The sequence below is a fragment of the Tamandua tetradactyla genome, chromosome 14 (genome assembly GCF_023851605.1).
Source record: "Tamandua tetradactyla isolate mTamTet1 chromosome 14, mTamTet1.pri, whole genome shotgun sequence".
Taxonomy (NCBI): Eukaryota; Metazoa; Chordata; class Mammalia; order Pilosa; family Myrmecophagidae; genus Tamandua; species Tamandua tetradactyla.
The window spans coordinates 82,290,572-82,403,879 of NC_135340.1; the positions used below are offsets into that span (position 1 = coordinate 82,290,572).

At 37.6% G+C, this 113,308-nt stretch overlaps 1 protein-coding gene and 1 pseudogene across 9 annotated transcripts; both read right to left on the minus strand.

Annotated features, from left to right (window-relative positions):
• Positions 1–8,001: 8,001 nt before the first annotated feature.
• LOC143655207 (developmental pluripotency-associated protein 4 pseudogene) lies at positions 8,002–9,039 on the minus strand (annotated as a pseudogene).
• Positions 9,040–23,783: 14,744 nt separating this feature from the next.
• DPP8 (dipeptidyl peptidase 8) lies at positions 23,784–104,698 on the minus strand. Of its 9 annotated transcripts, none has more exons than XM_077128239.1 (21): positions 104,538–104,697; positions 102,634–102,770; positions 100,137–100,406; positions 95,479–95,591; positions 72,917–73,090; positions 71,955–72,123; positions 67,698–67,808; positions 66,413–66,541; positions 64,654–64,715; positions 59,028–59,128; positions 57,565–57,742; positions 56,558–56,717; positions 54,204–54,283; positions 42,959–43,111; positions 42,205–42,340; positions 39,718–39,863; positions 35,805–35,951; positions 34,486–34,638; positions 29,054–29,196; positions 28,407–28,518; positions 23,784–25,884 (listed from the first exon to the last, which is right to left on the minus strand). In XM_077128239.1, the coding sequence occupies exons 2-21, from the start codon at positions 102,647–102,649 to the stop codon at positions 25,762–25,764; spliced, it is 2,676 nt and encodes an 891-aa protein (XP_076984354.1). In that variant the 5' UTR covers positions 102,650–102,770; positions 104,538–104,697; the 3' UTR covers positions 23,784–25,761. The 9 variants fall into 9 exon arrangements, with proteins under 9 accessions (XP_076984354.1, XP_076984355.1, XP_076984352.1 ...); XM_077128240.1 differs by having other exon boundaries at positions 102,634–102,803; XM_077128237.1 differs by having other exon boundaries at positions 104,489–104,697.
• Positions 104,699–113,308: the final 8,610 nt, after the last annotated feature.

Genomic DNA, 113,308 nt, shown 5'->3' on the forward strand with positions numbered 1-113,308 from the left:
TCGACCTCTCCGGTTTGCCTCGGGTCCCTGTTGGGTTGCTTGTTTTCTGGGTCTGTTTGTCCTTTACTGCCCCTGTCTCTGGGTCTCGGCAGCTCTCCTCTGTCGCTGCCTCGGGGTGTCCTCCATCTCTGTTCCAGGCCCAGTGGAGGCGGATTTGAGGCCTCCGTCTTGGTCTAGCCAGCCCCATCTTGCCACCGGAGCCCAGCCTTCCCAGCCCAGGTTCTGGCTTGAAACCCACAAGCCCACCCAAGACATGGTAGTTTCCTTCTCGTTCCCATTTCCATTGCCATTCCAAGCCGAGTTTGTCTCTTGACTGCCTTCCCTTGCTCTTCCAATAAGGCACCCAGACAGGGCATTTACTCTACCCGAAGCCCCGCTTCCTTAAGTCCTCACAGCAACCCCAGGAAGAACAAGAAAGCTTTGATTGCTCCCATTGTACACATGGGAAAATCAAGGCTGAGAGAGGTGAAGCCGCTCACCCAAGGACGTGAGGCTAGAAAGTAGCAGATGCAGGATCTCAACTCCCGCTTTCTGACCTGGGAAGCGGTCATCTCCCACTCCCTCCTACAGCCTCTGCTGTCTTTGTTTACTGAACTACTGTTTCTCTCATTCTCCAGCTGTCTTAGCCAGGCTGGTTGCCTCAGTATCCCACAAGTATTTCTTGTTCTAGAGCCAGGCTGGGGTGGGGAGAAGAGTACAGATTAAATGACCTAGTTAAGGTCCGTTCCAACACTGAGATGCCTGCGGTTCTGCCGTTCCCTGTGTCTCCAATGTTCCCTGGGGCTTAGACCGATTTTGTCTCTGCTGGGAACCTGGTAGGAGCCTTGCCCATCTGGTGCCTGTTAACTAGTAATAATCACCTGTACTTTGCAAACCTAACAGGACCTGGCGTCCATTCACTCATTGCCAGGCCTCGTCTTTACTTGACTGTCTGCAACACTTGACTCAGCTGGTCACTCCCTCCTCTTTGAAACACTTGCTTCTCTTGGAGATCTCATCTGGTCCTCAAGATTTTAAATAGAATCAATATGTTGATGATGCCCATTTTTATCTGTCCAGCGATGGTGAGTAGACCATCTCCACTGAGCCCAGATCTGCTCAGCATTTCCATTAGCTGCCTAAGAAGTATCTCAAACGTATGCCCCAAATCGAGCTTCCCTATCAAACCCGCTCCTCCTCCAAGTCTTCGCCATGTCACAGGTTTTGGCGTGTCGGTCTTTCCTGTTATGCAGATAAAAAACATTGGGGTCATCCTTGACTCTTCACTTTTACATCCTTCACTCCCCACTTTCTCTGATATCACCTTGGTCGAAGTAGCATCATTTTTGACCTGGATTGTTACCATGGTTTTCTTGCTGGTCTCCCTGCTTCCACCCTGTTCCTTCTTCCATTCCACCCCCCCACCCCCATATAGCAGCCAGAATGATCCTGTGAAAGTGTGAGAAGGGTCGTGTCACTTCTTTGCTCAAAACCAACCAGTGGCTCCTATCTCAGAGTAAAAGCCAAAATCTTTAGCGTGACTGAAAAGCCCTGTCTGAGCTGGAGGCTTGTTGTACCTCTCCGACCTGGCCTCCTGTTCCACCTCCTTTGCTCAATGCTTGGGCAGCAATACTAGCCTCCTTGCTATAACCCGATGGAGGCCAGCCTCCTCCCTTCAAGCCTGGTGGCTCTCCCCAGATCCCTTGTGACTTTCTCACAACTTCCCCACTCTATTATCCCACTTCCCTGCCTTATTTTTGTCCTTAACACTTTCAGGCTTGCTCAAAATCTTATTTCATCCCAACTGGAATGTAGGCTCCCTGAGGACAGGGATTTTTGTCTGTTAGGTTCTCAAGTCACTGTCCCCAGGGACAGTAGGGTCCTAAGTGGCATGGGGAGGCAGGGGGGACTGGAGCAGAAGGAGGAAGGACTGTGTGTGTGTGTGTGTGTGTGTGTGTGTGTGTGTGTGTGTGTTATGGTGGGGGACATTGGGGAAGAAGCATGCGCAGAACTGTCGATTGCTATAGGTATTTGACCTGGGTCTTGACAATTTAAGGAGGGTAGGACCAACCGAGAGGGGAGGGCAGTAACTCCCCGTGCAGGGGCCCAGCTTGGTGAGCACACAGGGAGTGCTCCCGCAGATCCAGGTCACTTCCTGATTGATCTTTGTCAGGCAGGCCCTGCTCTGGGCATTGGGAGCTCAGCATCAAACAGGAAGGTTCTTGGTCTGCATGGCACTGAGTCCAGTGAGGGAGGCGGATGAGTAGACTGGCAATTATGATGCCATGTGGTACAGGCTGTAATGGAGGATGCCAGTAGGAGGGGCATTCAATCCAGACTTTGGGGGAGGCAGGAAAGGCTTCCTAATGAAACCCCAGAACATAGGAGGTTTGAATAGGCAAGAGGGCTGGAGTGGGAGATGAAGCCAAGAGAGAAGCTGGGGCCAGTGTCATCTAGAAAATATTGTTGACTTTGCTGTCAAATGAATGAATGAGTGAACAAACAAAGTCTCCCTATATAAGGAGACTGATTCCACGATCCGGGCACAAAAATCTAATGAATTTATCTGTATTCCTATCTCACAGGCTCTGGGTGGGGATTAAGTGAAATTTGTAAGGAAAGTTAAAGCTACAGTCTCAGCCAGTCAAACCCAGTGTAAGGAATGAGAGTCATGGGCTTGCCTCTGTCACAGACTTGCTGTGTGACCTCAGACAATTTCTTTCCCCTCTCTGGGCCTCAGCTTGATCGCGGAGAAAAATAAGGCTAGGGTGTGAGCCACATTTTCTGACCAGGGGTTCCAAAGGGATCACATCATTAAAAGTGGATAGGACACCAGTTTTGTTTTTTAATCAATGAATAAAGTAATTATTCCATTATTTTCCTTTTTGCAATGGTGACTTGGAATGCCTCTAAGTGCGTATGGGCTGTTGGTGGCTGCAGGTCAGTAAAGGGCAGAGGGACATGCTCAGAAGAACACCATTAGCCACGGTAGTTTTTTTTTTTAATGATTAAACAGCCTTCATTGTTTTTATCCTATTTATGTGTTTAACTTATAGCCATGTTGGGCCATGAGAAATATATGGTAGTTAAGTATAAACACTAAAACTAAACTATAAAAACTTGATGCTGAAGAGAAAATGATGATTTTACAAATTTGTCCCAAGCTGATGTTCACCAGAAAAGAATTTTGCTGTCTTCCAATCGAAATTCCCTGGTCACTAGGTACGTCAAAAATCGATGTTTGAAAACAAAACTTAATGACATTTGATCTAATTTGGTTTTTTTGTTGTTGTTGTGTATTGAAAGACAAAATCAATGTGTTAGTTGGGAAAAAGTACTTCCAAATAGAGGCTGAAATCTTTTTCACATTTCAAAAACAAAGCCCAAAAGTTAAAAAAAAAAAAAAAGTTATTAGCACAAAATACAATCATATCCCCAACTATGCAACTGAAATCATTGCCCTTCCCGCTATGTGGGACACGACATCTAGGGGTGAAAGTCTCCCTGGCGGTATGGGAGATGACTCCCAGGGATGCGTCCGGCCCTGGCACCGTGGGATCAACAATTCCATCCTGACCAAAAGGAGGAAAAGAGGTTTAATTAATGAAGCATCAGTGGCAGAGAGAATTCAAATAGAGTCGAGAAGCTTCTCTGGAGGTCACTCTTACACAGGCTTCAGGTAGACATTGCTACTGATCATAACTTGCCAAACCCCAACCAAAACCATTCCAGCCAATCCTAGAGAACATCTAGGGCAATATATAAGATCCTACAAAGGCTCCATGCACTAGGGTAACTTTCCAGAATCTACAACCTCCAGATGGGTCCCTGGACAAGAGAAGTCCTGAAACCTAGAGGGCCCAGCCTCTCCAGAGCATCAGCTAGTTCCCTACCCCATATTCTTGACAGCCCCTCCCAACATGAAAAAGTTAGAATGGCCATAGCCCAAATACCCCTAAAGAGTGGAGAAAGACCAAAAGTGATGGTGGAATTACACAGAGAAGAAGGTAGGGTTTAACAAATGAAAATGATTGTTGAATCATAAAATTGATATTTCTTTTAGTCTCCTGTATCTTAGAGCTGCTAGAAGTAAAAACCTAAAATTGTGGAATTGTAACCCATACCAAACTCTGAAATCTGTTCTACAATTAATTGTTGCAGTGTGCTTTGAAATTTATTGCTTTTTTGTATATATGTTATTTTTCATGAAAAAGAAGTCAATTGTCACGATAAAAAAATATTTATTCCTTCTAGCCTCCAATGTTCTGGAGCAGCTAGAAGGAAAAATATGAGATGATGGTATGATAGCCCATGACAAACTCTGGGAGCTATCCTGTAACTACTTGTTGAAGAGTGCTTTATAACTATCGCTTTTTTCTTTCTTTGCTTTGTATATGTGTTATATTATACAATAAAAAAAAGTAAAAAAAATGCAGTTATATCATGATAGTAATTTGTGTCTATTTTTGATCCCATAATCCATGGTTAGACTGCAATGTACATTTAGTTCCCAAACTGAAGTTGATATTTGGTTTTGTTTGTTGACAAATCATGGTTTTCTTTTTTCAATTAAATTAAAATTAGCATGGTCATAGGGGTAAGGAAGATAGTGTCTATGTTTTAGAACCACACATACTCTTGGAGACCAATGGAAGAAAGTTTTATTTGGTCTGAAACTGAAATTTTCTGTAGTGCATAATCTAATTCGACCTATCTGTATAGCTCATTTGAACAACTGAAACACAGGAAGGGAAGCACAGAATAAGAAAGAGGTCCTTTAATCCTGTATAGATTATTGTAACGCCTGGAAACATCCTAGAGTACATTAAGCAGATAATCAAAAAGTATTGGCAAAGTCCCCTGAGGGATGGGAGAAAAACATGGAGCTATTAACCCTTACAATCAGGGAATCCCCTGATACTGTGTCGAACTTGAGGGACAAATCAATAGACCATGCCCTCGATCAGGAGGCTTACTCTTGTGAAGCTTATGTAGGTAGCATAGAAGCTTGGACTACTTATAGGCATGCCTTGGAGTTACTGCTGGAGAACCTCTGTTGTTGCTCAGATGTGGCCTCAGTCTCTCTAAGCCCAACTCTGCAAATGAAACCATTGCCCTCCCCACTACATAGGACATGACATTCAAGGGTAAAAGTCTCCCTGGCGGCATGGGAGATAACTCCCAGGGATGAGTTCGGCTCTGGCACCATGGGATCAACAATGCCATCCTGACCAAAAGGGAGAAAAGAAGTGTAATTAATAAAGCATCAGTGGGAGAGAGTTCAAATAGAGTCAAACAGAGTTGGGAGGCTACCCTGGAGGTTGCTCTTACACAAGCTTCGGGTAGACCTTGCTACCTATCATAACCTGCCAACCCCCAACCAGGACCATTCCGGCCAATCCTAAAGAATACCTAGGACAATATATAAGATTCCACAAGGGTTCCATGCACTAGAGTAACTTTCCAGAAACCTGCAACATCCAGATGGGTCCCTGGTCCAGGTAAGTCCTGAAACCTAGCCCAGCCTCTCCAGAACATCAGATAGTTCCATCTCCCTACCCCATATTAGTGACAGACCCTTCCAATAGCAAAAATTTAGAACTGCCATAGCCCAAATACCCCTAAAGAGAGGAATGGAAAGATCAAAGGTGATGGTGGAGTTATACATAGAAGACAGGATTTAACAAATGAACATGAATGCTGAATCATTAAATTGATATCTCTTTTAGTCTCCAGTATTTTAGAGCAGCTAGAAATAAAAACCTCAAATTGTGAAATTGCAGCCCATGTCAAAATCTGAAATATGTTCTACAACTAATTGTGGTGTTGTGCCTGAAAATTTATAGCTTTTTTGTATATATGTTAGTTTTCACAAAATAAGAAGGAAAAAGAAGACAATTGTGATGATAAAAAATATTTAAGCCCTCTAGTCTCCTGTATTCTGGAGCAGCTAGAAGGAAAAACATGAGAAGATCGTATAGTAGCCCATAACAAACTCGGGGATCTGTCCTGTAACCACTTGTTGAAGAGTGCTTTGAAAACTATTGCATTTTTATTTCTTTGCTTTGTATATATGTTATACTATACAATTAAAAAAAGTTTTAAAAAAATAGAGATGTTTAAATAGGAATTGGTTAGTTATGCTGAAAAGATGATCAGATAAATGAGTCATTACATCTTTCCATTAAAGTTTAGGGATTAAAAAAAATTAGCATGGATCACCTGTAAAATGGGTGTGCTGGTTTGAGGCTGTGATGCAGAAAGACCATGAAAAGGTCATGTACTTTTTTTTTTTTGGACCCATAATGATTTAGTCATACTTTGAGACTTTACACATATATACACATATTTTCTTTTTATATCACATCAACATTTGTGGAGTACTCCTTATATGCCAGGTAATACTGATAACATTTAAAAAACATATGGTGTGCCATACATGGTACTGTTTGACATCAATTATTTATCCTCACAAAACCCCTCAAAAGTGGGTATTGAAATTAGTCACATTTACAAGAACTGAGATGTCATTGAGTTGTGTTTTTTTTTTTCTCTATGGGCAGGCACGGGGAATTGAACCCCGGTCTCTGGCATGGCAGGTGAGAATTCTGCCACTAAGCCACTGTTCACACTGCCCTCAGTTGTATTTTTTTTTTTTTTTTAACATGGGCAGGCACCGGGAATCAAACCGGGGTCCTCTGGCATGGCAGGCAAGCATCCTTGCCTGCTGAGCCACCGTGGCCCGCCCCCTCAGTTGTATTTTGAGTCATTTAATCCTCACATCAGTCTTGGATACTACGTGTGTCTTTTACAAATAGGGAAATTCAGACGCAGAAAAGTTCAGTAAATTGTACTTCCTGATGGCCTAGTTAGGTGGTGGTGCTGAGATTCAGGTCATATCAGCCCCCTCTATCTTCCTTGTTGGGCTGCTGGATTTCTTCTTCCTGATGGCTAGAGAGCAATCTGTGAGGATTCACTGCTGTGACTGTGAAAACATCCTGCCCTCAACAAACGTTTCTCTCTACCTTTACCACTTATTGAGGCTTCTTGCCTAAACAGTCTATAAAATGATGGCTACAAACTTTCCAACCCTACCACTTCTTCCACCATATTAATTTTTATGCCTTCATTGGCATAAAGTAAAAAGAAACCTCTCCTCCTCATAATAGTAAAATATGGGAAACTGCCATATAAAAATCATAGGACATTCCTAAACGATGCACCCATGCCCACCCCCCAAAATCAAAGGACAAATGAAAAGCATCACATCTTTTCCAAAATTCACGACAATAAATGTAGTTAGTACATGAAAAACTAAAAATGAATCATAAACAAAACAAAATCATGCTTTTTGCCTTAATGTGCCTTTGAGTTAAAAACATTAGTGTGTTTGCATGCAATGACTACGGCTCACTAAATTCAATGGGTAATGAAGTATTTTATATATGTATTTCTAATTCAATATATAAAAACTGGGGAAGGACACTGTCTTGATCACAGAGCCAAAACATAGCCTTAAGAATAAGTTTTTGAAAAATGCCATTTTGTAAAATAGTCAGTTTTTTTTGGGGGGGTGGGGGGCCAATAACAGCTTTCCCATCCGCTTAAAATATTCAATTTGAAGCCACTGAGCTTACAGTTACAAAGGAGCCGTTTCCAAAGCAGTCTTATAAGGCGGGAAGTGCAATACAGGAGGAAATTTCTTTTTACACCACATCAACATATGCAGGGTCCTTACTATGTGCCACAGTGCTTACCTGAAGAGCATTTACACACTTAAAAGAGCTGTTTAGTCAGTTCTACTTCAGGAGGAAGAGCTGGGAGTATACACAGCTTTTTAACTTTGTCATCTTATTAAACTGGAATGAATAGTAACTTGCAACATTTTTTTTTTCTTCTTCTTTCCATTTTTAAACATTAAGAGTGTCCAATATCCCAACCCATGAAGAATCAGGCACTGTTGGGGCCTGAAGGAGTAAAACCTGAGACGCACTAGTTTGTGTGTCCTATAAGCAGGGAACATGGAGAGCTCAGTGAGGTCCAGGGCTTGTGGTCAGTGGCACCATAAGTCGATTGTGGCCCTTTTCCACTATGAATTACAATCACGGAAGTACCATTTTCTTGGTATTGCAATCTCACTGGAGGCTTTTCATTAAGACTTTGTTCCTTTGAACACATCTGGGGCACAACATATTGTCTTCCGGGTGTGGAGGTGGAAAATTGCAGGCAGGTAACAGGAAGAGTGCACTCACTCTCCCTTGTTTTTCAGGGACCAGCATGAAATTGCAAGTGAACCCAACCCTCTGTGTTTGCAGGGAGACTTCTTCCATGCACCACACACTGTCTGACACCATAGGCCTCCTGGGGCGATTCCATGGCTTCCATCCTCCCAGCCCTGGCTGCAATTCTCGTCCAGGAGGCCAAGACAGCCTCCTGGGCTGAAGTTGTCACCACAACTGTGTTCACTCCCTCAAGAAGACCAGATTTCTCCTGTGCAGATACTCCCTCCTGGGGTGGAGGAGCCATTTCCGAAGGATCAGTGCCCTCAGAAGACATGTTTCTTTTCTCCGATTGTTCCAGAGGCATTTCCCCCAGTGATTTTCTTTGAGACTGTGTCAGGATCTTGGCCTCCTTCGCTGTGACAGGAATATCCTTTTGATTTGGGTAAGCATATTCACAGATTCGCCTATATGCTTCTAATTTCTGTCCTTTGGTGCTTAGCTTTAACTGCTGGCACCAAGCCCGCAGGATGTCCCGGTGAAGCAGGTTGACAGGTGGCAATTTAGATGGTAATGGAGGAATTGCTATCTTTTTCCGAGGTTTTGGGCTGTTGTTGCATGGTGCATTCTCTTGTGAACAGGAAGCTTTGTCATCTTTCTTGGATTTTTTTCGTTTGGTGCCATTAGCTGAGGTTTTTGGTAAACCTGATGTGCTTGGTTCGCTGGAAGGCTGCTGTTCCTCTTTTGTTTCTACTGACACAGGTTCAAATTTGAGAGTCACGCATTCTTCTTCCCCTGACTTCTCTGTAGAGTTACACTCCTTGCCTTTTGCATTCTCCATAATGAAAAGAAGTTGAGGTTGGCCATGTACTTTATTTATTTATTTGTTTTATTTTTAAATTTTTATTAATGAAACCAATCAACATACAATATGAACATTTGCTTTTTATCACATAGTTGTATATTCATCATCTTGATCAGTTCTTAGAACATTTGCATCAATTCAGATAAAGAAATAAAAAGAAAACAGAAAAAAAAATCATACATACCATACCCCTTACCCCTCCCATTCATTGATCACTTGCATTTCAATCTACTAAATTTATTTTAACATTTGTTCCCCCTATTATTTATTTATTTTTAATCCATATGTTTTACTCATCTGTCCATAAGGTAGCTAAAAGAAGCATCAGACACAAGGTTTTCACAATCACACAGTCACGTTGTGAAAGCTATATCATTATACAATCATCTTCAAGAAATGTGTTGGCCATGTACTTTTAATCCCTGTGGGTGCAGACCTGTGGTGGGGGGCCCAGGTTGTTTCACTAGAGATGTGACCCACCCCATTCAAGGTGGATCCTGCTTCTTTACTGGAGTCCTTTATGAGAGGTGAAAAGGCAGCAGAAAGCTAAGCAAGAAAAAGCTCAGAAGAAGCAAGCAAAGACCCAGAAAATCTTCAAGAGAACATCCAGAGAAGCTTTGAGAAAAGCCCCCAGAGGAGCTGAGAGAGCCATTGAAGCCAGAGCTGAAAGCAAGAGACCTGGGAGAGAAGGGCCAGCAGACACCGGCGTGTGCCTTCCTGATTGACAGAGGCATCCCAGATGCCAGCAGCCTTTCTTCGGAGAAAGTGTCCTCCTGTTGATGCCTTAATTTGGACATTTTGACAGGCTTAGAACCATTAAGTTTGTAAGCTAATAATCTTCATTGTAAAAGCCAACCTATTTCTTGTATATTACATTTTGGCAGCCTTAGCAAACCAAAACAAGGGGGAAAGGATTTTGTTTTGCTTTTTTAAATCGTCAATTTAATGAAATATATTAAAGTGACCTTGAATTAATAATGTACTGTTCTTAAAGAATATTATTAGTTTGGCTTAAAATAATTTATTTAAGACAGTTCCAGGACAGAGGCAACATGCTGGGGACAGGTCGATGCACAGACTGCAGTTTCTGTGGCTTTGACTGCTGGGGGGTCAGTGACACTAAATCATTCTAGAATAGACAACGGTTCATCGCTGTGAATTGCCTAAACATATGAACATGTTTAGAACGTGTCTACAGATTCTTTCACACTCCTCCCTTCGAGAAGTAGTGTCTGATTCTCCTCCTTTCGGGATACAGCTTCTATTAGCTTTCTCTCAAGAGTCATTCCCCTTTGAGCCCCACACCTCTAGGGAAGAAGTCCCGCTATCTTGGTGCCACCAGACTGGAGAGACTGGGTGGAGAGCCCACGTGGAGCTGGAGATGCTGAGGAGGCCTTGATGTTTGAGTATCTTCAGTCCAGGAGCCAGATGCGTAAGGCAAGAAGACTTTACAAGGAATCCAACCCCAGCCATGGTCTGATTATAACCGCATAAAGGACTCTGTGCCCAGTTAACCCCTAGAGCTGTGAGAGCTAATAGCAATAGCTTATGACTGTTGTTATTTCACTCCTAAATTTGGGGTGGTTTGTGACAGTGTAATCCAAACATACGATATCATATCATGATAGTAATTTGTGTCTATTTTTGATCCCATAATCCATGGTTAGCTTGCAATGTACATTTAGTTCCCAAACGAAAGTTGTTATTTGGTTTTGTTAACCAGAACAACCGCTTTCGTTGTGTTCACTGTTAGAAGTGGATTGGTCACTATTATAACCACTCACTGGTTCCTCACTCACTCACCCTCTTTAAAGGAAGATACAAACAACAGGTACGTTTCTATCTTCACCCTTTCACATCTCTTCACCAGTTCAAACCATCTGAGCCAGTCAAATGGGTCTTATTTCACCTTGGGATGCCTTTCTACCTCTTTCTCAACATCAAATCCCTAACCAACTTGTGGAGTTATGAGATAATAGAATATTTTACTGTTGTTCTTTGTGTAACTTTTCTATTTTTCCCAAAGAGTTTACACTGAGCACATAGTAGTTTTGTAGTCGGAAATAGTAAATGTAACTTAGAGAAGAAAAAAAAATACATACAATCCCTTAAAGTGGGATTCAAGTCCCACGTCCTTTGGGTGACTGTCCAGCCCCCTTCCCTCCCAACTCCTGTATCATTCAAAGGGCACTGGATTGTTTCTTCCCTGTACAGCTATTTCTTTTCTTTCTTTCTTTTTTGTATGCTGTATGGTGGGAGTCACATTTCATTCTTTTTCCATGTGACTATCCGTTATTGCAGCACTATTTGTTGATTTTTTTTTCCTTTTGGGAAGTGCATGGGCCAGGAATTGAACTTGGGTCTCCTGCATGGCAGGCGAGAATTCCACCATTGAACTAACCTTGTACCCCCAGCTATTTCTTTATATTTATAACTCGTATGTCTCCATTTTGCATCTCAAATGATACCAGAAGCTCCTTGAGGGCAGAAACTGAGCATTTTGTAGCAGTCATGCCCAAAGCACATCTATAAACCAAATGCCTAGAAATCGGAATGCATTTCCCCCAAAGAACATACAATTATAAATGATGGCTATGTTCTCAGACTAACAGAGCTGAGCCTATTAAACTTACTAAATATATAAAATGTATATTCACAATGAATATATATTGTAGGAAAATGTTGGAAATGTTAGCAATTAAACAAAACAGAAAAATCAATGGAAAGGTTTCTGAGTTTGGGATTGAAATAGTAATAAATCCACAAACTTTAAAAAAGACACTTATTAACTAGGTAAATCAAAATGTTCTGCATGAATGAAAATGAATTCAAAGTTTATGGCCTGACTCATCTCTGAATACATTTACATGGGCAAAATAATGTAAACACTGAATATTGGTCTTACTAAATTACCATAGAACTCTACTGAGAGGATGAGAGGGATGGTAAGTGTGCTGGTGTTTGGTGGAAAGTGGAGGGAAAATAGCTAAATCCTAATCTTTCATAATGAGATACCATTAGCTAATACATCAAAAAGGAAAAAATCAGAGTAACATATAAGCGTTTAGAGATTCGTAATAGAATTTGACTCTAAACTATGTGCTTGTGTAACCATGATAAATTAAAACTAAAAAAAAAAAGTCAATGCAGGTCTGTTTTGGTCAGGAGGCTGCCCTCCTGGGCGGACCCCGCCTTCCTCTCTCACCAGCTCTCCAGGCCTGCACTGCTCCCCAACCCTGCCTTGCTGTGCCCACCAGCTGGTTGTGCCTGGGACCACTCCTCCTGACTGCCCCCTCTGCTCAAGGCCACGCTGACCCGGCAAGATAAGAATCAGAAGGTTCCTTTCCAGTCCCCTTTGTGAGGGCCCCTGCACATCCTCCACCACAGGTGAGGGCTAAGACCTGCCCTCTTCTGGGGTTCATAGACTCTCCGCCTACAGCGGGACACATTGGCCATGGTAGGATGGGAGCCTTTAGCAGAACTAAAAGGCAGGTGACACTGGTCACGTTGTCCACCACTCTTTGGAAACTGTACCCCTCTCCGCTGGATGCTCTATGCTCTGCCGCAGCCTCTGGGAGCCAGAGCTCTTGCCTGAGGCCTACCCTAACTAGGAGACCTTTTCCTCCCCCTTTTCCTCATCAAAGCATGACTATCCCAGTCCCCTTCTTTGGTCTCTCAAATGAAGTCCCCGGAGGTGAAGCAAGCAGAAGAGCTGGGGTAGATATATGTTCTAGTTTGCTAGCTGCTGTAATGCAACACACCAGAGACCAATTGGCTTTTAATAAAAGGGGATTTATTTTGTTAGCTCTTCAGAGGAAAGGCAGCTAACTTTCAACTGAGGTTCTTTCTTATGTGGGAAGGCTCAGGATGGTCTCTGCTGGTCTTCTCTCCAGGCCCCTGGGTTCCAACATTCCAACAACTTTCCCCAGGGTGATTTCTTTCTGCATCTCCAAAGACCTGGGCTGAGCTGCGAGTGCTGAGATGAGGGATGCCGAGCTGCTTGGGCTATGCTACGTTGCGCTCTCTCATTTAAGCACCAGCCAATTAAGTCAAACGTCATTCATTGCAGCAGGCATGCCTCCTAGCTGACTGCAGATGTAATCAGCAACAGATGAGGTTCACATACCATTGGCTCATGACCACAGCAACAGAACTAGGTGCCTTCACCTGGCCAAGTTGACAACTGAATCTAACTACCACAATGTACAACCATCTCCAGCTCCCATCATTCACAGCTCTTCACAATCCATCCCTGGTAATAATTTTCAAGCACTCTCCAATATGTAGTTACAGGACAGATTCTGGGGTTTGTCATGGGCTGCCATACCATCATCTCAGATTTTTCCTTCTAGCTGCCCCAGAATATAGGAGGCTAGAAAGAATTTTTTTAGACTCACAACTGACTTTTTTTCTTTGTGAAAAATAACATATATACAAAAAAGCAGTAAATTTCAAAGCACAGCATAACAACTAATTGTAGAAGAGATTTCAGAGTTTGATATGGGTTTCAATTCCACAATTTTAGGTTTTTACTTCTAGCTGCTTTAAGATACTGGAAACTGAAAGAAATATCAATGATTTAGCAATCATCTTCATATATTAAACCCTAACTTCTCTGTATAATTCCACCATCACCTTTGACCTTTCTATCCCACTCTTTTGGAGTATTTGGGCTATGGCCATTCTAACTTTCTCATGTTGGAAGGGGCTGTCACTAATATGGCATAGGGAGATGGAAGTAGCTGATGTTCTGGAGAGGTTGGGCCCTCTAGGTTTTAGGATTTATCTGGTCCAGGAACCCATCTGGAAGTTGTAAGTCTCTGGAAAGTTATCCTAATGCATGGAACCTTTGTAGAGTCTTATATGTTGCCCTAGGTGTTCTTTAGGATTGGCTGGAATGGTCTTGGTTGGGGCTTGGCAAGCTATGATAGGTAGCAAGGTCTAACTGAAGCTTGCGCAAGAGTGACCTCCAGAGTAGCCTCTTGACCCTATTTGAACTCTCTCAGCCACTGACACTTAACTAGTGAAAAGCCTTGTTTGAATCCTGATTCAATCTTGTGGGGGCAGCAGTTTCTTTTGATGCAGATCCAATACTGTGGGTTGGAATCTTTTGATTATCTCCATGGAGATGTGACACACCCAATTGGGGGTGTGACTTTTGATTAGATAGAGATGTGACTTCACCCATTCCAAGTGGGTCTTGATTAGTTTACTGGGATCGTTTAAAAGAGGAAACATTTTAGAAATGACTGAAATGACAGAGCTGACAGAAACTTCAGAGCAGAACTGACACAAATGACAACACTTGGAGAACAGAGACATGGATGTTTGGAGATTCTTGGAGCCCAGCAGGCTTCGCCATGAGATGTTAAGCAAGCCAGAACCTGGAGAGAGCCAAGGGAAGTCAAGAGATGAAAGCCAGCCCTGGAAAAGCAAAGTGAGGAACCCATAGGAACAGAGGCTGAAAGCAATGGACCCCAGGAGTAAGGGACCAGAATATGCCAGCCACATGACTACCCAGCTGACAGAGGGGTTCCAAACGGATGGACCGTCCCTGAATTAAGTATTTTTCCCTGGATAACTTAGTTTGGACAATTTTATAGGTTTAGAACCATAAACTTGTAACTTATTAAATTCCCCTTTTTAAAAGCTGTTCCAGTTCCATACCATATGGAATGGTATTATCACATTCCAGCAGCTTGTAAACTAACACCCCCCACATGCACACACAATGTGGTGCCTCCCAGTGTCCCATCTCCCCACCAGCACCAATGCCCCCAATACTCCAGCATTCCTCCCTTTGTATCCCTTCGTGGTGGCATGTAAACTACACTCTTTGCCCAGAAAGACTTCCTCCCACTTAAGGAAACCCACCACGTCATGTCTAATCCAAATACCAACTCCTTCATGCAGTCCTCACTGACCACACTCTTTTTCGCTGCCATCACTGCCAGAGGACATACCAGCTCATGTTTAAGTGCTTGCTGTGTGCCCAGCATTAAGCGCTTGGTGTGCATTTTCTCATATTGAAGTTCACAGCAACCCCATCATTAATTCTATTTTATAGAAGAGGACGCTAAACACAGAGAGGTTAAGTAACTTGTCCAAGGTCACACAGTAGCAAGTGTGTGTGTGTGTGTGGTGGGGGTAGATAGGATGGCAGGCTTTCTGGTTCCAAGCCCACTTCTAACTGCTGTCATCTGTGTCTCCTTGGGGCTCTCACAGCATTTGATATCTCTCTTTGTGCTGACCCTTTCTTGTGTACATGCCCATCTCCACCATTGGATTGAGAACCCTTGAAAAGCAGAAAATGTTTCTGGCTCCTTTGAACATCCCCAGATCCTTGGATCCCTCAGCATGAGCCAGGTCCATGATAGAGGCTCAATTCCTGCTGATGATTAGCATTCCCCTTCTGCACTGTGACCTTGGGCAAGGCACACAACTTCTCTGAACTCCAATTTCTTTCTTGATTAAAAACTGGGGGGTAGAGGTGGGGTGGGGAGGGAGAGGATAAAAATACAGCCTAACTGACATTCCTAGTTTATCGTGAAGATCAAATTGAACATGATACTGTAGGAGGGAATATTTTATAAGAGGGGTGGTACTCAACATACAAGTGTTAAGCTATTGGTATTCAGGGGTGAATGTGTAATCTGTTCATAAGTAATACCTTGCAGTCGATGATCCCTTCATTCTAAGTCATGTGCAACAGGCAAGATCAGGCCCTGGGACAGGCAGAGAGGACATATCTGGAGCTAAGACAGAGTCAAGTCACCCCCATGGGAGCCTTTTGTACCCACCCGCCTTGCTCAAGGCCCAGAACCAGCTGTTCTCCCAAGATCTCGGGTTGAGTCATGCTGCTCTCCCCATCTAGCATCTATCTTCTCCCCAGGACTTGGCCCTGACAGCTCATGTCCTGGACAGCAGATTGCTTCCCCTGGCAGCTCTGGAGGGAGTGGGGTCAGATCAATGCAGGCGTGCCAACTTCAACTGCATAAATCACTTTCAAGACCTCATCGCATGCCAGACCTGTGCTCAGCACTCTGGCCTCACAGTAACTCTGTGAAGGAGGTACTGAAACCTCATTTTAAGAGTCCAGAAAAACAAGGTTAGAGAAGCAAAGGGATTGCTCAAGATCACAGCTGCTAGATTTGAACCTGTTTATCAGACTCCAAAATTCCCCATTCTTTCGCCTGCTCCCCTTCTTCTCTGGGAAAGCTCAGGGAGATTCACATCCAAGACCCACCCAGCACATGATTTTTGAGTTCAACATGAGCTCAGTCCCTGAAGGAACTGCTTTCAGGCAAATACCATTTTTTGATGCTAAGATGTGTTCTTTATTATTATTATTTTTAACCATGTTCAGGTATGTATGTAATTCATTAGTGTTAACTGCATTCACAATGCTGTGTTACCATCATCATCCCGTTAGCAAAACTTTTCCTTCACCCCATTAAAATACATTCTTATTCACATTTTTATGCTTTTAATACCAGAATTTTACAATTGGTGACATCCTAGATTTCAGGAACTTTAGTAAAAGTTCTAGCTTGAGAGTCCTAGAAGCTGCATTCACGTGTTCCTGCTCAGCTACCAGCCAGTCGTATGTCTTGGAGCAAATCACTTTACCTGCCTGGACTGCAAGGAGTTAGCCTGAGGTTTTTTTTTTTTTACTGAGATATATTATATATTCATATACCATATAATCATCCAAATTATACAATCAGTGAGTCACAGTATCATCATATAGGTGTTCATTGGTCACAATTGAGTTTTGAACATTTTCATTACTCCAAGTACAATAAAAATAAGAATAAAAGTAAAAAATAAAAGTGTAAAAGAACTTCCAAGATATACCACCCCCCCCCCCATTATTTATTCTTTCTTTTCTTTTTCTTACGCATCTGTCAATACATTGGATAAAGGGAGTGTTAGTCACAAGCGATACGGTCACTCCTTAAAAGCTCTATATTTATTCAATTCTCTTCAAGAATCAAAGCTATTGGATTACAGTTCAATAGTTTCAGGTATTTCCCTCTAGCTACTCCAATATACCAAAAACTGGAAGGGGATATCTATATACTGCATAAGAATAACTTCCAGAATGACCATTTGGCTGTATTTGAAATCTCTCAGTCATTGAAACTTTATTTTGTTTCATAAACTTTGTTTCATTTCTCTTCCCCTTTTTGGTCAAGAAGGTTTTCTCTCTCCCATGATGCTAGGGCCAGGCTTGTTCCCTGGAGTCATGTCCCATGTTGCCAGGGAGATTTACACCCCTGGGCATCATGTCCTGCGTAGGATGGAGCCACAACTGTGGAGTTGGCTTAGAAAGAGAGGGGCCATGTCTGATTAGCAAAAGGGTTCCCTGGGAATGACTCTTCGGTATAATCATAAGTAGCTTCTCCTTTGCAGGAATTTTTCATAAGGGCAAGCCCCAAGATCGAGGGCTATCAAATTGGCAGTCTCCAATGACTGTGAAACTATCAAGTCTTCCCCAGGTGGGGACTAACTTAAGTTTTGTTACCAGGTCTGCTACTTGACAGCTGCCTAGCTTTGCTATCTGCTCTGAATCGGTTTCCTTATCTGTAAATTAGGGTAGAGGTCACTGATTTTTTACCTCTTTCTTTAAGCATCCTCTAAACTGCAAACAAAATCATACACAATAAAAAGCTAATCTGTTCTGGATGAAATGAATGTTGGAGGGCCAGGCATCCTGGGATCTCCTCACCTCCCTTCACTTCCTGTGAGGCCACGCTGGCAACTGCCTCGGCATCCTCACCTTGGCAAATTTCTCTTCTGAGCTATGGTTTGGAAGACCATTCCTCTGGGCAGTGGAGACAGAGCCAGAAGACCTGGCTTAAGAACGAACTCCCTTCAGCAGCTGTGATGGCTATGGTGGAATCACTTGCTGGCCCTGGCCTCAGTTTATCTGTAAATAAAGCAGATTAGATGATTTCAAAGATCTATTCTGACTCTTAACATTCCATGAATTAAATTTTCCATTGCTCTACCTCAGAGGCTCTGTACTCTGGTTGCACATTAGGACCACCTAGGAAGCTTATAAAAAAATTTAAAAGATGGCAGGCCCCCACGACCCCCTGGTCTTTTTATTTTTTTGGCATGGGCAGAGTTCTGGGAATCGAACCCCAGTCTCCAGTTCAGCAGGCGAGAATTCTTGCCAGTGAGCCATTGTTGCACCGGCCCATATCTGGTCATTTTAATGTAATTGATCTGCGGTAGGATTCAGACTTCAATGTTTTTAAAAGGTCCCCAGGCCATTGTAATAGCAACTAGGGTTGGGAAACACCACTCCTGACATAAAGCCTCAGTGGAGGATGATGAATAAAAATTCTAAGGAGATTTGAAAGAAGTCTTTAACGCTTAAATGTTGGGGTGGGGGTGGGGTAATTTGGTTTACTTTGCAGTCTTCTAAGTGAATTGGTAAATAGGTGCTTACGAATTTATTATCTAGCTATCAAACAGGCAGCCCTAATTGGGGGGAGGTCAAAATATTTTATTTGAAAATGTTTTGATATTGAGTATTCAATAAGCAATCCCTACATATCTGGCTGTGTAGTAGGTATTATGGGATAATTAAGTGTAAGAAAGTGACTACTCTCACAGTCATATAACTGGCTTCCATAATCTAACTGGAGAAAACAGTAGCAAAAAGTTGGCATAAAATTAAATATACTGCTTGCACGGCACTAAGTGCTTTATGTATATTAATTTAATTCTCACCACAATCCATTGAGGAAGGTTCTCTTATTATTTCTATTTCACAGCTGAGGACACTGAGGATCAGAATGCTGTGTAAATATGCCCAATCCCATATAAAGCCAGCAGGTAACAGAAGCAACGGTTGAAGCCAGGCTCCAACACCAACGCTCCGTTTGCCACACCACCTCTTTCAGGGTGAGATTCCCAAATAAGCTCTGCAGAGGGACCTCCAAGGACCGAAATAATCAGGAGGCAGTGAGATTAGAACTGAGCCTTGGTAAACGGGTAGGATTAAAAGAGATGGTCAAAGAGTCTACTCAAGAAGGGGAAGAGGAGTTAAGATTGCCTGTGAGTTCTCAGGATTCTTTTGCCTTATCTCATTTAATCTCCACCTGATTGATGGTAAAATTTAGGCTCAGAAAGATCAAGTTGTTTATTGACAAAGTTACTAACTCAGGGAGTTGAGATTAGAACCCGGTCTGACTTATTAATTGAAATAGGAAATCCTTGGCACATGCTGAGGTAAGGGGACGTGAGGACAGGCCAGGTGACAAAAGGTCTTGAATGTCAGGCAGAACTTGGCTTTGATTAGGAACTGCAGCAACACCGAAGCTGAGTAGGAGAGTGAGAATTGCTTGCTTTGAAGGAAGTGGCAGTGTCCTTCTAGGTGTGCTGGGTGAGAGGTGAAGTTGGTCCTGTGAACCTCTTAAGGCAAGGACCGTGTCCTCTTCATTTTTATTTTCTCATGGACTAACACAAGCCTAGCACATGGTTGTTGCTAAATATTTGCTGACCGAAAGTTGAGAATTGCATCTTTGAAGTCACTTGGAATTCTTATTCTTTATCCCCAACTCAGGCTAGAAAGCTCCTGCAGTGACCCAGCGTGAGATCAACGGACCTGGGCTGGAGCAGGAACAAAAACAGGTATGAAAAGGAGGGGACATTTGAGACAATTTAAAGCAATTAACTGGTGAGACAGCATATCATTAAATACCCAATGGAACCACATGGTCCCATGCATTCATAGGGCTACAACTACAGCATATATATGCCCAGAAACCAAGCCAACATGGAGTTTGTTTTACAGAAAAGCTGTAAAACCTGCCCAGCCCAGAGGACCTGCAAAGAAGTGTCACCTGTAAGTAGAACTTTAAAATAAACTTTGCTACTTCTGCAGTGTGTTTTTCCAAGGAAGAGGGAGGCAGTTCCTGGAACTGGCTAAGGACAGTTATCCTGGCTAATTGCTCACCCAAACTTCTATTTCAAGAACTCAAGTTTGGGAGTCAACTTAAAGAGAGCATCTTTCAGTAGGGAGCAAACAGCAAACTAAAGAATCTTAGTGTCTGCATCAGCTCTGAAACCCCTCTAATTCATCTCAATGGGAGCTCAACCTCTTCCAGGATGCAGGGAAGGGGCACCTGATCTATGGACAGTGCCAGGCTGATGAATGTTTAAGTCCTGGTAGTGCTTCAAACCATTCTATACCTAAAATAAAATTATACTCAGGTCATGAGATTTTCATATGGCAGCTGTTTAAATTTTGCCCCTCCAAAATAAGCACCAAGGGATCAACCATGTCCTCTTTATAGCTGCAAGTGGGTGAGGCCAAATGGAAGTTCAAGGTCTCGCGGCCACCGCGCTCACCGTGGTATGACTCTGGAACACTGGAGTCCTAGAGCCATCGGGAAGTCATCACAAGTCTGTGCAGGATGCTTATAGCCAGTTGAAAGCTGATTTTTGGTTAGCATTATATGGAGGCTGAATTAGAGACCAAGGTTGCTCTATTGTCTATAAAAGTTTCCCAACTGAAGTGCCATGCATGGCTTATAGGTAAACCGAGATATTTCTTCAGAGCTGGAGAATCACCTGGCCAATCACTTCTGGCTGCAAGCAGCATCAACAGGTTATCCCACTGTGCCTGTTTATCTCAGAGTGTCATACAAATGTCTTTCTTCCATGTGTTATAAGGTGAAAACATTAAGAAGCACTGGTCTGGGTGGGCCACGGTGGCTCAGCAGGCAAGAATGCTTGCCTGCCATGCCAGAGAACCCGGGTTTGATTCCCAGTGCCTGTCCATGTGAAAAAAAAGAAAAAGAAATACTGGTCTGGGGGCAGGTATATTGGGGGAATAAAAAAAAAAGAAGTACTGGGCTATAGCATTACCTTGTTTAAAGACCATTTTTATTCCTAATAATTTTTGTATAGAAATGAAAAGTTTAAGACCCTCAATATAGCAGTGACTAGTAATCTTTTTGGAATCATTATCCCTTTGAGAATCTGATCAAAGCAAGGCCCTTTTCCCCAGAAAAATGGACCTCCACTCATTCAGGTAATATTTTGCATACAATTTTTGAGGATTATAGAATGCAGATTAAGTCTGCATTCTGGAGGGATTATCAGATGAACCCAAATTTACCAATTTTAGAGAAGTTCATCTGCTTCTACCACCACCCCAACCCCTTTCACTAGTGCAGCTAGAAAAAAAACAAGAAAATTGTCAAAGAAATCTCTGAAAAAGAGTACTACATGGAACTTTGGAAATTTCCTGGTGAGCATGCAGAAACCACTATGAACTCTGAGAATTCCAGTGGAAGAAGTGGCACCCCCAACAAACCTACACTTGTTTATAGGATTATGCTCATCACTGGCTCCAAGTACCACCTGCTCTCCCTTCGGGTGTGAATGCATTTTTGGTTACTGTAATGTAATATAATCCTGCACTGTCCCTTTTCCATTATAAGTATATGACCTTGTGTGTCAGTCATTCTACAGTTGTCATTAATCAAGGAAAGATTATTCAAGTGAGAAGAGGGGGGGAAAGGAACATTTAAATCAATTCATTTAGCAGCATCTTTATTGCAACAAAGAACCTGTAATAAAATACAACAAAACTAAATGTTTCACTTTACATGATTAAAAGCCATGTAGCCAAAAATGAGAAAACCCATAAGCTTACTGAAGTGAGACATGCAATTCTTTTTATACAAGCCAATGCATAAAACGGCAGGCACTTAATGTTCTAAAATTAAAGACCTGAACTCCAATTGTGCTGAATACAATAAAAATTTGTATTGGGATTATTTAAAAACAAACAAACAAAAAATACTACCTTTTCTCTCTCTGTGAGGGTCTTCTGAAATGATTATCCGGAGTTGTCCCCTGGCAAATTAAAGCCAGAGCCAGCCCCTTGCACTAACTCTGTTCTAGGTTGCAAAATGGATAGGTAAAGCTGGGTGGGGTTAGGAAGGTAAGAGACGGGGAAGTTTCTTTATTCCTTTATGTCTGCTGGGAATGGACACCTACCTTACATATAATTTAGATATGGCCATATCTCTTCTTACATCAAACACCTGTAAGATTGGCTCTCAGGCTTAAGCAAGTATTCTATTCTATATTCCAAGTCCCCAAATCCCCCAATACACCAAAGGAAGAAACATTCAGTGTAACAGCTTTAATTAACTTTAGAAAGTCATATACTACTCAAAAGTACTGTTTTATTTATAAGCATGCTTAGCATTTACTTTAGAATGGAAAAATTAACCATCTTTAAATGAAGTTGCCTTTAAAATGTTTTATAGGAATATATTAATAAATACTTCTTTAAATTTTTGTCTTTTCTCTATATCATTTAATTACCATGACTTCAGGACATCTGGATGAGTTTAGTACCAACTGAACACCAACTGGCTGTGTGGCCATGGGGATATCTCCTCTCTCTAGTATGTAGGTTCCTCCTCTACCAAATGTGTATATTAGATTAGGTTATAGCAATAATTTATTTCAGCTTGAAAATTTTATGATTCTATAATAATGAGAGATCTATTTTACAGGACTCATTCCACCTAAAGTGAGAATGTTACAGAGGCAGGGTGCACCTTCTGTAAGGAGTAAAACATGTAGTAAACCAAGTAAGCATATTTGCATCAATATCTATCTCCTTCTTTTAAAACGTAATGTATATATATTGTGACTTCATCCTCTTTGCATCTGTGTGAGGTTCTGGAAGAAAAGAGCCAGCAATGGCACAGAAGGAAAAACCTTTCCAAAATGAATCTCCAAACAAAGGGGGTACAAAGTTAATTATACCTCTTGCTTCTTTTAGAGTGAGAAAGGGACAACAGTTAACACAGATGAAGCAGCTTTCTTGATTACTGTTTTAGGTTCCTATAAACAGTCCAGGGTTAAAAATCACTTATTATTTTCTTACTTCAACTTCATTTTCTGTTGAAGTTACTTAAAGCTGTCTACAGACAACTTGTCTCAGAATCTCCTGAAAAGCTTGTTAGAGATGAAGATTTCTGGTCTCCGCCTAAACCAACTGAACTGAAATTTCTAAGACTCCATAGCATTTCCTTTAGTAAGCATACCAGGTGAATCTTAAATTTTGGGATCCTCTGCTCTATAGTGCTCAAGTAACTGTATTTCTTGGTGGTTAAGTGTACCCATTTATCAAGGCTCAAAAACCCACTCTGTTGTTCAACTTAGTGCTTTTTGGCTCTCACAGAAATTGCTACTATATTCTTGCCTTTATGTCACTTATGGACAGGGTATGAGCAGTTTTAGTGAGATTTCCTCTTATCACTTGAATGGACTGTGATGTTTCCCCATATATGTTGTAAAAAGCAAATTCAGCCAGGCTGTATTTCTGTAAGTGAATTCAGTCAGGTGTTTTTTCCTCCAGCGTACCGTGGCATTTAAATGACCAGGAGTTATAACAGAAAGCATTCCCTGTGATGGAGGAAGGAAAGTTGCTAAGAGGAAAGGGGAAGGCAATATGCAAAAGGAAAACAGCTGTGAATTCAAGAGTATATAAGGTTCGCTAAGGTTTGTTTTCGTAAAATATGAGATGACATTTTGAAGAACCAGCCTTGATGGGTAAAAGGTTTCAAACAAATAGCTGTCTTAAAGCCACTGTGCACCATTTCTACTTTGCATGCGATATACCGTAAGAATAGATCCTTGGAGACCTAGTCCAAGATAAAAAACAAAAACAAAAACACTTTCAATAGCTAGATATAATACTTAAATCACAGGGGAAAATATTTTCTTGGGGAAAAAAAGTTACCCAAATCAATTTAATTTAACATTGAAAAAATACAAACAAATCTTGGCATGGGAAAATAGCATAAACATGAACATTAATACAAACATTAATATAAACAATAAGGAAAAGTGTGGTATCTATGATACAGTATAAATACACAAACAGCAAAAACCCAATCTCCTTCCCAAGGGCAGAATCCAGGTCGCCCTGCCATTTCTGGGCTCCCCACACCTCCCACCTGGTCCTCAGTGATGAAACCCACCTCCGACACACAATCACCACACTGACTAATGGAAACTGTGCTATCCATGGAAGAAGTCTCTCTGTAGTGGTGAGAAGAAAAACAGTGATTTTTTCTTGGACTATTGTTAAAAAGTGCTGGTAACAACTTCCAAAACATTAAGGTTGTTGATAAAAAGGGTCAAAACCACAGATGCCTTCCCTGCCTCTGGCTTCAGTGTGACCCATCTAGTAGCTGTAGTCTCCAAGCAGACAGATCCCAATCTGCACCTAAAAGCCTACCAGCTCTCTCAAGTTAGTGCTGGGCTACACCAGGAGCATGTCATGGCCATCAAGAAAATTAGTTTTAGGCTTTAAACACTGAAAAGGAGAGCCACGGCTTGCTGGGATCATCTTATAATAAAAGGGGTCATCTAGAAACGTTGTTTTAAGCTCACAATATCTAAATAGTGCTTTATGCTCAAATAATTTATAAATAAAGTTTAAATTTGTAAGGTTCCCAAAATTAAGAAAAATTTTTTAAAATTAGAATTGCGAAAGTAACTATAAGTAACTTTTCCTTCCCTGAATAAAGTTAGTCTTTAGCTTTGTTGGCAAGAGAGTGATTTCTTAATTCTGGTTTCCTTAACTAACATTCTGGGAGTTTAATTTTTCACTTTCTAAACCTTTTTCATGAGTATTTTTAATAAAAGTATACTTCTGCTTAGTTCTTTAGCAGACCCTCACTGCCTCTTTTCCCTGTCATTCCCCACATCCTGGTCTCCCCCACCACATGGTGATTTCCTTCCACCTCCCTAAAACTCTGGAATATTTTAATAAGGAAATACCAAATGGAAACTGGCATCACTAACTTTTCTGAAGAATACAAGTGAATGTGTACTTTTTCCCCTTTTCCTAAAGGAAAAAATTGCCTGCAAATATTTAAGCTCTATCATTTGATAAAAAATTTTTCTGCCTGTAATTATCAATATCATAAGACTAATTAAATCCATGCTACATATACAATTACTCGCCATTATGCGAAAGGAAAAACCCACACTGTCATATCATCAAAGAAAAATGAGTACTGTTTATACTAGATATAGTTTAAATTGGCTAAGAACTGGTCAGAGCTTGCATGAACCAAAATAAGTATTTTTCGGAGGCCATTATGTTATTCTTGAAAATCATTAATGACTGGTTAAGTCTTAGGTTTAATAGTGATTAGTTCATAACAAGCTGTATATACCCCAAGCAATGAAGCATAAAGTAATTCAATTACATTTAAGTGCTATCAAACCTGTAACTAGTCAGAGATTCTGGAATTGAACCAAACCAATCACTATTATCATCTTATTTTAACAAACTCAGAAATATACTGTAAAAATACACTAATTAAATCCATGAGACTTACAATGCTTTTAAAAGTGAAAACAGGGTAGTATGGATATGTAGTTCTAATGCCTGATTTCTTTCAGTAATTCTCATGGTATTGCTGGGTTCCTTAGAAATATGTCATTCAATTTTGTGTGTGTAGTTAAGGTATTAGATTACTGTTCACAAGCTGTAGACACCTACATGGCACCAAATTTACTTTTAGATGTTACACGGCAGGTACCAAAATGTGATGGATCAATTCTAGTTCTATGTTGATTAAACATCCTCATTTGGTTAAGCAGCCAGTGTATCCCAGAGTTCTATACAGATCAAAATTATATCACTTTCAAAGCAGCAATACGTGATCCAAGGTTTTCTTGAAGGTAGTGCAAAAGGTGCAGTTCATAATGTTCTCCGGATTCAGGAACTCTAATGCTGTGTCTCTCCTGAGGATAGATCTTAACAACAAAAATATCAAAATACAAAAAATTAGAATTTCATAATACACTTCCTTCCAAAGTTTCCCAAAGGTGTGTTACAGGATTAATAATATGGAGCACAGCCTCTCTAGGATATTACACACATACATCCTATGTAAAGGCTCTTTTCTCCTTCTTATTCTCTCTATACCATTAGGCTTACAGAAAGATTTATTTATAAGTAGACCAACAGTTCTCTAAGTGTGATCTGCCGACTTCTGGGGGTTTCTGGAAACACTTATAAGGGATCCCTGAGGTCAAAATTATTTTCAGAACAACATTAAGGCATGGGTAAACCTGCCAGTGCCTTAGCATGAATCAAGGCAGTGACATGAAACCGTACCAGTAGTCACTATATTCTCCACCACTACACACTTGCACTAAGAAAGAAAAATGTCGCTTCCACTTAAGTGGCCGTAAAAACCAGAACTGTATTAAATTGTGACCTCTGAATAAATGCCTTTCTGATATTCTGTGGTGATGAAATAGGAAGTATGCAGAAAGCACTTCTGCAACATACTGAAGTATGACGGCAGTTTCAAGGAAAAGCACCTGCACATCTGAGTTGCAAGCTGAACTGCAGCTTTTTAAATGATACTCCCATTTTTAACTTGAAAGAATGACCGATAAACTATGGTTATTTAGATATAAATATTTATCTCATGGTTTACTTACACAAATGTCAACTGAAATTCAGAAAAAAGGAAAATGTAATATTTTTTATTTCTTATGGGCACAGTATATGTATAATGAATAGAAAGGAAGAAAAAGGGAGAACGGCTTCTCTTAAAAACTTATTTTGAATGGGCAAAATAGTCATTTCCCCAAAGAGGAAATACAAATAGCTAAGAGGCACATTAAAAGACACTCAGCTTCATTAGCTATTAGGAAATGCAAATTAAGACTACAATGAGATATTACCTCACACCTCTAAGAATGGCTGCTGTTAAACAAACAGGAAACCATAAATGTTGGAAAGGATGTGGAGAAATTGGAACACTTATTCACTGTTGGTGGGAATAGAGAATGGTACAGCCGCTGTGGAGGACCATTTGGTAGTTCCTCAGAAAGCTAAATGTAGAGATGCTTAGTACCCAGCAATCCTGCTACTTGGGACATACCCGCAAGATCTGAAAGCAGGATTATGAACAGACATTTGCACACCAATGTTCACAGAGGCATTATTCACAATTGCCAAAAGACAGAAACAACCTGAATGTCCATCAACAAATGTGATAGATGAACAAATGTGGCATATACATATGATGGAATATTATTCAGCAGCAGGAAGGAATGAAGCCCTGAAGCATGTGACAACATGGATGAATCTTGTGGACATTATGTTATGTGAAATAAGTTAGAAACAAAAGGAGAACTATTTTATGATTTCATTGACATGAACTAATTATAATATGTAAACTGAGACATAGAATATAGAATATAGGATACCAGGATATAGAATGAGATAAAGAATGAGGAGCACTTGCTTAATATGGCAGAATGTGTAACTAGGGAAAACTTAAATGTTTGGAAATGGACAGAGGTGATGGTAGCACATTACTGCGAGAATAATTAACAATCCTAAATGGTGTGTGAGTGTGGTAGAAAGGGGAAGTTTAGAGTTATGCATGTCACCAGAAGAAAAGCTGGAGGTTTAAACATGGGAATGTATAATACAGAGACTCTTGTGGTGGACAGTGTCCGTGATTAATTATCAAATATTAAAAAATTCTTTCATGATCTGACGCTAAGGAGTTAATAATAGGTATATGGGGGGAAATGTACCTATTGAAAACTATGTACAATGGTTAACAGTAATATTTTAATAGTCTTTCATCAATAGTAACAAATGTACCACACCCAACACTATGGGTCAATAATATGGGGAGATAAAGAGTATGGGAGGATTAGGGTTTTCTTTTTTCTTTTTATTTCTTTTCTGGAATAATGAAAATGTTCTAAATTTGATCATGAGGCTGTATGTACAGCCACGTGATAATCCTGTGAACCAGTGATTGTATACGTTGGATGATTTCTATGCTGTGGGAATATATCTCAATAAAACTGCATTAAAAATACTTATTTTGAGTAATGAAGCAATGGAAGAAGTTAACTTAGTGATTTCTGCTTCAATGCCAACATAAAAAGGAGAAAATTTAAAACAGTTCCTAAAAATCCTTTTACAACAATGAAATCAAGTAGCATTTCTTCACCTTCAAGGAGGAAAAAGAAAAGCAAAGGAGAATAGTGAATGGACTCCTTAGCATATTAAAACTGTGAAAGAAAATTCAGATACAGGAATCATAATTGGATAGCCCAGTTTTTCATTCTGACTTCAAAAAAATCTTAATTTTTATCTAATTAGAGACACTACTGACTATTCATTACTTTAATTCTCTTATGCAGAGGGAGGCCATGGCGTTATTCCATAATTTATTAGATTTAAAGTAACCAATCACTAATCACTAGTTCATTTAATTAGAAAATGTAGAATAACTCACCTGTAAATCATATGGCTTTCCAGCCCTCACTAAAAAACTCAGTAATATACTGGTGTGTGCAAAGTGGACATTCTCATCCAAGAACCCATGTAAGAGTAGTAAACGATTTGGTCTGGAGAAATGGAAATATCAGAGGATTAGGTAGAGTATTTGGGGAAAACAATTAATTTAAACCAATCACCCAAAACTATGTTACCTTCCTTATACTGTAATATTGGAATAAGGAGTCAACATTTCCAATATTTACTTTGTAAATTATTAAACAGATTCTACATGTAATGAAAGATTAAAAATATGAAAAGGTCACGTATTCAATTTCCTTTTTAGATATCAGAACATATCAATAATTATAACACATTTCCAGGAAAAAGAAACAAACCATAAACATATTTGAGAAATAAATGTTTCTCCATCTTGAAACAGCTGTGTATTTCTTTCAACACAAGCCATTGTTTCCAATATAACTTGTAAAAAACAAAACAAAAGAAATTATAGAAACTCGCCTGTAATTAAGCTGTGACATTCTAGTACTATTCTATAAAATATTAACCTTGGCTTTTTGGTATTTTTACTTTTCATTATCATTAAAGACAGCTTAAAAAATACAATTTTAAATTTATAATCTTAATTTTAAATCTTGAACTTACTCAGAAGGGAACTTTTCTGCTTGCATGGCCACAGATCCTAAGTAATAGCCCTGTTCATTCTGGTCAGGGTGACCCATGTAACGCTCCGTGTATCCTGTATCATAGAAGATCCACAGAGTAACTGGGGCCCCAGCAATAGCAACCTGCAGAAGCCAAGAGTGACAGTCAAATGCAGTCCAAAAAAGGATGGTGTATAAGTCAGGGTTCTCCAGAGAAAGACAACGTATAGGATATATATACGTGTATGTACACAAATATTAGGAGATTATAGGAATTGGCTTACATCACTATGGGGGTTGGCAAGCCCAAATTGTATAGGGCAGCTGCACTGGAATTCCAATGAAGATTTTGATGAACTCCCCAGGAAAAGCTGGTTGATTGAGGTAGAGATAAAAATTCTTTCTGACTGCTGAAATCAACAGCTCTTTCTTTAAGGCCTTCAACTAACTAGAAGAAACTTCTCTCATTGCTGAAGGTAATCTCTCTTGCTGATTAAAGATCGAATCAGCTTCAGATGCAATCAACTAATGATTTAAATCCAGGAAACACTTTCACAGCAACAATCAGTCCAGTGCTTGCTTGACCAAACAACTAGATACCACAACCCAGCCAAATTTAACTTAAGTACCCATATACATCTCCTTAAACCATACTTAGTCTCTAAATAAAACAGTTAACAGTCTTACTCTCACCTAACATAATTCAACTGTCCTGCGCACAACTGGAAACACATTAACCCTTTCCCCAGAAAAGGAGGCCAGTCCTTGGGTGACATCCACTTTTTTTTTTTATATGGGTAGGCTCTGAACACGAACCCAGGTTTCCCTCATGACAGGCGAGAATTCTGCCTGCTGAGCCACCACTGCACCACCCGATATTTACTCAAAACTTGATATCCTGCAACTTAAACACTATGACATTAAAGTTGATACCATTTGTAAGATAAGAGGATAAGACAGGAAATAAAAACAAAGATATTTGCCTTATGTCTATATAAATACAAACATTCATAACAAAACAAGAAGAAAATATTCATAACCATTATAGACCGCCTTTCTACAACTGGTCATGTAGACATAGCTTATACTTATAACTACTTTCTTCTAATATCCATTTCATATTCCCTTTACTCTCAGCAAGCACCTCAGCTGGCCATAGTTCTTTGTCTGGTGGGGTGAACTGAACTTTCATACCTGAAGTTTCTGGGCCATATAGTAGTCATGACTGGAGTAGATTATTGTAGTTTTCTATTGACTTGAATCACAAGGCACAGGACTAGCAAGAGAAATCCTAAGGGATCCCTGTATTCCAGGTAAACTCTTCTTTACCTCCATTGGGTAGTAATAGGCCTATTTTCCCTGGATAATCAGGACCAATCATCTCTGCTAGTGCAGAAATTCCATTCTTTGTTGATTTAGAGGCTTGAGGAATCCAAAGCAGCCTTCCAGTTTAGTGGAATCATTGCTATGTCTCCTGATAGAAACACTTCTCCTTTTGGAACCAAGACCTATAAATCAGCAGAGCTTAAGGATGTGGGGACAGGAAGCACAAAGTTTTCCAGTGGATCATAAGGGATAATAGTAAGTCATGACATTCCCATTTCCACCCTTGATTTTTTGATTCATGACTTCTGGCTACTGGGGAAATAACACCATAAAATAAATGGTGATTTAGAGCACATACAGCATCCCGGAAAACACTGCCCCAACCCTGCAAGGTATCGCCACACAGCTGGTCTGTAATTGAGTCTTCAAAAGGCTGTTCCACCAGTCTGTCAATCCAGTTGCTTCAGGATAATGGAAAACATGGTAAGATCAGTGAATTCCATGAGTATGTACCCATTCCCACGTTTCCTTTGCTGTGAAGTAGGTTCCTTGATCAGAAGTAATTCTGTACAGAATACCATGGTGGTGGATAAGGCATTCTGTATATCCACGGAGGGCAGTTTGGCAGAAGAACTGCATGCAGGGAAGGCAAATCCGAATCCAGTACAATCAACCTGTAGATGGATAACCTCAGGGAATAGTGCCATATCAGGGATTTAGCATTGGTCTCTGGGGCTGGCAGATTATTCCAATTACTGATTTGACTCTGTTGTTCATTATAGTAGCTATGCATATCTTGTTTTTGGTGATTAAGTGCTGTCATCTGACTCCTGCCAGCTGGGATCCCATCTTCCTACTGCATTTAACTGCATTTAACCATCCAAGTTCAGTAGCAATAGTTGCCACAATAATAGCTGATTTACAGAAAAGAATGACCAGAGTTCTTCAGGGATGATGGAGCTGCTCTCATAAATTTATTCTTCACATTCCTGGTGAAAGGTGTGTCCTCTGGACACAGGTGGGTGAGCAGTTCTTACATGACAAATACACTCTAATATCCCAATCTCTCTAAGCCTCCGCATGCCCTCATCTATATTACACAAGAGCTGTTCCGGCATTTCAACTTCAGGTAATGCTGGCCACCTTTTGATCCATGCTTTAGCCAATCACCCAAATTGTTAGAATCCTTTCTAATCCCTGGAGCTACAACACTGAATATCTGCTTAGTGAGCCCATATCAATAAATTCAGCCTGATATAAAGTTTCATTCCTTTCACCATTATCCCACATACCCTTAATATTCATTCCCACACATACTCCCAATTTGTCTATAAAAATTGGAAAAAACATGCAGTTCTTCTGAAGTGCAGCACACCTTCTCTTGGGTCATACTTTGTACCTCACCTTTTGCTGCTTGTTGGGACTTCAGTCTAGCTATAAGCCTGGAAGAAAAGAGGGGTCGTGGGGGTGGGTCATGAGAGGAATTAACAGTGCTTACAAAGCAACTACTTCAGGGCATTCCACTAGTTTCATCCAGTGAAAGAGGGTTAAGCTCTTCAGATGGAGGTGTGAGGGCTGTTTCCTCAGGGGAGACATTTACAAGTTTATCAGGCACAGCAGGGTTAATCTCTTCATGATTCCTCAAGGCAGACGACAGGTTTATCTGACAAAGATAACTCAGCACAATCTAGGGTTTCAATGTCCCCACCACCATCATCAACCCAAATGTCCCCATTCCAATTTTCCTATTCCTTTCCAATCAATGACCTTACTTTAATAGCAGACAGCTTGCAAGGTCAGGAATCCAATTTATGTGGTAATTCAGCTTCTTGCACAATAAGACTCTGGGTCTGGTTTACAGAAACCTGAGGCTACAAAAAATAAATGATTCTTTCAGGGCACACAGAAACTTTCATGTCTTTCATGTGGTACTTGAGCTGGGAATCCAAAGTTCTAAGCTCATCTCTTTCTTTAACAACTACATCCAGTGTATTTCAGAACAACCAGTCAACATCACTATGCTTTTTTTTTTTTTTGCATGGGCAGGCACTGGGAATCAAACCTGGATCTCTGGCACTGGGAATCAAACCTGGATCTCTGGCCTGGCAGGTGAGAACTCTGCCACTGAGCCACCATGGCCGGCCTCATCACTATACTTTTTAACTCCATCAAACTCTGTTAAGGTATAAAATACACTGTTACCCAGAGCGTGCCTCTTAGAGGCACTTGAGTTGCAGTATGCAATGGTGATATTTTTGCATATCTCTATTGCTAATTCATGCCGTGGACTATAAGTGCTATGTGGATCACTGGAAAGAGAGTCAATAGTGGCTTTTAACCTAATCAGATTAGAGAACCAATTCTAAATACCCCAGAGCCAACTCAGAAATCTCATTCGTCAGATTCCGTTTCAAAAACCACTGTTGGTCCTAAAATCATTATTAGTCAAGCTTTTCCAGAGAAACAGAACAGACAGGATGGACACACACACACATAGACATACAGACACATGCATATAAATATTATGAGATTTATTATAGCAATTGGCTCATGCAACTGTGGGGATTGACAAGTCTGAATTCACAGGGCAGGCTGCAAGCTGGGAACTCCAATGATGGTTTTTATGAATTCCCCAGAAGCTGTCTGGCTGAAGTAGAGATAGATAATCTTCTTTCTGATTGCTGAAATCATCAGTTCTTCCTTTAAGGCCTTAAACTGATTGGATGAAATTTCTCTCATTGCTGAAGGCAATCTCCTTTGTTGACTATAGATGTAATCGGTCATAGGTGCAACCAAATGACTAATGATTTAAATCCACGAAATAACCTTACAGTAATAAACACTTGTTTGCTGGACGAAACAATGGACACCATAACCTAACCAAACTGACACATGAATTTAACCATCACAGATGGCAAGCAATGATAACTTTCAACTGCAAATTTATAGGCTAAAATTATCCTCAGGCTTGAGTTCCATGACTGGGGCATACATGATCTCACACGACTCAGAAAATCGAAGTGAAGTGCTAAGGCCAAGGTCAAGACTTCAACAGTTTGTGAGTTAGTCAGTTTCATGTTCCGTGGGTGTGCTGCATACCACCCCCTTAACTTGAGCTAGCTGGTATTCAAATGTGGGCCCCTTTGTTAAAAGAGGAGACTGAACTGGAGCATATGAATGGCTCAATGTAAACTCATTCTTGCTACTAGAAAAAAATGTGTGAGAATTATTGGCTTTAAATGAGAAAAGTTGCTACTTTTTTTTTTCTTTCCTTTTTCAGCTTTTGTTGGCTCTACAGAATTTAAAACAATGAATGAACTATGAGTACTAAAAACTGGCCTCATTTTAAGACTCCCATACTTCAGATTTAAAGATTTTTATTATGTTCTCAACAGCTGTGAGCCTGGGAAAAATTGTGGCAGCTTTGAGTTCATTTTGTGGTTATTATAAATAAGATTATTTGAATATATACATAGGAACAAAAATTGAATTATTTTTATCCTTAAAAGTAAAAATTATTTTTCAATGCAAAATAAAGTCATGGTATTGAAATAATAAAAAAGGAAAAACACTACTCATAATTCTCTTTCCCTTAACAACTATTAGCTTTTTAATGTATTTACCTCTATTATATTTATCTAAGAATTTGTTTATATAATTGTAATTACTGTTTGCATATTTAATAATTTGTTCATTCAAAACAGGCTTACTGAGAGCTTACAATGTGACAAGCACTATACTGGCTGCTGGGAATACAGAAGTATACAGGGCAGACAGGTCCCGTCCTCAGAGTTTGCAGTCCAACAATGAAACAAGTAATTACAATTCAATATGTAAGGGTGTATGTTTTACTAATCATGACTGTCTAAAATAATTTTTAGCATATGTCTATAAATAGCCAATATCTGTATATGAAATGTTACATGTATGTATGTGTACATCTATGTGTGTACTTAAATCTCACATGGCCATTAAACATACAAACCCTAACATTCATAATGTTGCCAACTCTTTTAACCTTTATAAAATAGGCATTTCTTATATCCTCACAATTTACAGAAAATTCTGCCCTCAACACAAAAATAAATAAAATAGGAAGTCACGTACCCTGAAGATATCTGACCTCTGCATTAATGCCATTAGGGAGAGGTATCCTCCATAGGACCAGCCATGGATGCCCACACGATCTAAATCAATGAAATCATACCGAGAAGCTAGATACTGGAGTCCTTCCACCTGATCATCTATTTCTATTTGACCCTGTCAAAAAAAGGAGAACATGTCAGTGATCCTAATAAAAAAAAGAGTCTCATAAGAGTACTTATAAAGCTGATAAATTTTTTACTAATAGTACTTGTAGTTTTTTTAGATTGGAATTCATTATCAACTTGGATTTGCTTGCCCAAAGAACAATTTTAAAAATCTTTTCAAAGATAAGGGTCTATACCTCCTGTTGCTAGCCTATACTTGGGTTTAGTTAGCTCTTAGTCATAAAGTTCTTTCCTATTTCTACTCAAACTGTCCAACGCTGTAATCATTTCCATTTGTTCTGTTGTCTGCTAAGAGGTCAGCAACTTCCTTGTAACAAGCCTTCCCATACCCAAAGACAAAAAGATTGACTACTTTTATTTCTCCATTTTAATACTTAGTGCAATAAAGCAGAGGGAATCAGTCACGAAGCCCTGTTCTATTTCCCCATCACACTATCTCATATTATCTCTTTAAAGTCCTACTATGTCCTAATTCCTACTGCCACCACCATCCTGTCTATATTTCTAGGCCTGCCAGTGCACACAACCTCACTTTACTGAGCCTAAAACAAAAATAAAAACAAAAAAACTTACATGAGAATACAACATAAGGTCAAAGAACTGGCTGTGGGAGAAAATCCCCATGTCTCATTCAGCATGTCCAATACACTGGCAAACACAGTAATTGCCTTACTGTGCAAAAGGAACATCGGATTCTCATCATTTCCCAAAGCAGCAGAAAGGACAAGGGGCATCTCTAAAAGGTAGCATTTAAAGCCTCCTGTAGAGAGAAAGAGGCTTGTCACAAGGAAGGAACTAACCAGTTGGTTTCCCTCTTCACAGAGGACAGAACAAATCTCAATTATTCCTCTCAACAGCATACAGGATGTTGAAAACTAAATGGTGCTGCCTTCTGGCTAAGCTAGACATACAAAAAATGGAAAGAGGGTATTTCTCTCTATATAAATGGTTCTAAGCTTCCTGAAGTTACATCCTGGTAGACATAAACTAGCCTGCTGAATATTGAGTTGCATCTTTCCTCTCATCGCCCAACTCTCGACTCTTTCTCTTAGGTCCTTCTCCCAACTCTCTCTCTCTGAGGTTTCACACCAAACAATGCAATAGGAAAGGTGTATTGTATGTCTCTTTAAAATGAAAATGTTTTTATGCTCACACCATTTTATATTTAAAGGCGCCTTCAAATTTAAGCCCTCGGTGACACGATCCCCTGTTGTCTATCACCACAACCACATAACCCAGAGAGGCTAGGGTATTCAAGCGGAAATATTTGACTCCTTTAAACCGATTATTCACCAACTGCACCTGAGGAAGAAATGCAACTTCAGTGAAATTCATTATATGGTTAGCATACAAAAGCACAAGAGAGGCAAGACTCTGCAAACAGTAGGAAGTCTAAATTTCGTTATTTTTATTTTTTTAATATGATTTTTAAGGGATTTATTTTTTAAAAAACAAATATTTTCACGTTTATATTGCTTCTTGCAACTTTACATTCAAGGTTCAGGGCAATTACTCACCAACAGACTTAACAACTGTAACATAGAGATTAATTACACTTAAGATAAAGGAATCAACCTACCTCATAGGAAATGTTACAAAAATGGTAACATTTTTTGACATGACAAATTATGTCACTCAAACGACAGTGACAAGGATAAATAAGATCATTTTTCCTCCCCCCCATCTCTTCTGGGGTTGTCTCTAAACAATAGTGGGAATACTTAGAATTTTAATGGAACACTGTGGCAAGTAGAGTTTCTTTTTTCCTGTTACATAAATCTCACTGCTGTAGGATAATTTTTAAATCACTTTATCACCCTAGAAACTATACTCCAAAGTTAAATATATTTTTGTGCTTTACCAGGAATAGAACTTTTCTTGTGAAAAGAGGATAATAATTAGTGAACAAAAAGTTAATGAAGTTCAAGGTCTAGTGGACACTAAGATCGATATTAAACAAAAAAGATTACAGCAAAAACTAGAAAGAAGTTTTCTCTGGCTTAAACCAATAGAACACCACGTCAGCCAGGACTTAAATATGAACTGATGCTATCTTCAATCAATAATTATTTATTCCGTATTTACTGGGCTAGATTTTGCAAGGAGAAAAGGAATCTTCTCCTTTTGCACTTTCGAATGTTTAACACCACTACAAAACTGCCAAACTGATCTTCCTGCTTCTAGTCTTGCCCTTCTATTGTCTTTTCACATAGCAGCAGTGTGATCTTCAAAAAATGTAAATCAGATTTGACTTTGCTGTTTGGCTTCACCCAATCTACCATCCCTTAAGAATAAGAGCTAAACTACGTGCCCTGGCTCTTGAGACCTTACATTATTTGACCTTTCTCTATTTCTGTGACCTCATCTCATACCATTTATGCCCTTGCTCACTGTTGCCTAACCATATTGGTCTCCTTACCAACTGTATCAAGTTGATTCTCACATCAGGACCTTCACATTCACTGTTCCCTCTGTCTGGAAGGCTCTTCCCTCAGATCTTTAACATGCTTTCTTTACCATACTTTGTATCCTTAGAGAGGCCTTCCCTGACTTTCCTATCAGAACAACTCTCTACTCTATCTTAGTCACCTTAGTATACCTTTTCACAGTTAATTTCTTCATAGCTTCCATTATCTGAAGTTATAGTGCTTATATTTCTACTTGCTTATTTTCCCCACTAAGCTTGGAGAAGTTTGATATTCACTGCGGTCCTCACTGTACATAAGAGTTACTCAATAATTATTTGCTGAAAGAATGAACGAAAAATAGAGATATGAGAATGTTTCCTCTTCCTGCCTTGGAAGGAGAGGGTCTGTTGGACAAACCTGTTTGTTTTTAAAAGGAAGGAGCTGAAGTGGAAGATAGGGGCATGTATGACACCAATAAGAAAGACAGATAAAGATTGGGGCTGTATAACTTAGTGAAACCCAGAGTAGATAAAGACGGCAATTAAGTGTACAAAAAAGAATGTTTCATACGAGGGAGAACAACGTCTTCATTATGCCTGTATTCTGAATTACTTTAATCCCAACCTGATCAGCTTTGTTTTTTTTCTTTATTTTTTTCTTTTTTAAAAACATAACAACATACAAACACGAACATTCTTACCATATGATCATCCCATTCTTGGTATATAATCAATAACTCACAATAATATCACATAGTTGTATATTCATCATCAAGATAATTTCTTAGAACATTTTCAGTTTTGTTCTAATCTCTAAATACCAGGTTATATATATATAAAACAGCCGCTCAAAACCCAGAAATAACAATTACCACTCTGGACTAAATGTGACTGCTATAAGAGTTTATAATCTAGGTCCCTGTTTCCTTATAAGTATTTCTAAATGAGACTACACAGTATTTCTTCTTTTGTTTCTGGCTTATTTTGCCTCATCAAATGTCCCACAGGTTCATTCACAATGTTGCATGCCTCACGACTTTGTTCTTTTTTGTAGCAGCACAATATTTGATTATAGGTATACACCATCATTTGCAAATCTATTTCTCAGTCAGTGCATCCTTCAGCGACCTCCATTCTTTTTTTTTTTAAATCATGCCTTGATGACTTTAATGGGATTAAAGCAGTGATGACTTCTGCTTTTCTTGTATTTTGCTTTTTTCTAATCTATAGCATTTAGTGATAAAGTGATTCATTTTATATAATGAACTGTGACTGCCTTGTTGTTTTAATGGATTTGACCATCTTGCCTGACTGAACATACACCAACATAGAACACAGTTAGGACATGAATATTACACTCTATCAAATTTCACAAGGCTTTGGTGTGCTATTAGAAAGACCTAGCCTTACCCTAAGAAGCTTCTTCATAATTGACCTGAATGGAGCCATCAATTAAGAGGATGAATGATCTCTCAGTGGGCTGCAGTGCCAGAGGCATGCTAGTATGTAGAATCCCAGGTGGAATGAGACTCCTGGGACTTGCCCTCTAAACTGAACCCCATATCCTGCTACGACCTCACCAAATTGTAATGCTTTGAGAAAGGAATCAACAAATCATCCTATGTCACCTACAGCTTTTCAAAAACCATACGCTGGCATTCACTTTTAACATTTCAAATGATTGCTTCCGTAAGTACAAAAATGTATTAAGTATATAAAAAGTATAAGGTATTCCAAAATATTTTGTTTTAATTGCATTGGTTATGACTTTTTAAACTTAATTATTTACTAATATAAGGAGTCCTTTAATCTTAAAATCTAGAAAACCAGCTGGTTTTTATAGTGTGTCTTTCACATATTACATATCTACTATGTTATTTCTTCATTGGAAAGAGATAAATTGCCAGGTGCTAAATAACTCAGTATAATTAGAAAGGATATTTACTGAGTCCAATAACATACAACAGTTATATTATGAAAGCACTATGATTATATTCTGACTTCTTCAAGGGCTCAATGTAAGATTTATAAAGAAGAATAGACATTTTTAAAATTACCAATTCACCTATCCATAATCTTTACTCTGACTGTCAATATCATTTACTTAATACCCACAATGCTAATAATTAATTCAGAAAAAGGAAAATAAAGGTGTAATTTTTCTTACCGTGTTGAACAGTAGTTCAGCAGTTAACTTAACTAGCTGATAAAACAATTCTAGTCTATTTGGAACACAAAGCCTTAGAATGAAGAGGGGGAGTTCACTAGGCTACCAAGGCTTTTTGAAAGCATTTGTTAAGGTGCTCTTTTTTGACCATGAAATTTAATTATTTAATTGCATTTCCAAAACAAGTTTTCCCACATTGAAAGCAACATATTTACCTATTGACATGAATAAAGCACTCCCCATAAAATTTCTCACTGTAAATTAAGAAACTGACTTAGTGATTTATAAATTAGCCATTGAACAAAACCTATATTCTTGAATTCCTAAACGAAATAATTACAACATAAACCACAGTTAAAAAAAACAAAATAGAGAGCCCCAACAATGCTCAAAATCTTGTCAAAACCTAAGCAACCCAACTAGACATTTAAAACACAAAACAGCAAAAAAATTTATAGATACACATATGTATATATGTATATAAATATGCCCACCTGGGGACCACCATAAATGAACAGCACAGTGGGGTATTTCTTTCCAGGTTGTAGGTCGTGAGGTTTGTACAGCATCCCGTACAATGTAAAACCGGTAGTACTTTCAAAAGAGAAAATTTCTGGAGGGGTGTAGTCAGGAAGAGGACCTGTTGAGTAGGTAACATACACAACCTTTAAAAGGAGTTCTTGGGGCAACGGAGGCTCAGTGGCAGAGTTCTTGCCTGTCATACCAGTGACCCAGGTTTGATTCCCGGTGCCTGCCCATATTAAAAAATAAAAATTAAAAAAAGGAATTCTTATGGGGGCTCTATAATCTGAGGGCAAGGAAGAAGATATTCTACCCACACACAAATAAATGACCATCTCCCATTCAAGTAGCAGGCTAAAAATTAAGAAAGAACATTCATTTTAAAATAAAAACAAAACCAACAACAACAAAAACAAAATTGAATGGACATATCAAATTATCTATTTCAGAAATAGGACATAGTATTATGAATAATCCTTGGAACAAACCTAGGAGATGTTTACACCCAGGACTGTATAAATACACTGAGCTTGGTCCAGTAAGTCATATACCTGGTTAGAACTGGAAATATAAATTTAACTTAGCTAATGCGACATATTCATAGCAGGTGCTCAATAAACATTTGTTGAATATTACAATGATCATTAGAGAATAGGCCTAACTAAAACTCAGAAAAAAAAAGTCAATATCAGCCTCTGATTCATGAAAAAAAAACCTCTCCTAAGTGTCTGTGCGTACTGGAAGGTTTAAGGGTTTAAGCAGAGATCATCACATTACAAATTTTGCCTGTGGATATTAAAATACATCTATGCCCTTTGGTTCTATAGTAATTTCTCAATCACTTGGTAGATTAAAAAAAATAAATTGAATAAAAATACTTAATAGAAAATAGATTTGGGGATAGCGGGTTAGAAGATACATAAAATGAGTCTAAACTTAAGACTTAAGAAATCAAGCATTTTAAAAATAGATAATTCATGTATTCTTGGAAGTAGTTGAGATGGAAAATTTATTGTTGTTTATATGTTTCCATAATTAAAAAAAAAGACAATGACAATTAAATGTAATACATGATCCTGGACTGATCTAATAATGGGGGAGAACAGGCTCAAAGGGACATTACTGAGATGAAAAAACTGGAAATAAAGACTATAAGCTTTATATCAATGTTAAATATCTTGAACTCGATAACTGTACTTAAGGTGGTTACTTAAATGAATATTCTTGCTCTTAGAAAATACACAATGGAAGTATTAGGTGTTCAAGAAACACAATATATATAATATACTCTCAAATGTTTAGAAAAGAGACAGATGGATGGGTAGATGGATAAATAGAATGATATGGCAAATGTGACAAAACGTTAAAAGTTGGTGGATCTGCACATGGAGAGAAAGAGGCTACAGGGACAAGATACAAGGTGCCCCAGCACCAAAGACCAGACATATAAAGCTATCTGGGATGTCCAAACCCCAGCTAAGAACCCCAACTGATGCAGCCAACCCACACAATCATAAGAAATAATAAACTGTTGTTATTTTAAAGTTAAAAAAAAAAAGTTGGTGGATCTGGTTGGTTGAAGAGGACTTCTCTGTATGGGTTTTGTATTATTTATTTATTTTAATTAATTAAAAATTTTTTTTAAATACCAAAAAACACCAAACGCAAACACTCGTAACTTTTGATCATTCTGTTCTACATATATAATCAGTAATTCATAGTATCATCACATAGTTGCATATTCATCATCATGATCATTTCTTAGAACATTTGCATCTATTCAGAAAAGAAATAAAAACAAAACAGAAAAAAATTCATACATATCATACCCCCACCCCTCCCCTCACCGATCACCAGCATTTCACTCTAAATCTATTTTAACATTTGTTCTCCCTATTATTTATTTTTATTCCATATGTTTGGTTTTTTATTATTTTTGCAACTGTCCTGCAAGTTTAAAATCATTTCAAAATAAAAAGTTAAAAAAAAAAAAAAAAAAGACAACGTACAATGTCCCTCTTTCCTATACAGAGCAAGTGCTCTCTCTACCTTTTATTACCATGGCCACTATAGAGTGTTTTTTTTTTTTTAAAGTTTAGGAAAGCTGCAGCTTCCCTGCTCAAAGAGTCTTACTAGATCAGTATGCATTAGCCTCAATTTCATCTATTTACTAGGAAATTATGTAAATGTAAGAATAATATCAAGTTTCCCAGCTGATATCTTGACTACTTTAATTTTATTTTCAAAAGGACCTTCCAGGTTTGCGCCTGCCTGGAGCTGGTAGTTGACAGGATGGGAGGGGTGGGACCAAACAGGAGTCCAGCAGTTCAGGGACAGGCAGTCGTCTGTAGCAATAGATAAGAAGATTCCGTCCAAGAAATGTGGACATATGACACAGGTGCAGTACACTAATATACTAATCCTTAATATTTAAGGTCATGTTCAGAGAAAATGAGTACCTGCTGAATCCAAAATGGTGGCCCAGAATTCCTTTGTTTTGCAAGTTGGGTCATCTTCAGGACTTGACAGTTTGTAAAGGGACACACAGTGTGGATTCTTCTGGTTACTATACTTACTTATAAAGAAGTCACAATGCTAGAGAAAGGAGAAACAATCATTTTTTCCCCAGGAAAAAGTAAAAGTAAAAAAATAAATAAAAAGAAGGATTATCTGCTGTTATGTCTGCATTAATGCTATGGCAGGAGTATGAGAGTTTGACCACTCATGTAAATAAACAATTTGAAGTTAAGACTAAGCTTTTTTCCTATGACAATTAAACTTTCTGAAGGACAATTTCGCCAGTTTTCACATCATTCAAAATAAGTATTATGTGAGCAGAGAGTTTTTAATAAAACAGGAAAAGTTTTTCAAAAAGGGACTTAGATGTGAAACCTAAGGGCAATGTGTGAACTGGATCCTTTTTGCAAAATGGACATTATTGAGACAATTGGCAAAACTTGAATGGTATCTGATGATTAGATTGTAATCATGTAAAGATGTCAATTTTCATACTTCCTCTCATTTTGATGGTTGCATTGAGGTTATGTAGAATGTTCTTGTTTGTAGGAATGATGCATGAAAGTATCTGAGGATTATGGGCACCATATTGACAATGTACTGTTACAAATGGCTCAGGAAAAGACGTTTTTGTACTGTGCGTCAACTTTTCCATTGTTCAAAAAAAGAGAAATAAGAAAAACAAAGGGACAATACCCGGCTGATGCAGCAAGAGTGGGAAAAGCCACGGTCAGTCAGCCTTGTCACCTCTCCAGGATTGACATAACTGGCCACATACAGGTGATGCTCTAAAGGGGAGTCTTTAGTGCCTTCAAAATATACCAGTTTTCTGACTTCATCAACCTGGATCTGCCAAAATAAAAACAAAAAAATCAGTGCCAACATGACCTTGGCAAGGCCAGTAATTAAACAAATAGATATCTAAAAAGTAGTTTTCAGGCTCCAATTTTATTCTGAATTATTTGACTTAAATTTATGCCTCTTTGACATTCTGCCACCAAGACTAACAAATCCAAGTTAGTTCTGTTTATGACTTAAAGCTAAGAATAGATCCTGTCCAGAAGGAAAGAAAGACACCTGATCTACCCAAAGCGATTTGTAGATTCAGCACAATCCCAATTAAATTCCAACAGCCTTCTTTGCAGAAATGTAAAAGCCAATCAACAAATGCATATGGAAGGGTAAGGGACCCTAAATAGCCAAAACCATCTTGAAAAAGAAGAACAAAGTCGGGGGACTAAACTACCCAATTTAAAACTTAATACAAAGCTACAGTAATCAAATGGTGTGGTATTGGCATAAGAACAGACATACAGACCAATGGAATTGAACTGAGAGTTCAGAAACAAACCCTCACCTCTATGGCCAACTGATTTTTTTTTTGCCTTCTTTCTTTATTCAATTTCATTACAATTACATATTTATCATATTTTTATATTTTAAAATAATGCTAACATCTGTGATGATATATATATACACGTCCTTTGACTAGTGTTTGAAATTTGTTCCATAAAACCTGTGAATCTGACTGCCCTATTTTGGCCTATTGATTTTTTTGTTTGTTTTACTTTCCTGCTGTCTTTTTATTTCTTTTTCTGAATTGATGCAAATGTTCTAAAAAATGATCATGATGATGAATATGCAACTATGTGATGATATTGTGAATTACTGATTATATATGTAGAATGGAATGAGCATATGTTAAGAATGTTTGTGTTTCTTTCTTGTAATTTTTTTAACTTAAAAATTAATGAAAATAAAACAAAATATATCATTAAAAAGCAAAAAAAATAGTATTGTAATAATGTTGTTTCATCAGTTGTAACAAAGGTACCACACTAATGCAAAATGTTAATAAGGAAAATTGTGTGTGCATGTATGTGGAAGGTATGGGGTATTTAGGAACTCTGTATCTATCCATTGCATGATTTTTCTGTAAACCTTACAAATGCTCTAATTTTTTTTAGAAAAAGACACCTAAGTTGCATGCCGTTGGTAGAAGTTGTTTTTTTTTAACATAAAATTTTTTTTATTATTATAACATATATAACATACAGTTAGTTATTTTAACCATTTTAAGTGTATAATTCATTGGCATCGCATTCACATTGTCATGCAACCATACTTGGGTTTAGTTTTACAATCCTAATTTGCAGTTTCCATTTTCCTTGCTTTTTTTTTTTTTGTTTCTTTTCCCTCCTGCCTTCTGTTGTCCTTATTTTTATTTTTTAATTCTACTATAGGATGGAAGTTATTCATTCTATTTTTTTTAACTTTTTTTATTTTATAGTACAACATACATACAAAGCAAAGAAATAAAAAAGCAACAGTTTTCAAAGCACTCTTCAAATAGTGGTTACATCCCAGAGTTTGTCATAGGCTACCACACCATCCTCTCAAATTTTTGATTCTAGCTGCTCCAGAATACAGGAGGCTAGAGGGCTTAAATACTTTATCATCACAATCGACTTTTTTTCCCTCTTTTTTTTGTGAACAGTAACATATATACAAAAGAGCTATAAATTTCAATGCACGAACCACAATTAGTTGTAGAACATATTTCAGACTTTGACATGGGTTACAGTTTCACAATTTTAGGTTTTTACTTTTAGCTGCTCTAAAATACTAAAAGAGATATCAATGTAATGATTCAGCATTCATATTCATTTGTTAAGTCTATCTTCTATGCATAATTTCACCATCACCTTTGATCTTTCCATACCTTTTACTGGAGTTGTCTGGGCTACGGCAATTCTAAATTTTTGCTATTGGAAGGGTCTGTCACTAATATGGGGTAGGGAGATGGAACTATCTGATGATCTGGAGGGGCTGGGCTAGGTTTCAGGACTTATCTGGACTAGGGACCCATCTGGAGATTGTAGGCTTCCGGAAAGTTACTCTAGTGCATGGAACCCTTGTGGAATCTTATATATTGTCCTAGGTGTTCTTTAGGATTGACTGGAATGGTCCTGGTTGGGGGTTTTATGACAGATAGCAAGGTCTACCTGAAGCTTGCGTAAGAGCAACCTCCAGAGTAGCCTCTTGATTCTATCTGAACTCTCTCTGCCACTGATACTTTATTAATTACACTTTTCCCCCCCTTTTAGTTAGGATGGAATTGTTGATCCCATAGTGCTAGGTCTGGGTTCATCCCTAGGAGTCATCTCCCATATCGCCAGGGAGACTTTCACCCCTGCATGTCATGTCCCACATAAGGGAGGGCAATGATTTCACTTGCAGAGCTGGACTTAGGGAGACTGAGGCGATATCTGAGCAACAACAGAGGTCCTCCAAAAGTAACTCCTTTTATTTTTTTTTACAGTTTTTAGTTTTGCCTTTATTCACCTTAGTTCATTAAAAACATATCTGGAGAGTCCGGGTCAAGATGGCGGCTTAACAATGTGCGCATTTTAGTTCGTCCTCCAGAACAACTACTAAATAACCAGAAACAGAACAGAACAGCTCCTGGGGCCATATCAGTGACCAGACACACAGCGTACCCCAGTCTGGACCAGCTGGACCGGCTGTGAGCCCCTCCAGAACCGGAGAGTCTGCCAAAGTTAAAGGTACTGCATCATCATACGCTGGTGGGATCTGCAGGCAGACAAGCGCCACATACTGGGCAGTATAAGAAGAACAGAGCCCAGAGATTTCACAGGAAAGTCTTTCAACCTGCTGGGTCTCACCCTCAGGGAAAACCGACGCAGGTGACTCTTTCCTCCTGATAGGAGGCCAGTTTGGCCTGGGAAAATCCGGCTGGGGTCTATAATATCTAAGTAGACCCTCCTAAGTGTGGGGGGAAAATGGCACCACACAAGCAGGGCAAGAAACAAGAAAACAAGAACTGAAAAATTCTCCTCTGTTAAACAAAACTTAAGCTAGAGGTCCAGATAAAGTTGAACTGAATGTCAAAGAACAGAGAGACAACAAACTCACCCAGCAAGAAAACCCTAGGTAAAAGAAGTGAAAGCAATCTCCAGAATAAACTAATTAAGGTAATTAAATGCCTAGACGCCAGCAAAAAAAACATATCACACTAGGAAAATTGAAGATATGGCCCAGTCAAAGGAACAAACCAACAGACATACAGGAGCTGAAACAATTAATTCAGAATATATGAACAGACATGGAAAATCTCATCAAAAACCAAACCAATGAATCGAGGGAGGATACAAAGAAGGCAAGGAATGAACAAAAAGAAGAAATTGAAAGTCTGAAAAAGCAAATCACAGAACTTGTAGGAATGAAAGGCAAGGTAGAAGAGATGAAAAAAACAATGGAAACCTACAATGGTAGATTTTGAGAGACAGAGCATAGGATTAGTGAACTGGAGGATGGAACATCTGAAATCCGGCAAGAAAAAGAAAATACAGGGAAAAAAATGGAAAAATATGAGCAGGGACTCAGGGAATTGAATGACAATATGAAGCACATGAATATACGTGTTGTGGGTGTCCCAGAAGGACAAGAGAAGGGAAAAGGAGGAGAAAACTAATGGAGGAAATATCAGTGAAAATTTCCCAACTCTTATGAAAGACTTAAAAGTACAGATCCAAGAAGTACAGCGTACTCCAAACAGAATAGATTCAAATACACATAATCCAAGACACTTACTAATCAGAATGTCAGATCTCAAAGAGAAAGAGAGAATTTTGAAAGCAGCAAGAGAAAAGCAATTCATCACATACAAGAGAAGCCCAATAAGACTATGTGTAGATTTCTCAGCAAAAACCAGGGAGGCAAAAAGACAGTAGTATGATATATTTAATAGACAAAAAGAGAAAAACTGCCAACCAAGAATTCTATATCCAGCAAAACTGTCCTTCAAAAATGAGGGAGAAATTAAAACATTTTCAGACAAAAAATCACTGAGAGAATTTGTGACCAAGAGACCAGCTCTTCAAGAAATACTAAAGGGAGCACTAGAGACAGATACAAAGACAGAAGAGAGAGGTGTGGAGAAGAGTGTAGAAAGGAAGACTATGAGTAAAGGTAAAAAGAAGGAAAATTAGATATGACATATAAAATCCAGAAGGCAAAATAGTAGAAGAAAGTACTACCTATGCAGTAATAACACTGAATGTTAATGGATTAAACTCTCCAATCAAAAGACATAGTCTGGCAGAATGGATTAAAAAACAGGACTCATCTATATGCTGTCTCTACTCAAAGCACATGAGGGCAAGGACACAAATGGACATTTACACACCAATGTTTATAGCAGCATTATTTACAATTACCAAGAGATGGAAGCAGCCAAAATGTACATCAACAGATGGTTGGCTAAACAAACTGTGGCATTTACATAAGATGGAATGTTATGCAGCTGTAAGACAGAATAAAGTTATGAAGTATGTAACAACATGAATGGACCTTAAGGACAATATGCTGAGTGTGATTAGCCAGAAACAAAAAGACAAATACTGTATGGTTTCACTGATACGAACTGACATTAGTGAATAAACTTGGAATATTTCGTTGGTAACAGAGACCATCAGGAGATAGAAATAGGGTAAGATATTGGGTAATTGGAGCTGAAGGGATACAGATTGTGCAACAGGACTGAATATAAAAACTCTGAAATGGAAAGCACAATATTACCTAACTGTAATACAGTTATGTTAAAACACTGAATGAAGCTGCATATGAGAATGACAGAGGGAGGAGGGCTGGAGCATAAATGAAATCACAAAGAAAGATAGACAATAAAGATTGAGATGGTATAATCTAAGAATGCCTAGAGTGTATAATGATAGTGACTAAATGTACAAATTTAAAAACTGTTTTTGCATAAGAAAGAACAAAAGAATGTCATTACTGCAGTGTGCTGAAAATAGAGAGTAATTAATATTTTAAAATTTCAACTTATGTGTGAGACTAAAGCAAAAAATGCTTATTTGGTACAAATTTATACTTTGACTAGTGCATATCCTAATATAACTTATGTAGATAGTTGATTGAACAGCTTACGTACATGGAACTTTGTATAGGACATGAGATTTTGTTGGTTTGTCCAGGTGATGCCCTGATGAATCCCAGAGTGATTTGATCAGTGAGTGGAAAAGTATTTGCAAAGTCCCCTTCGTGGAACGGTGAGAATGGCGGAAAACTCAACTTCCCCAAGTTGAATTCTTGATATTCTCACAAGCAGTGTGGGCAACCAAAGCTATAGGCTGAGTCCCCAGTCTTGGGGTTTGTTCATATGAAACTTAACCCCACATGGGATAGGTCAAGCCTACTTAAATTTAGGCCTAAGAGTCACCAAGAGAACCTTTTTTGTTGCTCAGATGTGGCCTCTCTCTCCAGCATGCACAGCAAGCAAACTCACCACCCTTCCCCTATCTACGTGGGACATGACTCCCAGGGGTGTGGACCTTCCTGGCAACGTGGGACAGAAATCCCAGAATGAGCTAAGATTCAGCATCAAGGGATTGAGAAAAACTCTAGAATGAGCTGAGACCCAGCATCAAGGGATTGAGAAAATCTTCTCCACCAAAAGGGGGAAGAGTGAAATGAGACAAAGTGTCAATGGCTGAGAGATTCCAAACAGAGTCCAGAGGTTATCCTGGAGGTTATTCTTACGCATTAAGTAGATATTACCTTGTTAACCAAGATGTAATGGAGAGGCTGGAGGGAACTGCCTGAAAATGTAGAGTTGTGTTCCAGTAGCCATGTTTCTTGATGATGATTGTATAATGATATAGCTTTCACAATGTGACTGTGTGATTGTGAAAACCTTGTGTCTGATGCTCCTTTTATCTACCTTGTCAACAGATGAGTAGAACATATGGAATAAAAATAAATAATAGGGGGAACAAATGTTGAAATAAATTTAGTTTGAAATGCTAGTGATCAATGAAAGGGAGGAGTAAGGGGTATGGTATGTAAATTTTTTTTTCTGTTTGTTTTATTTTTCTGATGTCTTTTTATTTCTTTTTCTGAATTGATGCTAATGTTCTGGGAAATGATCATGATGATGAATATGCAACTATGTGATGATATTGTGAATTGCTGAGTGTATGTGTTGGGAATGTTTGTGTTTCTTGTAATTTTTTTTTTTAATAAAAAAAAATATCTGTTTTCAAGAGCCTATAAATAAAGCGACAACCCACTAATGTGGGTTAGAAGTCGCCCCTCTCAGCATGGTATTTTTTTCTTTTGTTTTTTTAAAAAGCACTATTTCTTATAGGAATCTTATTGATCACACAGTAGTTAAAAGAATATTGGATATAATGACATACACAATCTGAACAAGACAGGCTGACTGAGAATTTATATGACATGGTAAAAACATAGAGTCAGAGTTAGCAATGTAGACAGACGCATGCAGGTTGGGGCTGGGGGCTCAGAGGCAGGGACCCCTCTGAGGCTGGGCATGTGGACCTCCAGCAGTAAGGCTCCGTTCTGCACCAGGACGCATCTCCCACCAAGAGAGACAGGCTTCCATGCACCTAAAGGCTAGAAGGAACCCTGACCTGCTGCAGACACCTGAGCTGATGATCTGGGATCGTTTTGGGACACACCCGCAACAACAGTTACTAGTAAACGCTATGCAAGTAGCAGGAAGCATCGTCACTTATTCTAGGTGGGTGTTCTAGTTTGCTAGATGCCAGAATGCAATATACCAGAATCAGAATGGTTTTTAAAAAGGAGAATTTATAAGTTGCTAGTTTAGTTTACTGTTCTAAGGCTGAGAAAATGTCCCAATTAAAACACGTCTATAGAAATGTCCAATCAAAGGCATCCATCCAGGGAAAGAGATCTTCTTCAAGAAGCCCAATGAAGTTCAGGGTTTCTCTCTCAAGTGAGAAGGCACATCGTGAACACAGTCAGGGCTTCTCTCCCAGCTGGAAGGGCACATGGCGAACACAGTGTCATCTGTTAGCTTTCTCTCCTGGCTTCCTGTCTCATGAAGCTCCCCGGGAGGCATTTTCCTTCTTCATCTCTAAAGGTTGCTGGCTCATGGACTCTCTGCTTCGTGGTGCTGTAGCATTCTCTGCTCTCTCTGAAATCTCTTTCATTCCCCAAAATGTTTCCTCTTTTATAGGACTCCAGAAACTTATCAAGACCCACCCCAAATGGGTGGAGACATGTCATCACCTAATCCAGCTTAACAACCAATCTTGATTAAATCACATCTCCAGGGAGAGGAGCTGATTAAAGTTTCAAACATACAGTATTGAATAGGGATTATTCTGCCTTTATGAAATGGGATTTAGATTAAAACATGGCTTCTCTAGGGTACATACATCTTTCAAACCAGCACATCATCACAACTGAATTTTTTTCTTTCTTTTTTGTGAAAAATAACATATATACAAAAAAAGCAATAAATTTCAATGTACAACACCACAATTAGGTGTAGAACATATTTCAGAGTTTGACATGGATTATGATTCCACAATTTTAAGTTTTTACTTCTAGCTGCTCTAAGATACAGGAGACTGAAAGAGATATCGACTAAATGATTCAGCAATCATATTCATTTGTTAAATCCTATCTTCTCTGTATAACTCCACCATCACCTTTGATCTTTCTATCCCTCTCTTTAAGGGTGCTTGGGCTATGGCCATTCTAACTTTTTCATGTTGGAAGGGTCTTTCACTAATATGGAGTAGGAAGATGGAACTATCTGACATTTTGGAGAGGCTGGGCCTTCTAGGTTTCAGGATGTATCTGGTTCAAGGACCCATCTGGTGGTTGTAGTTTTCTGAAAAGTTACTCTAGTGCATGGAACCTTTGTAGAATCTTATATAGTGCCCTAGGTGCTCTTTAGGATTGGCTGGAACGGTGCTGGTTGGGGGTTGGCAGGTTATGATAGGTAGCAATGTCTAACTGAAGTTTGCATTAAGAGCAACCTCCAGAGTAGCCTCTTGACTCTATCTGAACTCTCTCTGCCACTGATACTTTATTAGTTACACTTCTTTTCCTTCCTTGGTAGAGTTTTATATCTGGTCAGAATATATGCTTTTCCTAAGAGACAAAAATTATTTCATTAAAATAACTTTTCAAAAAAAGTAACTTTTCACAGGGGTGGTGGTGGAATATCCTAAAGAGGAGATCAGGACAAACCATTAACATATATTACAAAGAATATAACTTTAGTATTTTGTATATTTCTGTGTTAGTACAGCATATCTTAGGCAGTACTTTTTTGGCCTTTTGTACAAATTTCAAAAGTATTTTATCTATTGGGTTGAAGAATATTTTAAATGAATCACAGTTTCAATACTGGTATAGTTTATAAATAAATATAGAGAAGATCTTTGAAGCCTTTATTCAGAACTAAAAAAACTACAAGTAAACTCACCACTGAATTCACTTAATATTCTTCCCAAATTACAGTAAAAATCTAAATAAATGGTATTCTTTTATTGTTCCTTTTAAAGTCTTCCACCAGCCTACTCAAACACTGATTAATAAAATTCAAAATAATATTTTATACAGCAAAGAAAACAGCTACATTGCTAAAAGCAGGTGTTTTAAAACATCATTTCTTTCAAGAGTCTTCTTCTCCATTATCAAACATTTTTTTAGCATGAATGAATACTACAGTTGTGATTTATAGACCTCTACATGACATATATGGAAAGGGATATAAATGATAGGAAATACAGAACAAACACTCATGAAGCTACCCAGGAATGTGTTAATCTCTGCAAAGTATTAGGATTGGTTCGGAACTTGACTGAGCAGCTGAGTTGAGCCTTTCAAAGCTGAAGAAATAGCCAGTCAATTCCCCATCTCCATCTTTTCTTTGTTTCATGTGACTTACTTTATTCAACGGAAGTACTTTATTCAATGGAAGTATCACAAATCAACTAGAGGGTTTGTTAGACACAGGCTACAGGGCCCCAAAACCAGAGTTTAATTTAGAAGGTCTAGGGGAGGGTCTCTAAATTTGCATTTCTCACAAGTTTTAGGTGATGCTGATGATGCTTTGTGACTGGTTCAGGGACCATATACAGAAAACCATAATAAGGGGAACATGGGCTTAAAAGTCTCAATGCTTAACCCATTACTGCCATTAGAAATCTTTGGATGGGACAGGGTCACTGGCAGAAGAAGAAGGAAAAAGGTAACAACAAAAAGGGCAAAGAGAGATGGAAAACAGAAGAGGAAGAAGGAAAGAGAGAGACAAATTTATCACATAACATAAAAAGGATGAAAACTGATGCATGTTATGCCAGTTTGAATCTGTAGTATACCCCAGGAAAGCCATGTCCTTTAATCCTTGTTCATTATTGCTGGGTGGAATCTTTTGATTAGATTACCTCCATGGAGATGTGTCTCGCCCAATTGTGGGTATTAACTTCTGCATAGAGGGAGATGAGACTCCACCCATTCCAGGTGAGTCTTGATTAGTTTACTGGAATCCTTTAAAAGAGGAAGCATTTTGTGGAGTCCCTTTTTAGAGCCGTGACAGAGCCATGAGAGCCACGGGAGCCCACGCAGCCTGAGACTTTTGGAGATGAAGAAGAAAAATGCCCCTGGGAGAGCTTCATGAAGCAAGAAACTAGGAGAGAAAGCTAGCAGATGTCGCCATGTTCACCTTGTGTATTTCCAGTTGAGAGAAAAACCCTGAACTTCATCGGCCTTCTTGAATGAAGGTAACTTCTCGTTGGTGCCTTAATTTGAACATTTTTATAGACTTGCTTTAATTGGGACATTTTCATGGCCTTAGAAATATAAACTTGCAAGTTACTAAATTTCCCCTTTTAAAAGACATTCCATTTTTGGTATATTGCATTTCAGCAGCTAGCAAATAGAACACATGTGATTACAACTAGAAGAGAGGCATTTATGTTACCTAGATAAAGTTCAGTTCTGCATAAATACAATTTAGGGGCTGGCTTGAATATTATCTAATGTCTGCTATCCTACCTACAACCATTACACAGCATGAAATTTACATTAGTGTAGCTTTCTGTGATCTGAACACTAAGATTTTTCTCAGATAACAATAACATCTGAGGCCCCTAAACAGAAAAAACCATATTTGTATATACATAACCAAAAGGCAATATGAAACCTTCAGTGGAAGTTAGACTTTAAAGGTCACTTATTATATTCTAAAGATTTACCAAAAAACAAACAAACACAAACAACAACAACCAGAGACACAAATCTGATTCATTCTTTCTCTGTAATCATCCTGGGAACAAGTGACCTCTTTAGTAGCCAGTATATATAATTCTTCAATAAACTCCATATCATGTTGAAGAAATTTCATTTAGACTTTCATTTTGGTATATCCTGGTAGCATAAATTAACTTAACTCTATGTGCCACACATATCAAGAATGGAGTTCCTAGAGATTTCATGAAACTAACCACCTAACTGAAAAGTGAAAGAAATAAATGCAAGCAACTAACAAATGGAAAAAAAAATTAGAACTCAATGACTTGGCATAGAAGACTACACGCTGAGCACTAAATAGCAGGTAGACGTTCCTTTTCTTCCTTATCAATCTAAGCTCTGTATAAATGCCCATCACTCTTTGCAAGGGCTGACTGAAAATTCAAGAGTTTAAGAATGTAAAACTGTAATATCATCACTATATTAGAAGTAGTAAATACAATTTCTAATAAAGAAACGAAATGAGTAGTATATAAGAGATTTAAAAATAATTTTCAAACTATATCTTAACTCACAATTTTTGCCAGAATCTGAAAGTGTGTACCAGCCCTTTCCTTCTTGGGTAGAAATAATATATTTGAAAATAGTGACCATTAAGAACCAGAATACATACAATACCAGGGCTATAAAATGAGTGAGATTTATAATTTAAACTAAAACTCTTTCATTCTAACAACTTAAGTTCTTTAGACCCTAACTTAGTATTTCCAAAAACACTGTGGTCCTATTAAGTTGCATTTTTTATTTTTAAGTACTACATACACACAGCAGATATTGACCAAACAGAATAATAAGAACATACATTAGATCCATGCCGGCCAAGAACTTCCCATTCACCACTGGTAATAGCTATTTCCTCTTTGACAGGGCACTTGAAATCACCTGAAGATAAAAATAGTGATAATTCAGTACTTTATACCAGACTATTAGCAATTAAAACAATAAAGAGTAGTATTCTATACTCTTTTTTTTTAAAGTTGCATTAAAAAATCCAAATTATATTCAGGATGATGAAAATGTTTTGGAACTATATAGCAGTAATGGTTATACAACAGTGTAAATAAATGTAGTAAATGCAGTAAATGCCACTGAATTGTTCACTTTAACATGGTTAATTTTATGTTATATGAATTTTACATTTTTGTTTTGTATGCTGTATGGCGGGGTTACATTTCATTCTTTTTCCATGTGAGTATCCCATTATTGCAGCACCATTTGTTGAGTTTTTTGCTTGCTTGTTTGTTTTTGTGGGTTTCTTTGTTTGTTTGGGAAGTGCACGGGCTGGGAATTGAACCTGGGTCTTCCACATGACAGGCAAGAATTCTACCACTGAACCTACCCTCACATCTTTAAAAGTATATTTTTAAAAATCGACATTATGAGTGTTCATAATAGTCTGGAATAGTGACAGAAGCATCCAGGTAGGTAATGTGAGAACAATTTTTTTCCAAAAAAGCTAAGAAAACTCAGAAACACTTGCATTCCCAGACCTTCATTAGGTCAAAGAAGTCTAATGGCTTGATTGAGGCATTTCTTTCAGAAATACAGCAAACTATTTTCAAAGTCACAGAAGACAAATTTTAATGTAGTTTGTTTTTCTTTTGCAAACAAAAACCAAGCCTGACTAAGTTTTTGCCACAGTAAATACCAACATGCCACATTTATCTTTATGAGATTCTCCTTATACATGAGGCTCTCTCAGTGACCTAAAGAGGAGGTTAGAAAACGAAAATCGTTTCTCTTTTTCTAACTTCTGATACATACAGTTATGCGGCGTGACAGTTGAAGATAACATGGTATAGGTATAGGGTCTTACATAGGGGTCCACACAAGTGAAAAAAAAATCAGTTTAACTGTTCTTAGATACAAAAATTCAACTTAGCATTTACAGTCAGAAAATATTATTTAACACACATAAAACAAATACTAATTGTTTCACATTACAGTAATTTAAGGAAGAAACAAGAAGGGAAGAAGAAAATGAAGTGGACATCAAGGAAAAGGAAAAACACTTAGAGCAAGAAAAACGAAGAGAAATGGAAGGAGATGAAAAGAAGAGGCAGACAAACTGAGAAGCTCAGAAACAGACACTGACAGGGTACAGTGCTTGGTGTTCTGAGGTGAGTGTTAACTGAGGTAATACTTCTTATGCTCTTTAACTGGGCCATAAAATTTTAAATCATCATCTTTTTATTGCTGTCCCTAAAGTGTTTTAGGCAATTAACTATACAGCTCTGTGATTAGTCCTCATTAAACCTTCTGGAATTCCGTAAAGGATTTAGTTTTTGAACAACAGAGGAGTTGGCAAGGGCAATTTCACACCGAGGGCCAAGTTAAGGATCTCAAGAAGACAGTCCCTATTTTAGACATACAGTATCTTGTCTGCCTTACAAAATTATGCTCAGAAAAAGAAGCAGAGTCATAGAGTATTCACTCTGCTAGTCCTTAGATGTAGCTCACCATTTCCCAAATTGGAATGATATTTAAAAGGCCATGTTGAGTCTGTTAAGTTAAAACAGTAGTTAAGCATGTAACATAATGCACCATAAACTGCCAAAATGAATTCTACATTATTAAAGTAGAATACTAGAACTCCAGTTTAAAAAAATGCAGAAGTATGCAACGTACCATTCTACTTTTTCTAGCCTTACAAATCCATTCTGTATTATATTGCCTAGAAGGAAACCACCGCTTTTTAAAGAGAAATTAACTTCAGCTGACACAATTCTTAATTTTAGTTTGGGCAACCTAAGTCTATCAATTCGAAGCGAAGTGACTATAAATCGACTTCAATGAAGATGCATATAGTATTTAAAAAAACCCATGTAAAAAAAACTATAATGATATAACATTAAAAAAATAGCTTTCTTAATATACAAATAGTATGGGTTCACTTTAAACAAATTAAAAATTACACCAAGGCAAAGAAAGTAAAAATAAGTAATTCCACTATCCAGGGATTACCCATTATTAAGTTTATTATATATCTGTCAAGAACGTTGTCCTTTTTTGACACATGCACGTATTCATATATTAGTTTTACAATTTACGATTAATGAAGTAAGTACTTCTGCTTATCAAGTATATAAAAGAACACTACTCTGTCCCTCCCACCTTCTGCCACCAATATTTTTAAATGAAAAAAAAATTTCTTACTTGGAGCAGGCAGTCCTCCACTGGATCGTTTATATTTGCTTTCCTTTAAAATAGACGTGATTTTATATAAATGACGGAAACCTGTTTTGCATTCAGAGGCAAAAATAAACTCAATTTCATCTTCATGACTTTGGGGAAAAACATGAAAGATGTCATGGATCTGCAAAATGAATAGCTTAATTTACTATATACATGAAAATACTATATAAACAATTCAATTATGCTAGAGAAAGTGGCATTACTTGATAATCATATTTGAAGTATAAATAATTGTCAGTGCTAAGGGTGTATGGCATATTTATAATTATAGATTTTGCCTGGGCCTTTAGAATTTATCTTTCTTTAGCCAAATACTTGATTCATTGAGAAATAAATTGCCAAATGTACACAACCAAAAGCATTTTTTTTTAACTCATCATCTTTGTAACCCTTTGAAATATGGCACAAGATTTGCTTAATGAAATAAATTTATTATAGAAATAATGAGGAATTTTTTTTTCCTTTCTACCAGTTGAGGGGAAAACAGATATTCATTGTGTCATGTGAATCATATGAAGTATCTATGCAGCCAGTGAGTGAGCTGGCTTTATTTAATTCTTTTATACCTTAAGTTTTTTCTGATAAATTGGAAAATGCAAAATTCAGTCCAAAACTGGTATTTTTGATATAGCTGGCCAACTTAAGAAAAGTCTTTTCCAGACAGGACTTTTGAAGTCCTCTTAGAAGAACTGGTGAGGCTGGAGATGAAGCTGTGTATTTAACACCTGATGTATCCAGGAGCAACAGCAAATCTGCAGCAAGGGAGATGCCATTTCAATGGCACTGACTTTTATCTACAGATCATTGCATTCTAGAACCATCATGCAGACTTGAAACAGTCAAACTAAGGAAATAATATTCATGGTTCCTTTGTACTGAAAAAAATCATTTCAATAGTTTGTTATGAAACTTAATTTGCTTTATCATTCTGAGAAAATACTTAACCAAGTACAGAGAAAGCTGCATACATTTATCCAGATGTCTGTTGTCTCTTCATAGATAATCAGTGGGGTCACAGAATCAGGAACTGACTCAATGAGTCTCTGTCTTTCCATGGCGTCATCTTCTACTGGGATAAATAATTCAGGCGAGACTAACACTATCTGTAGGCGAGTTTGGGAGCGATCTAGTAGGATGGACCAAGCACTATTTAAACGAATAAAAGAGAAGCACCAGAAATAAAGCAAGCTTTCGGGAAAAAAAAATACTCCCCCTACTCTCTCTCCTATCATTTACAAATAGTTAATTTAGAATACGCTACATTTATTTTTTTATTTCTATTTTTGCATACATTTATTTTAAAAAGGTAAATTCGATAACATTTTTTAGAAGTGGTTTTCTTTAAATTTCTAAAACCACAGGTAGCTTTTGAAATTGTTTATTCCCCCTAGAATGCTAGTCAAACCCTTGTACATTGTTGGTGGGAATATAAAATGGGGCATTTACTGTGGAAAACAGTAGCAGTTCCTCAAAAAGTTGAACACAGAACTACCATATGACCTGGCAATCCCACTTCTAGGTATATACACAAAAGAACTGAGATTAGGGATCAGGCAAGTATTTGTACACCAATGTTTGTAGCAGCATTATTTACAGCAGTCAAAAGGTGGAAGCAACCCAAGTGCCCATCAATGGATGAATGGATAAACAAAAGTGATATATCTATACAATGGAATATTACGTAACCACAGGAAGGAATGAAGTTCTAATGCATGCTATAATATGGTTGAATCTTAACGATACCATGCGGAATGAAATAAGTCAGACATAAAAAGACAGATATTGCATGATTTCGCTATATCAAATAACTAGAATATGCAAATTCAGAGACAAGAAATAAATTACAGGTTACCTGGAGAGATGGAAAAATTTTGGTAATGGACAGGAGTGATGGTAGCAAAACATTATGAATATTTTTAACACCACTGAATTGTACACTTGAAAGTAGATTAAAAGGGAAATGTTATAATGTAGTTATGTTATTTATCTATATATAAATGAATGAATGAATGCCAGCGAACAAATGACAGACTTATGAAATTCCTGTTGTCTATATATTTAGACAAAGAAACTATACACAATCATCTTCACATAAAATTTGACAAATATTTCTGCTTAAATTTACAATATTAAAGAAAAACCAAAAACCACAACTCTTAGGTACGAGCCTTAAAGTCATAAAATTTAACCACAAATAACACTGTGAAACCATGACTGGCTGAGTAACAGACAGAACACATCTATCTATGCTTCTAGCATTGCAAATTTCTAAGTCCACTTAGTTCAGGAATAATTCAGCTGTAGAAATAACTACACTGAAAATTTACATGTGAAAGCAGCTCCGACAATAAAGCAAACCTAACAGCACAGACATTTCTAAAGCTCTGGAACATAAATTAGGTGTAAAGAAGTGACAATTTAACATACGCACTATTTTCCCTCTGGAGTCCATCCAGCTCTGGCAATATATTCAACTCCTTCAAACAGAATCTCAAAAGGTTGGATTAGTTCCTTATCTATGACATCTATAATCTATTAAAAAAGAAAAAAAAGAATCTAGTTATAGAAAACTTGGATAATTAACTAGATCACAGTCTACTTAAACCATTATTTAACAGCATGATACTTCTTTTAGACTTAGGTATCAAAAACAGCACATAAGATACAGCAAAACCAGCAGTAAGTTATCGGTTACCTAAGTTGATCACCTTTATGTCTAACAGAACTCTTGATAGTTACTGGTAAAAGTTCAGTTTTCTACATTTTATACCTAATCTAGTACCTACAAAAAAATAATAGCTCCCAGTTCCCTATATTTTATCCTAAAATACATTTGTGTAATATGTTAATGAAATGGCCCTGGCTAAGCAAACTTTTTTCCTTTAAAAGTCTAGCAGATATAGAAGAAAATATAGGTAAATATAAATCTCATGAAGAGGTGGTTTCCTAGACTTACAACTTTGGGCTTACAGCCAAAGTGTGAACAACAATAAAAGAAATAGGTAAATGGTATCTCCTCAAAATTAAACACTTTTGTCCATCACAGAACTTTGTCAGGAAAGTAAAAAAGCAGCCTACGCAATGGGAGACAATATTTGGAAACCACATATTAGATAAGGGTTTAATATCCAGAATATATAGATTCCACAACTCAGCAACAAAAAGACAAATAACCCAATTTTAAAAATGTTGAGCAAAAGACATGAACAGACACTTTCAGAAGAAAAAATACAAATGGCCAAAAGGCATATGAAAAGATGCTCAGCTTCACTGGCTATTAGGGAAATGCACATCAAAACCACAATGAGATATTACCTAACACCTATTAGAATGGCCAGTATCAAAAAAACAGACAATGACAAGTGTTAGAGAGAATGTGGAGAAAGAAGCAGACTTATTCACTGTTGGTGAGAATGCAGAATGGTGCAACTGCTCTGGAAGGCAGTTTGGTGGTTCCTCAGGAAGCTAAGTATGGAACTGTGGTATGATCCAACAATCCCATTACTAGGTATATATTTAGAAGAATTGAAGGCAAGGACACAAATGGACATTTTCACACCAATGTTCACAGTAGCATTATTCATGATTGCCCATAGATAGAAAAAGCCCAAATGTCCATCAACAGACGAACGGCTAAACAAGCTGTGGTATATACATATGATGGAATATTATGTAGATGTAAAACAGAATAAAGTCATGTAGCACGTAATGTAGATGAGGACATTATGCTAGGTGAAATTAGCCAAAAACAAAAGGACAAAAACTGTATGCTCACTAATATGAACTAACTTTGAGAGTTAAAGTTAAGAACTCAGGTTATTGGAGATAGAAAGGGTAGAGACTAAGCATTTGGTGCTGAAGGAGTACAGAATTTGCAACAGGACTGGTTACAAAGACTCAGGAATGGATAGCACAATACGATCTGATGGTAGCACAATAATATAAATATATTGAATTTGAGTATAGTTGAGGGAGAAGGGCTGGGGACATGTATGACATCAGAAGAAAAAAAATAGAGGATAAAGATTGAGATGGTATAACTTAGGAGTGCCTAGAGTGGAGAGTGATAGTGATTAAATGTACAAATATAAGAATGTTTTGTTTTTGCATGAGGGAAAATGAATGTCAACATTGCAAGGTGCTGAAAATGGGATGGTACACAGGAAAAAATACAATCAATGCAAGCTAGGATCTACAGTGAACAGTAACATTGTAACAGGCTTCCATTGAATGTAATAAAGGCAATATGCCAAACTAAATGTCAGTTATGGGGGATATGGAGGAGGGGTATGGGATTCTTTGTGAAAGGAAATGTCCTCATATAGACTGTGATGGTAAAGGCATGGCTATATGATTATAGCAGGAACCACTGATGTTTTACTTAGGTTGATTTTATGATGTGCAAATAAAACTGTTTAAAAATAAACAAGAGAGGGCGGGCCGCGGTGGCTCAGCGGGCAAGAGTGCTTGCCTGCCATGCCGGAGGACCCCGGTTCGATTCCCGGCCCCAGCCCATGTAAAAAACAAACAAACAAACAAAATATAATAAAACAAGAAAATGTTTAAAGATGTTTCCCTTTCTTCCTCCCTTCCTTCCTTCCATCCTTCCTTCCTTCTCTCTGTCTTTCCTTCCCTTCCTCCCTCTCTCTTTAAAAAAAAAAAAAAAAAAAAAAATAAACAAGAGACACAAGTACTGGAGAAAATGTGGAGAAAAAGATGTTCTATTCACTGTTGGTAGGGAAGCAGAGTGGTGCAGCCCCTTTAGAGGGCAGTGTGGTGGTTCCACAGGAGGTTAGCGGTGGGGTTGCCATATGATCCTGCAACCCCACTGCTACGTATATACTTGGAGGACTGAGCGTGGGGACAGGAATGGACATTGCACACTGGTGTTTATGGTGGCAGTAGTCACGATCTGCAATGGATGGAGGTGGCCTAAGGGTACATCAAACGAGGAATGGAAGGGGGAACTCTGGTGTATACATATAACGGACTGAGCGGCTACAAGAAGAAATGAAGTTGTGAGGCATGCAAGTAGGTGAATGAACCTTGAGGACAGTATGCCGAATGAAATGTCAGAAGCAAAAAAGCAAAAATTATCATGCCTCACTCAAAAGGACTTACACTGAAATTGAGAGCATGGGTTATCAGATTGGGACCTACTGTAAAGGTTCCTACATTGTATGCTTTTTTTTGGTATTTTTATTGTAAACTTTAACAAACATACAAACATTCTTGGCATACAAATATTCTATACAAGGTGTACAATCAATGGCTCACAACATTATCACATAGTCGTGTATTTATTACCATGATCATTTTTTTTGAATATTTGCATCTCTCCAGCAAAAGAAAAAAGAAAAAACTCATATATACCATACCCCTTATCCCTCCCTCTCATTGACCACTAGTATTTCAATCTACTCAATTTATTTAACCTTTGTTCCCCTTATTATTTATTTTTTATCCATATTTTTTAATCATCAGTTCATACCCTAGATAAAGGAGCATCAGACACAAGATTTTCATAATCACACAGTCACAATGTAAAAGCTATATCATTAAACAATTATCTTCAAGAAACATAGCTACTGGTACACAGCTCCACAGTTTCAGGCACTCCCCTCTAGGCACTTCAATACACCATCAATTAAAAAGGGGACTTCTGTATAATGTGTAAGAATAACTTTCAGGATAACCTCTCAATGCTGTTTGAAATCTCTCAGCCACTGCCACTTCATTTTGTCTCATTTCTCTTTCCCTCTTTTGGTCAAAAGTGTTTTCTCAATCCCTTGTGCCGAGTCCTAACTCATCCCAGGATTTCTGTCCCATGTTGCCATGGAGATTTACACCCTGGGAGTCACATCCCACAGAGGGGGCTGGGCAGTGACTTCACTTGCTCTGTGGGCTTAGAAAGAGAGAGGCCACATCTGAGCAAAAAAAGAGGTTCTTGGGGGTGTGTGTGTGTGTGACTCTTAGCCCTAATTTTAAGTAGGTTTAGCCTATCCTTTGCAGGGATAAATTTTATAGGGGCGAACCCCAAGATTGAGGGCTCAGCCTACTGATTTATTGTTTCCACTGCTTGTGAGAATATCAGGAATTTTCCAAATGGGAGATTGTACGCTCTTACAGCAGTTACATCTATTCTGGAGTTGTAACTGTTATTTCTAAATTCTGAGATGCTGAGCTATTGCGTATTACCTGGTCATTCCCTGGAACTTCAGGTATTTGTGCGATACCTAAGACTCAGAGCAAGAGTTCTAAAGCTATGAAAGTGAGCATTACCCCATACAGCAACTGTTAAAATAGTTGAAAAAGTGAACAGATTTTGACTAGAGATATGAATGAAGCTGATTTTGGATAGGACTAAGGTGAATCAGAATACAGGGTAAAGGATGATATGGTTCATATTTTAGAACTTCAAACAGGGTAAAGGATGATATGGTTCATATTTTAGAACTTCAACTTCTGTGTGAGACCAAAGGGAAAGATGTTTGGGTTATCGCTTTACCTAATTTAATTTGTATGGTCAGTTTAGTTGAACATCATAAGTACAAGGAATCTTGAATACGGCATAAGATCTTGTTGGTTTGTCGAAGTTAGTGTGATACCCTGATATATTCCAGAGTAACTGGGGCAGTGAATAAAAAAATATTTGCAAAATCCCCTTGGGGAACTGGGGAGAAAGGAGGAAATATTCAACTTCCCTATTCAGAGAATTCCTGACATTCTTGCAAGCAGTAGGGATAACCAAATCAATAGGCTGAGCCCTCACTCTTGGGGCTCGTTCCCATGAAACTTATTCCTGCCAAAAGATAAGATAAATATATAGTTATCCCTAACGGTTATCCCCAGAGAACCTCTTTTATTGTTCATGAGTGGCCCCTCTCTCTCTAAGCCAACTCAGCAGGTGAACTCACTGCTCTCCTCCTACATGGGACATGACTTCCAGGGGTATAAATCTCCCTGGCAATGTGGGACAGAAATCCCAGGCATCATGGGATTGAGAAAACATTCTGATCAAAAGGGAAAAGAGAGAAATGAGGCAAAATAAAGTTTTAGTGGCTGCGAGATTTCAAACAGAGTTGAGAGGTTATCCTGGAGGATATTCTTATGCATTATATAGATGCTTCTTTTTAGTTTGTGGTGTATTGGAGTGGCTAGAGGGGACTGCCTGAAACTATGGAGCTGTGTACCAGTAGCCATGTTTCTTGAAGATGACTGCATAATGATAAAGCTTTTATAATGTGACTACATGATTATAAAAACCTTGTGTCTGATGCTCCCTTTATCGAAGGTATAGATATAAAATAAGAACAATAAATACTATTAGTAAAAAAATAAGGACAATAAATAAATAAATAATGAGGGGATAATGGGTTAAAAATTGGGCAGGTTGAAATACTCGTGGTCAATAAGATGGAGGGATAAGGGGTATGAAATGTATGGCTTTTTATTTTTATTTCTTTATCTGGAGTGATGCATGCTGATGGATACAAAACTATGTGATAATATTGTGAGCCACTGATTGCATACTTTGGATGGACTGTATGTGCATAAAGATATCTTAACAAAAATATTTTTTAAAAAATGTCTAGCAGAGGCATATCTCTCCCATGAGCATGCCTATATTCACCCCTAAAGTGTGTTCTTTCTTTCTCTTCAATAAAGTGACCCCCCTCAAAAAATAGTCTAGCAGACAAGGCTGCTTCTTAACCAATACATGCAATTTATAGGCATTTGACTGCCCAAATGGAAAGCATCAGTACAAAAGAAATGAGATATTTAATCCACCACAGACATCTACCCAACACAGAAGGTAACTAAACAGACAATAACCACAGTATCATTTTTTTTTAATATTCATTTAGAGATTAACACAGCAAAGAGGAAAGACTACTGGAAAGAAATGGTAAATACACATTTCAGGTCAACCCGAAATTATGAGCCACATATGTCTCAGCAAATTCAATGAATCCAAAAAATGAAGTGTATTTAAGATCTCTACTAGACTAACTGACTAGGCTAGTCAAAAGACATAATCAACATTCTATACTCACCCTTCCTTCAGCATCAATCATTATTTCTGAAATCTTAAAAGTGACTTTTGGATTTGCTGTACCTTTGGAAAGAGACATAAATTAGTAGTAATACATATCCAAAATTACTCAAACTGTTTTTTTTTTTTTTTAGGTCAGATAATTTTACTATTTAAATGATCTCAGGAAATGCCTATTTTAGTTCATAAGAGGGGAACTAGAGAGGTTACATTTTCTCATACTCAAAATAACTTTGCTAGTGGGGTGGGCCGCGGTGGCTCAGCGGGCAAAGTGCTTGCCTGCTATGCCGGAGGACCTCGGTTCGATTCCCGGCCCCAGCTCATGTAACAAAAAACGGAAAAACAAAATACAATAAAACAAGAAAATGTTTAAAGATGTTTCCCTTTCTTCCTTCCTTCCTTCCTTCCTTCTCTCTGTCTTTCCTTAAAAAAAAAAAAAAAAAAAAATAACTTTGCTAGAACAATCATCTCTACATTTCAGTTAAGTCAGGAATATTGTGTTTGTTTTTTTTTTTTAATTTGTTGGGTCAGGAATTTTTTTTTTAACTTTTTTTTTATTGTATAGTATAACATATATACAAAGCAAAAAAATAAAAAAAAGCAAGAGTTTTCAAAGCACTCTTCAAAAAGTGGTTACAGGATAGATCCCAGAGTTTGTCGTGGGCTACCATACCACCCTCTCATATTTTTCCTTCTAGCTGCTCCAGAATACAGGAGGCTAGAGGGCTTAAGTACTTTTTTATCATCACAATCGACTTTTTTCCCCCTTTTTTTTGTGAACAATAATGTATATACAAAAAAGCTATAAATTTCAAAGCACAGCACCGCAATTAGTAATAGAACATATTTCAGACTTTGACATGGGTTACAATTTCACAATTTTAGGTTTTTACTTTTAGCTGCTCTAAAATACTGGAGACTAAAATAGATATCAATGTAATGATTCAGCATTCATACTCATTTGTTAAGTTCTATCTTCTATGCATAATTCCACCATCACCTTTGATCTTTCCATACCTTTCACTGGGGTTGTCTGGGCTATGGCAATTCTAAATTTTTGCTATTGGAAGGGTCTGTCACTAATACGGGGTAGGGAGATGGAACTATCTGATGTTCTAGAGAGTCTGGGCTAGGTTTCAGGATTTATTTGGACCAGGGACCCATCTGGACATTGTTAATTTCTGGCAAGTTACTCTAGTGTCTGGAACCCTTGTGGAATCTTATAAATTGCCCTAGGTGTCCTTTAGGATTGGCCGGGATGGTCTGGTTGGGGGTGTGTGTGTCAGGAATATTGTAGATAGTTAGGGCTTTATAGCAAAAGAATCTCAGAGTACCATCTCAAATTCCTATCTTTTAATATGGGTATGAAAAAAAAGGAAGCTGAAAAACAGCAAGATTCAGTAAGAAATAAAGAATGGAAACTCTGTATCATTTTTACAATTTGAAATGCTGTAAACAGCAAAATGGGGGAAAATCACTTATGTATTAAGACTGTAATCCCTTATAAATCTTTTATTTGCTTACAAAAGCAGATTCTTACTCATTCTTTGAAGTAACCAATTTTGTGCACATCCCTACCTCTGAAAATAATGAAAAAGGATAAGCCTGTAATTAAAAAATCTATTGTAGCGACACTTAATGAACTCATCTTTACTAAGGCTATCAATGACCAATATTGGCTATATCTTTGGGTGATTACAGAGAGAATCCTGTCAGAAAAGAGGAAATGAGTGAATATAAATGTCAATAGATTATAATACCTGTTTTAGGATAACGGAATGAATCTGCCCTCCTTGTTTCCAACATTGGGGATGTAACATGAATAATTTCCACATCAGATTCATCATTTTCTTCATACAGAATTCTAAGAATTTTGCCACCACTGGGAGCTTAAAAGAAATTTAGATGTTAAAAATTTAGAAGAATTAATCTAGAAAACAATCATAACTGTCCATTCCCTGTAGTATTAGAATGCCCATAAGAAAAATAATTTATGTAAAAATGTTGCCTTTTATGTATGCAGATATCACCAGTCTTTGTAGTGGTAAGATGAATTATTTCTAAACCACTTTTACTAATTAAAGGTCCCTCTTTTGGTGGGCAAAAATTGAAGAGAGAATCTACATATTTTTCAAAGTCTGGACAAAAAACTTTTGAAGGGTTTTGGTCTTTGCATACCTTGAACTGAGTACATTGTTTGTTGAAAAAGGAATTACTTAATTACATGTATAATATTTCCTATAAAAATAAGTGCTGTTTAAATCTAGTTGTTTTGAATGATTTCTTTCATGTCAAAATCATGTTCTAACAAATATTCTTATGGTAAAACGTTTTGTAACTTAAAAAACTATACACCTCTGAATGTACCACACAGAGGATGCTATTACTTAATGAGATTTGCTTTCAGTTTTTTTTTGATAGGCAGGCACTGGGAATCGAACCCCGGTCCCCAGCATGGCAGGTGAGAACTCTGCCTGCTGAGCCACTGTGGTCCGCCTCAGTTTTTTATATATACTGTACACTATATGTACTATGTATTGGGCCACAATGTAAACAAATTTCTAACTGGGTCAAAAAGTTCGAAAGCTACTATTTTAAAGAGCTGTCTCAGTCAATAAAATGCTTGCAAATTCACCCAGAAGAAGGAATTTGTTCTTTTTTTTTCCTCCATCTGTACATACACTGATTTGGTCACCTGTTCTTGGAGATACTTTAATCATTAAGTTTTTACAGTGATTTATTACAATGTGCTGTTTTCATTTTGCTACCAGTGTAGCCACCAATATTACCAAAACCAGCTTCAAGGTGAAAAAATGGCAAAGGGAGGCAAAGGATCTGAGACACTAAACCACCATATAAATATTTTTATTAGAATTCATTAAACTGAGATAGATCTGTATATTTCAAATAACTACCAGTAGAATCCAATCTTCATCACTTTACAATCTATTGTCCAAGATACAGAATCTGTGCACTTAACCAAAATGTAGTTGAATTTCATAAGACTTTAATTGACCTGTAATATATTACTTTGAATCCTCTTACTTGATTCAGCTTTCGGACACCACCAATAGCCAGAATATCTATCAAACTCTTCTTGAAGAACAAAGGTAGCAACTCCAGCCGATCTGGGATCCTCTTCCATGTTGGCTAGCTCTAGATAAACATAAAAACAACATCATCACAAGAAGCTATCTTATTGTAGGTACAAAGCATAAGGACTCAGTTTGAGGGGTAGTTGCAATGTTGTGTTAGACTCTGGAACCAGAGTTCAAATCTAGTTCCATCATTTACCAACGGTCTGAATTTGGGCAAATCACCCTGTCTCGCACAACTTAAGTAATCTACATGTAAATAGAGCAAAAAGCCTACCTTGTCAGGTTGTTACGAGGACTAAATGAGTGACTTACATAAAGCATTTACAACATGCTCCAGAACTGTTTCTTGTTATCTTGTTTAGTTAGGATCATGGAAAAAGTGACTTATAACTTTCCTACACAAAGAGCTAGATCTTAAGATCTAGAACAGATCTTACAGATTATATAATTCACCTGCTTCTCTCTTCTCTTCAAACAGAGGGGCTCAGCTTTTATCTGTTTTACATTTAGGTTTCCAACTAATAATCTGAAGGTACCTCTTGTTTATATTAAAAAAAAAAATCACAAAGCCATAATTACAGAAAATTTCATGGTATAGGGAAATATATGTTTACAACACATTTAAGTAAAAAAAAAAAAGCAAATTACTAAATGATAGACACATTGTGATTACATTTATAAAAATGTTATACATATATATATTTTTTTAAGTCTTGGGATATAAACCAAAATGTTTTCAGGGATTATATCCAAGTAGTGGGATTATGGGCAAGTCCCTTTTTCAATTCCTGAATAATTTATAAATCTTCCATGTACTGTTTATTTTTGAGAAATGCATATATTTATATACCACACCTCTTTCAAGTCATATATTTCAAACTTCCCAGAATGCTTTCTCAGGCTTCTTCCTAGTCAATATCCACTCTCATCCCAGAAGCAATCCTTGAACTGCCTTTTATTATCACAGGTCAGTTTTGCATAAACTAGAAATCATACATTATATTTTGTGTCTGATTTCTTTTTGAGATTCTCAATGTTGTTACATGTATCAGTAGTTCAATTCTGTTCATTGCAGAATAGTATTCCACTGTATGAATATACTACAGCTCTTTTATCCATTCTCTTACTAATGGACACCTGAGCTGCTTCCAGTTTTTGACTATTTTGAATAAAGTTTCTATGAACATTCACGTTGTGGGCATGTTTTTATTTCTCAAACAAATATTTAGGAGTCAAATGGCTGGACATTACAGTGTTAGTTTTACTTTACAATAAAATGTCAGTTTTCCACAGTGGTTTTGTTTTATAGTCCTACCAGAAATGTATAAAAGTTCCTCTCCAACATTTAGTGTTCTCAATTTTTTTCATTTTAGCCAGTCTTAGCAGGTGTACAGTAATATCTCAGAGCAATTTTAATTTTATAGGTAAGTCTCAATTTTTTATTTTTCTTTATCTGGATTTTCTATATTGTCTGAAATAAATGTGCAGTATCAACCAATAATCCATTATCAGAAAACTATGAGTTCAGAAGTGCTTAGAATTCAGAATTTTGGGAATTTTACATATGTTGTACATCCATAGTAGTTTATGTAACATCTCTAGCATGGTAATCAAATATCCTGTAATCAAATACACCAGTATCCCTGCAGTAAACTTATAAATTGACACACTAAGTAGGATTAAGATTATAAATATCTTGAGGTCAGTTCAGGTCAGGTTTTGCCACCAGAAGAGTTTTAGCACTAAATTAATGAAAAGAGCTTTCATTTTTCAGAGCTTTCTGAATTTTGGAATCAATGATAAAGCTAAGACCAGAGCTCATTTTCTTGTATCTTTCAATTACTCCATATTATCTTATATTATGGACTGTATCAGAAATGAAGATAGGTACCATAAATTGGTATCTACTAACCACTTATTACAGATCTCAATTCTTAGTTATTTATTAAATAACTATATGGCATCATTCTGTTTTCCCAATAAGGTAAGTCATTTAGATTAGAGGCTGATATTTTAAATTGTTTCATCACACTAGGTCAAGAATAAACACATACATATACCTGCTGACTACATCCATTTAAAAGGAGGCTTTCACTTGGAAACTTACTGTGAATAGGCAGAATAAGTTGGTGATGCTCACTCCCTACCTACCTTTTTATCTAAACAAACACTTCACAAATACTCAGGCACTTTTCTAAACACGTCACAAATATTAACTCTTTCAGTTTTATATATACTGTACAGTATATGTCCAATCCTAGGAGGACAGATTATTAACATTTTTTACAGATGTGGTAACTAAGTGAGAGGTTAACTCTCCTAAGGTCACAGAACTAGTAAATTGCAAAGCTGGGACTCAAACCCAGGTAGTATTCTCAACCACTACACATTGTGAGTAGTAACAAATTACCACATACCTACATTCACAATAAATAAAGAATAAAAACACTATTAAAACATTCTTTAAGGTTCCAGTGCTATTTAAATTCTTATCTTCATAATAATCCTGTGCAGGAAAACAAGGCTGATATTTTATCAAAGAAAAATAGACTAAAAATGCCTTAATTCTGACAGTTTATGTCAGAGCTTTGCAGTCTCAGCCTCAAGTACTATAACTAGTATGTAATAGTTTTTGAAATTTTACTTTTTGAAAGCATGAAAAAATGGCTAGAATTTCTAACACTGATTGAGTAACTATCAGTCTAACTTTTCTACTGCCATTGGTAGTAGCTCTTCTGATTCCCTGACTTGAAGTGGGGAGCCATTAAATACCAGAAACCTGTAGCTTTTCCTTTAAAAATTCCCTACTCTACCCCCTTTTTTCTATCTCATGTTCTAGTTTTAGGTCATATTACCTGGATCATTGCAATAAACTTTGGTGTCCTAGACTTCAGTTTTGTACTTCTCAAATATACCTTCCACAAAGTATCTAATGTGATTTCTGACCATACCACTCAACTGCTAAAAATTTTTCAATGGACCCCCACATCATGATGCCGTCCTTATTCATTTATGTATAGTACAGCCTATCCCTGCCCTAGTCCTTCTCATCTGCTAGCCTTATCTTTTGCTACTTGATTCACACTCCATTTTTTAGGAATACCAGATAGCTTCTAATTCCTCATACACACAGCAGTGTCTTTTATAGTCACAATCCTGCACATACAGCTCCCCTTATGGAGTTTTACTAGCTAATATTCAAGCATTAATTAAGATCAGTTTAGGTGTTACCTCTTCTGGGATGCTTTCCCTGACCACTGTCTCTGATAGGTGCTCTCAACACCCTTTGTCTCTTATTCTGTCTTGTTTATCTAATTTCCTTGAGGGCTAGGGCTATGTCGCATATGATTCTGTACTGTTACTACCTGCAACATTGCCTGGCACATATATGAACTTAATATAGTTTTTGTTGATTGACTGAATAGGTGGAATACATTTCTCAATAATCCTCATGATGAAAGAATTTTTGCTGTCAATATGCAACAGTATACTAAAATAACTAAGTAAGGAAGATACCTGGTAAATAATGAACACTGGATTAAGCAAAAGTTGGACAAATTACTTTTCAGAGTGACCATCTTTCATCATAGAGCTTATTCTTAAGTTTTTTCACATATTCCAAGAAAAAGCAATTCATCATACCTCAACTTTCACTTAATGAAAGCTTTAGAGGAAACAACCTCATCTTTTCCTACTTTGAGTAGTGCTTAGCAATATTACAGCTACTTCAACAGAAATGAGTTAAATATTTACACAATATATACAGTTCTACAAAGTAAGTTTTGTTATTCCTATTATGACAAAATACTTAGGCAGGCTTTCCAAAAAGGGGAGATAAATTTTCAGTTAATTCTCATAGTGTGTATTTGATTTTTGTTTCCCAAAAAAACAAGACTAATTTTTTAAAATAAAATTTTATTTTAATGAGAACAGTTTTGGGAAAGTTCTGGAAATCTTTTATTAGGCTTAATGAACAATCATATCAGAGGTGCTGCTGTTGTGCTATCTGAAAATGAACATTAATACCAAGTAGCATTACACAGGTGTTCCACACCAGTTATTCACTGTACTTTTCTCTATTGTTTTAATTTTAAAGATTTAAATTTAAAATTCACAGGATGCCTCAATTGAAAAATGCAAGCAAAAGCAAAATGAATTTTAAAAATATTTTTCAGGGAGGTAGCTTCGAAGAACTATCCATTACCATTGTGCACATAGGTGAGCCTCCTTTCTTCTCTGGTTACGATGTTAGATATCCAAACATCATTGCTATGTATGAAAGCAATCCAGTCTGGATCAGCAGGGCATAATTTTGGATCCATCCGTATATTGGGACAACTAGTCTCCACTAAATTGGGCCGTAATGGTTGTTGCTAGAAAAGTAAACAACATTTTAAGGCAAGTATCAGACTAATACATATGTATTTGTTTGCCAGCATCCTTTCTATAAGATGAAAAACATTTCCAGATAAAATGTCACTATCATTGCTCCCTAGAGAACTAGACTTTCATAAGCCTTAACTTATAAGGACTCATTTTTATACTCTGCATTAGAATGCTAACGGTGATAAGAAAGAGAAGAAACACAATGCAACAGTACTTTATAAATTTTATTACCCAAATCTGTTTAATGAAGTAATTGTTATTTATTAAATATTTTATTAAACATTTATTGAATGTTTTATTTATTAAACATTTAAATTAATTTTACCAATTTAAAATAGCTTGCCTACAAAAATAATGAAACTCAGAATCATCACAATTTCATAAAAAAAAAAATAGTTCTAAGAGTACATAAAGATGTGCCCGGAATAAACCAAATATTTAAACTATCTCAACTTATTAAGATAAATTAAGCTTTCAAGGGAACCAAAAATGAATTGCCTTGTGATAACATTATCTTCTAAAAATCTCTATTAGGAATTGATGCCCTTTACTATATGGCAAGTGTTTTAATTTTTAGCATTTAAAATTAGTTTAGAGAAATGATTAATTCTTAAAATAAGAAATTAATATCCATATTTCTTGTTTTCATTACTACTCAATTTTTTAGTTGGGAGGTAGATAGATGTTTTTGGTTTGCTTGCTAATTACCTTTCAGATTTGGGTGAAAATAACTTTTAGGACCCATAAAAAAGATTTAACAAGTAGTATACTTAAACTTACAGTAAATCCTTGTGGCCCTCCATCTTTTACATGATAAATTCCACTACCAGCTTGAAATAGAAAGGTTCCACTTCCTGGGTGATAATCATAAGAAGCAATTCCAACTGTTCCAATGCGTTTTCTTTCTCTTAATAGCTCTTCTTCTCGAGAATACATTCCATAGTCCAGTGTTGCCTAACGGAAAAGAAAGATAAGTTGTTTATTTCAGGCTTTTGAAACCTTGCTTTTTGCTTTTAGCACTAATATTCTAGCATCTTCAACACCACTGAGTCTACATTTTGAGTTACCCCAAAATTTGCAAATCAATTTTAGGAAATCTGCTGAAAGAATTCTTGGTAAAGAGTCTTTAGATGATAATTGTATGTATTAGAGGACCAGAATAAAGTTTCATTAACTTGGCCAAAATCTCCTTCAACCTAACTGTAATTTTTGCTTTTGCATGGACAGGGACCAGGAATCGAACCCGGGTCTCAGGTATGGAAGGCAAGAACTCTGCCACTGAGCCACCGTGGCCCGCCCCTAACTGTAATTTAATAGTTTTGAATACAGTTAAACTGAGCACAGACTTTGAAGTCAAGAGGCTTGAATACTGGCTTTGAGAATAGTAATATCGTCTACTTCAGCTTTGTAAGATTTAACTTAAACAAAAATATGTAAAGTTTAGCACAATGAATGCTTGTAATTAGTACCTTTCCAACTACATTTACCAATATTCCTCTAATAAAACCTAGGTCACTGACCTAAAACCCAGTATGTGATTCATGGCCTCCTGACCTTTGCTAATTGCCGCCCCCCCCCCGAAAAACTATTCTTTCTATCCATCCAAGCTTTATTTTTACCCTAAAACCTTAGCTTGAATTCAACTTCAGAAAAACAAAGAAAACAAATCCAATTCTTGTCAATTTTAAAATTACATTTACAGTTTCCCTCATTAAAAGGTACTTACACTTCACCAGATTATAATAAATAAATGTTAAAAGGTATCAAAGAGTAACACTTTAAAAAGGACTCTAGATAAACATATTGACAGAAACGTCATCATTCTGAACTTAAGATAGTACACTGAAAGTAAATATTGCTCAAAGGTGATAAGTCCAGTTAAGTACTTGCAAACCTAAAATAACATAAGGTAAGGTTAAGAACATTTCCACTGAAGTCAAAAGCATTTCTGACCCTATGATTATGTTTGATTTTCTCCTCTCTTATTCTCCATAAAGGTCACCAGGCTTGAGTCATACTTAATGTTTTACTGCTTTATAATCAGAACAAAAAAAAAAGAGCCAAAAATTTTAAAAGAAAACACTATTATTTATAATTTTATGATTTATAATTTTACTTGAAAGAATAAATAAGCAGTATGGTAAGAAGAACCCTGAAAAAGTCCAACTGTGGGGACTAAGACTAATTTTACCAGATATTAAAAAATTAAAGCCTTCTATATCTAAAATAATGTAGCTTTGATACATAAATAAATAGAATAGCACAGAATAGAAAATACAAATTAAAAAGTGAATAGAGAAATTGGTAAGAAAAGATCGTGGGGAAAAAAATGGGACTTAAATAAATGACAATGGATTTATAAAAAGTTAACATTGAATCTACTCTTTACACATTCCAAAATGGATCAGAGATTTAAATGTTAAAAATGAAACAGACTCCCATTTCTAGCCAAGACAGAATTACAGAGAACAGATTTACCCTCCTGCCTGAAACAACAAGAAACCTGGACAAAATATATGAAATAGCAGTTTTCAAGATACTGTACATCAGGCAACAAAGGACAGTGATCCTAGAGAATTGGGAACCAAATTAGATGAACCTTACAATTGTACAATTATTGCCTTCAGAGCTTTCAGACCAGGGCAGAAGTAAGGAGGGAGAACCCAGGTAGAGGCTGGAAGACTTCCTGAATTGAAGAGAGGTAGCTAAGACTACAGGGAAATAAGCTACAGTTTGTAGAACAGAGTACCGAAGAAGAAAGAGCTGCAGAAAGAATGAGAGAATGAGAGATATGCAGGAGATCTCTCAAGTATTCAGCATAATCTGTGCAAGGGGGTGATGAAACCACCAAGAGATTGGGGAAAGAATCTTCCAAAACAAACTGGGAAAAGTACTTGGTGTTCACAAAGGACTGTATAGTAGTGCCTGTTCCCAATAGCCTGAATGGAAAACCATAATTTCATTGAACATTGGACACAGTATCTAGAAAAGTCCTGTGTAGTAATGAGGAATATTAGGACTAGATTAAACACGATTCTGGTCCTGCCTAATTTATCTTAAAAGCAAGACCTAAAAAGATCAAAGTGCTTCCAAGTAACTATGTCTCCAAATAAGGCTCAAGAATTTTTTTAGGAATACAAACACAACAAGGTAAGAGCCACAATATCTAGAATCCAATAAAGGCAAAGCAGCAGGAAAATATAACCCCTAATGAGGAGGGGGAAAAAAAGAGTCAAAATCAACCCACAACTAGCACAGATGGTAAAATTAGTAGATAAGGACACTAAAACATTTTCATAAGTTCAAAAGTTGGGACCTGGAACACATAAAAAAAGATCCAAGTCAAAAACCTAGATAACAACTACAATGTCTGAGAGAAAAATACACTGGAGGAGGTTAATGGCAGATTAGACCATACAGAAGAAAAGAACAATGAACTTGAAGACATGGCAATAGAAATTGTCTAAAATGAAACACAGAGAAAAAAATTAACTGAACAGAGTGTGAGTAATCATGGGACAACTTCAAAAGGATTAATATGCAGGTAATTAGAAACCCTGAAAGAGAAGGATAGAGAGAAGACAGCAAAAATATCTGAATAATAAGCCCATACACAATAAATGAGAAGAAAACCACAGTAAGGCATATCATAAAAACTCAAAACTAGCAAAAAAGAATCTCAGGAGCAACTAGAGGAAAAAAGATATGTTACATACAGAGGAACAAAGATAAGGAAGATAGCAGATTTAAGAAACAATGCAAGAAAGTAGAAGTGGCATATTTTAAAGTAATTACACTTCTGAATTTATCTTTCATATTCCATAGTTGATATGATTTAAAGGAATTTCTGGAGTGGGTAGTGAATGTACTTATTGTACTTATTTTAAATGCTTTGATTCTATTCTATTCTATTCACTAAGGTTTTTAAATATTAAATTGAATATTGTTTGTAAATAAAAAAGAAACAATGCAAGTGTGAAATTACTGGAGCAAAATCTCTAAAGTACTAAGAGATAAAAACTGTCTAGCAAGACATCTATATGCAACAAAAATAACTCTCAAAAATAAAAGGAAAATAAAGACTTTTTTGATATACAAAAACTGAGAGAATCATCACAAATAGACCCACATTACAAAAAATGTTAAAAGAAATCTTTCAGGGAGGGGTAAGGGGTATGGTATGTATGAATTTTTTTCTGTTGTCTTTTTATTTTTTTCTGAATTGATGCAAATGTTCTAAGAAATGATCATGATGATGAATATGCAACTATGTGATGATATTGTGAATTACTGATTATATATGTAGAATGGAATGATCATATGCTAAGAATGTTTGTGTTTCATTGTTGTCATATTTAAAATTAATAAAAAAATTAAAAAAAAGGAAGTCTTTCAGGCAAAGAAAAAAGAAGGAAACATGGATCTACACAAAGAATGAACACCAAGAATAGTAATTACATAAGTAAATATATGAGATTTTCTTATTATTTAAATATTTTAAAAAATAATGATTACTTAAAAATTATAATAATGTAAAATAACATGCAAAATAAAGCCTATGACAGCAGTTCCTTAAATGCTGGGAGGGAAGTAATGGAAGTATACTATACTGTAAGTTATTTATATTATACATGAAGTGGCATTTGGAGATAGACTGCGTATACTGTAAATCTTCAAGCTACCACCAATGCAAAGAAAACAGAATTACAGCTAATAAGCCAAAGAAGATAATACTGAATTACAAAAACACTAAAATCCAAAACCAGCAGGAAAAAAGGGAAAAATAAAGGACAGATGAAATAAAGAGGAAACAAATAGCAACACAGCATATTTAAACCTAACCATATCAATAATCACATAAAATATGAATGTTCTAAACACTTCAATTAAAGGCAGAAATTTTCAAATTGGATAAAAAAGCAAAACTCAGCTATATACTGCCTAAAAGAAAATCACTTTACATATAAAGACACAAATAGTTTAAGAGCCAATTAAAAAATGAGCAAAGGTTGGGAACAGGTATTTTGCCAGATGCACAAATGGCCGATAAGCAAATGAAAAAATGCTCAACAATAGTGGTCATCAGGAAATGTAAATCAAAATAACAATGAAATACTACTTCACACCCACTAAGATGGCTGTAATAAAAAAGACAGATACTAACAAGTGTTGGTGAGGATCTGGAGAAACTAGAATTCTCATACATTGCTGGGAATGTAAAATTGTGTAGCTGCTGTGGAAAAAGCTTGGCAGTTCTTAAAAAAATTTAAACAGAATCACCACATGACCTAGCAATTCTACTCTTAATTATATACCAAAGAGAAATGAAAAATAAGTACACATAAAATATGTACACAAATGTTCAAAGAAGAATTACTCATAATAGCTAAAAAGTAGAAATAACTCATAGATCCATCAACTGATGAATGAATAAACAAACTGTGACATATGCATAAAATGCATGTTATTCAGCCATAAAAATGAATTAAGTACTCTTTTACCTATTACAACATGGATTAACCCAGAAAATATTATGCTGAGTAAAAGAAGACAGACACAAAAAGCACATCTACGATTCAATTTATACGACATATCTAGAATAGGTAAATCCACAGAGACAAAAAGGAGATTTGTGGTAGCCAGGGTATGGTGGGAGAGGGGAACTGAATCTAACTGCTAATAGGTATGGGTTTCTTTTTGGAGTGATGGAAATGTTTGAGAATTAGATAGTGGTAATGGCGGCACAACACAGTAAACATACCAATAACCACTAAACTGTATACTTTAAAATGGTGAATTTTATGTTATGTGAATTAAGTCTCAAAAAAAGTAAAAAACAAACAAACAAAAAGATAACAAAGAAATGAAGTACTGAAATATGCTACAATATGGATGAACCTTGAAAACATTATGCTAAGTCAAAGAAGTAAGTCACAAAGGACCACATATTATATGATTCCATCTATATGAAATGTCCAGAATGGGCAAATATATATATATAAAGACAGAAAGATAACTAGTAGTTGCCTAAAGTTGGAGGAGATGGGGGGATTAAGAGGGCTGGCTAATAGTTATGGAATTTCTTTTGGGGTAATGAAAATGTTCTAAAGTTGGCTGTGATGATGAATATAAAACTGTGTGAGTGAATTAAAAGCCACTGAAATATATAATGATGTGTTTTTAATAAATTTGTTTAGAAAAAAGCAAAAGGATGGAAAAATATACTCCACACTACCTGCAATTGACAAGAAAGCTGAAGTGGCTATATTACCAAAGTAATCTCTATAGCAAAGAATATTACCAGCGACAAAAAGGTCACTTCATAAGTGTAAAAGAGTCAATTCATCAGGAGGGCATAACAATCCTATTCATTAGGTGACATAGCTTCAAAATATATAAAGAAACGAACAATTAAAGTGGTAGGAGAAAGTTAAATATTCAATTATTGTTGGAGATTTCAACATCCTCTCTCAATAGCTGCTAGAATAGAAAATCGGTAAGTACATAGGAAAGTGAAAAGGACTCAAATCAATCAAAGTCTGTTCTCTTTAATCACATGAAACTAAATTAGAAATCAATAACAGAAAGATATCTGGAAAATTCCATTTAAAAGCTAAATAGTAAACTTCAAAATAATCTGTGAGTTAAAAGGAAATTGGAAAGTATTTTGAAATAAGAGGAAATGAAAATACAACAAAAATTTATAGGCTGTTATTAAAGCAGTACTTAAAAGGTAATTTAGAGGACTAAATGCCTATATAACAAGAGAAGGACATTCTTGAAATAGTGCTAACAGTGATCTCAGCTTTTACCTTATGAAGCTAGGGAAAGAAAAACAAATGAAATCCAAAGTAGTGGAAAAAAGGAAATAATAAAGAACAGAGCATAAAACAATGAAGTAAAAACAGAAAAATGACAGAGAACATCAGTGAAAATAAAATGATAAACCTTAGCCAGAATGATCAGGGGGTATAAAAAGGAAAGAGAAGTCACAAATTATCAATACTAGGCATGAGAGCGGGCTATCACTATGCATTCTACAAACATTAAAAAGATTATTATGAACTTTTGCCAATAAATTCAATAACTTAGATGAAATGGATACATTCCAAAAGACACAAACTATCAAAACTTACTCAAAGAACAGCCCTATATCTACTGTAGAAAATGAATTTGCTTTTAAAAACTTTCCTACAAGAAAACTACAGGGCCAGATGGTTTGACTAGCAAATCTACCAATCATTTAAGGAAAAAAATACCAATTCCAAGCAAATTATTCTAGAAAATTAAAACCAAAGAAATACTCTCAATTCATTCTGTGATTCCAGCACAACTCTAATTACCAAAATCAGACAAAGAAGTTATAAGGGAAGAAAACTCAAGACCAATATTCTGCCTGAGCCTAAACAGAAAAAAAAAAAGAAAAGAAACAAAAGTTTATTAAACTGATCCAACAATATTTAAATAATACCTCAACAATAGGGTGGGCAACAGTGGCTCAGTGGCAGCATTCCTGCCTGCCAGGCCAGAGACCTGGGTTCAATTCCCGGACCCTGCCCATGTCAAAAAAACAAAACAAGTGGGCTTTCCTTTCTGACTAAAATGGGAAAAGGGAGTGGTGTAACAAAGTAAGGCACCAGGGACTAAAAGAGTTCAAATGGATTTGAGAGGTTGTTTTGGAGGCTACTCCAATGCAAGCTTCAGCTAGATATTGCTAATTGCCATGGGTTGGTTTGCCAAACCCTAACCAACATCATTACCCTAACACTTAAGAACACCTAGGGCTTGAATAGAGACTCTACAAAAGATTCATGTGCTAAGTTTGCTTTCCTGAAACCTATAATTTCCAAAGCGTTTCTAGGCCAGATAGATCCTGATATCCAGAAGGACCAACTTCTCTAAGATTATCAACTAATTACATCCCCCTATCATTGTTGACACCCTTTCTCAACATGAAAATGTTAGAATGGGGATTGCTCAAAGATTGCTATACGCTGAGAGAAGGATCAAGGGAGAGGGAGGAGTTGTAACAAAAAAAAATAGGAATTAACAAATGAATATGACTGCTGAATCACTATATTGCTATTTCTTTTAGCCCCCAGTGTTGTGGAGTAGTTAGAAGGAAAAATCTGAAGAAGTAGAATGGGAACCATAACAAACTTTGAAATCTGTTCTGTAATTACTTGTTAAAACGTACTCTAAAAAGTATTACTTTATTTTGTGCATATATGTTATACTTCACAATAAAAAAATGTTTAAAAAAAGGCAGTGTCCATAAATAAAGTTTTATTGGAACACACACAAGTATATGGTAGGACCAGAAAAAGAAAAAAATAGTAACAAAACAAACAAACAAAAAAACAAGAGGCCCTTATCCCAGGAATGCAAGGTTGGTTAAATATTAAAAAATTAACTGATGTATTTTTTTTTCTCTTTTCAGAAGTTTATTTTTAATTATGCAAATAATATAAGAATGCCTTTTAATTGTGGGAGAAAAATGGTACAGTAAAGGAAGGCCTGGTCTCTCTTGACAAACTGCTGGCAAGCTTCACTGCCAAGGGCACTGAGTATGGGATTGGGGTGTTTTCTTCCCCATCTTTTTGTATATATAAATACACAAAGAGAAATATATGGACTTACTTGGGCTTTAGCTGTAATTATAATTTTTAAAAAAAATTTTTTTTTTATTAATCAAAAAAAAGAAAAGAAATTAACACAACATTTAGAAATCATTCCATTCTACACATGCACTCAGTAATTCTTAGTATCATCACATAGATGTATGATCATCATTTCTTAGTACATTTGCATCGATTTAGGAAAAGAACTAGCAAAACAGCAGAAAAAGATATAGAATGTTAATATAGAGAAGAGAATTAAAATAATAATACTAAAATATATATATATATATAAAAAAGGAAAAAGAAAAAAAACAAAAACAAAAGATACAAACAAACAAACAAAAAACTATATTTCAGGTGCAGCTTCATTCAGTGTTCCAACATACTTACATTACACTTAGGTATTATTGTGCTGTCCATTTTTGAGTTTTTGTATCTAGTCCTGTTGCACAGTCTGTATCCCTTCAGCTCCAATTACCCATTATCTTACCCTGTTTCTAACTCCTGCTGGTCTCTGTTACCAATGATATATTCCAAGCTGATTCTCGAATGTCGGTTCACATCAGTGGGACCATACAGTATTTGTCCTTTAGTTTTTGGCTAGACTCACTTAGCATAATGTTCTCTAGGTCCATCCATGTTATTACATGCTTCATAAGTTTAGTCTGTCTTAAAGCTGCATAATATTCCATCGTAGGTATACGCCACAGTTTGTTTAGCCACTCGTCTGTTGATGGACATTTTGGCTGTTTTCATCTCTTTGCAATTGTAGATAATGCTGCTATAAACACTGGTGTGCAAATGTCCGTCTGTGTCTTTGCCCTTAAGTCCTTTGAGTAGATACCTAGCAGTGGTATTGCTGGGTCGTAATCCATTCTGCCATTCTATGTCTTTTGATTGGGAAATTCAGTCCATTAACTTTTAGTGTTATTACTGTTTGGATAATATTTTCCTCTACCATTTTGGCTTTTGTATTATATATATCATATCTGATTTTCCTTCTTTCTACACTTTACTCCATACCTCTCTCTTCTGTCTTTTCGTATCTGACTCTAGTGCTCCCTTTAGTATTTCTTGCAGAGCTGGTCTCTTGGTCACAAATTCTCTCAGTGACTTTTTGTCTATAAATGTTTTAATTTCTCCTTCATTTTTGAAGGACAATTTTGCTGGATATAGAAGTCTTGGTTGGCAATTTTTCTCTTTTAGTAATTTAAATATATCATCCCACTGTCTTCTAGCCTCCATGGTTTCTGCTGAGAAATCTACACATAGTCTTACTGGGTTTCCCTTGTATGTGACAGATTGTTTTTCTCTTGCTGCTTTCAAGATCCTCTCTTTCTCTTTGACCTCTGACATTCTAACTAGTAAATGTCTTGGAGAACGCCTATTTGGGTCTAATCTCTTTGGGGTGCGCTGCACTTCTTGGATCTGCAAATTTAGGTCTTTCATAAGAGTTGGGAAATTTTCAGTGATAATTTCTTCCATTAGTTTTTCTCCTCCTTTTCCCTTCTCTTCTCCTTCTGGGACACCCACAACACGTATATTTGTGCGCTTCATATTGTCATTCGGTTCCCTGATCCCCTGCTCAAGTTTTTCCATTCTTTTCCCTATAGTTTGTTTCTTTTTGGAATTCAGATATTCCATCCTCCAGTTCACTAATTGTAGCTTCTGTCTCTTTAGATCTACCATTGTAGGTATCCATTGTTTTTTCCATTTTTTCTTCTTTGTCCTTCACTCCCATAAGTTCTGTGATTTGTTTTTTCAGATTTTCTATTTCTTCTTTTTGTTCAGCCCATGTCTTCTTCATGTCCTCCCTCAATTTATTGATTTGGTTTTTAAAGAGTTTTTCCATTTCTGTTCGTATATTCAGCATTAGTTGTCTCAGCTCCTGTATCTCATTTGAACTATTGGTTTGTTCCTTTGACTGGGCCATATCTTCAATTTTCCGAGCGTCATCCATTATTTTCTGCTGGTGTCTGGGCATTTGATCAGATTTCCCTGGGTGTGGGACCCGGCTGGTTGAAAGGTTTTTCTGTGAAATCTCTGGGCTCTGTTTTTCTTTTCCTGCCCAGTAGGTGGTGCTCGTCTGTCTGCGGGGCCCACCAGTAAAAGATGCTGTGGCTCCTTTAACTTGACAATCCGAATCGCATGGAGGGGGGGGTCGCCGGCCGCCGTGGCTTGGGGGAGTGCTGGTCCAAATTGCCCAGCTGGCCCGAGACGCCAAGCGTGGCGGGAGGGCCCCGCTATCCAACGTTCCCAGTCAGACCGGGGAGCCACGTGCGTGGAGGGGACCCCAGTCGCCAGCCGCCCTGGCCGGGAAAACGCGCGCCCCTAGGGTATCTCACCGCAGTGGATTCTCCCTGCCCGTTCAGCCGTTCCAGAATGGGGTACGCTGTCTTTTTGTTCTCTGTCGTGGCTCCGGGAGCTGTTTTGTATTGTTTCTGTTTCTTTAGTTGCTTTTCTGGAGGAGGAACTAAGACCCGCGCATCTTACTAAGCCGCCATCTTCTCCGGAAGTCTAACTGATGTATTTTATCATATTAACAAACTAAAAAAGGAAAACCATATTATCTCAACAGACACAAAAAATGAACTTGGTAAGAATTCACTCTCTGTTCCTGATAAAAACTCTGCAAACTAGAAACTGAAGAGAATTTCCTCAGCCTAATAAGGGGAATTTCTGAAAAAAAACTACAGGAATAAGCTGGTTTCTTGCTCAATAAGGCAAGAAAAAGAAATAAAAGGCAACCAGATTGGAAGGAAGAAGTAAAACCATCATTGTGTTCAGACATGACGGTCTATGCTGAAAACTCAATGTTAATCTATAAAAAAGCTAATGGAAATTTTCAGTTTAAGCAAGGCTGTAGGATACAAGATCAATATAAAATAGTCACTGTATTTCTATTATCTCATAATGAACAGCCAGAAATCACAATTAGAAAATATAATATTTACAATAGCATAAAATAATATGAATTACTTAGAGACAGACTTCACAAAAGATGTGCAAGATTGAGGTCATCACTGTCTGGGGATGGGGAAGAGGAGAGGGTTACAAAGGGGTACAAGGAAACTTTTGATACTAATGGATGAGCTAATAATTTCACAGGTGCACACATACGTTCAAATCTACCAAATTATACACTTTAAACACCTGCAGTTTATTTCATGTTAATTATACTTCAATAAAGCTCAAAAAAAAAAAAAAAGAAGAAAATAAAGGAAAGGAAAACCATGTAAGTACTAGATGAAAACATGGGAGGAGTAGGGAAAACTGTCTTAAATATGACTTAAAATCCAGAAGCAATAAAGCAAAAGACTGATAAATGTTACTACATAAAAACCTTATCCATGGCCAAAACAACCCCCCATACACCATAACAACAACAACAAAATACACATGACCACATGGGAAAAATATTTGTAAAATACACATTACAGGCAAAGGGTAATATCCCTAGTATATAAAAGGATCCTAAGAATGAAGAAAAAGACCAATCACCCCTAGAAAAATGGACTAGAGAAATGGGCAATTTATAAAAACAAAAAGCAAATAGCTTTTAACTATATCAAATGATGAGTAATCATGTTCATCACAGAAATGCTCCCCACAAGCAAACAAGCAAACAAACCAACCTATACTGGGATATCATTTTCCACTACTGGATCGGCAAAAATTCAATGGGTGATCATATATTGTGTTGGAGAGTCTATAGGGAACAGGCATGCTTATATTTTGCTGGTGGGAATTCAAAATGGCACAATTCCTATGGCAAGAAATTTGGTAGTATCTAGCAAAATTACAAAAACACATCTTTTGATCTAGCAATCTCATTTCTAGGAACCTAACTCAAAAAAAAATTGTGATAAAAAAGTTGTATGTACAAGTCATTTCATTGCAGTACTAACTGTAACAGTAGGATTAAGAATTGAAATGCCTATCAATAGGGGAACCGGTTGAATAATGCTTAATTCAATAACACAACAGATGTAAGAAGTAATGAAGAATAGCAGTAGAAGCCTATGGAGTCTGAAATTCCATAACTTAAGACTGACTGTAAGGAGAAAAACATATTGTACATTACTATTTATCTAAGAGGGGGATATGTCTATATATGTACTTGCTTATATTTTTAAAAAGGCAAGATAAGCCTTTTTTCTTCTTTTTAAAGGTTATCTAGAAGTAGAGGGAGGAGGAGACAGGGAGAGAAGCTAGTCTTCTCTGAGTATACCTTATTTTGTAGATGTGACTTTGGAACCATGTAACTATTTTATAAAACAAAATAGATCTTGTACAAAGAGTCAATAATAGAAAGGTATAGGGAAAAACTACTATTGCATACTATGACCTATATTTAGCAGGAAGACATCAACAATAGCATAGCAATACCAAGGGAAAATAATTGGGGGAGGGGGGCAGGACAAGAGTTAAGGAGAGGTTTGGATTTTCTATATGATGAGGGTGTGTTTATCTGTTATTTTTCTTTTTGGAGCAATGAAAATTGTCTAAAATTAAAAGTGCTGATGATCGTACAACTAATTGAGACATGGATTGTTTACTTTGGCCATAATCCATGAAGCTCAAAGGATGGAGGTAGCTGAAGTATACATTGACTAGAAGTAGAGTGGTAAACTGTGATGTATATATATGATGGAATATTGTGTGGCCACAGAAAGGAAAGAAGTCGTGAGGCATGCAACCAGGTGAATGATCCTTGGGTGGTGCCAAATAAGCCAGAAACAAAAGAATAAATATTGTATGATGTCTCACAGAAGATACCTATAAGAAAATTGGGGCCTAGATTCTAAGCTCTCATAGCAGTCACATTTAGTCTGGAGCTGTAAATGTTTTTCTAGATTTTGAGCTGTGCTATATATGTAGAACCTGGTACTTCCTGGGAACTCTGGCTACCTGTGTGACATCCAAGACTCAGAGTTGGAATTATGCAGCTGTGAAAGTTGGCATTGCCACATACAACAACTGTTAATGAAAGCGAAAAAGAGATCAGGCTTCAGTCACAGATAAGAATGAAGTTGATCTGGTTGGGACTAAGGTAAATCAGAATGCAGGGTAAAGGATGATATTGTCTGTATTTTAGAACTTCACCTACTGAGACGTTTATTTTGTCCAAAACCTCAATTTTCTGTAGCACATAATATAACTTAACCTGTCTGGATAGCTCATTTAAACAACCCAAACACTTGATGCCCATAATGGGAAAGAGGGCTTGTAATTATACATAGCTTAATGTAATACCTGGATACATCCCAGAGTATGCTGGGCAGATAATTAAAAAACACTGGTAAAGACCCTTGAGGGACTGGAGAGAAAATATGGAACTACTAAACTTTCCCACTGGGGAAGAAACCTGATACTATCTCAAACATTAGGTACTCACAAGTCAATAGGCTAAGCCCTTGATCTTGAGGCTTGCTCTTAAGAAACTTATTTCCGTAATGAAGAAGCTAAGCCTACCTATAGTTATGCCTAAAATTTACTTCTAGAAACCCCCTTTGTTGCTCAGATGAGGCCCCTTTCTCTCTGCAAGGAAAATCACTATTCCCCCCAACTACATGGGAGTGAAAATCTCCCTGGCAACGTGGGCAATGATTCCCAGGGATGAGCCTGGCCCTGGCACCATGGTATCAACAACACCTTCCTGACCAAAAGGGGGAAAAGAAATGTGACAAAATAAGATATCCATGTCTAAGAGAGTTCAAATAGAGTCGAGAGGCTATTCTGGAGGCTACTCTTAAGCAAGCTTCAACTGGCTATTGCTAATAACCACAGTTTGCCAAACTCCAAGCAACACCATTCCTGCTAACCCTAAACAATACCTAAGGCACTATCTGAGAGTCTACAAAAGTTTCAGGCAGTAAGCTTACTTTCCAGAAACCAACAACCTCCAGAATGTTCCTAGGCCAGATAAGTCCTGAAACCCACAGCCCAAACATCTCTAATGATTGGGAGAAGAATCAAAGGAGAAGGAGGAGTTAAAACAGAGAAGAAAGGATTTAACAAATGAGTATGACTGCTGAATCATTACACTGATATTTCTTTTAATCTCCAGAGTCTTGGAGCACCTAGAAAGAAAAACCTGAAATTATGAAACTGTAACCCATACCAAACTCTGAAATCTTTTCTATAACTACTTGTTACAATGTACTTCAAAATTTATTACTTTATTGTATATGGGTTATATTTCACAATAAAAAATGTTAAAAAAAACACAAATAAAAAAAAACTAAAAAAGAAAACTGAAATCATCCAGTGTGAGAAGAATGAAGAAAAGTAAATAGAGTTTGAAGAACCTATGTGATACCATCAAAAGTATAAATATACACATCGTGGGAATATGAGAAGGAGAAGAAAGAGAAAGGAACAGAGAGAATATTTAAAGAAATAATGGCTGAAAACATCTGAAATTTAACAAAAGATGAATATACATATCTAAGATGCTAAAGGAGATCTAAACAGAATAAACCCAAATTTACCCTGTTGGGACTCACACTGCAACACATATGATCAAACAGTCGAATGCCAAAGGTCAAGAGAGAATTCTGAAAGCAGCCAAGAGAAGCAATGTGTCACATACAAGGGAGCACCAATGAGATTAAACGCCAATTTCTCATCAGTAATCACGGAGTTAAGAAGGCTGTGGAAGGACTCTAGGAGGAACTTCTAGGGAAGATGGAATAGGGAGCTCCAGCACACAGTCTTTTCACCAAAATAGCTATTAAACAGGCAGGAACTGTCTGAAACAACTGTTTTGGGCTTCTGGTGGCAAGAACACTGTATAGCATCCATTCTTTCGGCAGAGCTGGAGAAAGCAGCTGATATACTATGGTAAGAAATAGTGATTTGCTCTCTCTACAGCAGTGGCTGCGGGTACCCATCCCACACTCTCATGGAAGGCCACCTTGGGGTCCAGTCCCTGGCTAGCTACCTAAGGACAGGAGACAGAAAAATCCTCTTCCCCAAGAATAGGTGCGGGCATACAGAATCACTGATCATGGCTTTTTTAAAAAACTTTTAACAATATTTTATTAAAAATATTTTTATTGTAAAGACTTAACAAACATATTATGTCAACATTCTTGACATACAAACATTCCATACATGGTGTACAATCAAAGGCTCACAACATCATCACATAGTTGTGTATGCAACACCATGATTATTTTTTTGAACATTTGCCTCACTCAAGCAAAAGAAAGAAAAAAGAAAAAGCTCATACATACGGTATCCCTTATCCCTCCCGGTCATTAACCACTAGTATTTCAATCTACTCAATTTATTTTAACCTTCGTTCCCCCCATTGCTTATTTATTTTTTACCCATATATTTTTTACTCATCTGTCCATACACTAGATATAAGGAGCATCAGACACAAGGGTCTCACAATCACATGGTCACACTGTAAAAGCTGTATCACTATACAGTCATCTTCAAGAATCATGGTTACTGGTACACAGCTCCACAGTTTCAGGTACTCCCCCTCTAGCCACTCCAATACACCATAAACAAAAAAGGGGATATCTATATAATGCTTAGGAATAACCTCCAGGATAACCTCTCGACTCTGTTTGAAATCTCTCAACCACTGACACTTATTTTGTCTCATTTCTCTCTTTCCCCTTTTGGTTGAGAAGGTTTTCTCAATCCCCTGATGCCAGGTCCCACCTCATCCCCCAATTTCTATCCCACATTGCCAAGGAGATTTACACCCCTGGGAGTCATGATCATGGCTTTTGACTGGTGAATTTGAATCACTGGATCCTGGATCTGAGCCAGTATTTCAACCTATCTCAAACAAAGGCAGCAGGACCCTGATACTGATGCAAGATGTTAATAATAGGATAGTATATGGGAAAAATGTATACCTAATGTAAATAATGGATGACACATAATAGTATGATTTTAATAATTTTTCCTCAATTGTAATAAAGTTAACTACTATTAAAAAACAGTACAACTATCATCATCAATTGTAACAAATGTTTTACACCAATCTAAGGTATTGGGGATGGAGTGGTGTATGGGAATTCTGTATTTTACTCATGATTGTTTTATGAACTCACAACTTCTCTAATGAAAAAAAAAAAAGAAGGCACTGGGATGACATATTTTTTTTTTAGATTTTTTAAAACTTTTTTTATTAATAAAAAAAATTAACAAACAAAACATTAGATATCATTCCATTCTACATATACAATCAGTAATTCTTAATATCATCACATAGTTGCATATTCATCATTTCTTAGCACATTTGCATCGATTTAGAAAAAGAAATAAAAAGACAACAGAAAAAGAAATAAAATGATAATAGAGAAAAAAACTATACGTACCATATTCCTTACCCCTCGTTTTCATTTACCACTATTTCAAATTTATTTATTTTAACATTTGTTCCCCCTATTATTTATTTTTATTCCATATGTTCTACTCTTCGGTTGATATAGTAGCTAAAAGGAGCATCAGACATAAGGTTTTCACATTCACAGAGTCTCATTGTGAAAGCTATATCATTGTTCAATCATCATCAAGAAACATGGCTACTGGAACACAGCACTACATTTTCTGGCAATTCCCTCCAGCCTCTCCACTACATCTTGAACAACAAGGTGATATCTACTTAATGCGTAAGAATAACCTCCAGGATAACCTCTCAACTCTGTTTGGAATCTCTCAGCCACTGACACTTTGTCTCATTTTACTCTTCCCTTTTTTGGTCGAGAAGGTTCTCTAAATCCCTTGATGTCAATTCTCAGCTCACTGTAGGGTTTTTCTCAGTCCTTTGATGCTGAGTCTCAGCTCATTCTAGGATCTTTGTCCCACGTTGCCAGGAAGGTCCACACCCCTGGGATTCATGTCCCACGCAGAGAGGGGGAGGGTGGTGAGAATGCTCATCATATTGGCTGGAGAGAGAGGCCACATCTGAGCAACAAAAGAGGCTCTCTTGGGGGTGACTCTTAGGCCTAAATTTTAAAGAGACTTGACCTATCCTTTGTGGGGTTAAGTTTCATGTGAACAAACCCCAAGACTGGGGGCTCAGCCTATAGCTTTGGTTGTCCACACTGCTTGTGAGAATATCAAGAATTCAACTTGGGGAAGTTGAATTTCTCCCCACTCTCACCATTCCCCGAAGGGGGCTTGCAAATGCTTTTCTAGTCACTGATCAAATCATTCTGGGATTCATCGGGGCATCACTCTGGACAAACCAATAAAATCTCATGTGCTACCTGAGATTCCAAGTACTTATGACATTCAATCAAACTATCTACATGAGTTATATTAGGACATGCTCTAGTCAAAATCTAAATTTTGTAACAAATAAACATTTTTTGCTTTAGTCTCACACATAAGGTGACACTTTAAAGTATTAATTATCATGGGATGACATATTTTAAGTGCTGATAGAAAAAAACTGCCAACCAAGAATCCTATATCCAGCAAAACTGTTTTTCAAAATTGAAGGACAGAATAAGACATTTCCATATAAACAAAAGTTGACAGAATTCATCAGCACTAAACTGGACCTATAAGAGATGCTAAAGAGAGTTCTGCTAGTTGAAAGGAAAGGACACAGGACAACAAATGGAAGCCACATGAATAAATGAGGATCTCTAGTACATATAATGACATGGATAAAAAAATATATGTCAGAAATACTGGGATCTGTCCTGTAACTACTTGTTGAAGAGTGCCTTGAAAACTATTGCTTTTTTATTTCTCTGCTTTGTGTGTGTATATATATATATATATATATATATTATATTATACAATAAAAAAGTTAAAAAAAATGTCAGTACTACAGTATTTTTGGTTTACAACTCAATTTTTTAACTTCCCACAAGATATAAAAGGCAAATGCACAAAATGAACTGATAGCTCTTCCACTGCCATTTTAAATCTAGCTCCAGACAATGCTCTGACACCGCTGCTAAGGGGACTCAGTCTGAGCACCAGCCCCTCTGCTGACAATTCCGCCATCATGAAGGACATGAATTAATACAGCAACATAGAGGAATTTGCAGAGGGATCCAAGATTAACGCAAGCAAGAGTCAGCAGGGTGATCATAAAGTGTTTATTGGAGGCTGGAGCTGGGATACAAGTAAGAAAGATCTGACTACTTGCCTTGATTTGGAGAGGTTGTAGACTGCAGAATTAAAACAGATCCAGTCACTGGAAGGTCAAGAGGATTTGCGTTTGTGCTTTTCAGAGATGCTGCTAGCATTGATAAGGTTTTGGATTGAACGAACACAAACTTGCCGGCAAATTAATACGCCCCAAAAGGGCAAAGGCTTTAAAAGGGAAAATATCCCCCAAAAACCTTTTTATGGGTAGATGGAGTCCAGATTCTACTGAAGAGCAAATAAAAGAATATTTTGTAGAATTTAGAGAGATTGAAAATATCGAGCTCCCCACGGATATCAAAAAAAAAAGAAAGAAGATGTGCCAGTTTGAAAGGATGTATGTACCCTAGAAAAGCCATGTTTTAAACCTGCCATTTTGTTAAGGCAGCCATTTCTTCTAATCCCTATTCAGTACTGTATGTTGGAAACTTTAATTAGATTGTCTCCATGGAGCTGTGACTCACTCAAGAGTAGGTGTTAAACAGGACATGTCTCCACCCATTCCAAGTGGGTCTTGATTACTTAACTGGAATCCTATAAAAGAGGAGACATTTTGGAAAAAGCTGGAGATTCAGAGAGAGCAGAAAAGGACAACAGAATGCTGCAGAAACTTGAAGCAGAAGTCCAGAGACTTTCAGAGATGAAGAAGGAAAACGTCTCCCGAGAAGCTGGAGAGGAAGCTAGCAGATGATGCCGTGCTCATCATGTGCCCTTCTAGCCGAGAGAGAAACCCTAACTGTGTTCTCCACGTGTCTTTCCACATGAGAGAGAAACCCTGAACTTCATCGGCCTTCTCGAATCAAGGTATCTTTCCTTGGATGCTTTAGATTGATCATTTCTATAGACGTGCTTTAATTGGGACATTTTCTCAGGCTTAGAACTATAAACTAGAAATTTATAAAATTCCTCTTTTTAAAAGTCATTCATTTCTGGTTTATTGTATTCCAGCAGCTAGGAAACTAGAACACAAGAGGATTTCATTTTATCATATATACAGATGAATAGCCAGTAAATAAATTGTTATAAAGCATATATATCACCAAACGGGTCCTAGGAAGTGTGAAATCAAAGTTGCACAACCCAAAGAGGTATACAGGCAAGAAAAGCAACAACAGAAAGGAGGAAGAGGAGCTGCAGCTACTGGACGAGGTGATAATAGGTGTCAGGGACAAAATCTGGGCCAAAATTGAAAAAAGGGATTGAATAACTATTACGATCAAGGGTATGGAAATTATAATAGTGCTATGGCAGTGATTAGAACTATCGTGGCTATGGTGGATTTGATTATACTGGGTATAAGTATGGGACTATGGGAACTATAGATATGGACAGGGATATGCAGACTACAGCGGTCAACAGAGCACATACAGCAAGGCATCTTGAGGGAGTGCAATCACCAAAACAATTACCAGCCATACTAAAAGAGGACCTTGGAGAAAACAGGAGGAAATGCTAAAGTAACCCATCTTGCAGTATGATGCTGAAGATTGGTCTTCTGTTGATCTAAGATTATTATTTTGTAAAAGACTTTCTAATGTACAAGACACAACTGTCATGCCATCCTGACCAAAGGGGGTAAAAGAAGTGTACCAAATAAGGTATCAGTGGCTAAGAGAGTTCAAAGAGAGTTGAGAGGCTACTCTGTAAGTTACTCTTATGCATGCTTCAGTTAGACATCACTACCTATCATAACTTGCCAAACTCCAACCAAAACTATCCCTGCCAATCCTAAAGAACACCTAGGGCAAGATATAAGATTCTACAAAGGTTCCATGCACTAGGGTAACTTTCCAGAAACCTACACCCACCAGATGGGTCCCTGAACCAGATAAGTCCTGAAATGCAGAGAGGTCAGCTTCTTCAGATCATCAACTAGTTCCATCCCCTTACCTCAAATTACTAACAGCTCCTTCAACATGAAAAAGTTAGAATAGGCATAGCCCAAATACCCCTAAAGAGTGTGAAAAAGATCAAAGGTGATGGTGAAGTTATACAGAGAAGGTGGGGTTTAACAAACAAGTATAATTGCTGAATCATTATATGGACATTTCTTTTAGTCTCTAAAATCTTAGAGCAGCTAGAAGCAGAAATCTAAAATGTTGGAATTGTAACCCATACCAAACTCTGAAATCTGTTCTACAACTAAGTATTGTGACGTGCTTTCAAATTTGTTGCTTTTTTGTATATATGCTATTTTTCACAAAAAAGAAGTCGATTATAATGATAAATGCACAGCTATATGATATTGTGAACTACTGATTGTACCCTTTGATTGATTGCGTGGTTATGTGAATATATATCAATAAAAAATAAATAATTAAAAAAAAAAGAGACTGTCCAACTGTATATAGCTGCCACATAGTTTTCTTTGTTTTTACTTTGTCCTTTGCTGTGTTATGCCTTGGTGTGGATGTGTGTTTAAATAAATTTTATTTTGATTTCATGTTAAACTTCAAATAAATGTTCCTTAAGTGAAAAAAAATGTAATGATAAATCAGTGGTTCTAGATTCATATTTAAACATGTAATTTTTATAAGATTATATGAAGAAGGGGGATATAGGCATATGGAACATAGTTTGTGCATACTTTTGAAGTTAAATTGGTATTTAAGAAACAAGAGGGTTCTAGATTTAGGATATTAAATTTAAGGCTCATGGTAACTACAAAGCTTGTAGTTGGAGATGGGGCACAGAAGGAATGGAAAATTGATGCATAATGGGCACAAGGTTTCTGTTTGGGGGGATAGAAATGTTTTAGTAACAGAAGGTAGTGAGGGTACCACAACAGTGTATTTTATGAGTAATCCCATGGAACGGTATGCTTGGTATAAAAGGAAAGTTTATGTTGTGTGTATAGCCACAATGAAAAAAAAAAGAGGGGGTGCAAGGGTAGTTCAGTGGTAGAATTCTCGCCTACCATGTGGGAGACCCAGGTTCGATTCTGAGTCCATGCACTTCCCCCAAAACAAAACAAGCAAAACAAACAAAAAAATTCAACAAATGGTGTTGCAATAATGTGATATTCACATGGAAAAATAATGAAATGTGACCCTGCCATACAACATACAAAACAAAACAAAAAAAAGAGCAACTAAAAACTAAAGAGACAATGACAAGGAAGTGAAATATGTGATAGGATTTAATAAAGGAAGAGAAGAGGCCTGAGGACCCCAGTGCATGGAACCATTGTAGAATCTTATATAATGCCCTAGATGTTCTTTAGGATTGGCAGAAATGGTTTTGGTTTTGGTTTGGGAAGTTATGGCAGGTAGCAATGTCTAACTGAAGCTTGCTTATGAGTGTCCTCCAGAGTAGCCTCTCGACAATATGTGAACTCTCTGAGCCACTGATACCTTATTTGTACACTTCTTTTTCCCCTTTTGGTCAGGGTGGAACTGTTGATCCCATAGTGCCTGTGCTGGTTTGAAAGAATATATGTTCCCTAGAAAAGCCATGTTTTAATCTAAATCCCATTTCATTAAGGCAGAATAATCCCTATTCAATACCGTATGTTTGAAACTAATCAGACCATCTCCCTGGAGATGTGATTTAATCAAGAGTGGTTGTTAAGCTGGATTTGGGTGGGTCCTGATAAGTTTCTGGAGTCCTATAAAAGAGGAAACATTTTGGAGAATAAAAGATTTGGAGAGAGCAGAGAATGCTGCAGCACCACAAAGCAGAGAGTCCACGAGCAAGTGACCTTTAGATGAAGAAGGAAAACGCCTCCCGGGGAGCTTTATGAAACCGGAAACCAGGAGAGAAAGCTAGCAGATGATGCGGTGTTCACCATGTGCCTTCTCACTTGAGAGAGAAAGACCCAGAACTTTATCGGCTTTCTTGAATCAAGGTAACTTTCCCTGGATGCCTGTGATTGGACATTTCTATCTATAGATTTGTTTAATTGGGACATTTTCTTGTCCTTAGAACTGTAAACTCACAACTAATTAAATTCCGTTTTTAAAAAGCCATTCTGTTTCTGATATATTGCATTCCAGCACCTAGCAAACTAGAACAGTGCCATGGCTAGAATCATCTCCCATACCTCCAGGGAGACTTATATCCCTGCATGACATGTCCCACATAGTGGGGAGGGCATGATTTCATTTGCAGTGTTGGCCTAAGCTTTAATTCTATATAAACTGAATTACGCTATTTAGAAGCAATAACTGAACTTGGTATCCTTATTGAAGTTAGCGCTGTTGTTAAGTACTATAACAAATTCAAGATATAAATAAAATCTTCCTGGGAAAATATATTAGTTCTTTTAATGTGAAGATTTTCTTTTAAAATAAATCATGAGGGCAGGCCATGCCAGAGACCTGGGTTCGGTTCCCAGCACTTGCCCATACAAAAAAAATAATAATAAATAATAATAATAATAATAAAATCATGAGAACTATGTAACTAGAAAGTTTATGAAAGGGAAATAGGAACAGGGAGAAGGCAGATAATTGTATTATCACTTTGTTTCACATATTCAAAATTAAATGGAATTTAAGTGTAACACCTGCAAAACCATAAAAATGTTTTAATTACATCTAAAAATGTACACTAAATCACGGGAAAAATAATGTTGAATCCTACCTGAAAAAGATCCAAGAGAGGCTTCCAAGAGAGCATCAAAACTGCTGCTCTGTTGATGGTTTTGGGAATTTCAGAATAAAACAGTGTATTTTCTCTGTTCTCACCAGACATGGCTAAAAGAGAAAACAATTATTTTCATTATTATAAAAATAGCGTTCTTATTATAATCAGAGTAGTAGGAACACAATGCCTTCTATACATTGCATTATTCACTGTTGCATCTTTTGTAATAACAGATTAGAAAAACATCAATATCTATTATTAGAGGCCTGGTTAAATAAAATACAGCACAATTATATAATGGAATATTCTGGAGCTGCTGAAAAGAAAAATAAATAAACAGAATGAATTATCTCTATAATTACTGATGTGGGAGGTCATCAGGAGATAGACATTAAGGTAGATATTGGGTAACTAGAACTGAAGGGATACAGATTGTGCAACAGGACTGATCGTAAAAATTCAGAAATGGAGAGCACAATACTACCTAGCTGTAATACAATAATGTTAGAACATGTGGTAGTTAGATTAGTTGTCAACTTGGCCAGGTGAAGGCACCTAGTTCTGTTGCTGTGGACATGAACCAATGGTAGGTGAATCTCATCTGTTGCTAATTACATCTGCAGTCGGCTAGGAGGCGTGTCTGCTGCAATGAGTGACGTTTTGACTTAATTGGCTGATGCTTAAATGAGAGAACGCAATGTAGTACAGCCAAGCAGCTCGGCATTCCTCATCTCAGCCCAGGCCTTTCGAGATGCAGAAAGAAGTCACCCTGGGGAAAGTTCTTGGGACCCAGGGGCCTGGAGAGAAGACCAGCAGAGACCATCTTGTGCCTTCCACGTAAGAAAGAACCTTGGTGGAAAGTTAGCTGCCTTTCCTCTGAAGAACCAACAAAATAAATCCCCTTTTATTAAAAGCCAATCCGTCTCTGGTGTGTTGCATTCCAGCAGCTAGCAAACTAGAACAGATATGGTACCAGAGAGTGGGGTGCTGCTGCGGTTTGCAAATGCCAGATATGTTTGAACGGTGTTTTGGATGGCTAAGGGGAAGATTTTGGAGGAATTGTGAAGAGAATGATGGAGAAGACCTGGAGTGCATGAAGGGACTGTTGGTGTAAATGGAACCACTGCCAATCCTGACAAAGGAGGACACAAAAGGGAGAGATTGGAGTTCGCAGAGTGAGAACCATGGAAGCTCGGGTCTGAAGCCAAGAAACCTCGGCCAGGAGAGTGGACCCACCCATATACATGGAGAGGGTGAGTTTACTCTGAAGGGCGCGGATGAATCTCCCCTCTCATTGCAGTGGAAGAGTTGTGCAGCCTCAGGCCTTGGAGAAGGCAGAGCACGCTCCTTGGGGGACTGGGAGAGCCTGGCTGCCAGCATGTGGAGGGGTTAAGTGTGTGCCCCAGAAATGGCAGAGAGCCTAGGGGTGGCCCTGATGCCTGGAGAGAGTGGAGCCCAGAGGTGGTCTCCTCGATGTTCCCCGAGGTTGATTTGGAAAGAGGCCGGCCACTGCATAGGCCCTTGGAAGGGGTGGGACTGCCACTTCCTATAGCTGAAGGATGAATGACTTTCAGACTTTGAAATCCCACGGCGCTTGCCCTGCAGGTTTTACATCTGTGTTTCTTCCAGTTTCTCCCTATGGAAATGAAAATCTGTATCCTGTGAATATCCTCCTTTGCATATTGGCACCGGACTTGTTTTGAGATTTACAGGTCCACAGCAAGAAGAGAATTTTTTGCACCTGTTTAAGGTGATGTGCGTAGTTGCCAAGTTGACAAGGGGTGGGCATGTGGTAGTTAGATTAGTTGTCAATTTGGCCGGGTGAAGAAGGCACCTAGTTCTGTTGCTGTGGACATGAACCAATGGTAGGTGAATCTCATCTGTTGCTAATTACATCTGCAGTCGGCTAGGAGGCGTATCTGCTGCAATGAGTGACGTTTTGACTTAATTGGCTGGTGCTTAAATGAGAGAACGCAATGTAGCACAGCCAAGCAGCTCGGCATTCCTCATCTCAGCACTAATAGCTCAGCCCAGGCCTTTGGAGATGCAGAAAGAAGTAACCCTGGGGAAAGTTCTTGGAACCCAGGGGCCTGGAGAGAAGACCAGCAGAGACCATCTTGTGCCTTCCACGTAAGAAAGAACCTTGGTGGAAAGTTAGCTGACTTTCCTCTGAAGAACCAACAAAATAAATCCCCTTTTATTAAAAGCCAATCCATCTCTGGTGTGTTGCATTCCGGCAGCTAGCAAACTAGAACAAGGAGATAGACATTAAGGTAGATATTGGGTAACTAGAACTGAAGGGATACAGATTGTGCAACAGGACTGATCGTAAAAATTCAGAAATGGATAGCACAATACCACCTAGCTGTAATACAATAATGTTAGAACACTGAATGAAGCTGGATGTGAGAATGATAGAGGGAGGAGGGCTGGGGGCACAAATGAAATCAGAAGGAAAGAGACAATAAAGACCAAGATGGTATAATCTAGGAATGCCTAGAATGTATAATGATAGTGACTAAATGTACAAATTTAAAAATGCTTTTGCATGAGGAAGAACAAAGGAATGTCAATAATGCAGGGTTTTGAAAACAGATGGTAATTAATATTTTAATACTTTAACTTATGTGTGAGACTATAGCAAAAATAGAGTTTTATATGGCACAAAACATTTCGACTAGCACATTTCCTAATATAACTTATGTGGGCAGCTTAACTGAACACTGTAAGTACATGGAACCTTGAGTAGGGTATGAGATTTTGTAGATTTGTCCAGAGTGATGCTCTGGACAAATCCCAGAATGATTTGAACAGTGAATTCAAAGGTATTTTCAAAGTCCCCTTGGGCGAATGGTGAGAAAGGGGGAAAATTCAACTTCCCCAAGAGGAGAATTCTTGATATTCTCACAAGCAGTGGGGACAACCAAAGCAATAGGCTGAGCCCCCAATCTTGGGTTTTGTTCATAAGAAACTTAACCCCGCAAAGGACAGGCTAAGCCTACTTAAATTTAGTTCTAAGAGTCACCCCCAAGAGAACCTCTTCTGTTGCTCAGATGTGGCCTCTCTCTCTCTCTCTCAGCCAACACAACCAAACTCACTGCCCACCCCCTCTCTACATGGGACATGACTCCCAGGGGTGTGGACCTTCCTGACAACGTGGGACAGAAATCCTAGAATGAGCTGGGACTCAACATCAAGAAATTGAGAAAACTTCTCAACCAAAAGGGGGAAGAGCAAAATGAGACAAAATAAAGTGTCAATGGCTGAGAGATTCCAAACAGAATTGAAGGGTTATCCTGGTGGTTATTCTTATGCATCAAGCAGATATCACCTTTTTAGTTAAGACGTAAAAGAGAGGCTGGAGGGAACTGCCTGAAAATGTAGAGTTGTGTTCCAGTAGCCATGTTTCTTGAAGATGACTGTATAATAATACAGCTTTCACAATGTGACTGTGTGATTGTGAAAACCTTGTGTCTGATGCTTCTTTTATGTACCTTATGGACAGATGAGTAAAACATATGGATTAAAAATAAATAAACAGTAGGGGGAACAAATGTTAAAATAAATTTAGTAGATTGAAATGCTACTAAATCAATGAAAGGGAGGGGTATGGGGTATAGTATGTATGAACTTTTTTCTGTTTTCTTTTTATTTCTTTTTTTGAATTGATGCAAATGTTCTAAGAAATGATCATGATGAATATATAACTATGTGATGAAAAAAGAAAAAATGGATAAACAGACATTAATCTGCAACAGTATTAAGTACTAAATAAAATTTAACAGACGGAGAAGAGGAAATGGAGAATAGTGCATCTCAAGCTTCCAAGTGGACTCTGGTGTTATCATCTGTACAGATTTTGAAAGAATAAAATACTTGCATATCCATTAAAAAAAAAATTACTGATGTGAACTAATCCCCAAAATAAATTAAGTAAAAAAAAAAGCAAGGTAAAGAATTGGGTTTGTATATTGCTTTTTGTGTAAAACACAAAATGCATATAGATTTGTCTAAGTATACATACGGAGATATCTCTAAAAGGATATATATGAAACTTGTATTAGAAACAGCTTTAGAGGAGGGGAAGAAACCTGTAATTCTAAATTAAATAAACAAAAAGTAAATCAATGGATTAGTATATTTCATTTAGACAGACTTTAAATCCTAGAATGGACTCAGGAAGAAGCACTGGTTTAGAAAATGAAAGCAGTCACTGTTGAAAGTGGGAACAGACTAGTGGTTTTACTGTTTCTAACCTGACCATTCCTGGGGAAAAACATTTTGAATTAGCTTTGGAAGAAACAATTTTTGGCATCTTTAACTGACTTTGAAACTAAGATCATGTTATCAGAAACTAAAACCACTGCTACAAATCATTTCACATATGTATGAATATACCTACAGGACTAATGTTTTAAGAGTGGAAATGCTGGGACAAAGGGTGTATATATTCAAGATTTATTACCTGCAAGTAGAAATAAAAAATAACACAGCACCAAAACTGAAGTTCTTCAGATTAAAAAATTTTTCCCCCTAAAATGGAACCAAAAGTAACTAGCTTATTTATTCACCAAAATTTAACTAGCTATTATATCTAACCTCTGTGTTTGAATTAAGAAAACATTTCATCTCGGCAACAAGAACTTCAAACTTACCAAGATAATAGATCCTGTCTGAATGAGGGCCATCTGGATCATTCCTTTTTACAAACATAAAATCATGTGGTGCTTTGGCCATCATGTAGCCATGATATTTTCTGGTATCAGCAAGCAGTTTTTTAAGCTGACTCCAGGAATATCGCTCAACATAAAACGGCTCCAATTTAGGCTGATCTTGTGATTCAATATTCTCCTCACAGTCTGCAGTTTCAAAGATTTCAACACCCAGCTGTTCTGTTTCCATTGCTGCTGCCATGTTGCATTTTCCTAGAAAAACAAGGTACATGAAACTGTTCAGAGGACTGACATCTCTTCCACACCAAAAAAAAACAAAAAAAAACCCATTCTTTTGAGCACATCTGCAATGAAATTTGGTTATAACAATAGTTCTTCTGGGTTTAGTTTTAAAATGAGATTTTTAAAAAAATGAGGTCATGTCTATTTTATAGTGACTATAAATCTCTTTGGGAACTTTTATAAAAGACTCGCCTTAGGAATCTCTTGCCAAAATTCCCTTTTCTTTCCCACACTGGAAGGAAGCAGGCCATATGCCAGTTGGCTGCTATGCTTCACACAAGAGCATGTCAGTAGTCAAGCTAAATGTGCCAAAAGAGTTAAGCGGTTTGGCATTTTAAAAAGTAACACATTTGATGAATGTGGATTTCTTCAACTAATAGAAATAATCACTACCTTTTAGAGCAATAATAAAATCGTCACAAACAATATACTTGTAATAACCTTCAAAGGGCACTTTTCCAATATAATGTAAATATTGTTTCTTTTTAAACGGAACTCTAAACAACAAAACACTTAACTGGCTGGTATATTTTTCTGAGCCTCCTGCTCTTGCCCAGACATCACTATTTTATGATCACTTGTGGGGAATCTATATTTTTGGAAACTTATGAGGCTATTTTGGAATTTATTCACCAATTTACTTACATGATTAAATAAAGCAAAAAGATATTCAAGTAGCTTTAACTAGTTAAAATACTTGATGCAGAAAAAGTTTAATGTTTGTGCCATCAATATTTTGATGAAAGTCTGAACCCAAATTCATCAGTGCAATTTCAACAATGTCAATGATCTCATCTAGTAATATTTTTTCTCATTTCACAAATCTATAAGAGGATGTATTTTTCCTTTAATTTTTAAATGAAAAGTGAGCAGAGTATCAGAGAAACTAAACAGTGTCATCAAAAGCTATTGTCTGACTTCCGGCATATACTGTTTTTAAATTATTTATGACACTATCAAAAAGATACAATATAAATAAAAATTCTGGGGCAGGCTGCTCTGTTTTTTGGGGGGATGCATGGTCTGGGAATCCAACCTGGGTCTCCCACATGGATGGCAACAAGCTGCTCTTTTTAACGATAAATGTCAAAAACATATGAATTTAGGAGAAAGATTATATTTATGTAACCAATTTCAGTTAACTACTTCAAAAATAACAATCAATAAATTCAAAGCTTTGTATATAATAAGATCTTTTTTAAAGGTCAAATTTGCAGACTAAGTTAGAGGCATAGATAGGGAAACAGTTAATCAGGTGTGCATTACGGGCTTGCAAAATGAATTGTAACTTGAGGCCAGGATACTGTATCTTTTCTCATGCTAGAGTGATTTACATCTCCATTTTCATCATAACGAGTAAAAGTGGTCAGAAAATCCATTAGACAGTTACATCAGGAATATAACTTATAATATTACAATTAGCCATTAACCTCCAGATGTTTACATTCCAACCAGCTCAGCAGACTGGTATGCAGCACACTGACATCAAGTGGCAGTATGTGAGAACAGTGGTTGTTTGCCCTTCTCAAAGCTAGTGGAGGCCTATATTCCATCAAGTATGTTAGTGGTCCTAGTTTCACTCCTAAGGGAGGGACAAGTGGGAGAAGAATCTACCCAAATTAGGCTCATTTTTCTCAACTTCCTCATGTTAAATTTGGAACTTCATCTCCAAATCATCGCTCCCAAGTATTCACCTAAGGAAGAGAACAGAGGAGCTCAGCAGGCAGAACTCCCAAGCCTAACTTTCTATACCCTGAGTCATCATCAACTCAACGTACGTAGGAGACAGCTCTCCTACGTAAAAAATGCATCTGTTTACATTTATAAAATTGTATGGTATTCCTGAATTGTATTAAGGTACCTTGATTCAAAATTTCTTTCTAAGTACACATGTGCACATGCATACACACATATAGTTTTAAAGTTCAAAGGACACTATACTCCTCTGTAGGTTTACTGTGAATGTATATTTTGCATGTTCTTTAGGATAAACCTGATAGTATGTAACCTTAGTAATTTATTCAAGTATATAACTAAATGACTTAAATTCAAGACTTTCATAACACTTTCAAAATAGCTGACCCAAATTTTCTAATTTCAAAAACTAGGAGATAAAGATAACATAAATTCTCAGCACAGTGCATATATTTCATTGACCCATCTATCTCTACACTTAAGAACCTTCCCTGGTGCCTACCTGGTTGTATTTTCATCTGCCCAGATCTCTTCCACAATCAAAGAGATCTTTCTCAAGTGACTTAACTTCAAGCACAGATCCCTCCGCTCATCCTGCTCTCTTCTCAAAGGAGTCTTTCCTTTTCTCACCATTCAATCCTGCTCACCAGGATAACGAAATCAGATATAAGGCTGTTGATCATCACCAAAAGGGGTCATATAAATACGATCAAAAAGATTAATTCTAAAAAACCCCCCAATAGTACTTAAAACTGGTAGTATGGTATATATGCATAAGTTATAATGATACATAATATCCAAATTACTTTATATTTTTATTTTACATTATCAAAATTCTAAAATTATTTTATTTCAGAGAAAAGCCCATTTATTCAAAATATCTTGACAATAGTATAAATCCTGATGTAGAGACGTGAATTAAGGGCAAAATTATGGATTTTAAAAAGCATCAAGAGCATACAAATGGGAGGTTACTCAGGGACTTGCAAGTACTCAAAAATGACATAGACAATGATTAATAAAATTTATAACTATGTGCCTGTTCCTCCACCTTTGAGTAATAATGCCATATTAAGCTGGATGGAGACAGAACACCCAGTTGGATAACAAATAAGAATGACAAAACAAGCATTTTTGTGGAAACAGAACTAACTTGTACTTAATAATTTTAAGATTTTTACAAAATAAAAAATGTACTATCCAAGCACATTCCATTTTTGCTTCTTTCTTTACCACCTATACTTTGAAAATAGTTGAAATTGGTATTTTTTTTCTGGAAATAGTATAAATCCTGACTGTTGAAATTCTCAGTAAAAGAACTAAAAAAGGAGGATCTATGATTACAACTTCTACTTTGTCATCAGTTTGAATTCTGGACTTTCACAGTCCAAATAAGTGATGAAAAGAGATGCGGTAAAGGCTAAGTGGCAAACGAAGGAAAAACAGTGGGTAAAGCTAAAATAGTAACAATAGACTTATATATATTAAGAAATCTTCTCACTCAGAAGAGAACATGTTGGATTAGAAAACAGCTTCAATCCAACAGATTTGGATTAGAAAAGAGTTTCAACAGCTCTTGAATCTGGGCCCACTCAAATGACATTCCTGAAGTTTTAATCCAAGGGCCAAACATTCAGTGGTCTACTTTAAACAGCGCAAGCCTCACTGTGGCCTAGCTATTTCACTCTTCAAGGCGCAGAGCTAGTTGAAAGTTTCATCATCACTGAGGGAGCAAACATCTTGGGAAGGCTATGAATGAAGAAGAGAATTGTAGCAAAGAATGTTGAGAAAAGAGATTGGAGGGATGCCAAGTCCTAGAAATATGATGAGAGAGGATGGTCAGAAAAAGGAAATATCTATCCTGCTGCGGGTGGGTGAAAAAGAACGGGAGAGGAGAGACAATGAGCGGGGGGGTGGGGGTGGGGGAATCTACACAGTAAGGCGACAGAGAGAACAGAATAATCGTCAGGAAAGCAGAAAATCTGAGCCTGAATCCGATCTGACACAGTAGACTTCAGACAAATCCCTTCGCCTCTCTGGGATTCCGTTTCCTCATTTGCAAACCCGGACAATCCCTGACCTCCCAATCCCAACGAGGCTCAATTAAGATAACGGACGTGAAGTCCAGAGTCCAAGACCCAGCGCTCGGGAGGCGCCCAATGAACGCTGGTAGACTCGGAATCTCAGAGCCTCGGCTTCCTCTTCCGGAAAGTGGGACACCCGCCACCGGCCTTGGCCTCGAGCCCTGTGCGCCGTGTAAACTGCAAAGCAGTTTAACCGGGAAAATGTGTCGGGCAGGTCCTCAGAGGCGCAGGCCTTAGGGGCAAAGGGGAAGCAGGAGGGGGCGGATACTGCACCTTCCCCCGGCCCCGCCCGGACCGTCCCGACGCACGCTACGGAGCGGACCTCCGCCGCCGCATTCCGTGCCACCTCACTACCCTCCCGGCCGCAGCGGTAGCCCGTTCGCCCAGCGGCTCCCTCCGCGGCGGAACCGGTGGCAGCCAAGGCGGCGAACGCGACACTTAAAGGCACCGGCAGAGAAGGCTAGGGAACTTCCGGTTTCCCGCAACCCGCCCTCCCACCGGCTAAGGCACATCCTGGCCAAGAAGGGCTCCAAGTCTTGCCCGCCTGGGTCGATTGCAGCTGCGCCATCTAGCGCTGGGAGGAGCGAACAAAATATGGGAAGGAGAGGGGATGGAGCAGACTAAGAAATCCAGAAAGGGGCAGTGACTTGCTCCAAGTCATAGACAGAACTGTGGCGCGTTTGTACCTCTCATTTTCTCATTAGCAAATATATGAGTGCCTGCTATGTGCCAGTTGTGTAACCGAGGAGTTAGGATTTAAGGGATGATTATGATTATTGAATTACTATATTCCTTTTTATTTCCTTGTATATTAGAGTAGACAGAGGGAAATGATCTGAAATCTTTAAACTGGGATCCAGGTGCCTGATCTCTGATAATGATTGTATTGCCTTTATCTTCTGTCCTTGTGATTGTAAAAACCTTATGACTAAGCATCACTTTTACCCATTTATTCAACCTTTTGACTTTATAGTCTTGTGATTACTAAAGTCGGCCTCTAATGTTATTAATGAAGGCTCTTGGGTCACCCCATTACCAACCCACCCAAAGTGCAAAGTTATCTTGATAACCGAAACTGGATCTAACCAAATTGGGTCTGCATAACATGCTTTATGCAGACTTTAACCTATAAGTCACAATACCTCATTATAATACCAAAAATCATGCCCAACATCATATTCAGGCCGCCATTTTCTTATATATGTTCTGTGAGTTAACATGTAATGCATCTGCACATGCTCGATAATCAGATCACCTCTAATTACATCATTTGGGGCCATTGTGTTCATAATTCTAAAACCTGTTCATCTTTTAATGCTAGAAAACTATCAGAATTACAGGGAGACGTATTTCTGGGCTGATAGACCATCTGCTCTCTTGCTAGATAACCAGCAATAAACTTTTTTTCTCTCCCCAGTGTCTTAGGAATTGATCATTTGAGCACAGAGGCAAAAGAATCCATTGCCTTTGTCTGGAAAGAGTTGTAGGTGTTAGGGTTAGAGTAGCGAGCAAATCAGGCAAAAATCCATTCTCCTTTATGGAGATGACATAGAGAAGTGTGGTAGTTAGATTCAGGTGTCAACTTGGCCAGGTTGCCTAGTTCTATTGCTGTGGACATGAGCCAATGGTATGTGAATCTCATCTGTTCCTGATTACATTTGCAGTCAGCTAGGATGCGTGCCTGCTGCAGTGAATGATGTTGGATTTAATTGGTTGGTGCTTCAATGAGAGAGCTCAATGAAGCACAGCCCCAGCAGCTCAGCATACCTCATCTCAGCACTCGAAGCTCAGCCCAGGCCTTTTGGAGATGCAGAAAGGAATCACCCCGGGGAAAGGTGTTGGAACCCAGAGGCCTGGAGAGAAGGCCATTAGAGATCGACCTGTGCCTTCCCACATACGAAAGAACCTCAGTTGAAAGTTAGCTGCCTTTCCTCTGAAGAACTATACATTAATGAAATAAATGCCCTTTTATTGAAAGCCAATCTGTCACTGGTGTATTGTATTCTGGCATCTAGCAAACTAGAACAAGAGGGAAGTCACTTGGGTCTTGGAATTCTTCTGAGCATCTCATTGTTGTGGGAAAAGAAACATGGTGTCAGAAAGCTTGGCTCTGTTACTAGTGAGCGTCAGCAGATCATTGATCTTTTTATGCCATGTTGTCTTTATCTATAAAAGGGATATAATAACACTTGTCAATTAGTTTCCATAAAAGAAAATCATATATGTCACTAACTGTCTTGGTTTGCTAATGCTGCTGGAATGCAATATACCAGAAATTGATCAGCTTTTATAAAGGGGATTTGCTAGATTACAAATTGACAGTTCTAAGGCCATGAAAATGGTCAAATTAAGGCATCAACAAGATGTTCTGTCACATAGTGTTCCAGCTTTCTAACTGCCAGATTGCAATATACCAGAAACAGAATGGCTTTTAAAAGGGCAGTTAATTAAGTTCCAGGTTTATAGTTCTAATGCCGTGAAAATGTACCAATTAAAGCAAGTCTATAAAAATGTCCAAATTAAGCATCAAAAAGAGGTTACTTTTGCTCAAGAAAGGCCAATGAGGTTCAGGGTTTCTCTCTCAACTGGAAAGACACTTGGTGAACATGTTGATGTCTGCTAGCTTTCTCTCCAGGCTTCTTGTTTCATGAAGCTCCCCCAGGGGTATATTCCTTCTTCATCTCCAGAGGTCTCTGGCTGCATGGATTCTCGTGGTTCTTGTCACACGCTCTCTCTCTCCAAAACGTTTCCTCTTTTAAAGGATTTCAGTAAACTAATCAAGACCCACCTGGAAAGGGTGGAGTCACAACTCCATGGAAGCCATCTAAATCAAAAGTTACATCCCACAGTTAGTGGGTCACATCTCCATGGAAACAATAAAAAAGCTCCCAGTCAGCAATATTGAATGAGGATTAAAGGACATGACTTTTCTGGAGTCACCACAGATTCAAACCAGCACATAGGGAAGGCACGTGACAAAGTCTGCTGACCCTTTGCTCCTGGGTTTTGCTGCTTCCAGCTCCTGGTTCCCATGGCCTTCTCTCTGAGCTTCTGTGGGCCCTCACTTAGCTTCTTCTGAGCAAACTCTGGATTTCATCTCTTAATTTGGCATCTCTGAACATCTGTGTCTTGGTTTCATCTCTCTATTCTACATGTTAGTTCTGCCTCTCTGTGTCAGCTCTCCATCTGTGCTTTCTCCAAAATATCTCCCTTTTAAAGGACTCCGGTAAACTAACCAAGACCTATTTTGAATGGGCGGAGTCACAACTCCATGAAAGTAATCTAATTAAAGGTCACACCTATAGGGCGGGCCACGGTGGCTCAGCAGGCAGAGTTCTTGCCTGCCAAGCCGGAGACCTGGGTTTGATTCCTGGTGCCTGCCCATGCAAAAAAAAAAAAAAAAGAGACCCCCCCCCAAAAAAAATAAAGTCACACCTGCAATAGGTCTGCCCCTACATACAAACCTGAATTAGGATTAATAGAACATGGCTTTTCTGGGGTACATAACAGTTTCAAACCAGCACACTAACACATAAAGATAAAGAAACTGGGGCCACAGAAAAGTAAGTAAGTGACTTGCAGAGGCAAGTCCTTTGATCCCCCAGTTTCTTTCATAGTCTCCACCGTATGATGGTGTATTAGTTAGGGTTCTCCAGAGAAACAGAATCAACAGAGAACACTTGCAAATACAAAATCTATAAAGTGTCCCACGTGACTGCGGGAATGCAAAGCCCAACATCCGCAGGGCAGGCTGCGAAGCCAACCACTCGGATGGAGGGTCTGGACGAACTCCACAGGAGAGGCTCACCAGCCGAAGCAGGAAGAGAGCCTGTTTCTTCTGAATCCTCCCCAAAAGGCCTCCCGTGACTAGATTAAGCATCACTCATTGCAAAAGACACTCCCCTTTGGCTGATTACAAATGGAATCATCTGTGGATGCAGCTGATGTGATCATGATCCAACTCTATGAAATGTCCTCATCACAACAGACAAACCAGCACTTGCCCAACCAGACAAACAGGTACCGCCACTTGGCCAAGTTGACACATGAACCTGACCATGACACATGGTTAAAAGAAAGAGAAACTGGGGAGATGATTGGGAAAGCGGGATGCATCAAACAAAAGAGTGGGAAAGATAGGCCTCCTCTATTTTCTATTGATACCAAGAGAAAAAGATCCATTTAGGTACCATGTTCCACCACACAGTATGTATTTATTCACTCTGAGGTCAAATGAGCTTTCATTCAGGCCTTTGTAAGTTCAGCTCCCCCAAAGAAAGGTACGATAATTTTCACTGGGTCTCCACTATGAATTTTCAGCAAATGAGCTGAGAACAGATTTTAAGGTTCTCAATGATAAAGCTACTTCAATTACGATGTGGCCCAACTCAATCACAATAGGCCTCCATCCTCTTACTGGAGTCCTTGATTAGTAGAATGAAATTCAGGTAGAAAACAAGTAAGGAGCCAGAAGCTGGAAGTCAATACAACCTGGAAAAGAAGGGAGAGGCCAGGAGAGACTACTGTGGTTATTACCATGAGAAAGAGGAGCCAGGACCATGGATCGCCACAGCCAGTCCCAGGATACCAGTCTTCAGAAAAAAGTATTGCCTTGATGAGGGTTTGATTTGGACTTCTCCTAGCCTCACACTGAACCAATAAATTCCTATGATTTACACTAATCCATTGCAAGGTATTTGCTTGAGCAGCCAAGGAAACTAAATCACGAACAATAGTATTGTGGAAAGGAATAAATGAAATCATTCATTTACAGTGCTTAGCAATGCTTGGTGCACGTTAAGCGTTCTGTCTATTAATTATATAGATTAATGATGTGATGATAATGAAGATAACAGAACCCTTTAAGAAGGTAAAAAAAAAAAGAAGAAGTGATGGTAAAGGGAAATGTAAACCCTGGATATGGCCCAGAGATACAGTTTTGGGAGCTGGGATCATTTCCCCTGGGGAAAGCCATTCCTCAGTGGACATGAACCTACTATGTAAGTGTGTGTGTGCTTGTTTATGTATATATGATACATATTTCCATGTGAAGTCAAATAATTATAGAACCAAGGAATTGGGAATGATTTTAGAGGTGGTCCAGCCTAGTTCTTTTATCTCATAAAAAAGATCAGCAAGGCCCAGAGTAGGAGTGTGAACTTCCCAAAGTCATAATTTTTTATTGGCTGCTCCCAGATGGAACTTCCATAATCAATCAGCAACGTGGACTGATCTCTTCCGGATTTACAGCATGACTGAGACTGAAGACAAAACTCTGAGAAACCTAGCTTTCCAGAGAGGCATGTCCAAAGCCTCATTGAATGGCACTGCCTGCACACAGCTCCAGCCAATGAGAATTACCCTTCTTCCAACTTGAATTTAATCTAAACACACTTTTCTGACATCATTAAAGAAGGGTCTACCAAAAATTCCACTTTTCTATTGCAACTTTTTTCTCTCTCTTTTTATTGTGGTAAAATATACATAATATATTTTTACCATTTTAGCCATTTTTAAGTGTGCAAATTCAGTGGTATGAAGCGTAAACTTCACTATATACAGAACTTTTTCATCATCCCAAACAGAAACGCTATACCCATCAAGAAGTAATTCCCATTTTCTCCAACCCCCAGGCTCTGTTGACTTATATTTCCTTTCAATCTCTATGAATTTGCATAGTCTAGATACCTTATATAAGTGGAATCATACAATATTTATCCTTTTTGTGTCTGCCTTATTTCAGTTAGCATAACATTTTCAAGTTCATTCATTTTGTAGCATATGTCAGAACTTCATTCCTTTTTGTGGCTAAATAATGGTCCATTATATTTTGTGGTGTATCGCTACCACAATTTGTTTATCTTTTCATCTGTTGATAGACATGTGGGTTGTTTCCACCTTTTGGCAATTGTGCATAATACAGCAAGGAACACTGGTGTGCAAGTATCTGTTTCAGCTCCTGTTTTGAATTCTTTGAGGTATAAACCTAGAAGTACATTCACCGGACCATCTAGTAATTCTATACTTAACATTTTGAGGGACTGCCAAATTGTTTTCCACAGTGGCTGCATGTGCTGGTTTGAAAGGATGTATGTCCCCCAGAAAAGCCATATTTTAATCAAAATCCCATTTCATAAAGGCAGAATAATCCCTATTCAATACTGCATGTTTGAAACTGTAATCAGATCATCTTCCTGGAGATGTGATTTAATCAAGAGTGGTTGTTAAGCTGGATTAGGTGATGACATGTCTCCATAAAAGAGGAAACATTTTGGAGAATGAACGGGATTCAGAGAGAGCAGAGTAGAATGACATAGCCACGAGAAGCAGAGTTCACCAGCCAGTGACCTTTGGAGATGAAGAAGGAAAATGCCTCCTGGGGAGCTTCATGAAACAGGAAGCCAGGAGAAGTAGCTAGCAGATGATGCCGTGTTCACTACGTGCTCTTCCAGATGAGAGAGGAACCCTGACCGTGTTTACCACATGCCCTTCCACTTGAGAGGAACTCTGAACTTCATCGGCCTTCTTGAACCAAGGTATCTTTCCCTGGATGCCTTTGGTTGGACAAACTTTCTATATACTTGTTTTAATTGGGACATTTTCATGGCCTTAGAACTGCAAACTTGCAACTTATTAAATTCCCCTTTTAGGAAGCCATTCCGTTCCTGGTATATTGCATTTCTGCAGCTAGGCAAACTAGAACACTGCACCATTTTATATCCCACCAGAAATGCACAAAGATTTCTTTCTCCATATCTTTGCCAACACTTGTTATTTTCTGAGTTTTGATAATAGCCATCCTGGTGGGTGTGTAGTGGTATCTCATTATCATTTTGATTTGCATTTCCTAAAATTACTAATGATGTTGAGCACATTTTCATGTGCTTATTGCCCATTTGTATATTTTCTTTTGAGAAATGTCCATTCAAGTACTTCCTATCAAACAAATTGGGTAATTTGTTTTTTGTTGTTGAGTTGTAGGAGTTCTTTGCATAGTTTCGATACTAACCCCTTATCAGATATATTATTTGAAAATATTTTCTCCCATTCTGTGAGTTGCCTTTGCAAACTTGTGATAGTGTCCTCTGATGCACGAAAGTGTTTTTAATTTTGAAGAAGTCCCAATTATTTCTTTTCTTGCCTGTGGGGTTGATGTCATACTTAAAAGACAATTGCCAAATCCAAGGTCCTGAAACATTACGCCCTTCTGCTAGTTTTACAGTCGTGACTCTTAAATTTAGGCTTTTTTGACCCATTTTAAGTTAATTTTTATAAATGGTATGTGTCCTATTTCATTCTTTTGCATGTGGATAGCCAGTTGTCTCAGTACCATTTGTTGAAAAGACCCTTCCTTCCCCCACTGAGTGGTCTTGGCACCTTGTTGAAAATTAATTGACCATATATGTGACGACTTATTTCTGGAATTTCTATTCCATTCCATTGGTCTACATGTCTATACTTACGCCAGCACCACACTCTTTTTCTAATGCAAATTTGTTTAATTACATTCACATTCTATATAATCATCTACAGTATACAATCAGTGGTTCACAGTGCCATCATATAGGTGTGAATTCCTCACAAGTGATTTTTGAAAAGTTTTTACCAATAAACCTTAACATGCAAACATACAAACATTCTTAAAATACAAACATTCCATACATGGTGTACAATTAATGACACAATATCCTCACATGGTTGTGTATTCATCACCATGATAATTTTTTGGCACATTTGCATCACTCCAGGAAAAAAATAAAAAGCAAAAAGAAAAAATTCATACATACAATACCCCTTACCCCCACTTCTCTTTGACCACATGTATTTCCATCTACCCAATTTATTGTAATCTTTGTCTCTCCTATTATTTGTTTTTTTTTAATTTTCAAAAAAGATAATTTTTTATTACAAAAGCAATACAAATTCATTACAGAAAATTTGGAAACTAAAGAAAAGCTTAAAAGAGAAAAACCCTTTATAGTAGTAGATAACTACTATTAACGTTTTAGTGCATTTCTCTTTTTACGTAACTTTGTTTCCTAAGGTGTCATAGAATGTAAGATACCACATCAAGTTAATTACAGCTTCTTAGAGGTGAAGAGATAGCTTATTAATGTACGCAATTATTTCCCACTCATTTTCAATACATGCATCTACAGAATTGCGTGCCTCTTTTCCCTTCAGCGTTGCAAGTGAAATCTGAGTTCAGGACTTTTTTCACATTCTGAATATGAAGATTCTGTGGATCATCACGGAGACATCGTGATGTCCAGAATATGTACTCCTGATCATGATTTTTTAAGCAATCTTCAGGCAGGTGGTAGTAGTCAGTTTCAGACAGTTTTATTTTGAAGCGTATCAAGGAATTTCAGGGTTTTTACTGTGCTTCCTCTTTGTTTAAGTTTATAGATTTTGTTGCATTCCTGAACTGAATTCTAGTTTGTTTTTTCCTTTTTTTTCAAATTGAATTCTATTTTGAAGGAAAATAGACAGCTTCTCCTAAAAGTAGGCAGGAGGATTTTGACAGATTGATGGTCAACATTTCACTGATAGTCCTTCAAGAAGCACGAAAGAGACATGCCAACCTCTTTCTGCCTTGAAGATTCTATGATCTATTCCAAAGCATTTGATAATTTCTCTGGCTTCTTGACAGCATCTGCTGGAGTATGACAGGCAGTCATTTTGCACTTGTATTGGTGACAATAAGGAAAACAGCTTTATCTATTTGTGGTCATTCCTTTAGTGGCTAATATTTACTTCACACCCTGTACACTGAAGTCCCACCACTCTTTTTCTATGCTCCTTGGATGCAACATTTTTCAAAAGACAATTTAAGAAAGTGAAGACTCCCAATTTAGGTTGAAAATCTACCTTGTACATGATTTTCAAAACCAACTTACCACTCAGCTAGTTACTATTGCGCTTAGCTACAGACAATATATTTTTAACCCCTCTCAATGTATGAAACCACAAACCTTGGTTAATTTGATATATAAAAGTGACACCTTATTACTTGATGGCAAGTATGAGCTGTATCTCGGTTTTTGAGATAAAATATGAATAAAAGTTATCATCAAACAATGAAATATGAAG

Coding starts and splice junctions, on each gene's coding strand:
- DPP8 (XM_077128239.1), bottom strand. Junction 57,743..59,027: donor TGGACTCCAGAGGGAAAATA/GTGCGTATGTTA, acceptor TCGTTTAAATAG/TGCTTGGTCCATCCTACTAG. Junction 25,885..28,406: donor GAAAGCCATATGATTTACAG/GTGAGTTATTCT, acceptor TTTGTTGTTAAG/ATCTATCCTCAGGAGAGACA.